Source organism: Malania oleifera, chromosome 10, assembly GCF_029873635.1.
Source record: "Malania oleifera isolate guangnan ecotype guangnan chromosome 10, ASM2987363v1, whole genome shotgun sequence".
NCBI lineage: Eukaryota > Viridiplantae > Streptophyta > Magnoliopsida > Santalales > Ximeniaceae > Malania > Malania oleifera.
The window spans coordinates 12,424,330-12,548,309 of NC_080426.1; the positions used below are offsets into that span (position 1 = coordinate 12,424,330).

The 123,980-nt window shown below is 36.3% G+C and overlaps 1 protein-coding gene across 4 annotated transcripts; it reads left to right on the forward strand.

Moving 5' to 3' along the window:
- The first annotated feature begins 46,045 nt into the window (after window positions 1-46,045).
- On the forward strand, window positions 46,046-108,253 carry LOC131167087 (regulator of nonsense transcripts UPF2). 4 transcript variants are annotated; one of them, XM_058125881.1, is made up of 18 exons: window positions 46,046-46,397; window positions 47,504-47,677; window positions 48,529-48,616; window positions 57,107-57,309; window positions 64,190-64,534; window positions 65,990-66,094; window positions 66,293-66,420; window positions 69,995-70,171; window positions 70,342-70,423; window positions 77,669-77,962; window positions 78,068-78,265; window positions 78,347-78,448; window positions 78,751-79,002; window positions 79,084-79,302; window positions 81,020-81,190; window positions 84,791-84,976; window positions 105,662-106,131; window positions 107,208-108,253. In XM_058125881.1, the coding sequence occupies exons 2-18, from the start codon at window positions 47,615-47,617 to the stop codon at window positions 107,704-107,706; spliced, it is 3,582 nt and encodes a 1,193-aa protein (XP_057981864.1). In that variant the 5' UTR covers window positions 46,046-46,397; window positions 47,504-47,614; the 3' UTR covers window positions 107,707-108,253. The 4 variants fall into 4 exon arrangements, with proteins under 4 accessions (XP_057981864.1, XP_057981862.1, XP_057981865.1 ...); XM_058125879.1 differs by having other exon boundaries at window positions 46,167-46,397; window positions 105,662-106,126; window positions 107,203-108,253; XM_058125882.1 differs by having other exon boundaries at window positions 46,192-46,397; window positions 47,587-47,677.
- Window positions 108,254-123,980: the final 15,727 nt, after the last annotated feature.

Consider the following 123,980-nt stretch of genomic DNA (forward strand, 5'->3'; position numbering starts at 1 on the left):
TATCATGCATTATAACCTATTAATTATTAATAAAATATAATTAAATTCTAGATTGAATAAAAAATCATCAATAAATTAAAATTAATATTAAATAAATTAAAATTTTTAACTTAGTTATTAATACTAATTTTAATATAAATCAATGTGATAATAATATGTTATAAATATACATTAATAACAAGATTGTTCTTAATTAATAAATAATATTATATTATTTTAGTTAATAGAAATATTTAAATTTTAATTAGACAAATAATATAATTATCATTTATATTTTTAATCATAAAAATAATAATATTTTAATTTAAGATATATTCAAAAATATATATATTTGTTATTATAATTCAATTTTGGATTGAACAAGAATAATTTATTAATTTAAATTAACATTAAATAAATTAAAATTTTAAATTTAATTATTAACATTATTTTAATTTAATATGACAATAATATTTTATAAATCTACATTAATAACAAGATTATTATTTTAATTAATAGATAAATATTTAAATTTTAATTATAAATAATTAAAATAATTATTAATTAAAAAGTAGTAATATTTGTAGTTTAAAATCTACTTGAAAATATTCTTATAGTACCCTATAGCAAAAGTAAGTGTTCAAGTATCACTTATTTTAAACATAATCAAACATCACTTATAACTTTCAGCATTTTTTTAGTTCAACACTGTAACTAGACCTGGCAAAGCCGATCCACTCAGTTTATCCGTGGCGAGTAAGTCGGATTATTTGATGAAAAAATCATAATCCATATTCGACTCGTTCAAGTGGCGGATTAGGCGGTTTCGGGTCGGATAATTCATGACGGATGGGCGGATAATTCGCCATTTTTAAATATAATTTTATTAATAATTTATTTTTTTGTCATAATAATTTAAGTTGTATACCTGTATACGATAACTTGCAATTAGTTTGTGTATTAAATTTTTTAGTAATTATATCAATCATTTATACTAATTAACAACTCCTGATTCATGCAAGTAAAACTGTAAGCAATAAAATATAATAAATTAGTCACAATCCAACTCAAAATAGAAACTCAAACCGTGCGACTCGTGTGAGTCTAAAATCTAAACATTATAACTATTCTTAAAGCATGTGAGTTTCTTTAAACACAACTATTTTCAAATTTTGTGAATCTCTCAAAATAAAACTATCAACAAACTAAAAAAATCTCAATCCATCCTTCAAATAACTTCAAAATCTCAATTAATTGAAATGCTTTCATTTGTGACATCAAAGCTTTCATCTTCTTCTCCTCGTGTGCATATCATGAAAGAATTCAAAATATAATTTAAGTTATGAATTGAATAACATAAATTGAACTTATTAATTAGCATCTCAAAAGTTACAAGTTATCAAACTGGAAAAAATATTTACAAATAATTTATTCAACACTACAAGTTAAAACAACAAATAAATAATAATTTATTGACTACATAATTTTTGAAAATAAATAGAAGCACTAGCTACGCAGCTTGTGCTAGTGTAGTAATGTAGCCTGTGCGCCGCTAGTGTAGTAATATTCAAATAAAGTCAAATAGAGTAAGATGATAGTCTAGATGAGGTACGACCTGCTCTTTCAGCTTGACTGAGACATTTTTTTCCCAAATTCTTGTAATGCACTGCAAAAAATTAAGAAATGGGATTAAATATTTTCTTTGCCCAGCAAAGGATTAAATTCATCTTGAAACAAAAACAATGCTACTATGCAAGCCTATAGCAATAGCAATGCAGAAATGTCAAAGTATTTAAAATGATAAATAAATATCTATTTTAAAGAAATACAATTAATACATTGATAAATTTTTTAATGTTTTAAAAAAATATAAGGACAACAATGAAATTAAATAATTTGTTAGAGAAAAAGCTAGCTTTTAACTTTTGAAAAGTATCAAATTTGGAAGAAGATAAACATTTATTTAAAATGTTAACTAAAATATAGATGTGAACAAGGATCAATCAACTGAATTCCAAAAGAATTAAGATATGGAAATTCATACTTCATAGAAATATAGAATTGTATTTAAAGAAAAAAAAATCCCTCAAAGAGAAAAATTTTAAAAATAAGAATCACCACATTTGCAAAGCTTATCAGTTTATAGCAGGAAACCTCCATTGCCAATCAAATCATCAACTAACACTAAGAAGGGAAAAAGTAACCATTAAGAGGAAGAACTCAATTATTCATCTGAAAACCTTGAAGAATCAACAGCTGATCTCTATATCCTGTGTATTTTCGAAAACAAAAAATTCAATAAAAGCAAAAGCAATTCTTGAGAGATCGAACAGAACTACATTTTTCGTGCCAGAGATTCAGAAGAAAAGACAATAATAAGCTTACAAAGATTGGACGAGGCGATTTGACAAGGGTTGTGGGGTACTGTGGTGAGCAAGTGAATGCCAGTAGGAAGCAAACGATTAGGGCTTTACTATTGTGAGAATCTGCCATTTTTTTGAATTAAACTCTACTGTCAAAAAAATTACATGCACAAAAAGATTTATCCTTTTATATTATATATTATATATCTATGTATTTATCCAGCTCTTTTGTATAGACTAAGATCTAAAGAGCAGGCCCCAAACTGCAACCCTCTCGTATGACTTCTCCTCCAGCCGAAAACCTTGAAGAATCAGAAGCACAACATAATATCTTATGCGGAATAAAATTAATTTAAAGATTAAAAGTTAACGCAGCAGAAAATTGCACTAAATAACAAGAAGCTGGTTCGAAGGGTGATGAACTCACGAAGCCAACTTGCTGCAAAATCATTAATTAGATTGCACTAAAATTAATCTAATGCCAACTTGCTGCAAAATCATAAACATGAACAAACAAAAAGTGCCAACTTGCTGTAAAATCATAAACTTGTAGCTGGTTCGAAGGGTGACGAACTCACGAAGCTCCTGACGAACTCGCCAAAGGGCATGTTGGTTCGAACTTGAAAGCGTTGAAGAAGAACTCACGAAGCTCCTATTAGTTCGAAGGATCGAAGAGACTCGCGAAGGGTCGGAGGGCAGAGGGCTTCGAAGGGTCGAAGAAGAAAGGTCTCCCCCGACTCTCTCGTCTCTCGTGCGGCCGCTAGCTAGCTCTCTTTCTCTAAGTCTCTGTTGGCTCAAAATATCAAATGATGAGGGAGGGTTAGGGCTCTTTTCGAATGGGAATGGGGCTGGCATTAGGGCTGGGAGTGGGAGGGGCCGAGAGGGCATGCGGGGCATGTGGCAGTGTGGGCACTTAGGGCTTTGGGTAGTGGGCTGGTTGGGGCAATGGGGCTGTCGAGTTGGGCTGGTTATAGCGGGCTTTTATGGGTTAATAATGTAAGCGGGTTGGCGGATATCCGCTGGATAAACCCGACCCGACCCGTTAAGGGGGCGGATATGAAAATGAAAACTCATATTCGACTCATTTAACAAACGGATGATTATGAGTCAGTTAAAATAGGTCGGATACGGTTCGGATTAATGGATTTTTATCCATTTTGCTAGGTCTAACTGTGACGCCCCGATTTTTGTACCAATTTTGTTATAAACAATAGTAAATAATTTACACGTCATCGACAACATCCATAAATCGGCCACATCAACAACCCTACTATCTTTCATACAACTCAACCCGCATTGGGTACTGAGTAAAAAGTCATTTTATTTATAAAACCTAACAACGGAAGATAATACATGCTTAACAATCAGAATACAATACCCAGAGTATCGACATACATATACAAATACATCACCATCCCATACTAAAAAACAACTCAACTGTGCGATCCGAAGAATAATGATATTTAAATAATAAAGAGGGAGGAAAATGGAAACAGTAACAGAATGAGGCAGCCGACTTCAACATTGCATTTTGGAGGTGATAATTCCAAGAAATTTCCTAGGCCTCATTGAGGAACATAGGGGTTTCTTCTATGAGGGTTCTTCAAGATCTCTTCGACGAAAAGATACAGTGAGAGGATTTTTTGGATGTCTGAAATTCATCGATGAGGGTGCAAGTTCGTCGACGAACTTTCTACAGGACTCCTCGAAGAGGCGACGTGGTTCGTCGACGAAACCCGCAATATAAATAGTGCTAAACTTAGTTTTTCACACAGCAAAAATCAGGAAAACTCTCTCTCTCTCTCTCTCCTCCCTTCGATTTCTCCCCCTTCTCTCTTCGATTTCGGCCCCGTCAGTTGTCGGATCGACAATCTGAGGCCACCACGACACTGCTGGTGGAGTTCTCTTCAAGTCTGCTGGGGCGAATCGTTGGTGGGACAAAGTTAGATTTCATCCCAAATTCAAGGTAAGGTCTTTTAAGCAAAATTTGGCTTTCAAACAATTATAGGAAATATAGTAAACATAGAAATAATGATGCTATGTTCTGGGATATATGGTTTTCAAGGTATTTAGTGGAGAACCCTGCGGGTATAGAACCCGTCATAGTAGGGAGATTTCAGCAAGAAATCAGGTAAGGGAAATATGTTATGCTAGGAAAATTTAGTATGATTTTCAGTATAGTTTATATATTTATACCAGATTATTATTCAGAGAAAAAAATATACAATTTATCAATTATATTTAATATGTTTTAAATTACTGTGTGGCTTGAGAATATAGATATAGTACAGAAGTATGTTTTACAGTATTTTCAGAGTATGTTATATAGAATATACAGATAGTGAATATGCTTTACAGCATTTTCAAAATACCATGATTATACAGATTTACAGTTTATTATAGAAATACAGTTGATATAGATACAGTTTATAGTACCATGACATATAGTTTTACAATTCATTTCAGAAATACAGTTGATACAGATACAGTTTATCACTACAATTATTACAAATTCATGGTAAAACAGATAGTTGTATATAGAGATGTATTATATAGTATCAAACCCTGTTGGACCATTACAGTTTACAGAGCACGGTATCATTGCTACATATAGTATATAGAGTGCAACAACTTATTCAGATAATATGTGGTATAAAGGTCGATCACATAGAGCCCATGAGTGGACAGGCTCCCCATCAAATATGGGTTGAGGAGGATTGATCAGACCGATGGAGTATAGTGGTTTATCTTAGTCAGCCAACCAGGATAGATCCCGCCTACGGGCCGCACAACCCTATTATGAGGGATCAAATCATGACACACAGTTATCTACAGGAAAGTTTTCAGTTATTATTATGTTTATACAGATTTATAGAGACAGAAAATATATATATATATTAGAAGTACTTTGAGTAGAAACCTAAAGTGCAGATATGTTAAGCAACATGGAAAAGAAGGTGGTTTATATTACTTGTATTGTATTTATAGATTCAGTTATACGTGATTATATAGTAAAAGATTTTCATAGTATTGTAACTCATTTTCCACACACTAGCAATAGCATATTTCGTCTTACTGAGCGTTGGTCCATCCCATTACTTTAACATTTTTCAAGTGATTCAAGTAGGTGAGCAGATCAGGCTTACAGATAGAAGGGCCTCAGTATTGCCCTGACAATAAAGTGAGTATTTTTGGGAGTATTTTTGTATAGCCCTAACCAGTTGAGGGTATTTTGGGAAACAGTCATATATGTATATTTTAGGAAACATTTTGGCACTCTAGTATTGTATATAATTATATATGGTTATGTTTATTTGATTTCCGCTTCTCGCTGCTTAGGTTGATGGTTGGGTTTAATCCAGTTTAGTATCAAAGCATTATAAATGTTATAGTATATAAAAAAAAACCCCCACTTAAATAGCAGGTCGTTACATCAATTCTAGGGGAATTACACCTCCCCTAATCCAAAACTCACCCTTTGTGTCAGGGTCTTAGCTCCCTAGGGTCTCGGAGCTTTATCGACTGGCCTATCTCCGTTCCCTGAAAAATTTAGATAATTTGGGTGAGACACATCTCAGTAAGAAGGAATAAATTATTTATAGTGTGTGGTCATATGAGTTCAGTTATAACATGTTATACTTTTCAAAACAACATTTCATCTGAGAAAAGTACACTGATAAATATATTCTCATAATCATATAGGTATACAACACAAGCTTTTAAAAGCTTTAAAATCATTTTTCAAGTTCAATTATTTTCAACACATATTTACCCGCGAAGCTCCTGAGAATAGGGAAGATTACCCGCCCATACAGGTAGCTTCTCTCTGCCCTAACACGTTATGTAGCCAAATATGGTCACATCTGATACCTATCAAGGCACTCACCTTACTCAATAAGCCCTCAGGCGGAGAGTTTCACTTCGCTTCAATTATTAATGTTATTAACTCACACGGTTCATTTCTCAATTTTATCATTCTTTATTTCTCAATTACCATTATTTCTTTCATTGCTCATTTTAGCCAATTTTATCATTCTTTCACTTTCCATTCCATTTTACTATCCAGCTCAAGAGTATCCTTGGTACCTAGTACCAACATCGCGTCTGTAACTCATGGCTACCCTAAGGATCTTTCTTTCCACGCCATGCTTCCCTCTATGGTAAAGGTTGTGCGGCCCCAAGGTTGGATCTAACCACGGTTGGCCGACCCGGTTAGATCAAATATCATATCACATATCGCGTTTGTAGTACGACTGACCGACCTATAACCCTGATCCAGACTCAGGGGGCCCAACAACCCTACAAAATGGTACAGTCGACTGTCACGCCACACGCTCCAAGAGTCCGTGTGGTTACATTACACCACTAGCAATGATACCGTGCTCAATATCATAACCATCTATCAAGGTTCACTACCACATACCCGCAATCATTATGCGGTATTGGCATTTCATCAATCATATTTCAATATATCACAATTCAGTTCAATATAAATATTCTTATCATTTTCTGTGCACATTTCATCATCTCATAATAATATATATTGTGTTTCACATATTTCAACATTTCTCAAAATACTCATATTAGTATTTCGTAAAATCCCATTTTTCATGCAAAATCATTTCTACTCACATATAAATACCATATTTCATTATTTTTCAGTAATCACATCAATAATTCTTATTTCAACATTTTCTCAGAAAATACTCATCGTTATATTTCACTTTTTTCAATATACGTCATATGTCACACAACTTTCATCTAATATTCATAATATATTAATTTCACACTCCAAACTGCCACAATTTAATATTACTCAAATGCTACACAATTTATCTAATATTTATATCATAAGAATTTCCAGACAAAATATCATACACTCATTTTCACATATTAATTCATACAGTAATTCTAAAAATACTGTTATAATTTATTCTCCTAACCTGACTTTTTGAAAGTCTCGTTAACACCCAGATCCTACGCCCTTAGCGCCCAAAACTCAACTCCTACAATTTACATTTTCCCCAGATTAATTAACTTATTTTATAACATCCTCAAAATTTTCACCATTTTTATTTTATTTTATAAATTACTCCAACACTTGCATATAATAGGCATTCCTATGTAGCGGAAAACATAAATCACATAACCACACATACATGTATATACAATACTAGAATTTAGTATTTTCAACCATAGCTTATAATACATCTCTCTTCCCAGTGCCCACTAAACAAAAATACAAACCCTACGCAAAACTTACCCTCTAAACCAGGGTAATCGATATACTCTCTATGCCCAACTGTCTCACCTAAAAAATGGTAATGTAATGGGGTGAGTCGACGCTCAGTAAATGGAAATATGCTATTACTAGTGTGTGGCGACCGAGTCATAAAATTATAATAATAATATTTAAAATTGCATGATTTGGCAAATCTATAAAACATATGTATAAAAGCTTAAAACATCTGTATCATCTGAGCTCTCTATCATTCATATTGCTATAATATACTATATACAATGAAAACTATAAATATGTATACGTATATATATATATATATATATATATATATATATATATATATATATATATATAACTTTGTTCAGTCCCTGGGACTCTGTATCTCATGATTTAACCCCTCATGACAGGGTTGTGCGGCCCGTAGGCTGGACTTAACCTAGTCAGCCCCTCCAGGTAAGTCATCATACTTTACTTTACACTACCTCAACCCAGCCAAACTGCATCCTCTCCTAAGCGCGGGACTGGCTGCTATCTCGTCTAATTGGCCCCCTCTACCCAGTGTACTGGGGAGCTGCATCCTCTCCGAGCACGGTTAGACGGTACCCACACACTATCTGAGATATGTGGTTGCACTCTATCTATATATAGCAATGGTACCGTGCTCTGTAAACTGTATATATCTGTAATAACTCCACAGGGATCTGATACTATATAAGTACATCTATATATATATATATACACCTTTACTGTTTTCATTATGTTTCCAAAATAACCATAACGCTATAATTCTTTACTGTAAATACTGAAGAATCTGAATAACTGTAGCATCTTGATGCTATAACTGTTTAATCTGTCGTTATAAACTGTGTTATGGTATTTAGGAAAACATAGCATTCTGTACAAACTATGATATATTGAACTAAATAAAACCTGTATAAATCTGTCTGTTAATCATCTGTGAATAACTATATATATACATGTTGTATAACATATCATGTTGAAGTACTGTATAAATTTTACATCACGTAAATATCTACTCAGGCCACACAACATTAAAACATTCGTTCTGTAAAATCTGCGTAATAACTGGTATATATATGTATCTATGAAAACTCTATTAATATTCTTAAAATCCTAGCATAGCATATTTCCCTTATCTTAATTTTGAAAAGCCCTTGTATAATTCTGGCTCTATACCCGCAGGGTTCCTAACTCAACATTCTGAAAACACAATCCTCCAGAACAAAATATCAGTATTTTCTTACCTACAACATTTATTATAACTGAGGGAAAGGCAAATACTGAATAAAATGTCTTACCCTGAGATTGGGACGAAATCTAACCCAACTTTTCCAACGATCAGCTCCGGCAGACTTGCAAAGAACTTCGTCAGGAGCGTCATGGTAGCCTCAGATCTTCGATCCGACAAAAAACAGGCCTGGAAATGAAGAGAGAAGGAGAGAGAGTCGTAGGAGAGAGAGGGGCGCTGAAATGAGATAAAAATCCGGTTTTTCCTTATTTATAGGGGCAGATTCGTCGACGAGACACGTCATCTCGTCAATGAGTCCTTCATTAAATTCATCGACAAAACCCTATATTCATCGACGAAATTCAGAGCAGCTTATATTCGCCTCTCGATATTTTCTCGTCGACGAAGTCCACTGCCTCATTCTGTTCCTGTTTCCATTTTCCTCTCTCTTAATATTTAAATATCAGTATTTTCCGGGTCGTTACATATTTCCCTAAAATAATACCCATCTAACCTTTCCTAGGCTCCAAATACCCCAAATTAACATTTAAACTAACATTTAACACCCCCACTTAATTTTCTGAATTATGCATTTAGGTCTCAAAATTACACCCACGGCACTCACCTGGACCCTAATTTTCAGAAATCCTACTTCAACCCTAGATGCTCAATATTTTAGCATTTCTAAATTAATACTAATTAATTAAAAATAAGTCCCTTAATAACCCTCATATCCCAAATTTGGGGTTTTACCCACGACGACCCCACGAGAAATTCGTCCCGCTAGACTTATAGAGAATTATCCCTAAATTCTCGTGGTAGTGTCCGATCGTCAATCGGGCTTATAATTTGTAAGAAATTGAGAAAAAAAATAGAAATTGGCTTACCCTAGGAGATATGTCTACGCCGCTCCTACCACCAATCCGCTCAGATAGAAATGACGGTAACGGAGAATGGAGTCCAGCGGTATCTTCTGATTTTCGATCGGATGAAAATCTGTCACGAAACTTATGAAAGAGAGAGAGAGAGAGAGAGAGAGAGAGAGAGAGAGAGAGAGAGAGAGAGAGAGAGAGAGAGAGAGAGAGAGACTATGCAGGAGACCAACGTAGAAAGAAATAGAAAAGGAAGAAGGGGGGGTCTGCTTTGCCTTCCTGAAGGATCCTTCAAGAAGGTTTATAATAATAATAATAATAATAATAATAATAATAATAATATATTTTATTATTAAAAATAAAAATAAAAATATATTTTAATTATTTTATTTTATTTTAAAAAAAATCAAATTAATTAATTAATTATTATTATTATTAGTTTAATTTAATTTTTTTTTTTGTAATCACTCCACCAATCTTGTATAGTCATTTCTGGGGTTATTACATTCTCCCCTCCTTATAAAAATTTCGTCATTGAAATTTGTTATTCCCTTGCTTCCCATCCTAAGCGAAAATACTTCCAATTTTATTAATTATCCTCACTTATGGTGGAGGAATACCATGGTTACAACGAGGGTTTTGGGAGATTACAACGATTCAAAATTCTCTCAAAGCCATTCATGTTTCAAAATTAAAAGCTCTATCTATCTTACGTTACACTATACAAATAAAAATACACAGTGTTATTCTCTTTATTCCGACTAGCTCAACTCTAAACTCCATTGAATAAGTGTGGATATCTCTGGCTTATCTGATCCTCTAATTCCCAAGAAGCCTCCTCAATGGCATGATTGCGCCACAAAACTTTCACCAATGGAATCTTCTTCGTGCGTAGCTCCGGTTCCTTCCAGTCAAGAATCTGCACTAGCACTTCATCATAAGCTAAAGTATCACCCAACTCCAATGCTTCATAGCTGATCACATGGGAGGGGTCTGGGACGTATTTCCTCAGCATAGAAACGTGGAATACGTCATGGATCCTAGACAGGACCGGTGGTAATGCCAACCGATAGGCAATTGGACCCACTCTTTCAAGAATCTTGAATGGTCCAATATACCTAGGGCTCAACTTACCCTATAGTGACTCGAAGAATAATAGCATTTTAAGTATTAAAGAGGGAGAGAAAATAGAAACAGAAACAGAAGGAGGCCGTAGACTTCGTTGACGAACGTTCCGCGTTCGTCGACGACATTGCATTTTGGAGATAATATTAAATAATCATAAATTCAGGAAATTACCCAGCTTCGTTGACGAACACAGGGTCTCATCGACAAAGGTCTTCAGAATTTCATCGACAAACACAGGGCTTCATCAACGAGAAAATATCGAGAGACGGTTCGGGCTGCTCTGAATTTCATCGATGAACACAGGGTCTCGTCGACGAATTTTGTGAAGGGCTCGTCAATGAGGTGACGTGTCTCGTTAACGAACCTGGCCCTATAAATAGTGGAAACCCAGGATTTTTACCATTTTTCTCGCCACTCTCTCTTTCCTCTCCTCTCTCTCTCTCTCCTACGACTCCCTCTCCCTTCTCTCTTCATTTCCGGCCTCACCGGTCGCCGGATCGACGATCCGAGGCTACCACGACGCTCCTGGCGGAGTTCTCTACGAATCAGCCAAAGTGGATCGTCGGGAAAACAGAGTTGGATTTCATCCCAAATTTAGGGTAAGGCCTTTTAGCTAGTTTTTAGCTTTCTAGCAGTTATAGGAAATGATATAGATGGAAAAATACTGATATTATGTTCTGGCATATGTTGGTTTCAGGGTATTTTGTAGGAGGCCCTGCGGGTGTTAGGCTTGTATTTCCTAGGGATTTTTCAAAGTTAAGGTAAGGGAAAAATGCTATGCTAGGAAATTTTCTGAATATTATACAGTGTATTTATTTACAAAAATTATGTATTAAACTATGGTGTGGGTTGTGAATATGTATGTAGTACAAGGATATGTTTTACGAATTGTAGTTTCATGATTTTTATGAATTTCAGTACCATGATTTTACGGATTTAAGTACTATGTTTATGTGAACTTCAGTACCATAATTTTTCGGATTTTGGTACCATGATTATACGAAACTCAGTACCATGATTATACGAATTTTAGTATTACGAATATGCAATTCCATGTTATGATTATTCAGATTTCAGTACGTTATGCAGCATCATGGTTATTATGATTACTTCAAAATCATAGTAAATCAGATAGATATGTATAGAAATATATTATATGATATCAGACCCTATTGGACTTGCAGTTACAGAGCACGGTACCGTTGCTAAAGATACTATGTTACTTTATGAGTGCAACCACCTATTCAGATAATACGTGGTACGATCGACCACCTAGGCCCTTGAAGAGGTTAGGCTCCCCATCTAAATATGGGTTGAGGTGGGCAGGTCGACTGATGGAGTTCAGTGATTTATTCCTGGTTGTCCAGCCAGGGTAAATCCAGCCTACGGGCCACACAACCTCGTCATGAGGGGCATGTCATGACACAGATAGTCATTGGGAACAGTATCAGTTACTATTACTTACGTATTGATTTATAGAAACAGGGATCCTACTATATACACTAGAAGTATTTTGAATTATAACCATAATACTGATATGTCAAGCAATAGGGAAAAAGGGTGGTGTACTTTATTATTTGTGCTGTACTTTTGTACTCAGTTATTCATGTTTATATGAAACAGATTTCACGATATCTAGTAGCTCATTTGCCACACACTAGTAATAGCATTTTTCTTCTTACTGAGCACTGGCTCATCCCAGTGTTGATATATTTTTCAGGCGATCCAGGTAGGCGAGCAGACCCGGCTCGCAAATAGAAGGGCTTCAGTTGTGCCCTAATAGAGAGTGAGTATCATTTTTGGGAGCATTTTTGCATTACCCTAGCTAGATGAGGGTATTTTGGGAAATCAGTGATATATGTATATTTTGAGATTATATACTAGCACTTTGGTGTTTTACATAAATGTATATAGATGTGTTTATTCAGTTTCTGCTTCTTGCTGCTTAGGTTTATGAATGGGTTTTTCCTCAGTATGGTATCAGAGCATGTAGAATATTATAATATGGAAAGAAAAAATCAGTTAATTAAGCAGGTCGTTACATACCCTTTCTCCCAAACCTCATAACTCCCTTCATAGGTACCACCTTCAGGAACACGTAATCTCCTACGTCAAACTCCAATTCTCGCTGACGAGTATCCGCATAACTTTTCTACCGGCTCTATGCTGTTCGGATCCTATCTCTAATGAGTCTAACTTTATCCTGAGTCTGTTGTATCAGTTCTGGCCCCAATATCTGTCTTTCCCCAATCTCATCCCAGTACAACGGGGATCGGCACCTCCTGCCATACAACGCCTTATACGGTGCCATCTCAATGCTAGCCTAGTAGCTGTTGTTATACGCAAACTCGACCAGTGGCAAATACTGCATCCAATGACCTCCAAAGTCCAGCACACATGCTCGCAGCATATCCTCCAGAATTCGTATCGTCCTCTCCGTCTGCCCATCTATCTGAGGATGAAAAGTTATGCTGAATGACAACTGAAAACCCATGGCCCCTTGCAGACTCTTCCAAAAACGAGATGTGAACCGTGGGTCTCTGTCTGAAACTATGGACTTTGGGACGCCGTGGAGCCCAACTATCTCTTGGATATATAACTCAGTCAATCTATCCATGGAGTAGTTAACTCTGATCAGCAAAAAGTGGGCAGCCTTTTTCAATCGATCCACCACTACCCAGATAGTGTCCTGTCCATGCAATGCCGGCGGTAATCCTGAGACGAAATCCATTGTTATATGCTCCCACTTCCACTCAGGAATGTGGAGTGGCTACAATGATCCTGCCAGTCTCTGGTGCTCAGCCTTCACTTGCTGGCATGTCAAACACTGATCCACATACTAGGCTATAGGCTATCTCCCTCTTCATGTTGCTCCACCAGAAGTACTCTCAAATATCCCTGTACATTTTAGTACTACCAAGATAGTATACAGGGCCCGATGTGCTTCCTCTAGAATAACCTTCTTGATCTCAGGGTCAGTAGGAACGCATAACTTGGTACGGAACCTCAAGGCTCCATCATCTGAGATGCTGAACTCTGTTTCCTAACCATCCTATACCTTCTCCATAAGCTCTACTAGTTTTGCATCATTTCTCTGGGCTGCTTTAATCCTATCCTGTAGATTCGACTACAAATCCAAGTTAGTAATGAATGCCCGATGATTGCCCTCTACTAGCTCCACAAAGAGCCTCTCTAGATCCATCTGGATCGGATGTTGAATCTCCACTGCAGACACAAATAAATCCACTGATTTCTGTCTTAAAGCATCAGCGATCACATTAGTCTTTCCTAGGTGGTAGCTGATAGTGCAGTTGTAATCCTTTATTAGCTCCAGTCATCTCCTCTGTCTCTAGGCTATCACTCTCCCTCGCTGCATCAACACGCATCCAAGCCCTTTATGGGACGCATCACTGTAAATTACGAATCCCTCTTCTCCTAAAGGAATCGTCAACACAGTCGCAGTGATGAGTCGCTGCTTCAAATCCTGGAAGCTCTGTTCACATTCATTAGACCACTCAAACTTCACTCCCTTCCTGGTCAATCTGATAAATGGGCCTGACAATCTAGAGAAGCCCTCAACAAACCTGCGGTAGTACCCAGCCAATCCCAGGAAACTCCTGATCTTATGCACATTCTTTGGTCGTACCCAGTCTACTACCGCCTCAATCTTACTCGGATCAATAGAAATACCACTCCTAGATATAACGTGTCCAAGGAAGGTAACCTGTTTCAGCCAGAACTCGCACTTCTTGAGCTTCGCATACAACTTCTTTTCTCTCAGCACCTGAAGCACTATCCTCAGATGTCCCTCATGCTCTGGGTTTTCGAATACACCAGTATATCATCAATAAATACTACCACAAACTGATCCAAATACTGGTGAAAGACCCTGTTCATCAAATCCATAAACACTGCAGGAGCGTTCGTCAACCCAAATGGCATAACCAAAAATTCATAATGGCCATACCGTGTTCTAAATGTCGTCTTTGGAACATCTTCCGCCTTGGATTTCACCTGATGATACCCAGAGCGTAAATCTATATTCGAAAAGATCTTTCTCCCCTGTAACTGGTAAAACAATTATTGATACGCAGGAGCGGGTATTTATTCTTGATAGTCACTTTGTTTATTTCCTGATAGTCGATGCACAACCTCATCAACCTATCTTTCTTCCTCACAAATAAAACTGGTGCTCCCCAGGGCGACACACTGGGCTGAATAAACCCCTTATCTAACGGTTCATGCAACTGTTCTTTCAATTCTTTGAGCTCTACCGGTGCCATTATATACAGCGCCTTCGAAATCGGTGTTATCCCTAGAACGAGATCAATAACAAACTCTACCTCACGATCAGGAGGTAGTCCCAACAAATCCTCGGGGAATACATTAGGAAAATCCCTCACCGCAGGGATCTCCTCCACCCTCAACTCCTCTTCTGATACTGCCTTCGCATAAGCTAAATGTCATGCCCCGAACCCGCAGATGGGTCCTTGGTGTAAATATAGTAACCTAACTTGTCTCTGTATCAATTCAAACATACATGATACAATACAATAAAAGGGTCCAACCCGGTGGGGTACACGGATGCCCTATACACATACACATATACATCCATACTCATAAGTTACGCAGCGAAAAATGCTTCATCTATCTATATAACATACCATACCAGAGTTTGTACAAAGCTAGGATACACAAACCCATACAATACTAAGGTATACAATCCCATAATACCGTACATACTCCGGGTGTCTACAAAAACCATCACAACAACCCGGTTACAAAATCTCATACCAAATCAAGTACTAACAGCAGCTAATGACACCCCCGCTTCCGATTGATAGGATGCTAATTACGGCTACCTGATGGACCTGAAAACATTGTACGTACATTCAGGGTGAGACACCTCTCAGTAAGGAAGAAAGCAGGTTATATCAGTGTGTGGCATACCAGTGTTATTTTACGCAAAACATAACACTATACAATACGATACAGTTTGAAAATATTTCAATACAATTCCAGTATTTTCACAAATTCATTCCAGTACATACGATACCCAAAACATACGGTCAGTGTTGTCACACTAACAAGCAACTACGCTATGAAACCCGAAACTTCACAGCAATTACATTGCCAATACGATGTAGCTCACACTAGCACGCAACTACTCCATGAACTCGAAGCTTCACAGCGATTACATTGCCAATACGTAACTACTCCATGAAACCCAAAACTTCACAGTGATTACATTGCCAATACAGTGTAGCTCACACCCCTCGATGACCAGCCGGGATACGTAGTGATATTTCACACCCTCGGATATAGAGCTGGACACTCTCACCCACAATTTTGACACCGGTACATGGCGCAGCGTACGATAATTAGCTGCCACTAGCCGATTTCACAAAACTTGGAATCATTTTGGAGCTCACACTCCTATACATATCAGCGTACGGTAATTAGCCGCCACATAACTGTTTTACAAAATACCTAGAACAATTACATACAACCATACATTCCACACTTGTTTGGTTTACGGAAAATCATATCGTTTTTCAATTCAAGTATACAATTTATACAAATATGGATAACAGTCATCTCAATAATACAGTTTAAACAAAACAAACGGTTTTCCAAACAAAGTAGAGATGATACCCAAAACCCCCAAATTTTCTAGAAAACTGTAACCCGAAAATCCCGTATTTTATCCGATAGATTTCCCTAAATAAGATACAAAAATATACATGCGATCGTAGCCTACAAGCTTACCGATCCTAATTTCGAAAAGTAACTGATATAAACTAAATCCCCTTTCCTTAACCCGAATTCCAACTACGAACTCTACGGTCCCCAAAACTACGAACCGAGACTCCAAAACCTACAAATCACAGTACGCTACATGCTTACAATCCTTACTACTATACATATTCTAAAATAGAAACGAAAACCGAGTCTTACCTCGATTTTGGCCCGAAACCCGAAACCGCTTGAAACGAGATTCCAATTCGCTAGAAACGTAAAGAATCCTTCCCTGATCCTCGAAGTAACATACGATTTACGAATTAGGTGATGAACGACAAAGAAATCAAGAGAGAGAGAAAGAGCTTCAAGTTTTAGAGAGAGAAAGTGAAGATATTAAGCTAACTTAGCTTGGAAGCAACCCTTTTGGATATTTATAGCCCTTTGACTCGGGTGGATTCATCGATGAATTGGCGTCCTCGTCAACGAGTCCGCTATTACCTTCATCGATGAGACGGTGGCCTCGTCAATGAGCCGGATATTTCTAATTTTTTCGAACTTCTCAGCATTCCCTCATCTACGAGCCTCTGAATTTCATCGATGAGGAGCCACTAGCCTTCGTTGACGAATGATGGCCTCGTCGACAAATTCTGCACAATTACCTTTTTACCCCTCTCTTAATCAATTAATCCATTTATCATGAATCGGGTTCTTACAACCGCCCCTCCTTACAAAAATTTTGTCCTCGAAAATTGCAATCTCTCATTACACATTCATACTATCAAATACATACACACTCTAAGATGAATCGGCGGCCATTTATATGCAGTCCCGTCACAATACATACATACACTAAGAAGAAAATGGCGGCCATTTATAAGTAGCCCCATTACGATACATACATACTCTAGAGAAAATGACGACCATTTATACATAGCCCCATTACGATACATACATACTATAGAGAAAACGGCAACCGTTTATACGCAGCCCCGTCGTAATACATACATACCTACATACATTCCCTCACTTATGGTGAAGGAATACCATGGTTACATACATACACGGTCTCGGGAGCTCACAATACTACAAGACTCTCCCGAAGACTAACCACATAATACTAATACGATAACAGAGTATTACATACATACATATATACCCATACCAACCCTGCTATCAACTACTACTCAGAACAACTGCGGATACTTTCGGCGTATGTCCGTTTCTAACTCCTAAGAAGCTTCCTCAACCGCGTGATTCCACCACAATACCTTTACTAATGGTATTTCCTTGGTACGCAACTTCTGAACCTTCCAGTTCAGAATCTGAACTGGTACTTCCTTATACGCCAAAGCATCCCCAAGTTCCAAAGATTTGTAACTAATAACATGTGACGGATCTGACACGTACCTCCTTAACATAGATACGTGAAATACGTCATAGATCCTCGAGAGTGTAGGGGGAAGTGCAATCTAATAGGCTACTGGACCTACTCGTTCGAGAATATCAAATGGTCTGATATACCTCGGGCTCAACTTGCCCTTTTTCCCAAATCTCATCACTCCCTTCATCGGAGCAATTCTCAGGAACCTCGAACTCCAAATCACAGCGGCGAACATCCACGTAACTCTTCTGCCAACTCTGAGCCGATTTAATCCTCTCCCGGATCAAACCTACCTTCTCAAACGCCTGCTGCACGAGTTCAGGTCCTAAAACCTGACGTTTACTAGCCTCATCCCAATACAAAGGAGATCGACACCTCTGACCATATAAAGCCTCGAACAGTGCCATCCCTATACTAGCCTGGAAGCTATTGCTATAGGCAAACTCCATTAGTGGCAGAAACTGGATCCAACTACCACTGAAGTCTAATACACACGCCTGTAACATATCCTCCAAAATCTGTATCGTCCTCTCCGACTTTCCATCCGTCTGGGGGTGGAACTCTGTACTAAAAGTAAGCTTCATCCTCAGTGCCTCCTACAAGCTCTTCCAGAATCGAGAAGTAAACCTCGGATCTCGATCTGAAGCAATGGACATTGGTACTCCATGCATTCTCACTATCTTATCCATATATAGGTCCGCTAGCCTACTCAAAGGGTAGTTAACCTTTATCGGTACAAAGTGAGCAGATTTTGTCAACCTGTCCATGATTACCCAAATAGCATTCTGTCCGTGAAGTGCTGGCAGTAATCCAGTAACAAAGTCCATGAAAATGTGCTCCCATTTCCACACCGGAATAGGCAAAGGCTGCAATTGCCCTACCGACCTCTCATGTTCAGCTTTCACCTACTGACACGTCAAACACTACTCCACGAACCGGGCAATATCCCTCTTCATACCATTCCACCAAAAGGAATCGTACAAATCCCGATACATCTTCATACTACCCGGATGTACCGTATACAAAGAACAATGCGCTTCCTCCAGAATCATCCTTCTGATCTCATTGTCGTTTGGAACACACAGCCTGGTCCCAAACCTCAACTCACCTCTGTCAGAGATGTTAAAATCCATAACCAATCCCTGCTGCACTTTCTCCACAATCTCAACTAACTCCGCATCACTAGCCTACGCGGCTTTAATACCCTCAAACAAGGTCGGCTGGATCACTATGCTAGCAATGAAAGCCTGATGATCACCAGACACCAAATCCAAGCCAAGGCTTTCCAGATCCAGCCAGATATGTTGTTGAGCTACAACCGCAGATACTGCCGCATGCTCTGACTTCCGACTCAACACATCAGCTACCACATTAGTCTTCCCTAGGTGATAACTGATCGTGCAATTGTAGTCCTTAATAAACTCTAGCCACCGCCTTTGCCTCATATTCAGCTCTTTTTGTGTGAAAAAGTACCTAAAGCTTTTGTGGTTAGTGAAAATCTCACACTGAATACCGTACAGGCAGTGTCGCCAGATCTTTAATGCGTAAACTACAGCGGCCAATTCCAAATCATGTGTAGGGTAATTCTTCTCATACTCCTTAAGCTGCCGAGAAGCATATGCTACCACCTTACCCTGTTGCATAAGCATGCATCCCAAACCCTTCAGGGACATGTCGCTATAGATCGAAAAACTTCCATCCCTCGAAGGAATGGTCAATACCGAAGCAGTAACCAACCAGTGCTTCAACTCAAGAAAGCACTGCTCGCAATCATTAGTCCACTCAAATTTTACCCCTTTCTTGGTCAAACGTGTTAGAGGCCCAGACAATTTAGAGAAACCCTTTACGAACCAACAATAGTAACTCGTCAGTCCTAGAAAACTCCGACTCACCTGCGCACTCTTCGGTCTCGTCCAGTCGACCACAGCTTCAATCTTACTAGGATCAACGGAGATACCACCCTTAGACACCACATGGCCTAAGAACGTGACCTAATTCAACCATAACTCACACTTCTTTAGCTTAGCATACAGCTTCCTCTCTCGCAGAATCTATAGTACCAACCTCAAATGGTTTCCATGCTCTTCCAGACTCCTCGAATATACCATAATGTCATCGATAAACACCACTATGAACTAATCCAAGTACTCATGGAAAACCCTATTCATCAGATCCATGAACACTGTCGGTGCATTGGTCAAACCAAACGGCATAACCAAGAACTCATAGTGGCCGTATCTGGTTCGGAAAGCAGTCTTCGCTACATCCTCAAACCTAACCTTTTCCTGATGATACCCTGACCGTAGGTCGATCTTCGAAAAGACCTGTGTTCCCTGCAGCTAGTCAAAGAGATCATCAATATGAGGCAATGGGTAACGGTTTTTCACAGTCACCTTGTTGATCTCACGGTAATCAATGCACATACGCATCGATCCGTCCTTCTTCTTCACAAACAAAATTGGAGCTCCCCAAGGCGAAACACTCAGTCGAATAAAACCCTAGTCTAGTAGTTCCTGCAACTGCTCCTTCAACTCTCAAAGTTCTTCTAGAGCCATCCAGTACAGAGCTTTAGAGATCAGTCCCTTGCCAAGCAGCAACTCTATTGCAAACTCCACCTCACGATCCGGAGGTAAACCAGGTAAATCATCAAGAAACACATTAAAAAACTCATTGACCACTCGAATATCCTCGAGCCTCAACTCCTCTCGCGGTAATTCCTTCACGCAAGCTAGGTATCCTTGACATCCGTCCAAGAGTAGCCTCCTCACCTATAATGCTGGTAGAATCTGTGGCGTCGAACGCACACACGATCCCACGAACTCATACTCCCGTTCCCCAGGAGGTCTGAACACCACTACCTTTCTACGACAATCAATCACTGCAAAACTGGAGAATAGCCAATCCATCCCCAGTATGACATCAAAACCATACATGTCGTATACTACAATATTTGCTGGTAGTAGTCTCTCTTGAATTACAACTGGGCAGTTCCCTAACATCTTACTACAGATCATTACACTCCCAGTCGGCGTAGCCACAGACAATCTCTCATATATAGCTAGGGTTTTAACCCCACATCACTTCACAAAACTAACAGATATAAATGAATGGGTTGCTCCCAAATCAAATAAAACAACAGCTCTATTCGAAATCAGTAACATGGTACCTGTCACCACGTTCCCAGCGTGTTCCGTATCTGTTGGAGTCAGTGAATATACCCTCGCTGGAGTCATGGTTGCCTGGTGGTTCCCCCGGGGCACCTGATTACTCCTATGGTTCTAGATTTGTGCAGGCGTATCTCTCCTCGGTGCTTGATAGCTCCGTGATATGTGGCCCGACTTGCCACAATTGTGGCAGTTACCCCAGAATGGCTAACATTCACCATCATGCCTTTTACGGCACTTGGAGCACGTTGTGGAGGATGGATCCCCCTGATAACTTTGCCGCTCGATATTTTGCCGATAACCCAAACTGTAGTTCTTCTTCTTCTTCCACTGTCCCTGCCGAGGACCAGAAGATACCTGCCTCTTCCCCTGATCCTGCACCACCTCATCTCCCCGAAGGTCGATCTCAAATATGGTGGCTTTATCCACCAGGACAGAGAACTCATGGATTTGTAGCATCCCCACAAGACAGCAAATTTCTTTCCTCAGACCCCTCTCAAACCTCCAAGCCTTCTCGTGCTCATTTGGAACCAAGTACGGTGCAAACCGAGATAACTCGATAAATCTAGCGGCATACCTCTGCACCGTCAAAGTTCCCTGCGTCAGGCCCGAAAACTCATCGGTCTTCGCATCCTAAGTGGAGACCGAGAAGTATCTCTCGAAAAATACCTCTTTGAAGCAGCCCCACGTCATACTAGATGGATCGACTTTATGCCTCTTAAGCAGACTCACCGCAGCCCACAAACGCCATGCCTCCCCAGTCAGCTGGAAGGTAGCATACAGAACCGGGAAGTATCTGTAACGACCTGCTCCTTTTTCACATATATTTTTTATATATATAAATAAATTATCATCACATCATACATTCCAACTCAGCAGGTCACAATCCACCTGGGCCCGTGGGCACCAGGGATATAACAAGACATACAGCAGAAACCTATGCAGCAGAAAGTATAAAATCATATACATCTCATCATAATGTGCATAACACATACTAGAGTCACTACAATTACTATCTCACAGTATATACATCTCAAAAATGAAATCTAGGGACAATCCCCACAAAACCTAACTGTCCCTACCAAAAACTTACCCTTCCAAAGAGGGCAAACAACTGATCTAGATCAGCGGGGCTTTTCCCGCTCTCCTATTAGGGGCTCCTGAAAAATGTATAAGATTTAGGGGTGAGACACCTCTCAGTAAGGGAAAAAAACTAATACCAGTGTGTGGCAACATGAGTATTCTGTGTTCTACATATACCATACATAACATATTCAATACTGTTTATCAAATCTGGGAAAACATATGCATATCAAAACATTGCAGAACATACTGCATTTTCATAAACATTTCTCATCTCATATCATAATAATAATAACATCAAAACAACCCTGGTAGGTTAGCTGGCTGTTGTCATGTATTACCCCCACATGACTGGGTTGTGTGGCCCGAAGGTGGGACCTGACAATGGTTGGTTGACCACTGCCAAGTCAAACAGTAGTTTGTAGGTCCGATGGGTCTACCCAGACTGGTCCGTACACCAGGGGCGATAACAGCACACTTCTTGAAAATAACCACATCGACCATCCAATCTCACACCACTCCGTACAGCGGCGTTAACACAAATATCATGATCACGAGGACTATGGACACATAGCAACGGTACCGTGCAAGTGCTAGCCTAGACCAAACCAACCAGGTTCTGATATCATATACATAAACTAAAATCGTGATACATGGATATCTCATATCAATAATTATCAAATCAATCATATCATTTTTCACATATACATATTTCATGAAAATCATCGGCCCATACGCCGGCAAATCACATAGCACAGCCCGTACGCTGGCAAATCACATAGCTCGGCCCGTATGCCGAAAAATTACGTAGCACAGCCCGTACGCTGGAAAATCTTATCCACATAGCATGGCCCGTACATCGGCAAACATATCCACATAGCACGGCCCATACGCCGAAAAATCACATATATATATATATAAATATCTCGGCCCGTACGCCGATTTTTCATCATAGAAATCCATATCATCCCCATTCGCAGAAAATAGTATTTCACAACATTTTTATACTTATGCCACACTAAACAAATTTTCTACGTCTTCAACATATCATCATTTAAACAGTATTTTTCAAATATAAATCATATATATAAATATATTTATTTTTCTTGAAACCAGATGCTACATATATATACATGCATTTTCTCAAAACAAACTAACTTAGTTTATCCCCTTACCTAATTCCTGAAAAGCCCCTAAGAAAATCTTCCCCGTACCCACAAGGTTCTCAACTCAACACCCTGAAAATGAAAATTCGAAGAATTAAAGTTTAGTATTTTCGTACGTACAACATTTTCTATAACTACCACTAAGTCAAATTCGACTTAAAAAGTTTTACCTCAACTTAGGGATGATTCCCAATGTTCCCAATCAACACCCTGGAACTGAAAATTTCCAGTATTAAAGTTCAGTATTTTTATGCGTATATCACTTTTTTCAACTGTCAAAAATCCAAATATTGAATATAAAGCCTTACCTTGGATTTGGGATGAAACCAACTTCGTTTCCCTGACGATCCGCTCCGGTAGACTTGTAAAGAACTTCGCCAGGAGCGTCGTGGTGGCTTCGGTTTGTCGATCCGGCGTAAAACTAGCCCGGAATCGAAGAGAGAGAGAGAGAAAGAGAGAGAGAGAGAGAGAGAGAGAGAGAGAGAGAGAGAGAGAGAGAGAGAGAGTGCACTCACGCCCACCAAAATCCAATTCAATTTGGATTTGACTTTCAAAACTTCTTAAAGAAGCTTGTGTTAGTTTATATATATATATATATATATAATAGTAAACCTTAATTAAAGTAAAGCTTCTTGAAGAAGCTTTCATACTTTATACACACACACACACACACACACACACACACACACACACACACACACACATATATATATATATATATATATATATATATATATACATGCTTTAATATATATATATATATATATTTGTTCCTTATCATACTATTCATTTTACTTGTTAATTTAATTAATTAATTTTATTTTATTATTTTATTATTATTATTATTTTAAAATTTTATTTTTTTCCCGGTTACTATAGTATCTCTCGAAAAATACCTCTTTGAAGCAGCCCCACGTCATACTAGATGGATCGACTCTATGCCTCTTAAGCAGACTCACCGCAGCCCACAAACGCCATGCCTCCCTAGTCGGCTGGAAGGTAGCATACAGAACCTTCTGCCTCTCAGTGCAGTGAAGGACTTCCAAAATCCTATCGATCTTCTCGACCTAGTCCTTCGACACTATCGAATCAAGTCCTCCCGAAAATGTCGAAGGGTGCATGTGTGTGAACCTCTCAATGGTACACCCCGCATCAATAGGAGAGCATTTCTCCTAACACTCCGCCTGATCTCTCGAATCACCTGTCTTGCCAAACCACGAGACACAGAAGGAGACTCATCACTTGCTGTCTCCTCGGAGCCACTCTCCAAGTTATTATCCTTGGGCTCCATTCTGAAAACAATAGGAATCGGTTAGAATTCCTACCTCATACACAGTTAACACAATCAAACACCTAATCATGTTAACTACCAATCCCACGGGTCTAGGCCTGTCCCGTCACACTTACACGAATCCATCAATGGTTTGCCATGATCTTTCTGAAATTGTCATTCCAAGAAGGAGACAGAACACCGCCAATGAGTCCCTGTCTAGAAACAACACAATCCTCGACCTACACTACCCATTTCCTACATCCTATACTCTGGTATGTACATATCAATATACCTAACCAAGTCTACAAGACCTAGCAACCTGGTTAGCTCTGATACTAAGTTGTCAAGCCATGAACCCGCAGATGGGTCCCAGGTGTGAATATAATAACCTAACCTGTCTCTGTATCAATTCAAACATATATGATACAATACAATAAGAGGGTCCGACCCCATGGGGTACACGGATGCCCTATACACATACACATATACATCCATACTCATAAGTTACACAACGGAAAATGCTTCATCTATCTATATAACATACCATACTAGAGTCCATACAAAGCTAGGATACATAAACCCATACAATACTAAGGTATGCAATCCCATAAATACCGTACATATTCCGGATGTCTACAAAAACCATCACGACAACCCAGTTACAAAATCTTGTACCTAGTCAGGTACTAATAGCAGCTAATGAGACCCCCGCTTCCGATTGCTAGGAAGCTAATTACGGCTACCTGATGGACCTGAAAACATTGTACATACATTTAGGGTGAGACACCTCTCGGTAAGGAAGAAAGTAGGTTATATCAGTGTGTGGCATACCAGTGTTATTTTACACAAAACATAACACTATACAATACGATATAGTTCGAAAACATTTCAATACAATTCCATACAGTTCCATACAGTTCCAGTATTTTCACAAATTCATTCCAATACATACGATACCCAAAACATACGGTTAGTGTCGTCACACTAATACGCAACTATGCTATGAAACCTGGAGCTTCACAGCGATTACATTGCTAATACGATGTAGCTCACACTAGTACGCAACTACTCAATGAACCCGAAGCTTCATAGCTATTACATTGCCAATACGCAACTACTCCATGAAACCCGAAATTTCATAGTGATTACATTGCCAATACAGTGTAGCTCACACCCCTCGGTGACCAGTCGGGATACGTAGTGATATTTCACACCCTCAGATATAGAACCGGACACTCTCGCCCACGATTTTCACATCGATACATGGCGCAGCGTACGGTAATTAGCTGCCACATAGCTGTTTTGACGTACGGTAATTAGCCGCCACTAACCGATTTCACAAAACCTGGAATCATTTTGGAGCTCACACTCCTATACATATCATCGTACGGTAATTAGCCGCCACATAGCTATTTTACAAAATACCTGGAACAATTACATACAACCATACATTCCACACTTATTTGGTTTATTGCAAATCATATCGTTTTCCAATTCAAGTATACAGTTTATACAAATATGGATAACAGTCATCTCAATAATACAATTTAAACAAAATAAACGGTTTTCCAAACAAAGCAAAGATGATACTCGAAATCCCCAAATTTTCCCAAAATTGTAACCCGAAAATCCCATATTTTACCCGATAGATTTCCCCAAATAAGATACCAAAACATACATACAATCGTAGCCTACAAGCTTACCGATCTTGATTTCGAAAAGTAACTGATATAAACTGAATCCCCTTACCTTAACCCGAATTCCAACTACAAACTCTACAGTCCCCAAAACTACGAACCGAGACTCCAAAACCTACAAATCACAGTTCGATACATGCTTACAATCCTTACTACTATACATATTCTAAAACAGAAACGAAAATCGAGCCTTACCTTGATTTTAGCCTGAAACCTGAAACCCCTCGAAATGAGATTTCGATCCGCTAGAAACGTAGAGAATCTTTCCTTGATCCTCGCAGTAAAGTCCGATTTATGAATCAAGCGACGACGGTGAAGAAATCAAGAGAGAGAGAGAGAGAGAGCTTCGAGTTCTAGAGAGAGAGAGAGTGAAGTATTAAGCTAACTTAGTTTGGAAGCAACCCTTTTGGATATTTATAGCCCTTTGACTCGGTTGGATTCGTCGACGAATTGGCGTCCTCGTCAACGAGTCTGCCATTACCTTCGTTGACAAGACGGTGGCCTCGTCGACGAGTTGGATATTTCCAATTTTTCTGAACTTCTCGGCATTCCCTCGTCGACCTCTGAATTTCGTCAACGAAGTCTGCACAATTACCTTTTTACCCCTCTCTTAATCAATTTAATCCATTTATCACGAATCGGGTTCTTACACTAAATATCTCTGACAGCCTTCTGATAGTAATCTACGTGCCTGAATAGTAGATAGTAACTGAGGTGGGGTGCGTACACGTGATCCCACGAACCTATACTCCTGTCCCTTTGAAGGTCTGAACACTACCTCCCTCTCATGGTAATCAATGCTAGCATAGTGGGCAGCTAGCCAGTCCATTCCCAAGATTATCTCAAACACATACATGTCTAAAACCACCGGATTAGCTAACAAAGACCTCCCCTGAATATCCACTGGACAATCCCTGAGTATCTTTCTACATATCCCAACAGCCCCAGTCAGCGTAGCAACAGACAAACTAATATCTAACTACTGAGGCTCAAACCAACACAACTTAACATATTCTTGGGTGATAAAAGAATGAGTCGCCCCAAAATCAAATAAGACAGTAGCTTTAAATGACAGTATTGAAATAGTACCTATCACCACATCTCTTGCCGCCTCAGCATCTCCTAACGTCAGTGCATAAAGTCATACCAAAGCAGTATTCCTCTGCTATCCACCTCGAGGTGCCTGATAGCATCCTCTATATGGTTGATGAGCAGTCTCTACCACTGGTGGTGCCTGACAGTTTCTTGCGATATGTCCAGACTGGTGGCATTGATAGCAGATAACCTCTCTCACTCGACACTCTCCTGGATGCCTCCTCAAACATCTGGGGCAAGGAGGGAGCATCTGTTTGCCTTGTACTGCTTGCCCTCCTCAAACTTTTTTGCCTTCCTCTCCTCATCTGGCACCATATACGGGGCAAATCAAGACAGTTCAACAAATCTCGTTGCGTATTACTGCACCGTCATAGACCCCAGTGTCAGATACAGAAACTTCGATGCCTTTACGTTCCTAACTGTAGCGGGAAAGTACCACTTGAAGAAAATCTCCCTGAAGCAACACCACGTCATTGCTACAGGGTCGGGCCTCTACTCCTCAAGTAATCTCAATAACCTCCACCAGCGTTTTGCTTCCCCGGTCAATTTAAATGTAGCAAATAATACCTTCTGCTTGTCTGTAAATGAGAGGACTGCCAGTATGTCCTCTATGTCCTGAACCCAGTTCTCTGCTACCAGTGGGTCCACTCCTCCAGCAAAAGACGAGGGTCGCATACACGTGAATTGTTCGATCGTGCAGCTTCGCTCCCCCGAACTCTTGGCCATCTCAGTCATCACCTGCTGAGTGACGCTACGCAACACCGCATCAGGGTCTGCACCACCCATACTGAAAGGTCCTACTCCATCACCTCTCGCATTCATGTTATGTTCCCCGGATCCATCCCACAAAGAAAGTAACTAATCTTAGCATACAGTTACTATCACCCAACCAATATACCGCTATAACTCATAAATTACTTTTCTATCCACATCTTTAATCCTCATTTAGGATTCAGCCCTACCACTCAGAAACAAGACCTAGCGATAGTATCTATGGTTTTCCTGAAATCGTCACCCAAGGAAAAACACAAAAACAACCCCAGTACTTCTGACTCTAGGCCGCAAGATAGAATCCTAAATTCTTACCTCATCCTCTAACAATCACTAACTCACATTTCAATATACCCATCTCTTATTTCTCTCAAAATCCACTCCTATACTCTGGTATTGTATTCCGTTGTCTACTAAAGTCTACAGAACCTAGCAACCTAGGCTCTGATACCAAACTGTGATACCCCGATTTTTGTACCAATTTTTTTATAAACAATAATAAATAATTTACATGTCATCGACAACATCCATAAATCGGCCACGTCAACAACCCTACTACTTTTCATACAACCCGACTCGCATTGGGTACCGGGTAAAAAGTCATTTTATTTATAAAACCTAATAGCGGAAGATAATACATGCTTAACAAACAGAATACAATACCCAGAGTATCAACATACATATACAAATATATCACCATCCCATACTAAAAAACAACTCAACTCTAGGGGAATTACACCTTCCCTAGTCCAAAACTCACCCTATGTGTCAGCTCCCTAAGGTCTCGGAGCTCTATCGCCTGACCTATCTTTGTTCCCTGAAAAATTTAGATAATTTGGGTCAGACACATCTCAATAAGAAGGAATAAATTATTTATAGTATATGGCCATATGAGTTCAGTTATAACATGCTATACTTTTCAAAACAACATTTCATCTGAGAAAAGTACATTGATAAATATGTTCTCATAATCATATAGGTATACAAGACAAACTTTTATAAGTTATAAAATCATTTCTCAAGTTCAATTATTTTCAACACATATTTACTCGCGAAGTTCCTGAGAATAGGGAAGATTACCCGCCCATACAAGTAGCTTCCCTCCGCCCTAACACGTTATGTAGCCAGATGTGGCCACATCTGATACCTATCAGGATACTCACCTTACTCAGTAAGCCCTTAGGCGAAGAGTTTCATTCTCAATTTTATGTTATTAACTCACACGATTCATTTCTCAATTTTATCATTCTTTATTTCTCAATTACCATTATTTCTTTCATTGCTCATTTTAACCAATTTTATCATTCTTTCACTTTCCATTCCATTTTACTATCCAGCTCAAGAGTATCCTTGGTACCTAGTACCAACATCGCGTCTGTAACTCATGGCTACCCTAAGGATCTTTCTTTCCACGCCATGCTTCCCTCTATGGTAAAGGTTGTGCGGCCCGAAGGTTGGATCTAACCACGGTTGGCCGACCCGGTTAGATCAAATATCATATCACATATCGCGTTTGTAGTACGACTGACCGACCTATAACCCTGATCCAGACTCAGGGGGCCCAACAACCCTACAAAATGGTACAGTCGACTGTCACGCCACACGCTCCAAGAGTCCGTGTGGTTACATTACACCACTAGCAATGATACCGTGCTCAATATCATAACCATCTATCAAGGTTCACTACCACATACCCGCAATCATTATGCGGTATTGGCATTTCATCAATCATATTTCAATATATCACAATTCAGTTCAATATAAATATTCTTATCATTTTCTGTGCACATTTCATCATCTCATAATAATATATATTGTGTTTCACATATTTCAACATTTCTCAAAATACTCATATTAGTATTTCGTAAAATCCCATTTTTCATGCAAAATCATTTCTACTCACATATAAATACCATATTTCATTATTTTTCAGTAATCACATCAATAATTCTTATTTCAACATTTTCTCAGAAAATACTCATCGTTATATTTCACTTTTTTCAATATACGTCATATGTCACACAACTTTCATCTAATATTCATAATATATTAATTTCACACTCCAAACTGCCACAATTTAATATTACTCAAATGCTACACAATTTATCTAATATTTATATCATAAGAATTTCCAGACAAAATATCATACACTCATTTTCACATATTAATTCATACAGTAATTCTAAAAATACTGTTATAATTTATTCTCCTAACCTGACTTTTTGAAAGTCTCGTTAACACCCAGATCCTACGCCCTTAGCGCCCAAAACTCAACTCCTGCAATTTGTATTTTTCTCAAATTAATTAACTTATTTTTCTAAAATAATACTCATCTAACCTTTCCTACGCTCCATATACCCCAAATTAACATTTAAACTAACATTTAATACCCCAACTTAATTTTCTGAATTATGTCTGCGGGTTCCAAAATTATACTCGCGGTACTCATCCGGGTCCTAAATTTCAGAAATCCTACTTCAACCGTAGATGCTCAATATTTTAACATTTCTAAATTAATACTAATTAATTAAAAATAAGTTGCTTAATAACCCCCATATGCCAAATTTGGGGTTTTGCCCACGACGACCCCATGATAAATTCGTCCCGCTAGACTTGTAGAGAGTCATCCCTAGATTCTCGTGGTGGTGCTTGTAAAAAATTGAGAAAAAAGTAAAAATTGGTTAAACTCAGGAGATACGCCTACGCCGCTCCTACCAACAATCCGTTTCGGTAGAAATGATGACAGCGAAAAATAGAGTCCAGTCGTATCTTTTGATTTTCGATCGGGCGAAAATCCGTCACCAAACTAAGGAGAGAGAATGAAAGGAGAGAGAGAACCTAGGGAGGAGACGTACACAGAAAGAAATAGAAAAGGAAGAAGGGGGGGTTTGCTTTGCCTTCCTAAACTCAAGAAGGTTTATAATAATAATAATAATATATTTAATTAATAATAATATATTTTATTATTAAAAATAAAAAAAATAAATATTAATTATTTTATTTTTTTTAATTTAATTAATTAATTAATAATTTTTAAAATTTAATTTAATTTAATTTTTTTGTAATCACTCCACCAATCTTATATAGTCATTTCTGGGGTTATTACAAACACTTATTATTAGCACTTATTAAATTCAGCATTTAAAAAAATATATTTTTACATAAGTGGTTCTAAACGATCTCTTAGTCATCATCTTTTGTAATCCACATGACTTACAAATTCTCATTTAATTACAATATTTATTAATCATGGATATTAATATCAATGTAAAAAATTATAGAAACAAAAATCATAAATGGAAATAAAAAATTCAAAAATAAAAACTAAAAATTAGAAACCAACAACTTGTTTCAATTAAAATTTTAATTAAAAGTACTCATTTTCATCTTTAAATCAAATAATATTATAAAAATATGATTAAAATAATAAAATTATATAATAATACAAATTAAAGCCACTAATAAAAATAAAAATTATTATAATTATTTTACTTAATTGTTATACTTCCAAATTTTACTTTATGATAAAATTTTATTAGACATGATAATTGAAAAAATAGTAATAATATTTTGTAATTGGTTCTATTATTTTTAAAAAATTATATATTTTATTTTAATTATATTTAAATGCATATGGTTATTTCATTTTTAATTTAATTTAAAAATATAGAATAAATTATTCAATAAAAAATTTATTTTTTCGGATATTAAAATTTCTAATAATAGGTTGTCAAAACAACCAAACACCATATTTTATAATTTTTCAGTTTTTCGCAAAGAGCTGAAAATCAACAACGGAAATAGAAAAATGACAACATAAACAAATGTGTTTTTATAATATATTTCTTCACTACACAAAAATAGAAATAGAAAAATGACAACATAAAATAAATGCGTTTTTATAATATATATATATATATATATTTTTGTGTAGAAATATAAATAGAAAACAAAAAATAGCAACAACACCAAACATACCCTAATTTATTCCTGTTATTTCTGAGTACTTAAAATTTTCTTTTGTTATATTTGACCACTACATGTTTTGCATAGAAACCCCTTAAAGACTCTAATTTTGTCCTCTCCTATATTTCTATTTTTCTCTTCTTCTTTTTTTTTTTTTTAACTACTCCATTATTTCTTTCCTCTTGCATTTTTCTTGTGATTTTTTTATATTATAATTTCTTTGGATCAATTCAAATCAAATAGGGATTGTTTGTGTTGTAATCAAAAATGAAAGATCTCAATCAAACATTACAAAATAAATAAGTTAAACAGTGCTTGGAAGATTGAGGGTGAATTTCGTGAGAGTACTACCGTAAAATAGTAAAGTGATGTTTGTTTATCTAACAAAGTCATGTCCTTTCATTTTATAGGTAAAGTTTTCTAGAGATGAAAAGACTTTTCAATTAATTAAGGTCACTTCTCAAATTAGGGATATGTTATTATTTTTAACCTTATCATCTTCCTCCAAATGGATAGTCTTATACTTTCATTATCTCTCTTGGCCTTTTAAATCCTAAATAAAATATACCTTTTGTCCTCATGAAACACCCCCCAGTCTCTAGCTTGAAAAATATTTTTAAATTTGGAAGTATGGCCGATAAAGACTTCATTGCCTTCGATAAGTACTTAAATATGATTTCAATACACATATCTTCTAATAAAATATAAGACTTGGTGACTTACTCAACTGCTCCAAAGTGATTTGAGCATATTAATTTAATCTTCTTTAGGCCAAGAAGGTACAATAAACAAATAAAGAAATGGACTTCGGTATTTTCAATCCACGAATAACTCAACTTGACCTCCCGAGATGGCTCTCTAATTGCATTCCAATATATGTGTTTTTTAACCATGATGAGTTCTTACTGTTCTTGGGCTTTTGGGTTGGGTGATCCCCACCACCACCCATCTTTTTTGTTTTCCTTTTGTGGGCCTCATCCTTGGCTTTTCTTGCCGAGGTCGGTCCTCAAGTTTTTGAGTCAAAGCCATCTCCAAACCCATTAATTAGAAATAATTAAGTTGTCTTAGGCACTTTAATCAAAAGTAGACTCAAATGTTATTTTAAAGATTACTTTCAAGATTACCTTTCTCATCTTAACAGCAGGGAAGACCTGCTCGTTAATGACATCTCTCAAGATTATCAGCTCAAACCTAATGCTCTAGATTGCCCTTTTTTCATAGGTATTTCCTAAGGTTAGCATCACTTGTCTTAAGTGCGACAATCACTTTATCTTTGGGGCAATTTTCCATGATTATCATATGAGCTCTGTAATTAAGACAATCTTCTCTTTTATGGGTACTCGTGGAGGGTACGCCTTAGGGGTGAATTTCTCTTGCAGGTGGACTCATGTAGGAGCTGAGCCGTTGATTGTTAGAGAAGGAAGGAATCTTTCAGCACATCCCTTTCATAATTTGTGGGGCCAAATTATATTAAAGGAGCTGTCCATCCTAACATGCCACAGTCTGGCATAGGAGTGATCGAGTAGAATTTGGGTTTTTGACCATTAATTGATGCCCACTGGACGACCATTTCATAGTTTATGGGCACGATTAGTATAGAATAATGATATCTGAAAGTTAAAAAAGAAGCCTAGAAGATGAGATTAGTAGCTTTGATAATTGTGTGGAGGTGGGAGAGGAGGAGGAGTCAAAAGCAACTACCTCCCAGGAATTGACTTCGTAGCCTCTCCTACATGCATGTGGCAGCAGAATGATTTTCTTGCGCCCCCTTTGGCTGAAAACAATTAACTTACTAATTTAACACATATGAATCATCTATGGAAGAAAGGCCATTGATGGATCCAACATCAACTTCAGTCATTACCAGTTGCCATGCCTGTTTCTGTAAACTAGTGGTTGGTGGGTTTTGATTTTACAAATGTGATAAAGAGTCGGTCAGACCAGCTAGCTGTTACCATCATTAATATCTTCTCATGGCCGAAACCTAGGGAAGGAACCTGATGAACATGAAAGCTGCAGCAGTAATTTGGCAGGAGGAAACTCAGCTGAAATTTAAGTTCAATCCTCTGTGTTTTTTTTTTTTTTTTCAATTGTGCAATCCATCAATCATCTTGGTAAGTGACATCCAATTTATGCACCCTCTTGACCCAAATGTGAAAAGAAGAAGGCCTTCTCCCTTTGCTTTCTTTACCTTGAAAGCTTCTGTTCCTCTGTTTTCAATCACCTAAAAATACAGAGGCATCTGTTCTTTTATTTATATATGAAGGGAATTGAACCCACCGCCAAGTCCCAACGCACAGCAATCGCCCATTGAAAAACTAGCACCAGCCTTCCCCATGAAGGCCTAGTTTGACATGTTTATGAGTTGTGCCTGCCTATAATTAATCTCTGCTTTTAACCTAAATAATACATGCTGGGGAAGGAGAAACCCAATATTATGTGCGCATGCACTCATGTTATTAATTGAGGAGTGAGAATCTAAACTCCTGGCCGACCTTACAAACTCTTTAGTCACTTCAGTTCACTCACTGATAAATTATGCAACGGACAGAAAAGCATCTAGAAAGGGCTAAAGCTGATCCTCAATAAAGACCGCCGTATGAGAGAGAGCGTAACAAAATCATGATGGAGATGTAAAAGGATAGAAAGGGATGAACATAAAGACAATAAGAAAAGAGAGAAACAAGAGGTGGGGAACTCAGGATTTACTCAAAATCAGTCTCCTTGGCTCAAATGCTTTGCCAACCAAGTAGAAAAGAAATTCAAGGTTCAAAAGTTAATCTAAACAAAATTGTGGGTTAAACAAGATAGATTTGTAATTTAGCAAAATAATTTTTAATTTTAAAATATCATACTTTTTTTAAGAAAAAAATATTATCATATCCATAACTTATATTCTTTCCAACAAAACAAGAAGTTTATATTTTAAAGAAGGCAAGTATAGTATGTGCTCATGACTAGGTGTATTCAATACACAATTTGGGAGTTATGGAAATATTTTAAGAATTTAAAATTCAAACTCCTAATTCCCTGTATTTTTTTTTGGAAATATTGGGAGACAAGAATAAATTTTAAGAATTTAAAATTTAAATTAATTTATCAAATTACTATCTACCCTGTGAAACCAAAAGTGATATTGAAAACTATTGATAAATTAGAGTTTGTTTGGTATCGTTATTGTTTCTATTTTCTGTTTCCTTTTCTGCACAATAGCGATTGGTAAGAAAAACTAAAAAATTGGTTAACCATTAATTAGATTTGGTTTCAATTCAAAATTTTTAATTTTTTGGATTATCATTTCGGTTCAATTTTGCTTTGACAAACTACAATTAACCGAACCAAACCGATATACTATTAGTATATCTAAAAAATATATATTACATATAATATAACATAAAATTAAAAAAAAAAAAATTTTGATCTAATAATTTTACTATTTCTCAATTGTCATGCTTGATAAAATTTTTATTGTAAGGTAAGTTTTGAAAGTATGATAAGTAAGTAAAATAATTATAATAATATTTATTTTTATTATTGTATTTTTAATGTGTAATATTTTGTAATTTTATTATTTTACTTAATTTTTTACATTATCATTTTATTTAAATAAAAAGAGCATTTTTTATTAAAATTTTAATTTATTTTAATTTTATAAATATTAACCAAATAGGTTGTTAATTTTTTATTTTTTATTTTTTATTTTTATTTCTGCTTTTTGGTTTCCATTTTTATAATTTTCAATTATGACATCAAACAACCCTTAATTAATTAGAAACTAACTTTTAGGTACACTGCATATCTTCTCCACAATTCTAATTTTTGTTTTGCATGATTTTGTTCTTTTATTTTTTTTGGTAAGGATGAAAATTGTGAATTTAAAATTGATTTTTTTTTAGGGGATGATAGAAGTTGTAGAGATAATGTAAAGCTGTGGAAGTAATCGAAAGTTAAAATTATTATTTATTTGTAAATTACTTCTAGTAATCAAACCTCGAAATGACCATATTAAAATTCTTGAGTTCTAATATAATCTCACTATGAACTTTTAATCAACAACCAAATAAAAACCTTTGGAAATATAAGGTCATTTGGGAAATTATGAGGAGGAAAATTGTTAATTGGAATCTAATTCGTATTTTTTCATTATTATAATGTGTGTGTGTGTGTGTGTGTGTGTGTTCATGGAGCCATGGAGTTTTGCAAAAATTGGGGATAATTAGGCTGTAACCTTGGCTAGTTAATTTCTTCTTCCTACCTCTTAAAAACAAGTCAATTTATTCTTCCCCTCCAAAATAATTTTAGCATGGCTGAGTTAATAAGAAAATGGAATTTGATAATTTGAATTAGTGAGTATTTTTAATTTTCATTTCATGATTATTAGCTAATTAGTTATTAATGTGCCTCCAGTCTCACATTATCTCTGTAAGCAGTTTCAAAGTTAAGATCCTCTTAACCCTCTCTCCTTAATACTTAGGTTTTGAAGATGAACTCTCTAACATGATATCAGAGTTGGGGGAGTATTAATGTGTGCCCAACCTCACATCATCTCTGTGAGCAGTTTCAAAGTCAGTATAAGATCATCTTAGCCCTCTCTTCTTAATATCTAGGTTTTGAGGATGAACTCTCTAACATTAGTTATTACAAAATCTCTTGATTTAATTATTAATAGTTCGCAACTACAAAAATAAATAAATAAATATCATTAATAGTAAAAAGATTAAATTACAAAAGTATAATTAAGAAGGTTTTAAGTACTAATCAATTTATTTAAGAGACTGTTTTGACACACTAATCATTATATTTATTATTTCACTAAGCAATTCAATTATTATTAGTAGTTGTAAAAAATTTAAGTTAATTATTAATGTTTACAAAAATTGCAATTCTAATTAGTAGTATGTTACAAAAATATTAATTCAATTATTTTTACCTGTTAAAAAAATTAAATTATAAAGTTGCCGGGAAGTTTTAAAATACTAAGCATTTTATCTTTGAATGGTGAAGTTTTAAAATACTAATCATTTTATCTTTGAATAGTTTTCAAAATATTGATTATTTTTTATTTATTCTCTCATAAATCAATTTATTTATTAGTTGCAGTTATTGAATTCATTAATTCTGTTATTATTAAATTATTAATTCATTGTTAGTATCCGTTAAAAATCAAACTGTAAATTTAAATATAAAAAATTATCTAATTATTAATTCAATTATTAGTAAAAACAATGAAAATATGAATTCAACTGTTATGATAGCGATTTAAAAAATAAGTTATAAAAATATAATAAGTTTTTAGTGATAATGTCACTACTGTACGAAAACATAGAAGATGATTTTGAAAAAAGTAAAAATAAAAACAAGCACAAATCATTTTCTTATTCTTTCTTATTCTATTATTTTGTAAAACCTTTGTTACTTATTTAGAAATGTTTTAATTGCATGTCGAGGTTGAAGAAATGCAATTAGTATTTTAAAAATGAGTAAACATGGCAACTATTACATCCAATAAAATGCGAACAATGGGAATGGGTCCAATGTGGACACCACATTATACGAATTTTTTGTACGTAGAAATTTACTCTGTGAGTCAGTGGAGACCGTGGATGGTGAGAGTTCTCTGTGAGCCAGCAAGGACCGTGGATGGTAATGGAGATGTGTCCCGGGGATCGGGTTGGCCGAACGTCCAACTGATGCACAGAAGCCGTATCCACATTCCGAACTTTACCTGATCAGCGAAACTTAGGAGGAGGACGCTGATCCGTAAGTTTGGTGCCACATCAGGGGGTCTGAAGGACATGTTGGTAGCTGGAGTTCCTATGTGATAAAAATAAAAAAAAAAAAAAAACAAAGGCAACATTTTAATAACAAGGGATTGCATATTTTGCATTGCTCTCGCTTGTTAATCGTAAAACTAAGTATTATATTTGGAAGTTTAAATAAATTATAATTATTGAAACAAATGAGGATGGTGCGTTAAGGAAAGTGAAGCCATGGATGATTAAGAAAAATTTTGAAATTATTAAAATGGTATTTTCAAATCAATTAATTCACTTATTTATAATTTAATAAGAAATCGCGTTTATTTAAAGGTTATTTAATGAAAATGTACAATGTCTTAATCATGCTATTATTAAATCACTCGTCATAAAACAATTATTTTTGTATAATAATTTTATATCTTTTTCATTCTTATTATCAAAAGCATCAACGGAATCATTAGACCATACATTTTCTATTAAAGGATTACTCACGTCACAAAAAAAACAAATAGACAAATAGGGCATTCGACGAATGCAATTTTCTTCTCCTCTACTAAGAGCATTAATAACTTTTATTTGAGTTTCAAAATATTGACTATGAATTCAATATTTTCCTTTGAGTTTCAAAATTATTAATTAGGCTATGTTTGACTCATAAAATATTTTTTTTTCCAAGAAAAATGATGAAATATAAAGAGAATGTACTATAAATGATATAAAAATGTGCTAGTTTAGAAAAGAAGTCATTCATGCAATTTTTTTTGAGATTTCATCCAACAAGAAGTAAGAAATAAATGCACATTTTCATGATAAAATTTGAAAATAACTATTTGTTCTCTATTTCTTTTTATATATTTATAAAAATATTTTAAATTGTTATTTGCTTTATGATAATAATACAATGTCTTATTTAAACTATCAAGTTGTCTCATGATAATTATTCATTTTCTAAGAATAGATATTCTGTAAATCAAACATAAAATGTCTAAATGACAATTTGCAACATATTAAGTAAAATGTTCCGTACAATTTCATGATTTGCTAAAATTGATTGTGTGGTAAAACATCAATTGAGTTCAAATGGTCAAGTGATAAAATTTTGTCATGATTTTCTTCCAACAAATAGTAAAATTCTTAACAAGTGCACCATTGTATCCGATTAGACCTAGTGCAAACAAACTCATACTTTCGTTTTTTAAAAAGGTAAGTGACACTTACCTCTCTTAAAATTTGATAAAAATAAATAAATTCAAAAATTCCATTAACCTCTTATGAGGTTTCAAAAAATGTCACTGACACAAACCTCTTTTACAAAAATATAAATCTTTTGAGAAACCTTTTTTTACAAAAATATAAATCTTTTGAGGAAAGACTTTGTGTCTATTTGACAAACATCATGAAAGTCTTTGAAATCCTTAAAAAATATTTTAAAAAAAGTTTCTAAAATTTTTGAAACCTTAGGAAAAAGTCAATATTTTTTTGCTAAACCTTAAAGGAGATCAATATCTTTTTGTCATTTTAAAAATAGATCTAACGAACTAACAAAATCACATAATAATGAGATACTTTATGTAACGACCCGAAGAATAATAGTATTTAAATAATAAAAAGAAAGGGAAATGGAAATCAAAAACAAAAGGAGATAGACGACTTTGTTGATGAATGCGAAGCGTTTGTCGACGACATTGCATTTTGGAAGGAATAACTGAGGGGAATTATCAAGGCCTCGTCGACGAACACAGGGAATTTCTCGATGAGGGTATAAGAGGACCTCGTCGACGAAGACAGGATTTCATCCACGAGGAAATACCGAAAGAGGTTATGGGCAGTTTAAATTTCGTCGACAAGGAGGGGGTTTCATCGACGAAATTAATAAAAGACTCATCGACGAGATGACGTGGCTCGTCGACGAATCCAGCCCTATAAATAGTGAAAAACTCATTTTTTTATGGAAATTTAGTGCATAGCCCTCTTTTTCTCTTCCATTCGGTTTCCTCTCCTTTTCTATTCGATTTCGGGCTGGATTTTTGTCAGTTCGGCGATCTGAAGCCACCACGACGCTTCTGGAAAAGTTCGCTGCAAATCTGCCGGAGTGGATCATTAGCGGGGCTGAGTTAGAAATCATCACAAATCCAGAGTAAGGCTTTCTTATAACGTCCTCAAATTTCTTACCATTTTTTTTTTTTTATATTTATATATCTATGTATCCATGTCCATATCTAAGCAGCGGAAACGCAAATCATACAACTGAACTGTAATGAAATAAATAATCTGTAAAGCATATCTTTCTTTCATAATTTAAAATATACTATATCATCTGTATTTTCTACTTTTCATACTGATAATACCATACTATACTTATCATATACTGTAAAACTATATACATATACATAACTGTGCTTTATCCCCGAGACTCTGTACGTCATGATTTGACCCCTCATGACAGGGTTGTGCGGCCCGTAGGTGGGACTTAACCTGGTCGGCCCTCTAGATAAGTCAATATACTCTACACTACCTCAGCCCGGCCAAACTGCATCCTCTCCTAGGCGCGGGACTGGCTGCTACCTCGTCTAACCGACCCCCTCTACCCAGCGTATTGGGGAGCTGCATCCTCTCCAAGCACGATTAGATGGTACCCACACACTATCTAAGATATGTGGTTGCACTCTATCTGTATATAGCAACGATGTCGTGCTCTGTAAACTGTATCTGTCTTTAATCTTTCCACAGGGATCTGGTACTATATACATATATACATATATACTCTTTTATTGTTTTCGTCATGTTTCCAAAGTTACCATAATGCTATCTTTCTATATTGTAAATGCTGTAATCTCTGTATACTATATCGGTAGCATCTTGATGCTACCCCTGTATATTTGTCTATGCACTCTATCTATATATTCTGTATGTTATGGTAATAGGAAACATGGCATACTACAACTCTGTATATACTGTTTTGTATAAAACTGTGATATAGATATTGATTTGAACAAAACTGTACACATGTATACATATATATCTGTTTCATGAAACTATTCATATAAAAGCTGTATATGCAGGTACATTTCTCTGTATAATCTTTGTAAATATATATATATATATATATGTATATCCAGTATAGTATGATTCATTATGAAAGTTGTATACATCTCTTCATTACATAAAAATCTACTCAGACCACACAAGTATTTAAACTCATATTCTATAAATACTGTATAATAAAATGGTATAAATATGTATCTATGAAGTCTCTGATAGCATTATGAAAATTTCTAGCATAGCATATTTCTCTGACCTTAACTTTGAAAGGCCCCTATAAAATTCTGACTCTATACCCGCAGGATTCCTAACTCAATATCCTGAAAACACATTCTCCTAGAACAAAACATCAGTATTTTCTTACCTACAACATTTTCTCATAACTGAGGGAAAGACGAATATTGAATAAAATGCTTTACCCTGAGATTGGGACGAAATCCAACCCAACTTTTCCAACAATTAGCTCCAGCAGACTTGCAGAGAATCTCGCCAGGAGCATCGTGGTAGCCTCAGATCTTCGATCCAGTGAGAAACAGACCCAGAAACGAAGAGAGAAGTGAGAGAGAGTCGTAGAGAGAGAGAGAGGAGGGAGGGAGAGAGAGAGAGAGAGGGGCGTTAAATAAGTGATAAAAATCTGAGTTTTCCCCTTATATACTGCGGTCTTCGTCGACGAGACACGTTATCTCATCGACGAATTTCAGGCTGCCCTATAACGCCTCTCGGTATTTTCTTATCGACGAAGCCCTGTATTCGTCAACGAGTCTCCTTATGTACTCGTCGTCGAGTTTCCTCATGTACTCGTTGACGAAGCCCTGTATTCGTCGATGAGTTCTGGCAATTCTTTAAAATTATTATTATTATCCCCAATTATTATTATCTCCAAAATGCGATGTTTGCGTTCGTTGACTAAGTTTACTACCTCCTTCTGTCCCTGTTTTCATTTTTCCTCTCTCTTTAATATTTAAATATCAGTATTTTCTAGGTCGTTACATTTCTACTTAGTATTTGGTTATTTGACAGCTGTAGGAAGTGTTATACGCGTAGAAATACTGAACTTTAGTTCTGGGGAATGCTGTTTCCAGGGTGTCGAACAAGGGACCCTGCGAGTGCAGAAGTGTTTGATTTAGGGACTTTTCAGGACATAGGTAAGGGGATAAACTAAGCTAGTTCTTTTAAGAAAATGTATGTATATATAGCATTTGATTTCAGGAAAGTAAATATGTCTATATATATAATTTATATTTGAGAAAATACTGTTGAAAATGATGGTATGTTGAATATATGAAAAACCTGTTCAGTGTGGCATAAGTAGAAATTGTTATGAAATACTATTTTCTATAAATGTGATTATGATACGGATTTTTATTATGGAAAATTTGCGTACGGGCCGAGATTTTTATATATGTTTGCCAATGTACGGGCCGAGCTATGTGTATGATTTGCCAGCGTATGGGCTATGCCATTGATATGATTTGCTAGCGTATGTGCTTTGCTATGTGTATGATTTGCTGGCGTACGGGCCGAGCTATGGAAATGATTTGTCAGCGTATGGGTTATGCTATGATATGATTTTCCAGCATATAGGCCGAGCTATGATAAAATGTGAAATACCGGCATACGGGCCAATGATTTTCATGATATACATATATATGCAAAATGATATGATTGATTTGATAATTACTGATATGAAATATCCATGTCTTACAGTTTCAGTATATGTTATATGATATCAGAACCTGGTTGGTTTGGTTTAACCTAACACTTGTACGATACTGTTGCTATGTGTCCATAGTCATTATGATCATGATATCTGTGTTAACGCCGCTGTACGGAGTGGTGTGAGATTGGATGGTTGATGTAGTTTTTAAGAAGTGTGTGAGCGCTTCTGGTGTAGAGACTAGGTCTGGCAAATCCATTAGACTTATAGACTGTACTTTTGATTTGGCAGTGGTTGACCAACCATTGTTAGGTCCCGCCTTTGGGCCACACAACCCAGTCATATGGGGGTAATACATGACAACAGTCAGCTAACCTACCAAGAAAGTTTTTGTATTATTATTATATGAGATGAAATATGTTTATGAAAATACAGTATGTTCTGCCATGTTTTGATGATGTATATATGTTTTCCCATATTTGACAAAATAGTTACTGAATATGTTATGTGTGGTATATGTATAACATGTAATACTCATGTTACCACACATTGATGTTAGTTTATTTCCCTTACTGAGAGGTATCTCACCCCAAAATTTTATAAATATTTTAGGGGCCCCTGATAGGAGAGCGGGTAAAACCCCACTGACCTAGTACGGTAGATCTGCCATTCTAAAAGGGTAAGTATTTTGATAGGGTCGATTGTATTTTGCGGAAATGGCCCTAAGATATCTTTTTGGGTTGAGTGTTGTGTATATATATATATAGATATTGTAGAAACTTTGGTATTGTGATGTATGGTATAATGAGATGTATATGATTGTATGTTTCCTGCTACTTAGACTTCTGCTATATGTTCTGATATATCACTGGTACCCACGGGTCCAGGTGGGCTATGATCTGCCAAGTTTTGTGATATTGTATTTATATATAATAAAAAAAAGTTTGAGAAATTAAGCAAGTCGTCACACTTTATGCTTATTATATTCTCGAGTTGTAAAAGCATACAGAGAAATAAATGTCATTATTGTGATAAAAACAAATTCAAAATAAGCACACCAAAGCATATCACTTCATTGCACTTTTTCTTATCCATTTGCATAAATTTAAAAAACTAAATACAACCATGTACTTGAATTGACATGTGCCAAAAGTAAATAAGCATTCAATCATATCGCCAATCATATTGCATTTGTGTAGTTTACTTCGTTGTTTGATTTAGGTAGGTTTAGTTTGGACCGTTTGGTTGGGCTTGTTTAGATTTGATTTTTTTGTTTTTTGGTTTAGGTTTGTGGTTAGTTTTTGGAGAGTTTTATTGATTATTTGTAATCTCTCAGAGGCTTTACTTGTAATTACGGTATTCTTTCGTCATAAGTAAGGGTTATTAATAAATCTGGAACAAAACCGTTATGTGGGTGGCTACTAGCTCTTTCTTAAAAAAGAAAAAAAACAACTATTGAAATAAGTCAAAAGAAGATATATTTAGTGGCTTTTTTAACCTAAAAAAGAAGTAATGAATAGCTTATTGCAGTAGCCATATACATCATTGAATTTTGCATATGTTGCTTTTTATTTTTCCCATAAATTATCTCTTAACTATTTTCCATTTTTTTCTCATATATGTTTTTGTTTTTTTTAGTTAAAAAATTGATCAAAAAGTTTGTTGTATGTTGTTGGGTAATATCAATTTTTCGTATTTTGTAAGAAATTAATAAAATCCTTTGAACTTTTGACACGATATTAAACTCAATAACAACTTTTGCAGAAGTAATACCACCATGGTGCAATTCATCATTAGGTAATACCAATTTACTATAGTTTTTCTCAATTAACATTTCTTACGTTTGCATGGGAGCCTTGGAATTTTCTTTGCATTTTTCATGTCTCATCTTCTCATGATTATTTGGACTTTCATTAGTGTAATTCTATGCCTGCTGCAATAAGCTATTCATTATCAAGGAATTTAGTTTAGGTTAAAAATTTTTTAGCTTGCTGTGCCGCGCTTCATGAGGGAGCTGAGTTAGAGCTTGGATTTGAACCATGCGAGTTTCACAAACTCGATCTCCCCTAAAGCCTACGATGATTATCTATTTTCAAAGAAAAAAATTATACATAATTCCAATGACAAAGGAGCTTAGAAAGGCAGTGAGTAGTTAAAATATAGTAATTAACATTTTAATTGAGCAACACACCTAGAATTCCCAAAACTGCAAGTAAATGTGTAAATGAGTATTCAAATGGAAATTTTGTTGCCCTAACACCAAACCACTACTCCTGTTGGTCTCTCTTTGTAAACCTTTTAATCCTTAGTTCTCTTAATCTAATATAAAAATACAAAGATCAATGCTCAACAACACGTGACTGGAATGAGAAAGTAAGAAGGAGATAGAAAGAGAATTTTAGATAGAAGCACTGTCATCATGAGCACACATATAAGACAGAGTTGTTGTCATTATGAGCACACATATAAGACAAAGTCATTGTCATTATGAGCACATATATAAGAGGAGAGAGAGAGAGAGAGATCAAAGAGATTTTCAAAATGACATAGCTTTTCTAGTAAGCCATTGAAAAACACAATGAGGCTAGCCTTACAAATGCATCAATCTACTATCAAACTTGAGGGGAAAAAAACTACTATCCAAAACTAATGCAAAGTAATAAAAATCACCATACTAAACTCAATAAAAGACATATTAATACATTGTACAGTGGATTCAAAAATCATGTGATTTGTGTTTAGAAAACATAACTTATTATAAGTTTGGAGAAATGCAGTTTTTAAGTTTGTGTCATATGTCTTTTTTGTTTTAAGAAGTAGCCATATACATATTTGATAGGAAAATTATAAACAATTATGTATTCGGTAAAAAAATGGTATATTTTATTTTTTAATAATGCAATAAAAAGGGATACATTTTTTCCTTTTGACAAACATTTAATTGTTGCGATGACGTGTATTTTCGCACATTGGGATGGTTACTCTTTCAATATAATTAACTCTAAGTGAAAAAAACAATCGCACATACAAAATACATATAAACACTCAAGTTTTAATCTCTCATTGTTTTCAAGCACATATTTTTTGTACATAATTTTAAAAAATTTCAAAATATTTAAAACTATTTCATTACATTTTAAATGACATAATCCTTAGTTTTTTCAATATTCTCCTCAAGCCCTTCTTACTTAGTCTCCTATTTATATTTTTTAGAAGTATTACTATAAATAATAATATTCAAAAAATGTCTAATTGTAAAAAAAATAATTTTACAATGTGTTTGCCACAAAAGGCACATTATTGGGTTTTGTACTCACAGTCATTGAGTAAACTATTTAAAAGATGCCATTTAAACTCATTATTTTTTATTTTTTTAGAAGTTTATTTATAGTAGATGTAAGTTAAATTCCATGTCCAAGTTCACTCAAATTTAAAAATCTCAACTCAAATTTTATGCAGGTCGGAAAAGAGTTTGAAGTGGCGGGCTTTGATTGGTGTAAATCTCCACGTTTGCAACTGACGTGGTGCTAAAAAGTCGGGCTTCATTTCGCCGCAACGAACCCTTGTGGGGTGAGGTTCGCTCGCTTGCTCAATTTCTGCCTCGCGATTTCTGCTGTGCTCTGCGAGTGCACAAGGTAAACCCTAACTGTACGATCACCACCTTCTTCTTCTTATTCTCATTGGCAATCAAGATCTCAGAGACGAGTCGACTCGCCATATGCGGATGGACTGGTCACACTCTTCTTTTGTTTCGATTGGCGAAAGAAGGTGATGTTGCAACACCGATATTACTGTTTCGTTTTTTGATGATACAATTCTGATAGGCATAGTTGAGTTTATTTGGAAAAAAAACGCGGTTAAATATTGCTTAATTTTGTTTTGCTCGATCGTTTAAATTTGATGCATATGCTTTTAAGCTATTGTGTGTTGTTGAACATGTGTAGTTAGATGACTAATGTTCCACAGGGGACATTTCAATTGTTAAATATCGGGACTTGCATTTTGGAGTCGGAAGGGAAAGGTGGGAGATATGTAGAATGGGAGCTTGAGCTTTGCTATCTCCCTGTAGGTAGCCGGGCCCAGTCTGGACCTATACCCAAAAAGAAGAGTTTCGATGAATGATCTGTGAATTTTAATATCAATTTTTTTGTGAAGAAGATTTGCCTTTGTTTATGTTAGCTTTGAAGTTGTTTAGTCTCCGATTGGAGTGTTTTCATCTCATCACGCTTTTACTCTGTCCGGAGGTTGCAGGGAGGGAGATGTTTTCTGCTATTATTCAGTTCAATTTATTTTAAGGTTTTTGTTACAAAACTATTTTCACTTCAATCTCTTCCCTAGAAAACATCCAGGTTACTATTTTGAGCAAATTTATTTTGTTGATAGGATTTAAAAAAAAAATAAGATTTAAATTCATTTTCCCCATTTTCAATAGTCACTTTGGTTCTTGAAACCTTCACCATTTGATTTATTTTCACTTGTGTTATTTCACAATGGGATATATGTATATAACAGTTATTCTTGTACTGGCATCTTGACCGCCTAATTAGGATCAAATGACACTTTTTGGAGCTATAAGATTGTTGGTTGTTAATGCCGAAGTGTTGTGTGTTTGGCCAAAATGGAGCAGCATGTTGGTTAGATAGCTCTGTTTGATATTATATTTCCTGATTAATTTTGTACTCTGTTCATTTTTCCTTCTTTTCACGTTACTTGCTGTTTATTATAACTTGCCTCAACACATTGTTAAACCAAATTGGGCATAGTGGTGTTGGGATACATATTTTTGCTACTGAGCTTGATGCTTTTTTTTTTTTTTATGGAGTATGCCTTTTTAGTTCATATTCCTTTTGACATTCATGTCTTTCTTGATGCAGTTTCTACTTGAACCAATTTATTTCTTCTTATTGGTGGAGGAGCTAGTCTTTTTGATTGCTAATATTTTCATTGGAGTTCCTAGCTATCTGTTTGTGAAGACGAATTAGAAAATGGATCACCATGAGGACGAAGGCCGTGTTGGGGGTGAACACCATGGCAAGCAAGATGATGAGGTGAGATTAGTGTATTGATTTCTAGAGCTTATGGGTTATTACCTAGTAGATAATATTATAGTTTTTTGGTTTGCCTCACTTTATCTCATTAGTAGTACACAAATATTTTTTAAGTAGCTTGACTAACAACCAGCTAGCATGTAAGTCAATGCAATTTGGACTTTCAATAGGTTATACTTACCGTGTGCAACCGTGGGTTATTCATAGGTCTAAACCATAACCTGAATCTAGCTTTAGTTAGATTTGATCAAGAAGTTGGTTTTGGATCCATTATTTTTATTTAAATCCCATTTTTAGACCTCATTATGAGTGGGTTGAACTTTAACCTTGATAAATACAATGTGACTAAAACTTGAGTTTTATCAGGCCTATTAGTTGTGACTATGGTAGATTTGTCTCATATATATATTTATACCGACAAGCTGGCCATGTATATTTGATAATATATTGATCTTTGAAAACACGAAAAGATTTTGATTTAGATTGGATTTCAAATTTCAAATTTCAAATTTCAAATTTATAATAGAATTAAAACTGAAAGGCAGTTATGTAGGATGTCTAGCAAACGTTCTGAAAGACAGTTTTGTAGGATGTCTAGTGAACTTTTGTTCATATATGTATGTGCCATATCCATATTCAATTTTGCTGCTTACGGACCCATGTGGACTCCCCTCTTTGTTATGGTTTGTTAATGTTTTATTTTATTTTATTTTTTGGTAATCTTGTTGATGCTGTTTGTCTGGAGCAATTTTACTGGTTACTTATTTTTGATCTCTCAAATTCAATTAGTGACTTTGTTAATATTATTATTACTACTTTTTCTTTTTATTTTTTTTATTTTTTGGTTGCAGGAAGCAGTTGCTCGCCTTGAGGAATTTAAGAAGTCAATGGAAGCAAAAATGGCTCTTCGCCATAGTAATTTGAATCCTGAAAGGCCTGGTTAGTATTGCAAGAATTTGAAGGTTTTTTAGTTTCTTTTGGAGATAGTTGTTCATTGGTAGTTGCATACGGTCTTGTAAATTATATCATAGCAAAGGTGGATTGTTGGATTGATATGGATCAATATAAAAAATTAAATTATGATATGATCCTTTTATTTTAATTTTTTTTTTGGTGAATTCAGTTAAGAGGGAGACCACTATAGATCAAAAGGGCAGTCACCCATAAAAGAATTTGATAGAGTTGTGGGATTACTCTTTACCCCAATTACTTAATGCTTTTTTATTTTTCTTTTATTTTTCATGAATTTAGTTGAAGTGGAAAAAGGAGGGATTAGAGGGACCATGAGAGACTAAGGAAACACTTAACCTTATTTGTATGGATGAAGTTTTAAGTAAGCACTAAGCAGCTTTGTTTTCATAATTGCATAGTGAAACTTTGGGAAAGAATAATTAAATGGAGACTAAGGTCCAAAACAAGGGCTTCAGGAAATCTATTTGGTTTAATGCTCGGGAGGTAAAATACAAGGGCTATATATCTATTAAGTTAAATGAAAATTTAGGAGAATTAAAGTTTTGCACATGGATTTTAAGAAAGCATATGATAAGTATCTAGGGAAGTTTTATGGTGGGTTCTAGAAAAGAAAGGATGACTTTCTTAGTGTATAGAGGTCATGAAGGGATATGCACAATTGAGTAACGACTGGTGTTAGGACATTAGGTGTGGAGAAAATAGTGAATGTGCGATCTCAATAGCTGACGTCTAAGGTATGCCATGAGTCCTTATGTTTTTGCTTGGGTTGAACTTAATAGACATATCCATGATGAGGTTCTATAGTGCATGTTGTTTTGCGGGATATTATTTTGATAAATGAAGCTAGAGGTAAATCTATGTTAGAATAATGTAGAGAAGATTTATAATCAGAGGTTTAAGGTAAGTAGAAGTAAGACAAAATGCATAAAATCTAATATTGTTAATTCTAGAAGGAGTAATGAAAAAGTGTTAAACTTATGGTCAAAAAATTCCTAAAATTTGTAGATTTTGTTACCTATGCTAGAAAGAGTTAATGATAAATTGATACCTCTAAAATTCAAAGGAAAATTTGATAAGACAATTATAAGACCAGCATATATCGATAATGTTGTTAACATCTTAGTTGTCAACATTCCTTTTTTTCCCCTTGTCTAGGTGGGGGGTGTTAGAAGAAGATTTTTTTTTATGAGGCAAACCTTAACCAATTGGCAAGGGTGTTACACCAAAACTTAAAAGGCCACAGGTTCCAGCCATAAAAGCAGGTACTCTAAGTGTGGAGATAGGTTTGCATACATCATATGCCCCTTTTTTTAAACCCCTGATATTGCATGGGAGTTTTGTGCATGTTGCTCTCTTGTTGAGATTGAGATTTCGAAAGAATTAAAAATATCTAGAAAGAGAACTCCCTTTTGAAGGATAAAGAGAAACAATCGGAGCATTATGAATATAAGAAAACCTATTGATGGGGGACAATCTAACGAAGGAACATCTCCAACCCAAGAGAGTTACCATTGCCAACTTTGTGGGAAAAATCTAATGAAGAAACATTGCCAGCCTAAGGATCCTTGATATGGATGGAATTACCATTGCCAACTTTATACTTGAGTTAAAAGGTAAGAAAAAGAAGCTGAAAAATAAATTTCAGGGTATTAGTTAAGATGGGCGAGTGGCATAAATCTAGAGCATAAATTAATGAACGAACATATTTGTTGTAAACAAGGTGTAGCACTTCTACAAAATAGAAGGAAGGCAGATTATGGTTATATGCAACCTAGACCAAATAACACCCCGGTGAGTAGGGTGATTTAAATCTTCTTTTTGATGTTTTGGTTTGGGCATGCAACCTAGACCAAATAGCACCCCAGTGAGTCAGGTAGTTGACTTTAGAGGCTTAGAGGGTGAGGGATAGACTCATAGACCTTGACTTGGATTGAGGTAGTAAGAATGCACATCTTCTGAGTATGTTGTCATATATAATTTTGAATGGTGAAAATGGTTTGTAGACCTGATCCCTTGTTTTGATCTCATAATTGTTTTCCATATATTATAGCATTTTGAATGGTGAAAAATGGATTATATTCATGCATGGGCACGAGAAGGAAGATGGGTGGCAGGGTGCCAATTTCGGCTTTTTAACTGGTCCGTGAATTTTGATGTAAACAAGGAGTCATCGATCACACCTCAGTGGATTTTCTTACCAGGTCTGCTTTTACATTTATATAAAATGGACTGTATGTAGAGTTTGACCACTAGATTTAGTAGATTCCTGGGGACGGATAATGCCACATTATATAGAACACGAGCCACTGGTGCGAGATTATGTGTTGAAGTGGACTTGCAGAAGGATCCTGTGGAGGGTTTTCCGTTGGTGGTAGGACAAAAGCAGAATTGGCAAAGGGTAATATATGAGAAGAGGAGTTTCTATTATAATAAATGTTGTAGGCAAGGTCACATTGAAGTAATATGCTGGTTTGGAGTTAAGCCTAAGGATAAAAGGAAGGTAGGTATGAGGAAGGAGGGAGATGAGATGGTCTGGAAAGAAGTGGGTAGAAAAGAGAATATGATAGTTGAAGAGGAAGGTCCTGTTTTGAAGATTTAGGATCAGAGGGTGGAGGAAAAGAAGGATGGAAACGTGAGTGGTTTGTTGAATGTGATGGAGAAAAATAAAGAAATTGTGAATGAGGTTAATAATGTGGGTACTCAAAAAGTGGATGAAGTTAATTTGGTAGAAAAGAATAGTGGAGAGAAAGCCGATCATTGTCAAGACCAGAAGTCAGGGGTGGTAGGGGTGCAGGTAGAACTGGGAGGTTATTCTAGGTCTGCGCAGGAAATCGGAGTTGTTTATGAAGAGGGGAGGGAAAAGTTGAAAAGGACAAGGATGGGTAGGTAATTTTGGTAGAGGAGGTAGATAAGAGAGAGGGGGATGTGGAGGGTGTAGTGTGTAGGGATAATTATGATGTGTTATCTGAGGGAGATATAGAGGTTTGCATTGATACTCAAAAAGAATGTTACTCTGATCCAGGTAATGTGATAGTGGGTGAATCGGAAGGAAGAACTAAAGATGATGGTCAAGTGAGAAAGTCTAAGAGGGCTAAGACAGTGCCTCAAAAGTTGAACTTATGATTGACAAAATTATGTTTTGGAATATAAAGAGGGTTGGGCATGTCAAAGAGAAGATTAAAACAAATTGTGAAAGATCAGAAAGTTTCGATTGTGGCAGTTTCGGAACCTTTTCAAGATATAGAAAAGATAAGAAGGTGGGCGGTATATTTGCAATTTACTAATTTTTACTCTACTGTAGAGGAAGGTGGGAAGATTTGGCTGTTTTGGAAAGATGATGTTCAAGTGGATTGGGTGGGTGTCTCAAATCAATGTGTGACAGTTTTGTTAACAGCGGATAGAGGCTCTTTGCTTCTTACTTTTGTATATGTTAAATGTTATCATATTGAGAGAAGAGATTTATGGGAACAGCTTCAGGGGCTGTCGAGTTTTGATGTGGCTTGGGTTGTTATGGAGGATTTTAATGTAATTCGGTCAGATGAGGAAAGGGTGGGAGGTAGACCTCGCTTGGGTACATCTATGGCTGAATTCAATGGTTGTATTAATAGTTGTGGATTATTGGACCTTAAATTCGAAAGAAGTCAATTTTCATGGTGTAACGGCCAACAAAGTTTGATGAGAAGTTGGGCGAAACTAGACAGGGTGCTGATCAATAATGTTTTTTCTATAAAATATGGTGAAGCTAAGACGTCTTTGTTGAAAAGAAATACTTAAGATCATTCTCCTATCATTTTACAGCTGTGTGCGAGTATGGAGAGGTATGGGCCAGTGCCTTTTAGGTTTCAGAACATGCGGACGTCGCATGGAGATTTTTTGGAAATGATTGAATCATCTTGGAGATAACACATTGTGGCGGATTCAGGATTGTGTAAATTAGTGGGTAAATTGAAAAGGTTAAAACAAGGACTTAGGGTGTGGAATAAACAAACTTTCAGTCGTGTTAGTTGTTTTATTTAAGAGTTGGAGGAAAGGGTGGAAAAATATGAGAATTTACTACAGACAGAGTACTCAGAATCAGTTGAAGAAGAGTTCCTTGTTTCTAAGGCTGAATTGGAGGTATGGTATAGAAGGGAAGAGACTAGGTTGGCGCAGCAAGCAAAGATGAAATGGTTGATTGATGGTGATCAGAATTCAAAGTTTTTTTATGCTATGATTACGCAAAAAATGCATAACTCTTGTGTAAATTCAATGGTGTTTCTTGATGGTTTGGTGTTGGAAAGTATGCAGATGGTCCATGATGAGGCTGTGAATTATTTTGAGCAATTCTTGAGGCAAAATAGTTTAGTGCAAATGTCAAATCTGGACGGTATTATCCATTCGGTGGTTTCTGAGGAGTTTATAGGTTAGTTGAGGGAAGAGCCGACTGAGGAGGAGGTTTATGAAGTTATTTCTTCTATTTTTGTGAATAGTAGCTCATGACCGGATGGGTTTGGGTCTTCTTTCTATATTACCTGTTGGAAGATTATAAAAAATGATGTGATGGATGCGGTAAGAGAATTCTTCAGAGGTGATATGTTGCCTCGGTATTTTTGTTCCTCTTTCATAGTGCTTATTCCTAAAGTAAAGAATCCTCAGTTTTTTGATAAATTTCGGCCGATAAGCCTTTGTAACGTAATCTATAAAATTTTTTCCAAAATCCTTGTTAGTAAGCTTTCGTTGGCGATGAGTGATTTAATATCTTTAGAACAAGGTGCTTTCGTGAAAGGGAGGAGTATTTTTGAAAATATAACGCTTGCTCAAGAGATAACAAAATTATTACATAGGCGGGTGAGAGGAGGTAATATAATACTAAAGCTTGATATGAGCAAAGCGTATGATCAAGTGGAGTGGCAGGTGGTAGATCAGATTTTCCATGCTCTTGGTTTTCCAGATTGGTTTTGTAAGTTGATTTAGAATTGTATTTCTACTCCATGATTTTCTGTCATGATGCACGGCAATTTTAGAGGTTTCTTCAAGTCAAAAAGGGGCTTGAGGCAAGGGGATCCGTTGTCGCCGTATATTTTCATCATTATGGAAGACGTTCTTTCTAAATTAATTCAAAAAAAGTTGTCTGAGAAGCGGATTTTACCTTTTGCACATCCATGTGGTGCACTTATTATATCGCATTTAATGTACGCGGATGATATTGTTATATTTGCTAATGTTGGAAAAAATTCTATTAGACAGATAATGGAGGTGATTAAGGAGTATGAAAACTAGACTGGCCAAAGGGTGAATAAAGATAAATTAGCTATTTTTTTCTCAAAGAAGCTGGGTGTTCAGAGGAAGGGAGAAATTCTTCAAGAGACTGGTTTTATTGAAGGTAAATTTCCTTTTATGTATTTGAGTGTGCCGATAGTGGATGGTAAATTGAAGAACTGTCATTTTGACCCTTTAATTCAAAAAATCAGTAAGAGAGTTGACGGTTGGAAAAGTAGACTATTGTCTTAAGGAGGTTGTCTAGTTTTGTTGAGACATGTGCTTTCGAGTATATCATTGCATCTGTTAGCTGTTCTAAATGTCCCGAAATTGGTGATAAAAAAGATACAAGGTATGTTTGCTTATTTTTTTTGGGGATTTAAGGATGGAAAAGAAAAAATGAAATGGAGGGCTTGGAAGAAATTGTGTGTTCTTGTGGAGGAGGGGGGCATAGGAGTAAGGGACATTTCGGAAGTGCAACGGTCTTTGTTCATGAAGTTTGGTTGACATTTAATAACACAAAGTTCTTTATGGGCTAGATTTTTTAAAACTAAATATGTGAAAGGAGGACATATTGCTCTTTGCAGACCTCATGATTTGGATTCTTCCTTTTGGAGGAAAGTTTTGCAGGGTATGCCTGAACTGTTAAGAAAATCTAAGTGGAAGGTTAGAGAAGGAGATGTAAAATTGTGGTATGATAAGTTTTTAGATTCGGGACCTTTGTTTGCAAATTGTCCAGATGGTGCACATTCACATATCATATTAAAGGATTTGGTTATTAATAATGCGTGGGATGTGAAAAATTTGCAGAGGATTCTGGGGTATAATAAAGCGGAAGAAGTGATGGAAAATGTGGAAAATCTTAGAAACTCTTTGGACATACTGTTATGTCTCCCAGAAAAGGATGGTTGCTTTAATACAAAATCCGCATGGGATGTTATCAGGGTTAGAGCTCCAAAGTTTGATTGGGCAAAGTGGTTTTGGAATAAATGGTTACTGAAGAAAATTGCTATCTGCATGTGGAAGGCCGCTTTTGAGTGCTTAAGCGTTGATGAAAAGGTGAGAAGGGTGGGGGTTTCACTTGTCTCGGCATGTAATTGTTGTGAGATGAGACAGTTAGAAGATATGAAGCATGTGTTAAATAAGGGAGACCTTACTACTGAGGTTTGGAGGAAGGTTTCGGTGGAGGTAGGTGTTCCTTTCCTTAGGCATCAAAGTTGGAAAGAAAGAGTCCAAATGTGATTTAATAGGGCTTTCAGATTTTCTCAATTGGGATCATTGATGGGTTTGATTCCTTATTTAGTAGTTTGGAGGCTGTGGAGAAGGAGATGTGCAGCTAGAATGGAGGGGAAATTGGAGAGTAGTACAGATGTGTGACTGTCCATTAAGTATTGGGTGGGGGTTTTGAGCAGGAACATGATAGGAATAACTCAGTTAAAGGATGCTGATTTTCGAATATTGTAGAATCTGGAAGTGCAAATTGTGATTAGAAGAATTAAAACTGTGCAATGTGTGAGATGGCTAAAACCGAGGCAAGGGAAGTTGAAACTAAATTTGGACGGGAGCAGCTTGGGGAACCCAGGGGCGGCGGGTGGTGGTGGCATCCTTAGAGACCATATAGGTTCTTTTGTTTTTGGTTTTTCAAAATATTTTGGTTCTTGTTCAAATAATGAAGCTGATATGAGAGTTGTGCTGGAGGGAATAAAAATTTGCAAACATTTGGGCCATACTAGTATTGATATTGAATGTGATTCGAATATTGTAGTAAATTGGATAAGATCCAGTAGGCTCTCCTTGTGGTATTTGTTGGATTTTTGGGAGCAGCTTATTGGTTTATTGGAGGGAGTAGATTTTTCGATAAAGCATTGGTTTAGAGAAGGGAACAAAGTGGCAGATGCCTTGGCTCGACAAGGTGTTATGGGGAGGAATAGTTTGTTTACAAATAGTAGTCAACTCCATAGACTTATCAATGGGCTGTATAAACTGGAGAAGATGGGTACGACTTATATGAGATGTGTTTAGCTGATCTCCTGTTGGTTTTGGTTTATACTTTATGTTATTTATCTTTTGTTTGTTTTGTTGCGTGAGATTTGTTTTTATAGGTCCTTGATTTGTTTTGTTTTGCTTGGACTTGTAACCCTGTTTTTTGGCTGGTTGTTGGTATTGTTTTTTGGGAGGCCTTTAATGTTTTGTCTTTTGTTTTTCCCATTGATTGTTTTGTAACCACGGTATTCCTCTGCCAAAAGTGAGGGTTTATCAATAAATAAATGGAGGTGCCGCCCTTTTTTTAAAAAAAAAAAAAAAAAAAAGAATGGTGAAAAATCGTTTGTGCAGTTGACCCTTTGGGATAGACTTCTTCTTGTTGTTGTTTTTATCTCATAATTATATTTTAAACCTTCTTTTATTATGCCTTGATTTACAAGATGAATGTCATTGTTCTGATGGAAGAAAAATTCTGATCTACTTAATGACTTAGCATGTGAATGAAGAGATGAGGCTGGTAATACTTATGATAACACAGCTTAAAGTTTGTACAAGCTCCTAGTTGATATTTTGTATGTAAATTAATGTATCAAAGAAAATCTGTCAGGGACTTTTTGTGCATCTGCTTTCCAAATATAACTTTTTAATGCACATTATAATTTATTAAAAGAAGGTGTTTTTCTGTGATTTTGTAGCTGGTTTTCTTGTTGTAGAAAGAGGATTTCTTCTTCACCTTGTTTTAGTTTCCCTATTTTCCTTTTTCGCTGTATATTCTTTTTCTTAATACAATTCTTTGTTTATAAAAAAATAAAATAAAATATTGGACTATGTGTGCGTGCGCTCTGTGAATGTTGATGTTATGCCTGCTAGAGTTGCACTACCTGACATTTTATCTCTATCTATTTCCTTAAGTTACCTCAGTTTAATCAGTCCCTCTCTCCCTTCTCCCTTTTCCCTTCTTTCGTTCTCTCTCTATTTGTATCTATATATTTAGTGGAAGCAGGCTTTATTTTGTTTCCTAGTAAAACTTCGGTGCATGATTAAATTCATTATTATTATTATTATTATTATTTTTTTTTTCTAATTATGGTCTAGTTCAGGGGCAGGGGTTATTTCTGAAAGAATAAGGGGTTTCGCAATTCAGCTTTCTAAATTATAATATATAAATTTACAGATGGGCAAACATTTGTGCTGCCTCTGCATAGTTATTGATATATGATGCTCTGTTGGTTTCAGACTCAGGTTTTCTTAGGACGCTGGATTCGAGCATTAAGCGTAACACAGCAGTTATAAAAAAACTCAAGCAGATAAATGAAGAGCAAAGAGAAGGCTTAATGGATGAATTGCGAAGCGTCAACTTAAGCAAATTTGTTAGTGAAGCAGTGACCGCTATTTGTGAGGCCAGGCTTAGAACTTCAGACATACAAGCAGCAGTTCAGGTAAAATTTATGGATTTCAGTGGAATTCCCTGTGCATGCCCCGAACATATGCTATTTTTTTAAATTTATTTTTAATTAATTTGCTGTAAAGTTATGGATGGAGGAGATAAAAAGAGGAGTGAAGAAGAGAAGAAAAAAAAGAAGAAAAGAAAGAGAAAAAGAGGCTGCAGTTTTCCTGGAGCATATGTACAGGCCACGGCTCCAGGTCTGCCCTCTTGTATAGCAATAATAAAGTAGACTTGAGGACAAAATACTCTTAGTTATACAATCTAATTACTAAATAGCGTATTCTCTTTTAAGACTCCTCATCAAGCTAGAGGTGCATAAATATCACTTAAACCCAACTTGTTACAACTAGTAGACAAGGTGGATTTAAATAAAGGCTCTGTGAAAACATTGCCTTACTGATCAATAGATTTCAGAAAGGGATTCTCATGACCTTCAACACAACATCCCTCAAAAGTGACAACAATTTGCTTTGTCCTCTTCACAAAATATTGGATTGTTAGCAATATAAATGTCAGCTTGATCATTACAAGAATGTCTAATTACCAAGAATTCCATCTCAGACAAAAGAGATTTCAACTATGTAACCTCACTCACAATACGAGCCTTAGCTTGGTATTCAACTTGAGTACTAGATCATGCTACTGTAGTTTGTTTCTTGCTAGGCTAGGTAACTAGATTCCCTCCCACAGATATACACTATCATAGTAGACCTTCAATCACCAACTAAGCTAGCCCAATCTGTATCAAAGTATCCATGATCTAACAGTCTCTGCTGGGAGACTGATACTGCAAAATCCTACGATCAACATCCCAATGTGGTGGTTTGAGATTTTCCATAAATTAACTCATCACCTCTAATGCTAAAGATATGTCAAGTTTATGGACAACTAAGTAGATTAACTTGCCAACCAACTGTGTCTTTATTGATATTTGTCTTCAAAATCCAGGACATCCCTGGACAATTTCATGTTGGGATTCACGGGAGTATCAACTGGTTTAGCTCCTAATGAACAAGTCTCACTTAGCAAGTCCAAGATATATTTTCACTGGGATAGATTCAGCCCTTTCAGCTTCTCCTACATCATACAATCTCAATACCCAGAAATTAATGCATAGTAGTATAGTACCCAAGTTTTGATTTTAAATTTTGGTTGAAGTCATTGCTTTGATTTTTTTTTTTTTGGGGATAAATAGAGGGAATTTATTGTAAAGACATCAAGGGGATGCCATTGCTTTGATCACTGCCAGTGATATGATAATATCATCAGCATAAACTAATAGAAGTACCACACCTGTCTTGGTTTTTTTTTTTTTTGGGTAGAAAATACCGAATGATTAGAGTAGGACTATATAAAGCCAAAAGCAGAGACCACCATGCGAAATTTGCCAAATGAGGCTCAGGGAAACTTATTTATGGTCATTTATACCATAAACTACCTTAAGGCCATTTATGGTCTTAAGAAACTTACACACTTTGCCATCCTCCCCCTGAGCAACATACTTAGGAGGTTGCTCCATGTATGCTGTTTCCCGCAAATCTCCATAGTGACTCCATACAACAAAGCAACAAAGCATTCTTCACGTCCAAGTATACGGGCAACCAAAATTAACTATGAACAAGATCAATACAGGAACAGAATTTAGTTGAGCACAAGAGAGAATGTCTCAAAATAATCAATACCATATGATTGGGTTTACCCCTTGGCCAACAATTTTTGCTCGAGAAATCTCCAGAAAAATCAAGATCTAAACATGTCTGTCACTCTCCTCTTGGACATGAAAAGAATCCAGCATAATTGTCAAAGAAGCAGCTTATTAGTTTCTCTCTCATTGAGATTCCTCCCAAAATGAGAATCACACGAAAGACCCTCCTCTTGCAAAATTATAAAGGTCACAATAGGAGACTCATGAATATTAGAAAGACGAAATAAACAAGGGAAATATTCCCAATCCAAACTAGAAATGGATTCTCTCCCTATTGTCCACAGTATAATGGATGTTAGGGAAAAAGATTGATAGATTTGAGACACAAATTTTTGAGGACTGGAATAAGTGATATTAATACTTGCAATAGCATCCCACCCGCTTGAAAGACCAAATGTACTCTGTGTAACTGATGTGGGACAACGTCAAGGATTTTCTGCCATGAGAGATAGAAGGGAGGAAAGGGGAAGAAGGAAGGAGGAAGAGAAGGAGATACATGGGGGTGTTGGAGAAGGGGGGGGGGGGGGGGGTGATCGAATCACATGCTCACTCCTCAATCCAAATTCATTGACAACCATCTCCTACATGGATTTCACACACTATTTATAAGAAAGCGTGTATACCATAAAAAAAATTATAAGAGAGCTTGTAATACATGAAATTATGCATATGCCCCTAAAACTTGATCAAATTACAAACGCACCCTTAAAATACACAAATATCACAAACAAGCCCCCAAATACGCATAATCCTATACTAATTAAACTAAGCACTCAATTAACTATTAACTAAATCCGAATTCAACAAGATCTTCCCATGGTTTTGCTTCTTGTCCTAGATAAATAAACTTGTGCTAAAGAGAGTTAGGTTCTGAGGGAAAACACGAAACCGCTTCCCTACCGAGGAGATCTTTTTAGACACTAAATTACCTAGACCCAGTCCTCCCTCCCTCTTCGACCTACTGACAAATTTTCAACCTACTAAATAGTCTCTCTTCTGCTCACTATTGCCCAACCATAGGAAGTCCTTCATCAACTTATCTAATCTAAAAAGGGTTAAATAATACAAGGGAATAGAAGAGAGACAAGCTTGAATGAGAGTAATGCGACCCTTTAAAGTGAAAAACGCTCCTTCCACCTGTCCAACCTCCTAGCAATTTTCTCAAGAACCAGGTCCCCTAAAAAATCAGCTGTAGGATTACTCCCTAAAGGAACCCTTAAATAGGTAATGGGCCAGCTCCAAACCCCGCAACTAGCTTTTTAGCAAAGGGAATTGAATCCAGGCTTAATCCCATGAAGCTGCTCTTTGAAAAATTAATTTTGAACCCCGACACCTTCGCAAAATCCTGTAGAATAGTGAGTACATCTGAGAAGCTGTCCCTGTATTCTGAAAGAAAAAAATTGGTATCATCCACAAACTGGAGGCGAGAAATGGGCAAGTCCTCAGTGGCCACCTTAAGACAGACCCCTAAAAGCTTGAAATGAAGACTTAGCCTCCCTGCCGGCTAAGACAGAAAATACCACACCCACACATCCACTTCCTCCGTCTTCCTCCAAAGCCCATCACTCTATCCAAAAAAACTCCATCTAACCTGTTCATAATCTTTTGCATTCTTTGAAATGGCACCAATGGCAGACCAAGAAGGGTACTCATCCCATATATGCTCAAAGCACACTACATGAGCACTCATAGTTGTAAAAGTGCTACAACTCGACTAAGTGCATTAGCTGGCTTATTCTTAGTACTTGTCCAATGCTTGAGAAAAAAGAGTATTCTTGGAGAATTATAACCCACTTAGCATGTCTAGCACTGAGATTCTTTTGTGAGTGGGGATATTTAAGCGCTAGGTGATCAAGATATATGACAAACTCTGGGGGGTAGCACTGTAGCAGATAATAAGTCCAATGCCTAGGTGCGAATGTAGTATGCCATATTTGGTATAAACTTTGCATCATTGAATTTCTTGCTAAAGTAGGCTATAAAGTGACACTCTTGACCTAACACACTGCCAATATTCCTACAAAGGTTTGCATAATTATTCCTTGATAAGTTGGTTTTCTATGCCTTCACCCACTTGCTTTTGTATTTATTTTAAAAAGCATGCAGATTATATTGTTCCAACACAAGTTTGTTTGGTTGGTCAATTCTTCATCCTTCAAATATTTCGAATTCAAGGTCGTGTTTTTACTACTAGGGGCTGGCAGAATGTTGCAATATGAGCTTCAAGGTCTGCAATGTAAATGTTTGGCATTTTTATGATTTTAAGGCAATCTTGTAGTTTATTATTTTTAGGATTTTTCCTATTTTTGCAGTACTTGTACAGTAGTATTGATGTAGGACTCAACACAAGAGAGGGATACAGGAAAATATAAAAAAAACAATAGATAAATAAACAGGAAACTAAAAGAGAAGCTAAAAAATAAAGAAAAAAAGTCAATTGGGCTGAATGTTCCATATTCCAAATGTTTTTTTTTGGGATGACGTGGGAACTCCAATCACCGACGAGCCCCTGGTGCGGCACCAAACCAACAAGGGTGGAAATGTTGCCACCCACCTATTGACACATCCATATTCCAATATGTTGATGTCAAGCCTTTATGTAGGCTTCTCCAAATAGTGCATAGTGAACAAACTCTTGAAATTAATATCAAATCCTTAAAAAGTAAAACAATATATAAAGGAGAACAGCCCAGTGCTCAAAGCTCCCGCATATGTGGGGTCCAGGGATGGGATGGACCACAATGGATCTATAGTACACAGCCTTATCTCGCATTTTTGCAAGAGGCTGTTTCCACGCATCAAACCCGTGACCTTCATATCACACAGTGGCAACTTTACCGCTGCGCCTAGGCTCCCATTCAAAAAGTAAAACAACATATAAATTTTAAATCATAAAGACGTTAGGTAATCTAGTACATTATAGAGTTCTACTATAAAAATTATGCAATAAAAGGAAGAATCCTAAAAATAATAAACTGCAGGATTGCCCAAAAATCCTAAAAAGGCCAAATGTTTCCATTGAAGCTCATATTGCATCATTAAGTTAACTTATTATTTTTAATATTTTCATTCATTTAAATTTATATGGAATGTTTTTTAGTTGTCAGCTCGAGTCCTAATGCTGCATTAGGAAACACATGCAAAAAATATAATCTTAAAAAACTGATGGCACTTCTGGAAAGAGGAAGTATGATTGAACTTGGTGACTGGTCATAAAATTTATTATTAATATCTCAAAAATATATTGGCTTTAAATGTCAGAATCACATTTATATGCCTTGAACCCTAATCCCTGAATCCTAAGTCCTACATCTTTTGTGCAGTTTCAACCAGTGGCTTATGTTAAGAGCATTATTTGGACCATCTGTGCGAGTGTTTAAAACTTCCCTGCTACAAATTGTTAAACAATCACAGCTTGGCTATGAGGATCCTGTTTTTCATTTCTTAGAGGCCCATTTATTCAACATGCACAATTTAATTTCTTATCAATAAAAAGGGGGTAATCTCAAAGTGAAATTGGAATATTTATGGTTGGCAGTGACTATTGACACATTCAATATTGTGAATTTGTTAGATATCAATGCAGGATGAGTTGATGCTTATTACCCTGTTTGCAAAAAAGTGTGACTGGTGGAGCTTCTTATGCATTGATTTTCATGCAGTTCACTAGTGGCATAAGTTTGACTAATGTGCAAGTCATTTTGCTGATTATCCAAAATTTGGGTTAGGTAATCAAATTGGCTGGCTACAAGGATTCTGTTTTTCTTTTGAATTATATACCTCTATTTAATGTGGACTACTTGATGGTCTAGTGATACTATCTGATTTTTTCCCATTTCCTTAGGGAGCTTAATTTCCAGGAGAAGTTTACAAAATCAGGTAGCACAGATGCTGTGTAAGCTTTAACAGATTGTAGGGCATATTTATATATGGTTTTATTTATTTCTGTTAAAAGAGAAGGAAAAACGTCTGGTAAATCTGGGAATTTAGCTGGTGTTTCTGCTTCCTTAGTGGGCGAGGGATGTGATCATGATGGGAGATTGCCAGAGAGTATCTTTCAGTATTTATTGATGGGGGTGGTAGGGATGTGAGGGCTTCCGGTAATTGTGGGGGATAACATTCAGGCCAAGCTTGGAGCTGTGAGGGAACAGAGTAGAGATGAGGGAATTAGTTGTGATAGTGATAGAAAAGGACCAACAAGGTTTATTCTTGCAGGCAGCTGTGCAGGTGTGTATAAATGATGAAGAAAGGGATTCGAATGAATACTAGGGTAAGGAGGAAAAATATTGGGGAGACATCTCGGAGAATGAGAACGATTTCTCCAGTGAGTTCAAATGTGATGATGGTTTGCTGTTGGATGAATTTTGGGAACAGTATAGGTATATGTCTGAGTCATCTAATTTACTTGGGGAACTGTCGTATGTACCATCATCTCCGATGGAGGCTTGGAGGGGATTCCTTTTTTTTGTGTGGAAGATGGACAGGGTAAAGAGCAGCATTGTAAAAATGGGGTTTGCTTATTCCTGTGGAGGAGATTAATGGGAGGGATGTAGAAGCCCAATAACTATTGGATAAGATGGGGTTATGGCTGTTCACTCCCGAGGAAATGGAGTTCGTTTGGATGGGGGCACAAGAAAGGTGAAGAAAGGACAGCAGAGATTAGCAAACTTGCAGTGTTCTATGAATTCCGATGGCAGGGGATTAAAGAGGGATTTTCCTAATGAGGTTCTGTTATTTCGTCCCCCCCCCATTCTCTCTCTCTCTCTCTCTCTGTTTCTTTTGGCTGTCTATTTTTTTGAGGATTTCTTTTTCCTTTCTAAGGTTGTAATCTCCTTTTGTATTCCTTAACGCATTCCTTTTTCTATCAAAAAACAGAGGAAGAAAAAAGTGCTTGTGCCATGTGGGTTGTTTTGTTTAAGCAGGTGTTTATAAAGCTTTTGTTCCCAATGTTCTAATTGACTGTATTCACTGATTGTGGGTATTTTTTAAAATATATACTAATGTCTATATGTTACAGAGTGAAATAAAGGAAGAAAGTTACTTGTTTTATTTGCTTTCTGCACCATTTATTTTATGTGTGTTTTAATTTCATATGGTTCCATTCCTTTTTATACTATATTATATTATCTTTTTTTTTTTTAAATTTTTAATTTTTTTTTTTTTACAGATCTGCTCTTTGCTTCATCAAAGGTACAAAGACTTCTCGCCAAGCCTAGTGCAAGGCCTTTTGAAAGTCTTCTTTCCTGGAAAGTCTGGGGATGACTTGGATGCCGACAGGAACATGAGGGCCATGAAAAAGCGCAGCAGTTTAAAACTCCTGGTTGAACTTTACTTTGTTGGGGTAATAGAAGACAGTGGCATTTTCATCAATATCATTAAGGATCTTACTGGTGTAGAAAACTTGAAGGACCGAGATGCCACTCAGACAAACTTGTCTCTACTTGCCAGTTTTGCGCGGCAGGGGAGAATTTTCCTTGGTCTTCCATTGTCTGGACAGGAAATTTATGAAGAGGTGCAATTTCTGTGTGGCCTTATTTTTTTGCTGGGCGTAGCAGCTTGTACTTCTTTAACATTGTGTAATTATTTGCGTGTGTATGTGGAAATGGGAAAATGATTCAGATATCTAGGGGGTTTAACTGCTTCATTTCAAAATTAATGAATTACCAGTTTAACTGTTGTACAGAAGAATCTAAAAGATCTTTTTGGCTTTTGAAAATTTTTGAAGGTGGATGTCGCTTGAGATTTTGAGGTTCAAATTGTGATCACCACCATTATCTAGTGTTGGTCCTACCAACTGGGGTCATGGAAGGGTTGTTCTAGATGTGATTCTAACCGTTATAATTTTTTCCATTTAAGTGGCTACTTTAAAGGTTTAAACTTGCACATTTGTGCTTGATATATTTAGACGTTAACCATTACAATATTTACATTTGATAGTGGCCTGTCAAAAGGTTGAATGTGAGAGAAAGGTACTGAAAACCAAAATTTTCTGGTAATGCATGTTTCATAACTAATGTGGGAAATGAGATGCCCAGAAGAATAAATTACCTTAATGATAGTAATTAATGGTCCCATTGCTCTGAATTTGTGGAGTGGAACAAGGACGGTTGACCTTATATATTCATATCCCATGGGGGTGGGGGTTGGTGTTGTGGTGTTGTGTCTGTTGATTCAGCTAGGTATGAGTTAAACTAGTTCACTTCGGCATTTTTGACCTATTAGTTTTTTTTTTCTGTTTAGAATACTGGTTATATATAGGCCAAATCCTGAGAATAGAAAATGCCAAGTACTAGTGATATTTTCAAAGAAAATGAAACCACCATCCCACAGGACAAGACTTCTCATGATGCATGAACTCCACTAGAAACTCCTAACAGCTCCATTCTTTTGGATTCCAGAACAAAATAAAAACAGTATGAACTTGAGCCCAATAATCGAAAGTGCTTGTGCGCACTAAAAAAGACAGGAGTGACTCTAGGCTAGGTCAGCCGTGCAACAAAATCTTCATATGCCTAAATAGAAGGAAGGTAAAGAGTACTATTGTGACATTATGGGAAAATATATCATGTTCCCGGAAAGGGAGAAGCAAAGCCCCAGAGGAATATGCCACTGGATGTTACAGCATAAAATAATCTGCCTTCCATTCTATGTTAGTTAGGCATCACCTATTTTTTATCAAATGATCAACCATGAACACTGGGAGAATCTTATCTTAATCATCAAGCGAAAGCAGCTTGTGAAACTGTGTAGCATGTGTCCATGTTTGTCATGTATCTTCAGTTTCTAATTTCTATTGGATCATTGCTTTTGTTTTTATCTTATTTTTTACTTAATAGTCTGTGATGCACTTGTTTTGTTGCATCTTCATCATATGCTTGATTTTTTTATATGATCCTTGATTTTTGTGTGAATAAATGCCCGGCCAATTTTTGATTAATTTCTAGTTTCCTGCTGACATTTATGGCAGTTTTTTAAGGGCCTTAGTATCACAGCAGATCAGAAGAAAATCTTCAGGAAATCATTTCATGCTTACTATGATGCTGCTGCAGAACTACTTCAGGCTGAGCATTCTGTAAGTGTTTTACCATGATTACTAAAGCTGTTTCTCATATGAGGTGCTGACATAAGATTTTGTTGCTTGATATTTTAGAAATTCTTCTCAACATAGTTTCAGACAAACTAATTATGTCCATTCCCATTCTTATAAATTTTTTTGTGGTTTTTGTAAGTGACATGTTTCTTGTTTTCTTTTTCCTCCCTTTGATGAAAGTCACTTCGCCAAATGGAGCATGAAAATGCAAAAATTTTAAATGCCAAAGGGGAGCTTAGTGATGAAAATGTCTCGTCATACGAAAAGCTGCGGAAATCTTATGACCATTTGTATCGTGGTGTCTCATCGTAAGTTAATTTATTATATTATTGTTCATGTTATCTGGTATTGTTTCATGATATTATGTTGCTATAATTCTGGTTTGAATTTGTGTGTGCCCTTAATTTTTACCTGACCTTGTGACATTTGGAAGCACAGAAAACAGCCTAAATTTTGTATCAGTTTTTAAATACTATAAAAAACAAACCAAATGCAATGAGTTTGGTCCAACCCTTTTTTTCTTTTGATGAACAAGAGGGGAGATTTCTTAAGGACACTGGGGAGTTCTCACCCAAATGCAGCAAGAAGAAACAAAACAAGAATTGCCAGCATGTAAAATGTCCAGAAAGTCTAAAACCATAAAAGTATCAAGGATAAAACAGCACCTGAACTAAGGACTGAGAGCGGTCAGCCATACGTCCTTCAGTGGTGTGGCTGACCCTTCAAATGCCCCTCTGTTCCTTTCCTTCCATACAACCCAGAATATGGTGATAGAATGAGATCCCTTCCAATCCCAAATCTCCATCTCAACTGTTTTAGGGTGAGTTTGGTCCCCCTTTTTTTGCCTCAACTTCTCCTTTTTTTAAAAGTAAAAGCTGGTTCTATCGTGTTTGGTAAGATGATTTTCCAGCTTGTAAAAGCTAGCTTTTAGCTTTTTTGGGAGCTTTTAAAAAAAACTGACCTTTTTGTTGGAAGATAATTCTATTCCATGGATGTCCTAATAAGTTTTTGATATTACAAAAATGCCCACTCATCTCTCCCGCCCTCTCCTGCCCATATTTTTTCCTTCTCTTTTTTTTTTTGTAACTCAACTAAAAAATTTAGGGCTTATGTTGGTAATAATATTGTTTTATACAAATAATTTTTTTGATAAATAATTTAATATCCATTTTAAAATATATTATTCATATATGTTAATTTCTAAAATTTATGTCATTAATATTAAATTTAGTTTTTGATATATAATTAAACAAAAACACTCATAAACTGGCATACCTATTTTAGTCTTTTCAAACATTTTAGTCAGCTTATAACTCTTTTACCGAACACTCAATACCAGCCTTTTCTTTTCAACAGTTCCTTTTTCACAGAGGTGCCAAACAACTTGTGCAGTTATTTGTAAAGCTCCTTTTCATTAGCTCTTTTTAAAAACTTTCTTTTAAAAGTCATAAGGTGACCACTGCTCTCTGTCATAACTAGAGTGAGATTTCAAAATTTCCTTGTCCATAAACAATAGAGGAGGGTGTGATCAACGGATTCAGCTTTGTTTTCACACAAGTAACACTTGTTAACCAGAGTTAGGCCTCTTTTCTGAAGAATATTGATAATAAGAACTTTCTCCAACAAAGCAGCTTTCCATGCGAAGAAGGGAACTGACTCCCGACCCTATTTTAACTGGACTTGGGTTGGGTTAAGCCCCTTTAGTGTTATAATCTGTAGCCTATTGAAATGCTTTAAATTTTTTGATATGAAAGAGGGATGAGACAGAGATAAATTGAACATGTAGCATGTAGCCAGTTGGAGTCAACCTGTTGTCATCACTTTTTTTAATGTAATTTTTTGGGTCCAGGAGATCTGGTCCCTAGGTAGAGAGGGATGGGAGGGTGGAGGATGACTTGAATCCATTATTAAACAGTCATTAGGGGCATGCCAATGACATGCTACATTCTACTAGGTGGTGGTATTGTGTCAGTTTTGAGGGATTTGATTTGTGAAAAGTGGGCTTTGTGCACTTGCACACAATATTTTTTGATAATTGTAAATATTAGTTGAAGGAGATTTGATTTGTGAAAAAAAGTTGACTTTGTGCACTTGAGCACGATCTTTTCTGCTAATTGGAAGTATTAGTTGAAGGTGTCAAAAGAAGGGGATGCACTCTATGTATGCAGAGTATATATATGGAAAAAAAATCAACAATAAGATTTACAGATCCATCTTCAAATCAAAATTGTTAGTATAATTATCAGAAATCCAGGAAAAAAATGTTTTACCACCCTCTTTGTGCTGAAAACCAACCCCAGCCGAGCTGCCCTGCTGTTTCTCTCTCTTGCCCCCTCTAGATACGCCACATCAAGCACAATGGGCCTCTTCTACGCCTGCCCCTGCCTCGTCTATGCCTCCTACCCCAGCCAACTGCATTACTTTTGACTTAGGCACCACCAAGTCAACAATAAGCTTCTTCCACTGCAGACCATGCAGCTATGCTACCCACTGCAATGGAGAACTAGTATGGTTTATACTTTCACCATCCTCTTTGTGCAGAAAACACCAATCAGCAACTGTCTGTTTACTTTCCAATCCTGTTTGTACAAAAGATGGAGCCTCACACTACCTCGAGATTTCTTAAAATTGAGATCATATGCAGGATCGCTAGGAGGGTTAGTACTTAGTACACAGCTTGTAAGATTCTACTAAGCATAAAAATAAAATATGAAAAAATTCTTTATTTTTTTTTCATTAATTACAATACTATATTTTTTTAGATAACAAAAATCCATTAACATCTAAAGACAAAATTACAGAGATGAAGGATAAGACATCCTCCATTAGCTAACACAACATGCTGCCTGCCAATCCCTTTGTACATCAGATGGTCATGTCCCCCTAAAGATTCCAAAAAGAATGTGTCTGAAAAGAATCAAAAAAATTAACCTTATTACATTGCTGAGATGAAGAAGCCGATTAAACTTTGAATATCCTTGCATTCCTCTCAAGCCACAGCATTCAGAAGATTGCATACACTGCACAAAACCATAGAGCCTTCCCTCTTCTACTCTTCTCAAAACCCTGATATCTCTCTAGTAAGAAATCGTACATTTTGTGGAGCCACCCAATCCCCAAAACAGGAAAAAAGAGCATCCTAAAACTTTCTCGCGAACTGATAATGAAGAAAGAGGTGTGCATTAGTCTCATTAGACTTGTGGCACAACAGACAGAGAGTCTTAGCCCCCGTTTGGGATCACTTAAAAGAAAAGTGCTTATAGGCAATCTAAGATAGCTTTTGGTCACTTATAAGTGATACTGTTCATAGAAGGGGTCAATTTTGTAAATATAAGAAATTTGGTGGCTATTTTATAATTTAAAAAATATATTAAAACATAATCATATATTATGTTATTATGTATTATATATATTAATTATTAATGAAACATAATTCAATTCTAAAAAGAAGAAGAAAAACCATCTATTAATTTAAACACTTAGTCTACATCGTATGATGACCTCTTAACAGAGCTATAGGGCTTTGTTGGTATTCTAACAGCCATAAGAGAAGTACTAAGCTGCTTCCTTAGTCTACATGGTATGATGACCTCTTAACAGAGCTATAGGACTTTGTTGGTATTCTAACAGCCATAAGAGAAGTACTGAGCTGCTTCGTCCGCAAGCTGCTATAAGTGTGGTTCCTGGTGAAAATTTTGGGGAAATCTGTGCACTGAACTTTTCTGATTGTAGTTTCCTGCTTGCACTTGTTGCTTTGTCTTCCTGTAGACTGTAGTATATCCTTTCCTATTCTCAATTTAGCAACTTTAGTATGTTCTTGTGGTTAATGTTATCGCAATGGTAACTTAGTAACTGTTTATGTATGAATTCTTGATGCAACAGTTTAGCAGAAGCACTTGATATGCAGCCTCCAGTTATGCCTGAGGATAATCACACGACTAGGGTAACTACCGGAGAGGATGCATCATCACCTGCAGCTGGAAAAGATTCTTCTACTCTTGAAGCCATCTGGGATGATGAAGATACAAGGGCCTTCTATGAATGTTTACCAGATCTCAGGTCCCCCCCCCACCCCCCAACCCCCCTTTGTTTTCTAATGTTTATCAATTGATTACACATTTGTTGGATTATTATATCGTTTGTCAGTTGGATAGTTTTGGAGGTGCTTGAAGTAAAATATGTCAACTTGTAGCTTATCAAGTCATTACAACTTTTCATGTTCTTTGTAGAGCATTTGTTCCTGCAGTATTATTGGGAGAGGCAGAGCCCAAGGGCAACGAACAATCTGCAAAGACACAAGAGCAATCAACTGTAAGAAATCACTATCCTAAGTTTTATGATCCTTACTTAGCTTGGCATTTTCCCATTTTGTTCTTCTTATTCTTTTGAACTACTCATATGGTTTCTAATTTTTCGTTTAATGTCTGTGACATTTTCAACAGAAAGTCTTTTAGTACTGCCATTAATTCCTTGTAATTTCTTTTGGGCTTCTTTCTTCCCAAAAATTCAAAATGTCAAAACTTCTTTGATTAGGCCTATTCTTGTTGTTGTTGTTGTTGTTGAGGGAGGGTAGGGGTGGGGGGGGAGTTAGGTTGATAAAATTATTTGTGAATATTGTTAACACTGCCAATTTTATGTAGCATTTCCAATCTTTTCCTCAGTAGTCCTCAAGTTCCTTATGGTTCACCATGATAGTCAAATTGTATTGTGCTGCCCCTAGGTTTTGTAGTTCATGCTGATGTTTTTTCAGCATAGAATGACATGGATAGCCATCTAAGGAACTTGAATTTAGTAATCTATCCTTGATTTTATCAGCGTGTATGCTATTTTCCAATGACACTTGCATACACACCACTGCATGGTTGAAGTTAAATATGGGTAAGACAGACAGATTTGATGCCTTACCATGGCCTATTCCCCACTTTTGATTCTCATTTCATCACTTGTTGTCACTCTGTTTCTTATTAAATTTATCGGTATATAGTATTTTGCTGCAATACTCAGTTTGAATTTCATAATCTGGTGTTTTATTCTTATATGAATTTATCATTTTTGAGGAACAGAAATTTTGTTAGCCAAATAGAGGAGAGCACTGAGTGAGGATCAAGATTCACCATCCAATAAGTACACGAGGAGCAAAGAGGGAAAAGGATGAAAACTTACAACAGAAATGTCCTGTGAAATCATGCAAAAATTAGTGGCTCTTATTCTGCTTCATTATGAAGTTCAGAACTACTGCAAGATCCACAAGAATATGTTGTTGACAAATAGACTAAAACCTTAACTGTATGGTTGGGAGAGGCCTTGAATTTGGATTTGTGTGGATTTGGATAATATGTAATACAAAATTGTATTTTGTCCAAATTCAGCCAAATTCAAATCCAAGGCTGAAATCGATGCTCTCGAATGCGTAACCCTTTCTGCAAGTTTCTCCCCTTTTTTTTTTAACTCTAGAATACAAGCTCTTGTAAGATTGCTGGCAGTAGTTGCACTGAAAACTGGAGTGTCCACCTCCCTCATCCAAATTTCCTAATTTAGTAACATAAGCCCAAAAGGAGCATTATCATCTGCAACAGTTGCAAATTTACAGGTCACAGAAGTAGAGGATGAAGAACTCTCAGAAGCCATTACAGTCACAGAATGTTCACTAATTCAGTTCACTGTAATCACAGTCAAATAAGGAATTAATGAAATAAAAACAAACTGCTGTGTAAGTGTATCTTAAGTCATAACTAATATCATATTATGATAATATTATCATCCGCCAGTTTTTTTAAAAATAAATACTCAAAAATAGGCAGTGGCAGAACCATGTTCCATTTAGACATTTTTATTTAACCAAATAGGCAGAGAGGCAGAACCATGTTCTACTCATCCACCAATTTGGCCATCAGATATTCAAAGTCCCAAACACAAGTGCACCACACAAGCAATTGACCGACATCCTACAAGTAGAAAGGGAGAAACTCACGGCTTCAATGAGATTTTTAATGCAACCTTACTGAAATTGGTAAAGGCAGTAAGCAGATGGGGAAGAGGGAGGGAAGGAGGGAGGGACTCGAGTTGCAACTTGCAAGCCTTTGAGAGAGAAGACTGAAGAGGCTTCGAGGCACTGTTCGACTTCGAACCTTGGGCAGAGTCTTGGTGAAGAGGATTCAAGCCTTCCGCTAAGCAATGAGGTCGTTTTTTTGATGAAGCTGAGATGTCCGGAAACTGGAGTGTCGGAGGTGAGGTTTGAAGGCTGCAATGTCCAGTGACAGAGGCTGAAAAGGAGGTTTGAAGGCTGGGAGGGAGATTGTTCGAAGGTCGAAGAGAGAGCTAGGGTTCAGCACTCCTTCATGTTCATCTTCTCTGCCTCGGATTCTTTCTTTTTTGTTTAGGAGGGTTAAGAGCCCTAAGCACTGCGTTTCGTCTCCCAAATGTGTCCCATGTTATGTGCAATGTATCTGCATGTGACTGGCCGTATCCAAACGTGTATGGAAAATTTAATTTCCAATACATATTGGACATGTATCTGTCTGTATCTGATGCATATCCGAGTCCAACACTGACATGTTCACCCTTTGGAAGTACCCATATTTCCTAGCTTCTTCCTCTTTCCTCCCTTCTATTTTTCATGGGTGCAGATCATTGATGCTGCCCTTGCATCAACGTGTTCTCTTGTGTAATTGTTCCCTTGCTTCTTTGGAATAATTTGTATAATTTGTTTGGTGAGAACTGGATGTGTTCCTCTTCTTTGGAGGTTTTCTGCACTACTATACATATTTAGGGGGCTTGTCTGGGGGAAGAGGGAAATCCTTGTGGCGTTATACCATTCTTGCTATCATTTGGTGTACTAGGTTAGAGAGAAATGCACAGAATTTTAAGAGTGTTTCGGTTTTTTTTCACTTGCCCTGGATGGAGTATTGTCTCTTGCATTGCATTCGTGTTTGGGAATGGTTTCTTTTGGAATGTGTGTCTGGAAAACATTCAAACGGGGTTGGTGTGCTTTGCTTCAACAAAGTTATCTTTTAGTTATTTCCTTTTGTCTCGTTGTTTTCCTTTTGTTACTGGAAGACGTCTTCTTTTCCTTCTCCAATACAATTCTTTGTTTTTCAAAGAAAAAAAAAACCACGCTGTTCATTATAAATGTTTTTTATTTTATCTCTAGCTCTGTTCAGAGAAAACCTAACTACTTATTCGACAGAGTCACAAAAGATAGATTGATATAGTGCTAATTTTTAATTAGTGCTGAAAGTTATAATTAGTGTTTTGTTGTATTTAAAATAGAGGGCTATATGATCATTCTTAAATATATTTTAAATTAAACATATTATATTTTGTAATTAACAATTTCATTAATAATTATTTTAATCACTTTAATTAACATTTAAATATTTTCTATTAAATAAAATAATATAAGATTATTATTAATTAACAATAATCTTGCCATTATTGTTTATTTTATAACATATGACTATCGTGTTACGTTTTGATCAATATAATAATATTAATTAATTTTAAAAATTAACTTATTTAATGTTAATTTGAATTAATAGATGGTTTTTCTTTGTTTCAGAATTTAATTATATTTCGTTAATAACTAATATGTCATAATACATAGTAATTTAATTGGTATTTTTTAAAATTTTAATTAAAATTTAAATATTTATATCAAATAAAATAAAATAATATTATTTTTTAATTAAGAATGATCTTGTTATTAATGTATATTTGTATCATATGATTATCACATTATTTATGTTAACAATAGTATTAATAGCTAAATTAAAAATTTTAATTTATTTAATGTTAATTTAAATTTATAGATATATTCATTCCCAAATCAAATTATGTTTTGTTAAAGTTAATATGTTATAATGCATGATAAAATAATATGTGATTTTTTTCTAATATATTAAAAAAAAATTTAAAAATTTATTTTAATTAAAAATTTAATTAATAATTATGTTAATTGTTTTTTTAATTAATATTTATTATTTTTAATTAAAAATAATCTTGTTTAATGTATATTTTAACATATGATTATCATATTAATTTATGTTAAAATAATATAATTAATTAAATTAGTATTTTAATTTTTTAATATTAATTTAAATTCATAGATGGTTCCTCTTCTTCATTCCAGAATTGGATTATGTTTCATCAATAATTAACATGTTACAATACATAATAAAATATATGATTATTGTCTAATATATATTTTTTAAAATTACAAAATAGCCACTCAAATTTGTTATATTTACAAAACTGACCTCGCTTATGATCAGTGCCACTTATAATTGGCCAAAATGCTATCTTTATTGCTTTTCAAAATTCACTTAAAAAGTCCTAAAGGAAGTGGTTTTGAAGCACTTTTTGCAATAAGTGTACATGTTACGGTACAAGACAAACACCACTTTTTCTGTACTAGTGTTTATTTTAAGTGATAAGTGCTATAAGCACTTTTGTTTTAAGTGCTTCCAAATGGAGGCTAGTCAATTGATAAGTATATTATCCGTACAGGGTTTTCCCAATGCAGAAGATCCATTGACTTGAGATGTAGAGGAAGGTCCATCTATTTCAGTTTGTTATATATAGTTATTCAGTTAAGCCAATAATTCATTCTTGGAGCAGATAGTGTCATTTCATTATATTTGCAGATTTTTTTTTTTTAATTTTCGAGATTTACATTTTTTCATTAGTGGAAATTTTTTGATGTAGTGAGCAGTAGGGTCTTGTTCAAATAGTCATTCCATGATGCTTCTTGAATCATAGTAAATCATGGAACAAAAATCTTGCACTAATCAGCAAAGTAACCCCATTTACCCAAATACTTACTTTTGCTTTTGAGGATTTCTTTTCCTTTCCTACAATGTAATTTATGTCCTTTCTTTATTAATACATTTTCTTTTATTATAAAAAAGAAAAAATATATGATATTCAAAATCGTCCATGAACAATGTGTGGAAGTTTTTTAAAACATTTATAGCTCGTATTGACCCCTTGGTATTGGAGCATGACATTTTCAGCCACCCTTGTTTTCCCCTCTTTCTGATTGATTTAAGGTAGTGTTAGTGGTTGAGTTTGTGATGTGTCATGTGTTTATGCTTAAGTGCCACATCATTATTTTGTTATGACTTGTGATCTTGTTAGGCAGCAGTGGCAGATGAGGGGAAGGCATATGCCAGTTTTGTAGTGATGACCAAACTGAAATTATTGAAAAATAGATTGAAGATATGGAACTGTGAGGTTTTTGGAGACATTGAGGTCAAGAAGGGAAAAAACTGATGCAGATTATCAATGAGCTAGATGGCAAAATTTTTGTGGGATTTCCTTTATTCCTTTCAATAGAGGGAGAGGAGGTTTATAGTGAAGTAGGAGGCTGATGTTATTGGAATGGATGAGAATTTTTGGGTGTCAAAAATCTTGTGTGCTTTGGATCAAAGAAAGGGAAAAAATTGCCAATTTTGTTGTAGATTGGCTGACTACCACTGAAAAAGCAATTGCATATTTGGAAATGGATGATTGGAGGCCTTTGATCAATGGTTTGGAGGATAGAATAGAGGAGAATGCTTGAAGGAGGGTTGCTGGAATGCAATGGAGATAAGGTGCTGCTGAATTCATAATGACTTTTATTCAAGAAAATTGAAAAAATATCGGGAGGGTTGATGCTTGATGGGGATGTTGTAAGGATTCAATGACAGGAAATTTTGTGAATTGGGTTAATAATACTTCTGTTTGTGTCAGTCCCGAAGAAACAGGGGCCTGTTGAAATCAGGAACTTTGGGCCAATAAGTCTTGTGGTACAAATTAATTGTTATGGTTTTGGCTAATTGACTGAAGGAGGTGGTGGGGCCTTTCCAGAGTGCTTTTGATGGAAGGGCATCAAATTTCCAACATGGTTCTTTTTGCTAATGAAGTGGTCGACAACATATTTAAAGGATGTAACAAAGGGGTTATTTTCAAATTGGACATTTGGAAAGCCCATGATTTTGTTTCATGTTGTTTCTTGTTGTGTAATCTGGAGCATGGGCTTTGGTCCTGGGGTGAGGGATATGGTTTAGAAGGTTTGTCTCCTTGCTGAAAAGTTCTCCATACTCATTAATGAAGTAACCTCCAATTTCTTCAACTCTTAGAGGTGTTTAAGGCAAGGGGATCATCTCTTACCTTTTCTTTTCATTTTGAGGATGGATTTGCTCAGTGAGATGTTGATTAGAGCAGAAGAGAGTGGTCTTATTTCTGGAGTATAGTTCTAAACTAGGGTACCTCCAGTTTACTGCCCTACTTTATGTCTCTGTTTCCATCCCTTGCTCGGTGGTTAAAAAGTTGGAGAATATTGAGAAAAGATTTTTTGGGGTGGTGTGGGGGAAAACCATAAATTCCATTGGGTGAATTGGGAATTAGTAAATCAAAGGGGTTTGTGAATCATGAGCATCATTGCTTTTAATGAAGCAATGCTTGGTTTATGGCTTTGGAGTTTGGAGGTTTATGGGGGAGGAGCAGGCTTAAAGGAAATAATTGGAGGATAAATATGATCTGGAACATTATGGTTTGGAGGTGCTCACAGGGCTGGACTGTTGAAGAACAGGATTTCTTCTTTGAACAGATCTGTTTTGAGATTGGGCAGAGTTACTTGGTGCTGTTTTTTGCAGGACTGCTGGTGCAGGGAAGGATCTCATATTAGACAATTTGCAGATTTTTTTATTATAGTTAGTAGTAATAAGGAAGCCATGGTAACATCCATCTTTTGGATGGGGGAATAGTTTGGCATGTGATATTCAGGAGTAGAGCTTTACATTGGGAGTTAAGAGTGCTTCTCAAATTTGTTTTGAATCTTTATGTAAAAGTCAGTTAGTCCTGCCCGTTGGGGGGGGGGGGGGGGGGTGGGTGGGAGGATGCAGTCAGATGAAAGAATACCATGACTTGGGTTTTTGTGTTTTGATGCTATTACAAGATGTCATAATGAGACCTATGAAATGGATGGGTGCGATTTTCTCCAGAAAGCAATTTTGAAGACCTTGGCCCTTGCCAAAGCTGCCTTCTTCTTCGCATGAGAGGCTAGGTGGAATGGGATACTGACTTGATAATCTTTAGGAAAGGGCATTTCTGCGGTTGATAGCTGTTTTTTATGTAAAGAAAAGCTGAGACTCTGCATCATCTACATGATAAACTAATGATGGACCAAAATTTTGTGAGATTTTGCTCTAGCAATTATGGGAATCATGTGGTTGGCAGCCAGTAAAGTTTTAGACTATTGGTTTTGAAAATGTTGTATTTTGGATAGCTAGTTAGCATTTTGTGAATGCCCAGGCTGTCATGCGGCACTCTCTTGGTGCCCTTATTAATAAATCTTCTTTTGCCTATATAAAAAAATATTTTGTTGCGGCTGCAATTTTTTGCCCATAGTTTTGGAGGCAAATCACATGTCCAGCCTCAAATGCACCCAGTCTGTGTGCTCTCTCATCAAGTTCTTGTTTGTTACTCTCTTTCTTTTTCCTTGTCTTCTTTTGGTTTCTTATGTACGGATATTCATTTCTATATCTTTCTACTTATACTAAGATTTGTTTTGTTAAGGAGCCTGCCCCTGAACTGGACCAAGTTCAGGTGACTGCCCAAGACAGCACAGATGTTTCTGCGGATCCTGGTACTTCTCAAGAGGGGAAAGGCAATGAGAAAGGAAAGGACAAAGAAGAAAAGGATAAAGAGAAGACAAAAGATTCAGATAAGGATAAAGGGAAAGAAAAAGATGCTGACAGAAGAAGTGAAAATGAAAAAGAGAAATTTAAAGGTCTTGATGGGGCAACTTTGGATGGCCTACTGCAGAGACTTCCTGGTTGTGTGAGCCGCGACCTTATTGACCAATTAACTGTATGGAACTCTGCTTGTTTGAGCACTTATACTCTGTAACAGATTTCCCTTGTATTGTACCATGCATCTATTCAGGAGGATTTTATTGTTTTTATTTTTTTCCAGGTAGAATTTTGTTACTTAAATTCGAAGTCAAACCGGAAGAGGCTTGCTAGGGCATTGTTTAATGTCCCAAGGACATCTCTAGAACTGTTGCCATACTACTCTCGTATGGTCGCCACGCTGTCAACTTGTATGAAGGATGTTTCTTCTTTGCTGTTGCAAATGTTGGATGAGGAGTTCAATTTCTTGATAAATAAGAAGGTCTGTAGTGCCTTAATGTGTATTAATATTCATGTATTCATGTGTCCCTGAATTTCATGTTGAATAGTAACTTTTTGGCAGGATCAAATGAACATTGAAACAAAGATCAGGAACATTAGGTTTATTGGAGAACTCTGCAAGTTTAGAATTGCACCCGCTGGCCTTGTTTTCAGTAGTTTGAAGGTAATATGTTGACTGGTCAGCTTATAAATAGATATCCAGTAGCTTTCTAAAATAGGAAGTTAATGATTCTAGGTTTTGGGGAATGGTGAGAATCTCAAATGCTTTGCACATATAAGTGCCTAAGTGTTTTTATGCATAGACAGGGTGTTGCAGTTATATTGCTGGTGGATATTCCAATATTTTGCCTATGGAGGCAAACTATTTTCTTGTCATGTGGAAATATATATGCCTGTTGTTGATAGCTTTTTGTGGAGATGTGGTCATCTGTTTACTTACCAGAGTGATTCTTTCTCTTTTACCAGGCTTGTTTGGATGATTTTACTCATCATAACATCGATGTTGCTTGCAATCTTCTTGAGACTTGTGGGCGTTTTCTATATCGATCACCTGAGACTACTGTGCGCATGGCTAATATGTTGGAGATATTGATGCGCTTAAAAAATGTAAAAAATTTGGATCCTCGTCACAGTACCCTTGTAGAAAATGCTTATTACCTATGCAAGCCACCTGAAAGATCTGCACGCATCGCTAAAGTTCGTCCTCCATTGCATCAGGTATGAATTGTTTTTTAATTCATTGATTTTGCTTTGTGTCTTGATATTTGGTCTTAATTTTCTCTTTGATCAATACTGTAGTATGTCAGAAAATTGCTTTTCTCGGATCTTGACAAGACTTCTATTGAGCATGTGCTGAGACAACTTCGTAAATTACCATGGGGCGAATGTGAGGCCTATCTTTTGAAATGCTTTATGAAGGTTCACAAGGGGAAGTACGGCCAGATTCACTTGCTTGCATCACTCACTGCTGGATTGAGCCGCTATCATGATGATTTTGCAGTTGCAGTTGTTGATGAGGTTGGTTATGTAGTATTTGTTGGGTAAAGAATCATAATTTTCCCTTGATAAGCATAAGCATAATGTTAATTGCTGGAAAAAAGAACTAGTATGCTCTCTGTAATGTTTCCTATTGCATAGTAATCTTGTACTTTAGATTGTTCATTTTATCCTGCAAGTATGTTGGTTTAAGCCATTGTGATTTACATTATGCAAATGCTTTAATGATGAAATTTGTGTTTGAGGATTTTAGTAAATGATTCAATTGTGTTATTTACTTATTTACTGGCTAGCTCGTGCTTCCCATTTTTTGGTTCTTTTAATTTGTTAGATTCTGAGAAGGGTTCGTGGTTCAAAAAAGCAATCTGCACTCCAGGTTTAGTGAGGTTTTGATGTTTATGCTTTCTACTATTTTTGCAAATTGATAGTGCAGGGGGAAGCAGGATTTCAGGCTGTTATATGACTGCTAATTCTCCTGAAGCTAATTGTTGGTTTGTTTGTTTGTTTTGTATATACATATATTTTGGGCAGAAGGGGGGGGGGGGGGGAGAAGCACTTAAGGCTTGGTTTTTCTCTTCATTTCTCTCTTCTCTCTCCTCTCCTTCTGAAGTGAATCAAAGGAGATGAACAAGTTTCTTTTCTTTTCTTTTCTCTTTGCATTAGTGGAGCAAACCAAACTATTAAGAGGAATACTTCTCCTTTCTCTTCTATCCTTGGTAAACCAAACAAAAGAAGTGGATATAAACTTAGGGCATGTTTAGTTGTGGAAAACAATTTCCATTTTTAATTTTCTAAAAAATTATAAAATACCAAAATTTCCCCCTAATTTTCGAATATTTGTATTAAAAAATAGAAAATAAAGGTTTTTTTTTGTGGAAAACAATTTGCATTTTTCATTTCTAGATTTCCATACAACTTCAAAGAAGACACCTTGTTTTTCAATTTTTGAAAAATTATATAAGAAATAAAAAATCTAGGAAACAATAAATAGATGTTTTCCAACTTTCCTATGCAAATTTATAAATTTGGGAAACAAGGTGGCATTTTTGTAATTATTTGTAAATTGAAAATGGAAATAAAACTATTTCTCACAAGTGAACAGTGCATACAGTTTTTATTATTTTCCAATTTCTTTATTATAAATGTTGAAAAACTGAAAAATAAGTTGAGATTTTAGTTATTTATTTTTGTAATGTATGGAAAGTGAAAATGGAAATGAAAACTATATTCCACAACCAAAAAAGCCCTTAAAATTTTCATTTCTCCCCTCCACTACTCTCCCAGCAAATAATGTTTATTTTTAAAGTGAAGACTGTTCAACTAAAATGGAGCACCAAAGGTGTGCCAGCCCATGTATGAAAGAATATTTGGGAGGGTCTAAAATTACTTCTCCACATTTTAGTTTCAACTTAAATTGGTGAGATCAGCGGGTTATTGATTTTATTTCTTTCTTTTTTGGGATTTTATTTGATTGAAATATTGAAAAAGTTAAGTTTTGAATTGGCTTAGTAGAAATTAAATCAGGGTTGTTGATAAACCTTTTGTTTTTGGTACTCATGATTTCTTGTGCATTTTCTCTCTCTCTCTCTCTCTCTATATATATATATATATTATTTGCCTTCTTTCATATTTTATAATATTTTTAAAATTAATAAATTTTATATTAATCCTTGCACTCATGACTCAACTTTGAAGCTTATATCACTCGGCACTGACAATTATCTTTTTCTACTTGCAGGTTTTGGAGGAGATTAGGCTGGGGCTAGAATTGAATGACTATGGGACGCAGCAGCGACGCCTTGCACACACGAGACTGTTGGGGGAGCTATACAACTATGAACAACTGGATTCTTCTATTATTTTTGAAACACTTTATTTGATTCTTGTTTTTGGTCATGGGACAGCAGAGGTATGGGCTCTTATCTTTTTCATACCCATAGACTCTGGTTTATTTAGCAAGTTTCCATGTATTGATAAAATAAAAAAAAACATTAATATAGCATCAAAATTTATGTGTGGGTGTTTTTGCTTAAATTGACATTCAAATTAAAGTATATAGTGAAAAGGGTAAAGATGGAAAACAAGGTTTTTAACACACATCAGATAAAAGTAATTGATTTGTTATTTCTTTTGCTTTAGTGCTTGTGAGTTGTGACTTTAAAAAATGTAAATGTCAATATGTCGTTTATTTGTGTTTTACAATTTTGTTTTAGGACAAAAGACACTGACCTCCTATGAGGTTTACTAAAAGGATGCTGACCTATCCTGAAGATTCAAAAATTCTGTAAACCTTCCTTGAGCTTTGGCAAAAGACATGGGCCTTGCCTTGAGGCTTCAAAAATCACACAGACCTCTCCTGAAGTTTAGCAGAAAGAAGCGGACTTCCCCTGAAATTTGCAGAAGGATAAGCCTGGGGAGGGGGTATAAATATCCCAAAAATCAAATGTCAAGAGAAATTTGTGGGATATTTGACATCTCAAGGGTGGTCCTCAAATCTCAAGGGAGGTTGGAGTTTTTGAAACCTCAAGGGAGGTTTGCTTCTTTTTTACTAGACCTCAAGAGTCGCCGGTTTCCATTGCCTTTTGTTTTTGTATGGTTGCATGTTATACGTGGAAGAAAAAAAAAAGAAAACTGAGACTGACTTCTTTTTATGGGTCTCAGTCAACAAGATTTTGTTAAAGTTTAGTGTGATGGATGGTTGTTGACCATTAAAAAGAAATTGAGATTAAGTTTTATATGTATCAGAATCATGTTGAATTGTTGATTTTTGACATTGACATTCTTCATGATGTGGATTGCAGCACTCTGTTAATTGGCTATTTGTACAACTAGTCTTACCGCTCATTCTCGGATGGGATAAACTGGGAATCTAATAAAAATTGTACAGGGATATAATAATTTACTAAAGAGTCACTGATTTTTTTTTTTTAAATTTTTTTAATTTTTTTTTTTAAAAAGAGATTGGTGCAACACGAGGACTTCCCAGGAGGTCACCCATCCTAGTACTACTCTCGCCCAAGCACGCTTAATTGTGGAGTCACTGATGCAATTCTAATCTAATTACTTTAATTAGGCTACTTAATTCTCAGTTCCAATTTCTCCCCAAAAAATTGGTATGTAGGGGCCTTCTACAGGCTTACAATGCTTAGAAGATGAGGAAACTAAATTAAGAAAAACCTAATTAAGCCAAAATACCAGTTTCCTAAATGTTAATAACCTAGAATCTTGAAGATATAATCCTAATAAAAAGACTATATATAAGAAACATGAAAATATGAGTAATATAGAAAATCTACTCCATGCTGGCTGCAATAACCAGTCATGCAAAAGTTTGTGTTATTCCACCTAATGTGGAATTTAATAGGGGTAGACATTCCCATAGTGAAATTTGAGAATAATCATTCATTTTCTATTCCATATTATGGATTAATAAAAAAATTTGTATCGTTGTTTGCCTTGTGCTGGCAATGTTTCTTCTTTTGTAAGCTACCAAGTGGACAATCCATGATCCAATGATAACTTTGGGGCTCATACTAATGTCGTACTAACAGTTGACACCAATACTAGTTTAAAAGTTGTGAACGGTGCAAGGTGCTAGATTCTGCAGATTTATTATTGTTGTTGTTGTTGCTGTTGCAGTTGTTAATATTATTATTATTTTCTGGATAGATAAAGGGACAATATTAAGGTATTAACAACCTTTATGTTGCATTTGGATATATATGTTTTATTGAAGTCTTAATAAGCCTTATTAATTTATTTATGGTACAGCATTGAAACTTTTATGCACAGGTGCATGTGAATTTGGAGAAGTGAGGGTTCCTTGTAGTAGTCCCTGCCAAACAGATTCTACTCTAGCTACAAGCATTCTGAGTTTTAGTCAACCTGTGAAGCTTCAAGGGTTATTCAGTTGTGGGTTCATTGTTTTTTTTTCCCAAAGGGATTATAAAAATTCTAGATTATTTTTTAGTTTTACAATTTTTGTTTAGTTGTGTGAAACATATTTTCATTTTTTTTTATTTCTAGATTTCAAAATGATTACAAAAAAGACTTTTTTTTTTTTCTTCCAATTTTCCCAAAAATTGTACATGATACTTTTAGGGAGCATGAATTTTGGGCCTTGGATGGGTAAAATGGTCTTCAAGTGAAAGGAGAAATTGAAGAGAATGTGGTACATGGAGTTAAAAGTAGGATAAGTAAAATGGTGGAGTGCATCAGACTGTTGTATGATTGTAGAATGCCCTTAAAATTAAAAGGAAAGTTCTATAAGGTGACTATAAAGCCAACCATGCTTCATGGATCAAAATGTTGGGCGACTAAGAAACATGTATAAAAAGTAAAAGTTGCCGAAATGCGAATGTTAAGATGGATGAGTGATATATTTCTAAAAGATAATTTAAGGAACGAGCACATACGCAATAAACTGGGCAGAGCACTAGTTGAAGGCAAGATAAGGGAGGGCTGCTTAGATGGTTTGGGCATTTGAAACACAAGCCAAGCAACGACTTGTGAGGATGAGTGAGTTAGGTATTGTTTTTGGTATTAAAAGGGGTAGAGGTAGGGCTAAAATAACTTCGAATGAGGCAGTGAGGGAAGACTTAATAGCCATTAAGCTAGTGGAGGAAGATGTGCTCAATCAAGTGAATTGGTGGAAAAGGATTCATGTGGCCCTTAAGGCTTGTCGTTGTTGTTGTTTGAATTTTGGGGTCTAGATTTGGATTTGTGCGAATTTTATTCTACATGTTGTCTAAATCCATATGAATCCAAATCCAAGACTTGAATTTTATGTTCTTAAGCGCAAGGTAAGAAATAAAAAAATAACTGGAAAATAATAAAAAAGATGTTTTCCAACTTTCCACAACTAAATGTGCCCTAGACTTCTTCAGAAACATCTTCCAGTGCTCAGTTGCCTGGTGTCCCTGGCAGATATTAGTGGTGTGGAGTCAGAAGTATCATTTTATTAACTGATAGAATGATTTTTTCACAGAGACGGACAGAGGCACACACACACACACACACACACACACACACACACACACACACGTACACACATACCCAAAAGAGGGTTCAAATTAATTTATAAACATCTGACAACAACAATCAAGATGCGAGTTTAACTAGGATCAGCTACATGAATGCAATGATGGGGACCTTTTTGTTGTTCCATATGGACCCTATAAAAATTATTGTAAAATTAATTCACGTGATGTAATTGGAACCTTCTTGCTGTTTTTGCTGCTGTTCTGAATGAGAATATGATGGGCAAAAATGACTTTATTAGGCTAATTATTAGTATATGAGGTGATTTTTAGACTAACATTGACCTTAATCAACCTGTTTTATAAAAAGCAGTTGAATGATCCTATCTGTCCCATGTATATCGTCCTGTATCGGTCTTCAAGACATTATTATTTGTTAGTTTGCCTATGGCTTGGAATTCCTTCAATTAATCATTCTGCTGTTTTTCATGATCCCTGATGGTATTTTGACTTTCATTTCATGTTATTAGCAAGATGTTCTAGATCCTCCAGAAGATTGTTTCCGCATCAGGATGGTTATTACACTTCTTGAGACCTGTGGGCACTACTTTGATAGAGGTTCTTCCAAGAGGAAACTCGATCGATTCTTAATACATTTCCAGCGGTATATTCTCAGCAAAGGTGCATTACCACTTGATATTGAATTTGATTTGCAGGTCAGTCAACAATTTTTTATTGTTATGTAATTATCTTTGAGTAATCAAACATTTGGCATTAAATAATGTCGCGTCTTGTTCAAATGATCAATGCATTGATTGCTTGAAAATTTGGGTTTTTTTCCTTGATAAATCATAACCTATAATGCTCTCATCTCTCCCCTGCTCCCTCCCCCCACCCATCCCCAAAAATGAATAAACAATAAGTACATTGTAAAGAGTTCCCAAATTAGCCCTCTCTTTATTGAAAAATGAAGCATAATTACTGAGTTCCAAACTTCCCGAACATGCGAGTCTGAGGTCCCATGGAAATTACGTAGACAAGCATAATAAGAATGCTATATCAATGATAGAATAGGAGCATCCAGGGTGGCTGCCCAATTTTTGGAGCTCTTGAACTTCAAATATTTCTTTCTCTTTTAGGATGTGCTGTTCAGAGGTGAGAATCTCATGATGGAATAAGAATTTAAATTCCTGTGATATGGAGTATGGATACCAAGTGAAACTAGACTATGAATATTTCTCGGCGGTAGCATTTGCATTCTAATTTGATTGAAGTGTATTTAAAGAGAATATGAGGAGAAGTGAATTGAAGGTGAATCACTGTCTCAACCTTGTACTTGTACATTAAACATTTAACTGAAGGGGACGAAACCAGGAAAAAAAAATAGAGATATACTTTGGAACCAGTGAACTCATATGAACTTATTTGGAAGGAAACACCCCTATTATATAGGTGATTGAAGAAATATTGAGTTACATGACTGCCTCTTCCTAGATCCCTCCTCCTGTAGGTTCTTAGACAAAGATTGAAAATAATAATGTGGTATGAAACAAAGAAAGGAAGGGTAGTCCGGTGCACAAAGCTCCCGCATATGTAGGGTCCGGGAAAGGGGTAGATCATGATGGGTCTATAGTATGCAGCCTTACCTTGCATTTTTGTAAGAGGCTGTTTCCACACTGTTGTGCCTAGGCTTCCCTTCAAACAGAAAGAAAGAGAGAATAAAAAAAATAAGAGGATAAGAAACAAGGAAGACTTAGTAGTGCAATGCTATACATCCCGCCAAATCTCCCACCATTGCTACCAGTTTTGCTAAATACACTGCCACTTGCATGATATGCTGCTGCTACTAGCATTGTTCCCCTGCTAGCACTTGCAGTTGCACCAATTACTGCTGCTACTTAGCTGAGGTTTCTATTTAGTTATGAAATGAGCTGTACCAGTCACTGCAGGTTGGAACATTTGGTGGGAGAGTAAGTGAGATTTTTTGATTTTATTCTTTTGTAATAAAAGGGAGCTGCTAAAAATCCATCTTTTTTTCTTTACAAAGGTCGCTTTACTGCCATGGATTAAGCCAAAACAATGCACAGCATTCCAGGTTTATCCTTACAAAACATGATATTAGGACTCAACCTCTACTTCTAAAGCCTAAATGACTTCCAGAACTTAGAAAATATTGCAATATTAATTAAAACCCAACTACCGTGTGTCTTCAATCCTGACAAGCTCCTTAATAATGGGGTTGATCCATGACAAGTAGGGTGCATCAATCTCCTTTTGTTGTAAAAAACACTACATCAAGTTCTGTGAACTCCATGTAATCATATCATTGTAATAATCTCTAAATCTTCTGGCTTTGAGAAATCCTTACAAGAAATGGTGCTATATGCTGACAAAAACTTCATCATATATTTGGTAGGCTCAAACCCCTAGAAATATGAAAAAAATAAATAAATGAGATTATAACTCCAGTTAGTCATGTTTATTCATTGCCATCTGCTGTGCCTAAAATCTAACTGGATAGTTCTGAATGTGCCAATAGTCTATTCTAGACTGACTTGTATAGCAATGTGTAGTAAATACTATGGTGCCATTTGTCCTGCAAAGGTCATGTGTGAATGGGCTGGATGGCTTAGTATTTCCATGCCATATTCTCTCCCTGATCTAAGTCTGATCCATTTTACAGTTCATGAGTGTTGGGCCTAAAGCCATCCATGACCCAAATTGGACAACCCACAACATAGTGGAAATTGCTAGAAATTAGAAGAAAGGAACAACGGAGAAGACACAAGAATTTATGTGGTTAAGCACTAGGCCTACATCCAAGGGCAATCCTGCAAGAAAATCCCACTATGAAGATGAGTATGTTACAAGTAGTGTAAATGATCACCTCCTGCAACTTGTGAAATACTCACAAAACCCTTTCATAGCAATGCAAATCAAGAAATGATAAGTGTAGGAGGATGAACCAAAAGTGATTTCCCATTGCAACTAACTCAACTTTGTTCCTCCCTTCTCCATTTTAAAATTCCACCAATAGGCTTGGCAACGACCTATCTAATCACATGTTGGCTCTTTGGATTCAACCCATGTTAGCCAAAGCAAAGTGTCATGAGCTAGTGACCGCTTATCTCGTGTGCTTGGGATGAATTTCCATCATGTAAATACTAGTGTAGGGTTATTTTCTACTAGTAGTGTCTTTGTATGCCAAATAAAGTAGTATGACTCCTCAGTCACTTTGATGTTTCCTAGTGTCGGGATGATAATTACATAAAAACCTCTTTAGGGGAGGGTGAGTGTTCATCAGTCATTGTAAAACTCACTAGAAATTGTCAACGTACTTAGCCTACTTGCCTCCCTTGCTAAGTACACCATGTCAACGGAGGATTTGTTAATAAATTACGTTTGCTTCAATGTTTACTACTTGCTTACCACGGCTTTCATGAATTGATTACTATTTCTGCTGCTATTTGAATGAATGCTAATGAAAGTGCTTCGTGGGTGAATGTTGGTAAATGATAGGCTGGCTAGTTAAACAAGAGTGCTTTAGCTAGCGCCGCACGGCCCTTCACAACGGTGTGAAAATAGTCGGACTGTGACATTTGGTATCAGAGCCAAGTCGGTGACACTTGGTGAGAGCCCAAGGTTGAGTTGCTACGTGAATTCGATTGCCTTCGTTGTTGGATTTGAGAAGTTTTGGTAAGTGACCATGGCACCAAACAACGCTGAAAGAATCAGTGCACTTTAAGCACAGGTTGAAGAGACAACCAACAATATGGCCAACGAGATGGCCCAACTGAGGGGACTTGTTGACGAAGTGATGGGATCACAGTAGCATCAAGCAAGTTTGACAAGTGAAATGTCAGAGGACTTTCACCACACTGTAGAAACTTTGTAGGCCCGGATGGTAGATTTGGATGCAAAGATGAATGTGATGGTTCTTGTTATGGGGAATTCCAACACTCTGGGAGTTAGCAAGACCAAGGTGCCATAACCCAGGATGTATGGGGATACCCGAGATGCCAAGGAATTAGAGAACTTCTTGTTTGATGTGGAACAGTACTTTCGCGTTGTGAGGATGGCCTCAGAACAGGCAAAGGTGGATACTGCGACCAGTACTTGATTGGTGATGCCAAACTGTGGTGGCGTACCAAGTATAGAGAAATTGAGAATGGAAGCTGTGTAATTGATAGTTGGGCAGACTTGAAGAGAGAGCTCAAGGCCCAATTCTTTCGTGAGAATGTTGAGTATAATGCAAGGAGAAAACTGAGAGATCTCAAGCATACGGGGTCGATCAGGGAATATGTGAAACAATTTTCTGTTTTGATGTTGGATATTCGGGATATGTCGAAGAAGGACAAGTTGTTCTATTTTCTAGAAGGGATGAAACCATGGGCAAAAACTGAACTTTATAGGCAAAGGGTTCAAGACTTGTCAACTGCACAAGCTCCTGCAGAATGCTTGACGGACTATGGTGGTGATGAGACCGTTTCATCCAAACGGTTTGGCGAAGAGGGAAACAGTGGAAAGTCTTTCAAGAAGGGCAAACCTAAGAGTGGGGGAGCCGACTCTAAATCATCAACCTCAAAGGAAGCTTCGTCGTCTCAAGGGTTTAACACACCCAATGGAAAGGGGAAGAGTAAAATTTCGTGCTACTTGTGTAGTGGGCCTCATAGAGTTTTTGAGTGCCTTCACAAAGCATCACTTAATGCTTTACAGGCTTCCATTGCAGAGCAGGCAGTGGAAGACGATGAGGAAGAGGATGATGCCCCGAGGATGGGTTCAATGCGGTTGGTGAGCGCATTGGAAAAGTAGGAAAAAACACCAAAAGTTACACGAGCAAAAGGGTTAATGTTTGTGGAGTTGAGGATAAATGGGAAGAGTACTCGCGCTATGGTGGATACGGGGGCTACTTATAATTTTGTTTTGCAGTTGGAAGCATGAAGACTCAACTTATCCTTAGAGAAGTATACAGGACGCATGAAAGTAGTTAACTCTGTACCCCAACCTACTCTAGGAGTAGCCAAGCAAGTGACTGTAAAGGTTGGATAGTGGGAAGGTCATGCGAATTTAACAACGATGCCATTGGATGACTTTCCAGTCATTCTAGGAATGGAGTTCCTAAGGGGGATGAGGGCAGTGCTGATGCCTTCGGCTGGTTCCCTGTGTCTGATGGGAGATCACTCGTGCATGGTGCAAGTCGTTGCAACGAAAGGAGACGACGGGAAGTCCCTTTCAGCCATACAACTCAATGAGGGATTGGGTCAGGGTGAGCAGACACGTCTAGCCACGATGGTGGTAGACAAAGAAGTAGGCCAAGAGTTGGAGCCCACAGCCATCCAAACGGTGTTGGATGAGTACAAGGAGGTGTTGTCGGATAAGTTGCCTCACAATTTGCCTTCACGATGGACTGTGGAGCATAAGATCGAGTTGTTATCAGGAGTGAAACCACCTGCTAAAGGGCCATGTCGGATTGTGCCTCTTGAGATAGTAGAGTTGGGGAAACAACTTGATGAATTGGAAGCGGGATGTGTTCGCCCTTCCAAAACACTGTTGGGAGCATTGGTGTTGTTTCAGAGGAAACATGAAGAGCATCTACAGAAGGTGTTTGACAAGCTGAGGGGAAACAGTTTGGATGTGAAGAAGGAGAATTTCTCTTTCGCTCGGCGGAGCAATAAAGTCCTTGGTCAAGTGGTTGAATAAGGTCGTATCTAGAGGGGTATGGAGAAGGTAAGGATGATTCAAGGACGGAAGATCCCCACGACAGTGAAGGAGTTGCGTTCCTTTCTTGGCCTTACTAAATACTACAGGAAGTTCGTTGAGGGGTATTCGCGGAGAATGACTCCAATGACAGGACTATTGGGGAGGTATTATTGGCCGCACACGTGGGATGATGTGGTTGATTATACCAAAACTTGTCTCACTTGCCAACAAGACAAGGGGGAGCGGAAGAAGTATGGTACTTTCATGGCCGCACCAAAATACTGTTTGGCAGAGGAGACGACACAATTGTTCCTTGCGACTATTGTGAAACATTGGGGTGTTCCCCAAGTTATTATTTGTGACCAAGATTTAATGTTCACTGACAACTTCTTGAGAGAGTTTTTTAGGATATTCAGGTCACATCTTGACATCTCTTCAAGTTATCACCGATAGATAGACGGACAAATGGAAAGATTCAGAGAGCTACTATATGAGTACTTGTGCCATTGTGTCAACGACAACCAGAAGAATGGCGTGCAACTACTTGATGTGGCTCCATTTTGTAGCAACGCCCAAAGATGCTCAACAACCAACAAGAGCCCTTTTGAGTTTGTTACAGGCTAGCTGTCGTTGTTACCTCACACAGTGGGCGAGTTGTACAGACGAAAGAGTCCCAGGGCGTACATCTTCACCAGTGAAGGGAAACAGAATGCAGAGTTTGCCCAAGCCTATCTGGAGAAAGCTTCTGAGCAGATGAAGAAGTGGGCAGATAAGGGGAGAAGACCGCAGTTTCATGTCAGCTGCCTCAAGCCATTCAGCGCCAAAACCAATGACTTGAGCAGAAGTCAGTTCAACAGAGTAGAGTTGAAGATAGTGCAACTTGACACACATGACGTTGAAGAGATCCTTGTAAGCAGAAAATTCATATCTTTAAGGAAGAAGCGGCAGAAGTTCCTAGTGAAGTGGAAATGCCTTGATGACAAAGAAATCAGCTGGATTTCTGCGGAAGATATTCAACCGTTCGTGGACAAATTCAAAATGTACCTATCGCCAAAAGTCTATGAGGACGTCGACTGCATAAGTGGGGGAGAATGTCACGAGTTAAGCTTGTTCAGGGCATTATGCTTGCCTGTGACCGCTTATCTCGTGTGCTTGAGATGGGTTTCCATCATATAAATACTAGTGTAGGGTTATTTTCTACTAGTAGTGTCTTTGTATGCCAAATAAGGCAGTATGACTCCTCGGTCACTTTGATGTTTCCTAGTGTCAGGATGATAATTACATAAAAACCTCTTTAGGGGAGGGTGAATCGGTCATTGTAAAACTCACTAGAAATTGTCAACGTGCTTAGCTTACTTGCCTCCCTCGCTAAGTACACCATGTCAACGAAGGATTTGTTAATGAATTACGTTTGCTTCAATGTTTACTGCTTGCTTATCACGACTTTCATGAATTGATTACTGTTTCCGCTACTATTTGAATGAATGCTAATGAAAGTGCTTTGTGGATGAATGTTGGTAAACGATAGGCTAGCTAGTTAAACAAGAGTGCTTTAGCTAGCGCCGCATAGCCCTTCACAACGGTGTGAAAATAGTCGGACCGTGACACAAAGCATGGCATTACCGGTGCAATAGCTGGTCAACTAATATGTTTTTGTCATGAGCTTTGGAGAAAAATCATGCCACCATGTACAAGGCAACGAAGCATTGGAAGCATGCTTAATTTAAACATGGTTTGCACAAAACAAATTCCTGGTGAATGTCTATGCATGGTGATGACTGCCCCCCCCCCCCCCTCCCTTCTCCGTCCAAATTTGGCAACAGCTGCAACACTAATCCAGCAATGAGTAAATCCATATATATATATATATATATATATATTGTAACACTAATCCAGCAGTGAGTAAATATATTGGATACAACAACAACAACAACAAAACCAAGCCTTAGTCCCACTAGGTGGGGTCGGTTATATGAATTCTTTTCCGTCAATTTATGCGATCTTAGACCATTTCTTTTGATAGATTCAAGGATATTAAATCCTTACTCACTATCTCCTCCCAAGTTATTTTTAGCCTTCTACTGCCCCCCACAATAACCAAGTCACTCTTCCTCACAGGTGCACTATGTGGCCTAAATAGAGGAAAAATTATTGAAAAGGCATCAAGGGGATGCCGACCCGTAGTACAAAAACTCAAGCACACTGAATGGCGTCACCAAAATCAAAGAATACATTATAGTCATTAAAAGCAGTCCCACTATGCCAGTTATTGACCATAGTAAACAAGTGCTCTTTTCTGACCTGGAGTGTTGAGGTCGAATTTTTAAACACTTTTCTTCCTTTCTTTCCAAACACACCAGAAAATTGCAAGGGGAATGAGGGACATAGCTTTTCTCTTCTCTTTTGTCACCTGAATCCCTTTCCAGGCCCAGAGTTAGCCATACCCCACCGTTGTCCAATCAGAGTCAACGCCATATTCAAAACATTCTTGGTCCAAGTGCAATGAAGGAGGATGTGCTCTACTGATTCTGAGCAGCCATGCAAAGGGGACATCTGTTGGCAACTAACAGACCCCTTCGTTGCAAATTATCCAAAGTCAAGATCTTACCATGTGTTGCCTCCTAGATAAGAGAGGCAGCTTTTGTGGGGCCAGCAGTCTTTCGAATCTGAGGCCAAGGGAAATTAAATCTGCATGACTCCAAAGGGAAAAGTGTCCTGTAGAAGGATCTAATGGTGAAGACCCCCTTCCCTATTAGCTACCTTGGGCTACCTCTTGGCCCCAGTTAGAAGGCCAAACTGGAAGATCAGTACAATTATGGTGTTGGAAGTTGTAAAGAAAATTGTAGAAGTCTGTGAGCTGGTTGAGTTCCCAATCTTCCACATTTCTAAGGAAGGGGATGTTGATGCAGGAATTTTGTTGCAGGTCGAGTTGTAAATGGCTGGAAATAAGACACTGAGGGCTTCCTGATTTCGCCACGCATCATGCCAAAAATAAATAGTGTTCCCATTCCCCACCTGAAATCTAATACAAGAAAGGAATCTATCCAGCTTTTCCTGATGAAATTCCACACTCCTACTTCGTTTGGTCCTTTGCTAGCTTGGGAGATCCAATCATTATGTTTGAGCCCATATTTATGGCAATGATTCCCCGCCAAAGGTGATCTTTCTCAATCATGAATCTCTACAGCCATTTCCCTAAAAAGGGGCTTTATTGGAAATGTGGAGGGGCTTCAAACCCAGCGTCCTAAAGGAATGGGTTGCTTCACCATGCCCCATTTGACAAGGTAAAATTTGAAATCTGCCTGAAGCTCCCCCAAATAAACCTCCTTTGAATTCCTTAAAGTTTCATGGCAATTGAAGCCGGAATGGGAAAGAGAGACGTGAAGTTAATGGGAGATTTCCCAAGGTGTTTTTAACGAGAGAGAGTCTGCCACCTTTTGAGAAAAAAATTCCTTTTTCATTCAGCCAGCCTTTTTTCGAATTTTTCAATCATGGGGCCGTACATTCCTTTATTTTGAATTTGGTGCCAAGAGGTAGCCCAAGGTAGTTAATAGGGAAAGTCCCATCTTGCAGGCTAGAACGTCAGCAAGGACAGGCCAATCTACAGTTTCTCCAACCGGAATAATTTCACTTTTTCCAAGGTTCACTTTCTAAAGCAAAACTGCCTTAAAACCTGCCAAGATACGTCTCAGATTCAGAATGTGGAGAGGGTCATCCTCACAAAAAAATGATAGCATCATCTGCGAATAGGAGATGTGTGACCTCCATGGACCTTTCGTGCTTGCCAACTCTAAGGCCTTTGATTAGCCCTTCTCCAGTAGCTGTTTTCAACAGGAGGCTCAACAACTCATTCACCACAATGAACAAAAAGGGGGATAAAGGGTATCTTTCTCAGTCCTCTAGAGGAGTGAAAGAAATTAGTAGGGTGCCCGTTGATTAACACTAAGAAACTTGGTATTTTGATGCAATGAGCATTGCTCCCCCAAACCCATTTTACTAAGTGTCTAGAGAAGAAAGTTCCAGTCAACATGATTGAAGGTTTTCTCCATGTCAAGCTTGCACCTCTACCTCTTTTTCTTTTCCCTCCTATAAGTATCCACCACCTCATTAGCTTTGAGCATGGTTTTAAATTTCCATGAAATTTTTGAAATTTTTATTGAAATGTCTGGTTTCCGCCAACCTCGAAATCAAAATGGCAATCATTTTGATTGAAATTTCACCAAATCATTCAAAATTTCAGCAAATTTGGCAAAATTTTAATTATAAATAAAATTTTCCCCTAACTTAAAATTAGAGATATGATCCCCTAGATTTTTTTTCTTTAATTAATCTTATTATTATTATTATTATTATTATTATTATTTATGGAAACTAAAGATTCTTGCAATAAGGACATAAATGATAGCTGTCATACTTACAAAATTGCATGGAAAATTAAAGTTATATACTAGCTACAACATTTTATTTTTTCAATTATATTTAAATTATTGGTGTTTGTATGATAAATAATATTTAATTAATTTATAGATTTCATTTACTTTAATTGAATATGTTTAATAAGATTACTATATGTCTATATCACACTTATTGCACCTTATACATCCCATACATGTCATTGATGTATTTCATTTATAATAATTTAGTTCTAAATCTTTATGTTTATTGACATTTTCTAGAGTTCGGTAAAAAAATTCCATGCTTCACTAGTAATTTCCTTCATTTTTAAAATCAAAATCGATATTGAAATTTCCATATTTTTGTGTTTTTGTGGCCTCAAAATTTTAGTCAAAATCGAAATTTAAGACCTTGATTTTCAGGGCTGCATCCATGATCTGTCTTCCCGCCACAAAGGTGCGTTGACATTGCCCAATGACTTCTGGAGTGGCTGTTTTGATCCTCATAGCATGGACTTTGGCAAGGATCTTATAAATACTTTCCACCAAGCTAATTGGACAAAAGTCCTTAATGTTGGTTGCACCGGGTTTTTTTGGGGTCAGGGTAAGGAAAGTGGCGTTGATGCTGCTCACAAATCTATCCAATCTAAAGAACTCAAAAGTGTTGATAAAATCTTGCTTGCTTGCCCCAATATGATTGGAAGAATGATGTGGAGAACCCATCTAGCCTTGGCGCTTTGTCTCCATTTCATTCTCATATGGCATGGAGGATTTCCAATTCCTCAAAAGGTCTCTCAAGCCATTCCATGGTGGAGGGGCTTATAGTTTGAAGTCGATGCGGTCCACTACAGGTCTCCATCTTTTGGAATTAGAGTAAGGAGCTTTATAAAAGTTACAGATTTCCCTTTTGATTTCTTCTTCCTTAGTTAAGGTGTTCTCCCCAATTTCAATGCTGGAAATGGTGTTCAGTCTGCAATGGGTATTCGCAGTTTGGTGGAAAAATCTGGTGTTCTGGTTTCCCTCCTTGAGCCGTAAGGCTCTAGATTTCTGCCTCCAGAGGATATCTTCAAGGCTAATAGCCTCTGTTCAAAACTCGGTTAGCTCTTTCTTCAACCATTCGTCAGTACTAAGCCCTTGTCTTAGCTCTTGTTCAGCAAGGATCTTGATGTCGTTAAGAATATTGGTCTTCTTGGCTTGAGTATTCCCGAATTTTCTTTTATTCCAAACTTTGAGCTTCTATTTCAACCCCTTCAGTTTTGAAGCTAGCCCAAAGCTAGCTTTTCCCTCAGCATGAAGTGTGGGCCACCGGAGCTTAATGAGGTCTGCGAAGCCATTGTGCTTTAACCACATCTTTTTAAAGCAGAATAGGGTTGATCCCCATCTGATTACCTCCGTGTCAATGAGGATAGGGAAGTGATCCACGTGGGTCTAGGAAGGAGCTCTTGAGTGGTTTTGGGGAATTGTGTTTCCCAATTCATTGAGATTAATAATCTATCTATTTTTGACAAGGAAGGTGTACTTCCAGAGTTGGGCCAATGAAAGCACCATCAATGAATGGGAGATCAATGAGGGCATTCACATTGGTGAAGTCCCTGAACTCTCTTGCAGTTGTTCTCTACTTTACCCCCACTTCTTTCATATGGGTGCAACACCATGTTGAAGTCTCCTCCAATAACGCAAGGCACATTCCATCAGCTTTTAATCTCCAAGAGCTCAGTCCAAGACAAATGTCTATGGGTCCTTTACCTGGGCCATAAAACCCAGTGAGCCCATAGAAAATTATCATCCAGATTTTTGCAACGAGACAGACGGAGTTGATTGAATGATTGATCGTCTCCACAACATTGAGATTCCACAAAACGAGGATGCCTCATGCGTTACCCACAGCACCAAGGGAGATCCAAACAATTCTCCATCCCCAAAGATCTCTTGCTAGGAATTGATCCATTTTTTCCACTTTAGTTTCTTGCAAGCAGACAATGTCACCTCTCCATTCTTTAAGAAAGGATTTGACTGGAATCTTTTTGTCTTTGACATTTATTCCCCTCACATTCCAGGAAATGTATTTTCCTTGACGTGACTTAGTAGTGCAAATCTGGCTGCTGCTTGCCTCCACCAAATCTGTGCTTCCACCCAATTTATCATATTTAACCGAACATTCCAGGCGTTTCAACTCCGTCTGTGTCCAGTTTCTTGTTGCTGCTGATAGATTTTTTGTGCCTCCTCTCTTCTTTTCAATCTCTTCAAACAATTTCAGAGCCCTGTCTTCAAAGCCATCTAAACATGCCGATGGCTTTACTGATCATTTTCATTTTCTGTGTAACACCCACTCAGAGACCTGCTCATTAAAATGTGTGCATTCAGGGTATATTCCATTTAGTGTTTCAAAGTTGGGGGTGTCCTGGGAATCAGCCGGACTGGGACTGGTTTGTTGGTGGTTTGAAGGAGCTGGAATTAAGGATAAATCAGTGGCACCAGCCTGTGTAATTGGAGGCCATGAATCTGGTTCCTCCTCGCTGTCACTAGAAGGTAGGAGCTGTGAGTGGGGCCCAATATCAGGCTTTTTCCAGAGGATTGAAGTCTTCTCAGCTTACAAGGAAGGGCCTTTTGTGGAAATTAAAGGGACTGAAAGCATTTGGTTTGATTGTTGGGGAAGTTTTGGAAGCAGGGAGGCCAAAGGGAAGAGGCCCCTTGAACAGGGTACCTTTCAGTTTTGTCCCTAGCTCGACAAAGGAGGAGAAAAGCTTAGGCTTGCCCAAGCCTATGCTATTCTTCTCAACTATACTGACAAAAGATTGCAGTAGTCCAGATGACTTCCCCAACCCATGAGTTTCTTGCAGCTGATCAGCTTTCAAGATCAATAGAATGGGGTTCGCCACAGTAAGGGCAGGTGCAGTGGTACATGGCTGAGTTGTTGCAGACTCCCAGGGGCTGCAACAGAGGCTGAGATCTTCAAAACCTCCCAGCTTGAGGAGTGGGACAAGGGTCTGCGTTGCTGCCTGGTTTTGGGCTTCCAAAAAGAGGGTAGAAGCAGGCGTCGACCCAATTCAATTACAGGCTTACAGCATTAGAGATTTTGTGCTACCACTTCGAATCAAAACCATCTGGGAAGATCAAATGCCTCCAGCCTTTGCTGTTAGTTTCCAAAAGGGAGATGAACCTGCTGTGTGTCACGGACCCCCAAAATGGGACTCAAGTAAGGGCCGTGTGGCACACGTTGTGAGCTCTCCCTCGACAAGTCAGCCAAATTTCACACGTTCAAGCCTGCAAGTACGAACACCAGGTGAGTCAATACTCAGGAAAAACAAGGAACAATATGATACCACACAACAACATATTCACATACACGGAATAAGGCTATAACAATCAAGGATATTACAATCCAAGGCAACAAAACACCATAATGAAAAGGACTACTTGTATTATTCAAATCCAAGAGAATAACCATACAAACGTTAACACAGATAATCATATATTCATTCTAAATCCCTGGAGAATACAATTATAGCAGTATCTCTCTCCTCCTTTTCCCCATTACATTGTCACACTCCCTAACATCCTCCCCAACTCATTTTATTGACGTCCTTGTCGATGTGTTGTAGAAGACATTCTCACTCTGCTGATGTGGTTGTTTTCGAATTTCTGAAATCGTTAATCTTTTGTATAGCATGCTGAAGGTTTTCTGCCTTTTCTCAACTATTCTCTTCTTTCCCCAGCCCCATCCACTGAACCGGATATTGTTGCTGTTGACGACCTTCTGCATTGATGACTCTGTCTGCAATGATCTCCTGGACATCTTTGTTTACAGGTTGCCTTTTGGAAATTGTTGATCTCCTTATCTTTTGTCGGTGCGGATTTGCTTCATCTGTGTGGCATGACTTTAAATTGCTTACATGAAACACAGGATGGACTGGTCGTCTGTGGCTTTTCATCCACTTTGGTTGTTCAAGCCGATAAGATGCATGTCCCACCTTCTCGATCACTCTGATTGGATCTTTGTAATGGCGTATTAGCCTTTTATCCTTGCCGTGAAGAAATCGAAATGTCTTTGGTGGCACTTTTACAAGAACCAGATCTCCAGTTTCAAATTGTTGTGGTCGTCTCCCTTTGTCAGCCCATTTCTTCATGCACTTCGATACTTTTTCTAACTAAGCTCGGGTGACTTCGATGTTTGCAACCAATTCTTTGTGAATTGGTATGCATTCGGGCAATTTCCTTTGTATGAACCATCCAGAGTGTGCGGGAGAATTGGTTGTTGACCTGTCACAATCTCAAAAGGGCTTTTATTAGTCGCAGAAGATTTCATAGAGTTAAAACAAAATTGTGCCGTGTCCTGTAAAGTAACCCAATTCTTCTGATTTGAGTTAACAAAATGTCGCAAGTATTCTTCCAACGTCCCCTTAAAGCGTTCGGTTTGACCATCTGTCTGCGAGTGGTAGTTGGTGGACAGATTAAGGTTTGAACCCATCAAGCGAAAGTGTTCACCCCAAAATCCCCCAGTGAATCTGACATCCCTATCACTAATTAGGCTTTCTGAAACACCCCAATATTTCACCACATGCTTGAAGAATAGCTGAGCTATCTTCTTTGCTGAACATGGCTTTGAGACTGGTACGAAAGTTGCATACTTTGATAACCGGTCAATCACCACCAAAATTGTGTCATACTCTTCCACTTTTGGCAATGAGGAAATGAAGTCCAAAGAGACACTCTCTCATGGCCTGGGAGGAACTAGCAATGGCTCCAACAAACCTGAGGTCTTCTTTCTTTCCACCTTATCTTGTTGACAGATCAAGCAAGTTTTGGTATAACTCGTCACATCATCTTGCATATTTGGCCAATAGTACCCCTGTGTAATCAAATCATGAGTTCTTCGCCATCCTGGATGACTAGCCCACAATGTATCATGACATTCTTTTAGTAAAGTTTTCCTTAAGTTTCCAGCTTTAGGCACATAGACTCTCCTGCCTTTAGTAATTATCAGTCCATCTTCTACCCATAATTGTTGTGTCTTCCCTTCTTCTATCAGTTTGCTTAGTGTTTGCGCCTGCTGGTCTGTACTTAAATGTTCCCTGATAAGATTCTTCAAATATAACGCCACCCTACTATTTGATAAATGACTTATGAGTTTCAATGTTGCCAATTCGGTTTTTTTGCTTAAAGTATCAGCCACTTCATTCGTCTTCCCTGCTTTGTATTCAAAGTTAAAATTAAATTCAGCTAACTTCTCTTGTCAACGGGCTTGTTTTGAAGATAGTCCTTGTTGAGACAAGAAGTGAGTAACGGCCATGTTATCAGTTTTTACCACAAATTTGGATCCTAAGAGATAGTGCCTTCACACCTGGAGACAGTGTACCACCGCAAGAAGCTCCTTTCCTGAGCTGTATAGTTCCGTTCGACACCCGTTAATTTTCTACTTTCAAAAGCAACTGGATGCCCTTCCTGCAAAAGAACTCTCCCTAATGCAAAGTCTGAGGCGTTTGCTTGTACTTCAAATGGCTTTGTCACATCACGAAGGATTAGCACATGATCTATTATAATTTTTTCCTTTAATTCAACAAATGCTGATTGACAGTCTTCTGACCAACCCCACGGTACCCCCTTCCTCAGTAAATTTGTTAACGATACAACTCGTCTAGAGTACCCCTTTATAAACTTTCGATAGTATTTGGCTAGGCCCAAGAAGGATCGTAGTTCTCTAATGGATGTAGGTGCTTGCCATTCATTGATGGTTTGTACTTCAGCTGAATCCATCCGTATCTGGCCCTCTTCAATGATATGCCCCAAGAATTTAATACGTTTTTGAGCGAAAGCACACTTCTCCCCTTTTACATATAACTGATTTTCTATGAGTTTTTGAAAAATCTTCCGAAGGTGATCTTTATGTTCTTCTAAGGATGTGTGGGTGACACAAGTGGTCTTAGGTTCATCTCCCTCTACAATACGCACTTGATGATATCCCGATCTCAAGTCCAGTTTAGTAAAATATTTAGCTGTACTTAATTGGTAAAAAATGTCGGCAATCAGTGGAATGGGATACTTGTTGGGAACTGTCACCTTATTAAGAGCTCGATAGTCTACACACAAGCGCAAACTGCCGTCTTGTTTCTTCTAGAATAACACTGGGGCCCCAAAAAGTACTTTTGATGGGTGGATGAATCCTGCTGCAATTAAATTATTTAGTTGCCTTCTAAGTTCAGCTAACTCAGGCGGCGCCATTCGATAAGGGGCACGTGCTGGCTGTTTTACCCCCAACAAAAGCTCAATTTTGTAGTCAATCTGTCGTCGAAGTGGTAAAACCCTAGGTAGCTGCTCAGGGATTACCTCCTTGAACTCTTCTAAAACTTCCTTAATTTCAACCGGATATTCCTCTATCGCTTCATTTTTTGAAACTACCAGTAGAACCACGAAAGAAGGTTCTCCCCTTTTTACTCCCTTCTTGAATTGGAGGGCTAGAAACAACTTCTTCTCATCAAAATTGTTGTAGGCTGCGAGGACCGTACAAGGTGTATCTCCCATTATCACAAGACAATCCGCAGCTGGGATCGGCATTGAACGTGTCACTTTAAGAAAATCCATCCCCAATACCACATCAAAGTCATCGAGGGGTGCCACGGTGAAATCAATTGTTCCAGACCACGACCCCATTTGGCAGGCTACTTTAGGTGCCACTCCCACCGTGGTTAATGCTTGAGAATTCACTTCTTTTAACTTCCCCACATTCTTATCTACTTGTAATTCTAACCGTTGGACTTCTGAATCAGCAATGAAATTATGGGTGGCCCTTATATCAATCATGACCTTGATTTTTTTTCCATTCAAAAGTAGATCAACGCACATTAAGCTCTTTTCCTGAGACTTGTTGGTAACTACTTGGCGCTTCTAATGCCCCAAAAAATCTCAATGCTCCCACTATATTCTATTGTTCTTCTGGGGTAGCTGTTGGGGTTTCGGTTTCCCCTCGAAGGGCCTTCAGAGCATTCAAAGCCTTTCGTTCAGGGCACTCCGCCACTCGATGCGGTCCCATGCAAAGAAAACGTGAGACCGGCAGCCGACGCTCTCCACCACCTGTTTGTTCAACCCTCCACTTCCCTATTCATGGGCACTCTTTTATCTTTCCAAGAACTATTTGTCTCTCTGTCACTTCTCCCATTTGTTGGCTTATATACTTTATTGGGTTTGGAATCATTATTGGCGGACGTGGGGAAATTTCGCTTCCCAGAATTGTCTGAAAAATCATCCAACCGTTCAGCAGCAACGAGGGCGGAAGAGAGATCACTAGCACCTTGCCGGTGCAGTTTATTCTTTGGCCATGTTTTCAAACTGTGGAGAAAATGAAATAGTCTATCTGATTCGGTCATGTCTATGATGTCCAACATCAAGGCCTGATATTCTCGTACATAACTCCTTATTGAGCCGGTTTGTTGCAATTCTATTACCTTGCTCCGTGCTATGTACTTCACATTTTCTGGGTAGAATTGGATCTTTAACGCTTGTTTCAACCCCTCCCAAGTGTTAATGAAACACTTATTGTGCTGAATATCATTCCATTTAGTTCTCCACCACAATTTGGCATCCCTAACCAGGTATACGATTGCCATATTTACCCGTTCCACTTCTAGATCAACTCGTGAGCACATGAAGTAGTGCTCCATATCAAAGAAGAAATTATCTAGTTCCTTTGCATCTCGCGTACCCCCAAAACTTTTAGGTTCCGGTACCTTCAATCAAAAACCCTCACTTGGATCTGCAATCGACCTTCGGGCTATCTGTGCCACTGCATTCACTTTCACCGTCATCTCTTGTAAATCCCTCTGAACCTGGTCCACAACACTTTGAACATTGCCCATCTCCTTCAAATCTTCCTTCAAAGCAGTAATGGACTCCTTAACATCTTCTGCAAGGAAATCAAAATTATCCGATAGCTCTCGTAAGGAGGCCTCAAGCTCTATTGGCTCTTCCCGTTGGGATGAAAGAGATGGCAATATGCCCTCAATATGTTCTAGCCTACTCTCAAAGGCTTCTAACTGTTTGATACTCCTCTGGAAGACCTCAAGCTCTCTTGGCCTTTTCTCCAGGAATTTCACACGTGGAATGAATTTTTCAAGTTCCTCAAGTCTCTCTACAAATTTTGATATCCCATAGAGATTTTTTCTAGGGTTTTCTTCAGCGGCCTCAAGCTCTATTGGCACACATTTCTCCTTTATCAATGTTGCCACCAACCCTTGGAGTTCACAACACATTGTCTCCAAGGTTACAAGTTTTGTCTCAAGCGCCTCAATGCGCTCCACTTTTCCCGACTTATTTCACATATTACCACACATGGTGCTCGCACACACTGTGCTCTAATACCAATTGTCACGGACCCCCAAAATGGGACTCAAGTAAGGGCTGTGTGGCACTCGTCGAGAGCTCTCCCTCGACAAGTCAGCCAAATCTCACACGTTCAAGCCTGCAAGCACTAGCACCAAGTGAGTCTCAATACTCAAGAAAAACAAGGAACAATATAATATCACACGAGCAATATATTCACATACACGGAATAAGGCTATAACAATCAGGGATATCACAATCCAAGGCAACAAAACACCATAATGAAAAAGGACTACTTGTATTATTCAAATCCAATAGAATAACCATACAAACGTTAACACAGATAATCATATATTCATTCTAAATCCTTGGAGAATACAATTATAGCAATATCTCTCTCCCCCTTTTCCCCATTACATTGTCACTCCCTAATACCGTGCTTGTTCGACCTCAGGAGTAGTGACAGGGTTTTCTCCTTGTTCCGCATTTTGTAAAACCACAAGATCAAGTGCAGGCCTCTTTTGGAGCTCTAGAAGTATTCCCAGTTTGGATTAAACCTTTACGATGATTTTTTTCAAGTTAAAGTATAAAATTTGGGCCACTTCCCATAAGTTTGGATTCCATCCACCCTTGTTAGTTTAGCATAAAAATATGTAAGTGAACCGTTAGAAGCACAATTATTTGTCCCCCACAATCTTAAACTTATGGGAAGGGGCCCAACTTCTATATTTCAGCTCTAATAAATCATAGTGATGGATTAATTGTTTATTTATTTTGCCAAAATTCAGCAAGAAGCAACATATTCAAAATTTAAGAGTTTCTTAAATAAAAATGTGAAGGTGGATGAATTATATTACTAAAAAAATAAGTAATGAATACATTCGTGGTTAGTTAGCTGTGGCACTTGTACAAGATAAGGGAAGGGCAGTTAAAGATGCTTTAGGCCCTTGCAAAAAAAAGGGTAGCCTGGTGCACAAAGCTCCCTCGTATGCTGGGTTTGGGGAAGGGGCGGACCACAATGGGTCTATTGTATGCAGCTTTGCAAGAGGCTGTTTCCACGCCTCGAACTGACCTCCAGGTCACACGGCGGCAACCTTATCGTTGCGCTTAAGTTCCCCTTCCTTTAGGCCCTTGCAACTTAGGCCAAATAATGCACAAGTGAGGATGAGTGAACTAGTTAATGCTTGTACCAGGAAAAGGGGAGGGCTAGGCATAGAATTACTGTAAGGATTTGGCAGTACTTCAACTTTTGAATTATATTGTTCTAGATTGTGCAGAATGGTGGAAGAAGACTCGTGTAGCCAACCCCACCTAGTTGGACTAAGGCTTGGTTGTTGTTGTTTTTGTAACAAATTTGAGTTGTGCATATTCTTGGAGATGGGACTGGCAGTCATAAAAATATGATGATGTGAGCCATATTTTTATCCACCGTACTTTCCTCCGCTGGTACAGACCCATACCGTTCCTTCAAGGGTGATTCTCATGCTTTACAATAAAGAGTAATTGATTAATATGAATTCACTATTATAGGATCAATTTTATCCACGAGAAAAAGTATGTGCTGATCCAATCATATATGGATTTTGCATCCATGGAATATGCATCATCATATTTTCTGAAGCATAACCTTGTTATTAAAAAATATCCAATTTAGGAGCATCAATGTTTTTTGGTTTATGGAATATTTATTCCTGGGAATGGGATGAAATACAATGAGAATGTAATAAAAATTGTATAGGGATGCAATAATTTAGAGAGAAGTTACTCGTGCAAAACTTTTTGTTATTCCATCCACCATGTTTATACAGGAAAGATACAACCAATGTGAAATAGGAGAGTTGTTATTCCTTGTCAATTCCTTGTTGTGGCTTCATAAAACTTTTTGCATTATTATTTGCTTGATGAAAAATAAACATTTCTGTAAAAAATAGACATTTAATCAACCAAATGTAACCTAATCATCAGTAGGCAGTATTATCTAGGTCCATCCTCTCACCTCAGTGGCTCAGTATCCAAACAAGGAATGATTTTAGTGGCTACAATTTTGTACTATGAAATTGATTCTAAATTGGCTCTGCCCATAGGTGCAGATACTTTCAGGTATTTACTAAGCCTCCATTTGACTGCATTTAGAAAAATGCTTATGGCACTTCTCACTCGAAGTCATGTTTGTGCACAAGAAGTGTTGTTTGCCATGCTATAAGAAATTGCTTATATATAATGTAGCTTAAAAAATAATTGGATTTTTATGACATTCTAGGATGGCTTGCGGCGATGTGAACTATTGTTATTACGTGACTGAAAATTCTTAATTTTGGTTAACAGAGTTTTATTTTCGCCTAATTTTAATTTAATAATAGTTTATTATTAACAATTTTTTAAATTTATAAAATGTATTATAATGAATCATAAAATTAAAATTTCTAGACCAATATACTTATTAAATCATAAGAATTATGTATCAGATTAATAAATTTTAATATAATTCATATATTTTTGTAATTGAACTATTTGATTCGTGTATTATCTCTAATACTATAAATTGGATTCTCCCTTTAGTTTTATCTTTCAAAAATGTCAAATTTATTTTTATAACTACCACTGATTATTCTAAAATACTCATTTAACTGCCTATAACTATTCCAAAGTAACCTTATAATTATATCAAATTTATCCCTGTAACTACTCATAATCATCCAAAAGTACCTTATAACTATTTACAATTATCCAAAATATCCCTGCAAATATTTATTATTTCTTTTACAATTTTTTTAAAATCTTAAAAAATAGAGTCGTGGAGTATGTGCGTGCCCATGGCTAGTAAATATTAAATATGAACATTTAAATACATTAAATATTAAAATTAATAAATATACAAAATAATTTAATTAATTAAATATATAATTTATATATTTTAAATTTTAAATTATTAATTTCATAAGTACAGAGATTAAGCTCTTTGTATGGGTAAGCTCATGAATTGAAACTTTGTAGGACTTATTTGCGGAATTGCGCCCCAACATGACCCGCTATTCCTCCATTGAAGAGGTTAATGCAGCTCTTATAGAACTTGAGGAGCATGAACGTACTGTCCCAACTGATAAGGCCACCAGTGAGAAGCATTCTGACACTGAAAAATCATCTAGGAATGCCTCTCGTTCCATATCAGGAAATGGGCAAAGCCTTGCAAATGGTACTGAGGAAAATGGAGTGCATGAAGAAGTCAGAGACAGTGATAGTGACTCAGGTAGTGGCAGCGTTGATCCGGAGGGACATGACGAAGAAGAGGAGTTGGATGAATTGAATCATGATGATGGATGTGACAGTGATGATGATGATGATGATGTGGTTGGAGCTGCTTCTGATGAGGAGGACGAAGTCCATGTCAGACAGAAGGTGCAGGAGGTGGACCCCCAAGAAGAAGCTGACTTTGACAAGGAGCTCAGGGCTCTAATGCAGGCAAGGTTTACGTTGATTATATTTTTAGTTCAAATATTTGGTAAAGGGGTACCTTTATGGCAAAATATTAAAATATAGGCTCTCACTTTGTGCTTCATTTTATCATCATGTCTTATTTGGAAGGAACCACTTAGGTTACATTTGGTTTACAAAATATCTATTCCTAGGAATGGGCTGGAATACAATGAGAATTTAATAAAAAATTCTAGGGATGTAATAATTTTATTTCTTACTAGCCATGGGCACATACTATGTGCATGCTCCACAGCTCTCTATTTTTTTAAATTTTTTAAAAATTATAAAAAATAAAGTAAAAAAAAATTAGATTGTATAAAGGCATGTTAGAATAATTGTAGATATTTATAGGTGTATTTTGGGATAATTATGAGTAGTTATAGAGATAAATTAGACATAGTCATAAGGGTATTTTGGGATAGTTGTGGATAGTTAAAGGAGTATTTTGGAATAATCATTAATAGTTATAGGGATAAATTTGATATTTTCAAAAGATGATAGTAAAGGGAGAATCCCTTTTATAGTATTAGAGATTAGAGAAGATAGTCACTTATGCAAAAGTTTGTGCTATTCCATTCAACATGATACAACATGGGAATAGACACTCCGTGGTGAAATTTGGAAATAGTTATTCCTTGTCTATTCCTTTTATGGACTTGAAAAAATTGCATTGATATTTGTTATATTGTGATGGCACATTCTTTTGTGTAAACTATCAAATCCTTCTATTTTAACCAATCAATTTCTAGTAGTAGACATTCCAGCGAACCAAACTTAACCTTAGGTACTTTTATTTCAGCTAGTTTTGGGTGCATTCCAAATTTATAGTAATTGGTTTTCGCAAAAAAAAAAAGAAGAAAAATATCTGAGATGGAGCTATCCATTACATAAGGCTGCTTGGAGGAATAGAATGATGGTTTTTTTTTTTTTAATAGAATGATGGTCACTGCAATGATTATACCATTTACAACTTCTAATATGTCTTCTTTAAGTCATTACAGAATGGATGGGGTTACTGTTGATAACTTGTAGGGCAACTTTTGTTTAAATCTTTAATGCAGGAGAGTTTGGACTCACGCAAGCTGGAGCTGCGGTCTCGCCCAACACTGAACATGATGATACCAATGAACATATTTGAGGGATCTGCCAAAGATCACCACGGAAGGGGTGTTGAGGGGGAAAGTGGAGATGAGACACTGGATGAAGAGGCTGGAGGAAACAAGGAGGTTCAGGTGAAGGTTCTTGTGAAACGTGGTAACAAGCAACAAACGAAACAGATGTACATTCCTCGGGATTGCTCGCTTGTGCAGAGCACGAAAGAGAAGGAAGCAGCTGAGCTTGAAGAGAAACAAGACATTAAGAGGCTGATATTGGAGTACAATGATAGAGAAGAGGAAGAGCTTAATGGGGTTGGGGCTCAAGCATCAAGCTGGATGCCTAGTGGGAGCAGTAGAGTTGGTGGCCGCGCTGGCACATGGGAAGGAAGTGGTGGGAGAGCTGGCGGACGTCATCGACATCATCACTATCATCCAGTTGGTGGGCTCTATTATGGCAGAAGAAGATGAAAATGTTGACTTTGTAGGCTTGGAGGACAAAATCTTTGTTGTGTTCCCCAGTAGTAACTAAATTGGGCAATTGCTTGCCGATGTGGCTGTTGAAGGGATAAAGCGTGCACAAATTTTATGTGATATGTACGTTTAGTCATGAAGGAGCAGTTTGAGCCTCTGAGCTCGAGGACTGCATCCTTTTCTCTTCTCTAGTTGGCAAGGTTGATATTTGTGTATCACAGCATGTACCAAGTGATGGCTTCAAGATGAGCAACAATGATGACGAGTCCGATCTAAAAAAAAAAAAAAGTGATGGCTTCAAGTGCGGTTTTTGGGAAGTAGAAATGCTGATGTTGTGTTACATAGTAGTGACTGCTCGTGGTACAACTTGTCAGTTCTTTCCCCACTTCTTGGAAGTAGTTGCTTGTTGGATATGGTTAGATGACTGCACTGTATTTTAGTGCATTAATCTTAAACTTTGTATATTTGTCTATATGTTATGTGAAAAAGAATTTACCTTGCTTCTGTACTCGAATGAAAGCGTGAAATGAGACAATTGCCTTCAGTGTTTGCGCCTGTGGAGACGCCATATTCCCTGGCCAAAGTCCATATTTTACCCCATTTTGGGGGAGGAAATTCTTTCATCTAATGATTGATTGAACTGTAGTTGGACTAGTACAGGATCCAAAGCCAACAATGGCTGAACATCCATGAACCACTAGACATTATCCTGAACCTGGAAGAGTCAGTCCTGCAGCCCATGCCTCTGTTAGCAGGCTCTGATTGTGAAGTCATTAGAGGATGAGGAGAACTTTCCCCTGGAGTCTTTGCAATGCAAGGCTCTGAAGTGTTTCTAACGTTTGTATGCAGTGTATGATGACAACCCTATGGGAACCTGAAGGAAGTCCATGCTTCATTTTATGACCAAGAATTTTTTAAACCTTGTACATTCTTTTAGTTTCTACAAGAACAAGAACTAGAAGGTTGTTTTGTGCCTAAGAAGTGCAATTTTATTTCCATGAAAGTACATAATAACGAAGGAGAAGCATCCTCATTCAAGCAATTTTATTCATTATTATTTTTATCTTTGAGACATGAAGGATCAAAACTGTACCCCGGCTTTCCGTAAGGTATATTAGCACATTTAATTTGTCAAAGAGAACATCAGTGCTTCTACTTTCGTTGTCCTCCATTTGATATCGCAGAATGTGGAATCCCCATTCTCAGTAGATGTTGGTGTGCCTCATATTCCGAAGAATGAAATTGCAGTCGCGCCAATAATTACTGTAGTTTATTCTCTCTCATTCCCAAAGCAATCTTCCAACTGAAACTGTCTGATGAACAGAATAATTTTTAAGCTATATTTTATAACTAGCGTCAAGAGTCAGATGGAAGGAATCCAATTACACTTTATTTCTCACCCACCACCATCATCATCATCATCATCATCATCATCAGTGCTGCTGTTCATTTTGTCGTTGAGCACTAATTAACTTTTCCTTGGATTAAAATAAAACAAATGTTTTGTTAACCCTAGTTTTAATATTAATTATTGCAGTAATACCTCGTTGAGAAAACAATAGTTTATTTCAATCAAAGGGAAAGTCATCAAATCTATCATATAACACACTAAAGTTTCTAAAAATAAATTGCATACCAAATTGGGAAAGAAGTGAAAAAGGAGAGAAGGTAGAGGCAGCAGCGGCAATGGGAAGACTCCCCCACCTGGCTATCTAGTAGTTATAATATTCCTTTCGTGCGTTGAGGGAAGGGGTGATGATGAGCCCTCCCCATCCATATAATTACTTGCCCTAAATGGATCACTTCCATGACCCATTGACTCCTCCTCAGTCACCTTTTAATTTCTTTGGTACAAACCATTGCTGACAATCATTTATCAATTATCAATTATCAATTATCATGCTCCCAAAGACTCTAAGAGAGAGTGAGTGGACCACGGAGTCAGTCCTCCCTTGCCTCCCAACTAAAAAATAGTGTCTTTTTATGACCACTTATTTTATACACACTGCTGCATGTACAGTACAAACGATACGTGTACTACTTCTGACCTCCAACGCTCCATGCTATTTAGAGTATGACGACGATGATGCAAAATTAGAGCCAAGATCGGAAAAGTTGATGAGCCTCAACTTGAGAACCATTAAAGCAAAAGTGATGGCAGCCTGGCAGAGGAGTTTTGTGAAATTAATGACACATTAAAATAATATCAGTTTTTAATTTCAAGTTCTTACTTGTTCGAATATTAGCTAATTCATTGCGATAATGATTTTATTTTTTTAACCTTTTTTTATTAAATATTAAAATATTATCAGAAATGGAAAGATATATTTCACAAGACTCAAACCTTGACATTTTTTAATCGAAAATTTTTTAAGTTTACCACATGAGCTATCCTTGAAGAATTATTGTTCAGCTATTTTTATTTATGCTAACAACTAGAATTTGCTATTCAACAATTTACATATATAAGTATATATATAGAGAGGATGTTTTGGTTATTTTACCGGAGGTAAATTCACATTCAATACTATTTAAATCGAATCATTCTAATTAGAACACAAAAAAATTTCTTATCGCATGAAATTGCATTTTTAAGTTCAAATTTGTATGAATTTTATATAAAATCTAAATTCTTACCATTAAATACTACTTTATTGGACACGTAATTTTATGAGGCATCCCTTATAATTTACAAGATAAGATGATTAAATTAGATGCCTAGTGGAACACAATGCAAAACAATACACATAAATCCGTAATTGGAAAAGAAAAATATTGACCCCGCTCCAAATGGAGTCGCTCTGTGTGTACCGGGTCGCCGGTTTTCACCGAGTCATAACTGATTAAATCGACTGATTCAGCTCTGGCTTCTTAGGGTTCAAACACGAGAGCACGTGCTTTGTGTGCGCGTGAGAGCGAGAGAGGGCAGAAAGGTAAATGGAGGGAAAAGATGCGGGCAAAAGAGGGAAGTTGAGAGAGACGGGCGTGGGGATGAAAGGAGAGGAAGCGACCACGTCACCAGAGGCACTTAAAAAAACCTCGTACCCCTTGCCGACATCTTCACCTAATCTTTAATAATTTTATTTCTTATCTATCTACCTTTCCATTATTTTCAACATTGCCCCCACTAAAAATCAAAATCTTTACAACTGCACCTTTATATTATTACATTATAATGGAGCTCCTGTACATGAACTCACATACCCAATTACTTTCTATACCAAATTTCTATTCAAATCTAAATTTAATTCCAACCAAATTAATTAAATTAAGCTCGCCAACCGATTTACGGGATGAATGCTCACCTTCTTGTTGTCATCGGCTCCCTTTTCGTAATTGCGATACAAATAGAGTAAGGGAAGACTGCTTTCTTAATAGTCCTGTCATAATTGATTTTTCTTTTTTTTTTTTTTTTATGGAAAAGACTTCACTTTCAGCCAATTCTTTAAAAAAAGAGTTTCGTCTATCAATGAACAACGGCTTAATAGAATTCTTAAAATTATTTTATTTTTCTCTCATTTCCTATCAGTACGTCTAATCTCTTTAATTACCACATTTACATTTTTTCTCCACTCTCAAAACATGTTTATTTAATTTAATTGTTGGTCATACTTTAGCGAGAAGAAAAATTTGTACCAAGTGATTAAAAATGTTAATTAGAAGTCATCCAATATCAGATACGTTCTCCATACGATATTTTTGTATTTTTCAATTGGCCATTATTAGATTTTTTTTCAGTGAAGAAATTGATTTAAACAAGTATATTATATTTAGTAAATTATTGTGTGATATAAAACCTGTATAAGAAAATATTTTATTGAGTTGCTTCTTCATAATGTCAAAAAATTTGCACCTCCCGAGTCAAAGATCATTTACAAATTAATTATAAATGTGACAAGGAGGTCCATGGAATGATGAATAAACTAAAGAAAAAAAACTAAAAAAATTAAGACCATAATCATTATATTATAGAAATAAGAATACATTTTATTGAATTGCTTTTACGCATGGGTTCAAAGGTCTATTCCAAATTTGCATATAATAATAGTATATAAAGGGGCTTTAATGAATGAATAAGACATATCTATTATTTTTTAAAAGCTAAAAAACTAGGAGGATCGTAATCTGCACTTTCTAATAATTATACAGTTGACGTTTTGCCATATCTGTGCCTGCCTATTTGCAGCTAAGATGCTTCTTAGGGAAATATAGCTTTAAAAAAATAATTAAAAGGGGGGGGCATCCAAGAAAGTAGAGACTTGCAATTGATGGGACAACTTTGCGTCTTATAATTAAATAATTGTATACGTACATTTGTATTATAAACAAAATTACAAGTAAGAGATATTCTATAAAAATATTCCGTCACTAAAGTTTGTGGAATTAGGGTTAAATTAAAATCAAAATTCAAAGTTTGATTCTTGTTTTGATTTTTTATTTAAATAAGTAAAGATAGGATTATCTTTTAATTAAAAATTTTAATTTTCTGATCTGGTAAAATGATAATTATACCCTTTAATGATAGATAGATAGGTTGGGTGTCCTCTCCTAATTAACATGTTTGGTGTCCTCTATTTATATTTCAACCAAATTAGCCAGCAATTTTAAGGCTACAAATCTAACACATCCTTATTGTAATATACCTGTATATTGAAAGTGTATTTGCTTTTCATTTTATGCTTCTCTAAAAAATAAATAATAAAATTTGTGTATTGTTATAGTATGTGACTCATATCGAGTGGTACGGTACGATACAGAGGTATTTGAGAAAATTTTCTAATACCTCTATACGGTTAGGGTTAGTATAATTACATCATATGATGTAACCTTATTTTGATATAGTAAAATTTAGTCGTCGCTCGCTCCTGTAGATGTAGGCATACTACTGAATCATGTTAAATTTGTGTGTTTTTATTGCTTTATTTCTATATTTTTTGTACAATTCATCATAATTGTCGCACGTTTCACAATATATATATATATATATATATATAAAAGTCGATTTACTGAATATTACTTTTATAAGAACGTAAATATACAGGCACATACATTATTAAATTATGTGAATTGATGTGCTCTTTTTGTTTTTTTTATTTGTTGCAAATTTTGGAAATAATTCTAAGTCAATTTCAAAAAAAAATATATGTACATATTAGATAAATTTAAAAATTTTATACATTTATTTTTTAAAAATACATTATGTTACCTATCAAAAATCATTTCATTAGGTTTTAATAATACTTTGTAATCCAATCATTCAAATAGCTGTACAATTTAATTATTTTTTATTATATCAAAACTTAGTACCCAATTCTTTCTTTTTTTATTAACTAATATATTTTTTCAACATTAAACTTAACTAACACTTTTCTAATTGTATAATAATTATTTGAACTAATATATACAAAGTCAATTGATATGCTTGATACGTTACAATCTCGAATAGTATAATTTTAATTAATATAATTTGCACAATCTAGTAAATTGACCAATGCAATGTGAAAAGTACAAATAAAAATTTATTATATTAGTATAAAATCCCTCTTATTATTATTAATAATATTTAATTTGTTTATTTCTAATTAATTAATTAATTAATTTATTATTCCAATTAATCTAATAAATTGACCGATACAATGTGAAAAGTACAAATAAAAATTTATAATATTGGTATAAAAACTCTCTTATTATTATCAATAATAATTAATTCTTTATTTCCAATTAATTAATTAATTAAAATGGGATTGCAGCAGCCAAAATTAACTTAATAAATGCTGGGTCAGACCCACCCAAGTGGAAGACTCTATAGCTATAATTTTTGAAAGTTCTATACGACTTATATCAACCCTGACCCAGTTGAGGTATTCGCGGGTGAGTGGCTCACCAGGATTGACCTAATGCGGATTCACCTCGATTATTATTATTATTATTATTATTTAAATCTAATTTAGATCCAACTTTCATTTTTTTTTTTTTTGAAAATTAGCAGTATTGAAAGTTTTTTTTTTTTAACTCAATTAATTCACTGTTAGATATGGAACCAGAAGACAGTCAAGAGATAACGTGTTGTTAAGTCAGAAAATACGTGGTGCTTTTATTCTCTATTTATCTCTTTGTTGTAACTTCCAAATTGATTGATTTGTATTGATTATGATGTAAATTCCAAGCCTATAAAAAGAGGACTGTGGAAGAAGTATATATATAGCACAGAATAGTGTAGAGAGAGGAGAGAAGCTCAGAGAGAGCTGAGAGGAAGAAGGGAGGAAGAGAGAAAGAGAGAAAGAAAATTGTAATATTTTCCGTTAAAATCTTGATATCACTTTGATCTGGATGTTCACAGGTTCCTAACATTCACAAAATAGAAAAATTGAAAAACCTTTTTCTCATATTATATCCAAATAAGTAAGTACGATATACAGGTTTTGAACTCCTATAATATGTCACTAATTGGATGAGTCATGAGATTTATAAAATCAAGATTTCTTGATAAAAATAATTATTTTACTTAATATTATAAAATTATGAAAAATGCAGTATCTTGTGAATATTGAAAGTTATGTTTTTATTTTTTATTTTTTACTTTTGTGCTAGTGGGTATAATATATCCTAAACTTGGCATTTGATTTGCGAGTATTTTTATAAAAGAAATGAGAGAAAAAGTGCAAATTGTAACTCTCAAAATTGAATTTATATTAATTTAAATAAAATTTAATATAATTTTATGTTATATTTCATTTAATTCTAAACTTATAAACATAGATTAATTATTTTAATTCTAATAAATTCTTAGATTACAAAATTAAATCAATAATTCATATTATTTGTGTATCAAACTAGTTGATAGATATGAATCATAAGAAGGGGAAGCGTTCAGACTTTAATATTGAAGATATTGCACTTAAATTTTAATGAATTTATGAATAATTATGTATGAAAGATGGGCTATCTCTTGTTCTGTAATCCTATTAAATATAAAATAAATAATAAGAATAGGTAAAAAATTAGAATATTATTATTTCTTTGCTATCAAATCCAAATGCGACGAACAAGCACACAGGCAAAAGCATATAAAATTGAAATAAATTTATTAAATAAAAAGGGGAGAAAAGAGAAGGGAATCGAGGAGGAGGAAAGTGGGGTGAAGGATAGGAATTGCTAAAAAAGGAATGGTTCAACGTTGGAGAGTATGAAAGATTCTCATGATGTTTTTGTCGTGTATATATCTATCTATTCATGTTGCCAAACACTCCTTTTGTTTTTGGGGACAAAGTGGATGGTCCAGATTTTCCCACGTGGTTACGTTTTACGGGTTCACTCAGATGGCGCCTCCGTAATTGATCCATTGTGCTGATATGACGCTTTCCTATCTCCATTAAGGTTTCTCTCTCCTCCTTTCCCCATCTTTCCCCGTCACTTGCTTCGTTGGTTGGCCTTCACGTTGCCTATATTACCCAAATGCCCTTGCCTGCACAGAAATAAACCCAGTGCTGTCCATGGCTGTTTTGGGAATTCGCCCATGAGGTGGAGTTGACGTGCGCCGTAATGACATTTTTACCCATGCTCGTGAGTCGTGATACACGACATGCGCCGGGTCCGCGAGGGTGGGAATATTTAATAATTTTAGATTTGAATATTACAATTTTAGAGTCCGTGCATTTTATTTTTTAAAAGATGCATTCATACGTGTCATCCTCATATAATTAATTTTTTTAATACATTTGTTTATTTGATGGTTAGTATTTTAAGAATATTATAAGTATTTTTTTTAGTATGTAAGTTTTGGAACACTCTGGTTTTCAACACATGAATTTATCAATTTAATTTTTTAATTAAAATGTAAAATAATATAAAAAATAATTTACATATCCACATGTTAAAACAATAGCACTTTCAAATAATCACAAATAACTAACAAATTAAGTAAGGATCATCTAAAATTTTCTTAAATTTTAATGTATTATTAAGTAATATATCATATTTAATCAATGTATATTCATCTTGAAAAAAGGAAAAGATCATATATGTGTGTCTATAACTTTTTTGATGGATTAAGTCACTTGTGGATTGCTATGTAAAGGGCTTTTAGTCCCTCTCACGACTTAATCACGTTTAGAGGATTGCTATACAAAGGGCTCTTGGTTCCTCTCACGACTTAATCATGTTTTGCAAGAATTTACATCACTAATCCAAACATAAGAGTGAGTAAGTGGAGAGAAGATCAAGTGATTTTCGCATTATTAGAACTTGATTAATAATAATAGAAGTGTCGAAGAGATACCAACACCCAAACTTGATCATCGCAATAGAAATGACATAAGATATATATTACTTGTTTATGGTTTGCAAAATAAGCTAAAAATCCTTTCTTATGTAAATTCTCTAACATGTGGCATAAGAGCCAATTAGGTTAAAGCTTAGTTTGTGAAACTATAAATTTATTTTCATGTATTAGAAAATCTTGATATATAATTAACTATTATATATTATCAAATTGGTAGTCACCAAAGTAGTTGTCCAAATAATATGATTTCAATAGGATAAAGGAAACTAAAGACTTCAATTTCATAGCCATTGGAACCTATCGTCTTGTTCTTGATTCTAAATATACATTAGACTTGCCTTTTACATTTTACGTACCTACTTTTTCTCATAATTTAATTTCTGTATCTTGTCTTGATGTTGAAGGTTATGTTTTCCATTTTGCGAGTCAAATTGTTGAAATATATAAATATAAAATGGTGTATTGTTGGTGCTGGTGTCTCGTGTGATGAGTTACATGGTTTAAAAGCATATGAATGATAATATTGGCACTAAACATCCCTATAGTAAAGAAGCATTTTCTATATTATTAGATCCTAGAACCAATAGTTGTTTCTTTATTGGTTATCCACAAAGGTCTAAAGGATACAAACTTTATTGTCCTAATCATTACACTAGAATAGTTGAGACAGGTACAACTAAGTTCTTAGAAGAAAATTGATAGTGGGAGTCACGATAAGAAATATGTGGTATTAATTTTAGATTCTCCTATGATTGATCTAACTAGTCAAATAGGAGGTCAAAATAATGAAAATATACCATTACATGACATAACTACTATTGATATAGGAAATGATCCTATTACGTTTACACAAGCCATGAGAGGAAGTGAATCAGAAAAGTGGATAGATGCAATGAAAGATGAAATTTCATCTATGTATAAAAATCAAGTCTGGGATTTGGTGGAATTTCCTAATGGAGTTGCTCCTGTTCAATGTGAATGGATTTTTACAACTAAACGTAACTCCAAAGGGGAAATAGATTGATATAAAGCTAGACTAGTTGTAAAAGGATTTACTCAAAAGGAAGAAATTGATTGTAATGAAACATTCTCTCCTCTTTCGAAAAAAGATTCATTTAGAATTCTTATGACATTATGATTTGGAGCTACATCAAATGGATGCGAAAACAACTTTTTAAAATGGAAATCTAGATGAAGAAATTTGTATGATATAACCAAAGGGTTTTGAAGGGCAAAGTAAGGAGTAATTGATGTGTGGATTAAAGAAATCAATCGATGGGCTTACACGAACTTCACGCCAATGGTATCTTAAGTTTCATGATATGATTACTTCCTTTGACTTCAAAGGGAAATGACGTTGATGATTGTATATGTAACGACCTACTACTTATTTAGCATTTTTTTTATTATCTGAAAATCATAATATCATCTGTCTAAAATACTACTAATAACATCCCAGGCACTAAGGAGCACTGGGGAAGACTCTGTACGTCATACAAAACTAGGCAGCAGTAAACAAAAACTGGGAACTGCTATATACAATACAATACAAGAAAACTATAGAACTGTGAAATAGATTTACAATACAAAATACCCAGTGAAGTCACTATAATATGAAAACTATCCCAAAATACTATTATCTCAAAAATACCTACCCTTCCCACAAGAGCAGCTCAAGTCAACCTCTACCCGCGAGCCTGATCTGCTCGCCTAGCTGGATCTCCTAAAAAATGATAAGTGTAACAACCTCAAAAATATTAATATAAAATGAAATATAATAAATAAAAAAGTCAACCTGAACCCGTGGGTAACGGGGACACTTGTCAAATTCAGTGGAAACCTAAGTAGTAGTAAGTATAAAGTCTTAATCATCCAACCATAAATCATAATACCAGAGTTTACTACATCATCAAAATACTGTATTTATATACAACCTCCAAAATATCAAAATAGATCTAGAATCTTACAACAAAAATCTTCTGATTCTAGATCAAAGCTTACCCTTCTAGTAGGGAAACTCAACTCACTCAACGGCGGTCATGACCCGCCGGTTTCTCAAGGTCTCCTGAAAAATTAATTAAGTTCGAGGGTGAGACACTTCTCAGTAAGGAAAAATAAACTAAATAAAGCTGTGTGACAATATGAACATTTAAGGCAATTATACATGTTGGGAGTCCCAGCCCGGAGTATTTAGTCTAGAGGAGGGGTGAATAGACTTTTTTGAGGAATACGTATTTTTCTATAAAATAAAAAATCTTGGCAAGATACAAGAAATTATATCGCAATATAAATATAAATCATGCACAAGATATAAAATAAAGAGTGTAAGGGAGAGAAAGAACAACACCGGTATTTTTACGTGGTTCGGCACCAAGCCTACGTCCACGCCTTAGCACCAAGCCAAGGATTCTACAATCCACTAAAGATACTCCTTCACCGGCAGAGAAGCCTTACAACTCGAGAACAAAACCCTACACTTGGGAACGAACCCCTACCGTGCTCACCAAGAGCCTTCGCTTCGGTTCACAAAGAACCTTACAACAATGGTTCACAAAGAACCTTACAAGAGATTGGAAATACAATTTAATGCTCCTTAAATGAGCCAATATGAAACATAACCAAATCCTCACTCTATTCTCTCAAGGAATGAATCTTACAAGATAAGTGAGCAAGAGAGGATTGAGCACTTGTGAAGAATAACTAAAATGCAAAGTGCAAAGTGCTTAGGTTTTGGATAAAATGATATTTTTCACAAATATGATCAACAATGCTCAAAACCATGTTAATACAAGTCTAAAAGCTTGTATTTATAGCACAAGAACCTTAGGAGCCGTTAACTAGCCTTTGGGAGGAAGAAAAAATACTTTATTTGGCAAACTAGCCGTTTTCCGCCTGTTGGGGCACTTCTGCCCAGAAGTCGTCAACAAAATCTGGATTTCATCGACGAGGTCCCTGAATCAGAAAAAGTCACCAAAATGAAAGTTATGTAATTTTGTCTTATATTTCCAAGGACACTAAGATCTTCCCATTTGAACTTTTCTAAGAAAAGTTATGTCCAAAATACCGTAAGGTGTTCAAGACTCAAGACTGCACTACAGCAGTAACGATTACTTTGTTTTTCCTTGTCAAAAAGTGTTTTAATGACTCAAATCATTCTTGGACAAAATTATATGAAATATATTAAGTCTAATTAAGATTAAAACTTATCCAAATGAGTTTCCTTTTGAATATAAGATAATTTAAATTATAGAACACATTTGAAAACCCATTTTGATATCTTATATGCTTAGTATGTCCTTTTGTAAATATACTCGACTTTCTTTGAACTTTTAGGACGTTAAACTTGTTTTAACACAATTGGGAATAAGTATAAAAATGTTCTTAAAACTAGGATGTTAAAAACTTGTCACTTTGAAAACATATTTGAGTTTTAGAATTCATTTGACAAACTCTTGTTTTAACTTAGAAAGCTATGGAAGGTGAGTTTGTGTTTATGTCTTTAATACAATCCTATAAACTCATGTGTCCTAGTATGCTTATGCAATGACTCAACTCTTACTCAGAAATCATGCAAGATACACATTGCAAGAGTTATAATATGCACTCACTCACACAACCATTATTACAATTAATTTATACACTTAAGCTTTCTTTAGTTGTGCTTGGGTCATTCCGAGTACGTGTCCATTTGATCTTTCCTTCTTGAGGTCTACTCGGTCTGATCTTTGCCTTTGATCCCATAATTCATGTACAAGTACCTGTACTAAACATGATCTGCAAAGATAGGAAAACACTAGGAACAACATGTAGGTTAATATCATCAAAACACATTAAACAATTATGGTGTAGCCACTAAGGCTAACATTCTCCCCCTTTTTGATGATGTCTAACCTATTATTAATTTACTTAATCTTTGCATTTTTATTTATACTAATCATGACTTGATATGCGAAGATAAGCATACCTAAAACCACTAATGGGTTGTTATCATCAAAACAATGCAATTAAACTCACATAGCCTCTAAAGCTAACAATACATACAGTACATTTCATACTTCTGTAAACATTTATCATATCGTACTGAATAATCATATACTTTCATATTTTCTAATAAATCATATCATACATAAAACATCTGTTGTAACTGGTAATATTGAAAACATACCCAGGATGAATAGCTACCTGATATCATGTATTACCCCCATGACGGGTTGTGCAGCCCGAATGCAGGACCCGACAATGGCTGACCGACCACTGTCGAGTAAAAAATGTCTGTAAGTACGATGGACCCGCCACACCCTGGTCTGGACTGCTAGGTGGACGTCCACACTATGCTGAAAGCCACATCGACTATCCATCTCTCACCCCCTCGTGGGGTGGTTAGCACCAATCTGATCATAGATATATGATCTATAAGCTACGATATCGTGCTCCTGAACTGAATTAAACTAACATCTGGGTTCTAATAACATATAATGCATAATAATATAGCATCTTTCATAATTTCATAAATACAGCCTTACGCCGAACATTTCATAAATACGGCCTCATGCCGAACGTTTCATAAATACGGCCTCGCGCCAAAATTATACATAAATACGACCTCGCGCCTAAATCAATTCATATATGTATATCGTTCTGAAAATAATCAATTTATCATGTATTTTCAACATCATAATGTACTGTATTCTTTCATAATTTCTCAAAACATATTTCATTTATATGATTGTCATATCATGATATTTTTCCACGTAAAATAATATTCATGCCACATTTGCTGTATAAAAACCATGCATTATATTCTAAAGTCATAGTTTTTGACATCTCATATATACATATTCATTTCAACATATTAGCAGTATTTTTCCCAGATTTACTATTTCCTTCGTAATATACATATATAATACATGCTTTTCTGAAAGTAAATTTACTCATACATAATAATAATTTGCATGGAAAATAACTGCTTTAGTTTATTCCCTTACCTGGCTACTAAGCAAGCCCCTAAAAATTCTGGACTTACACCTGAAGGATTTCGTGATCAATACCCTGAAAATGAAAACTCATAGTACTAAATTTTAGTATTTTCATGTGTATATCATTTCATATAACTATTGTAAGATCAAATTTGGCTTAAAAAGCTTTACCCCAACTCAGGGATGATTTCCAACTTGTTTTCACCAACGATCCGCTCTGACAGATTTGGAGAGAACTTCCCCAGAAGCGTCGTGGTGGCTTTAGATTGTCAAATCGGCGGAAATTCGGCCTGAAATAGAAGAGAGAAGAGAGAGAAACCGTTGGGAGAGAGATAAAGTGTGAGGTTTCTTAATTCTGAAGTTAAAAACCCAGGTTTTGATATTTATAGGACTGGATTCGTCGACGAGCCACGTCATCTCGTTGATGAATCCCCTGTGTTCGTTGACAAGGCCTTGATGATTTCCCTCGGTTATTCCTTCCAAAGTGCAAAGCGTTCTTCGACGAAGTCGACTTCCTCCTTCTGTTACTGTCTCCATTTTCCACCATCTTAATTATTATTTAAATACTATTATTCTTTGGGTCATTACAATAAGTCACTGAGATGAGACAACGCTCAGTAAGTAGAAATATGCTATTACTAGTGTGTGGCGGTTGAGATACATATTTACAATATTGAAATAATACTGAAATATGAGAAAATTGATAAACTATACAGAATATATCTATCATGTAATCTTTAAAATATGACTGTGTATCTGAGTTTGCTATCTGAAGGTACTGCTAGTATAATAATATAAATTGCTGTTGTGTGATATATTTGTACATAGGAACTTCTGCTATACCCTGGGATCTGTATATCATGATATAACCCCTCATGATAGGGTTGTGCGGCTTGTAGGCTGGACTTACTCTGGTTGGCCTACTAGGCAAGTCAATCTATATCTGTACATCTGCCAATCTAGCCCACTGCAATCTCTTCCGGCAATCTCCAAACTCTAACATCGTCTAACCGACCATCTCAACCTAGCTCGCTGGGGAGACTGCAATCTCTCCTGACTCGGCTAGACGGAATCAACATACTATTTAAGTTATGTGGTTGCACTCTATTCTGTACTAGCAACGGTACCGTGCTCTACTGTATATTTATCTGTTTGTAATTTCCACAGGGTTCTGTAATTGTGTAATACTGTATACATATATAAATATATAGTAATCTTGTTACTTTTAACATGATTTCAAAAACTACCACAACATTATAGTTCTGAATTGTATTCATAATATATGTCTGTATCATCTGTGATTTCTGTCTATACTATCTGTAACAACTGTATATAATATCTGTATATAATATCCCTATACAATATCTGTATATAATATCAGTATATAATATCTATGTATAATATTTGTGTATAATATTTGTAATCTTTGTATAATCTAGTTATAGCATCTTGATGCTATAACTGAATAATCTGTCTATAATATCTGTAAAATTTGTGTAAGTATTATGATGCAGAAATCATGTTATTCTAAGAAATACTGTAAGTCTCATTCATTGCTAATGATATGAAATATTCGAATATACGTAATACTGAAAAATCTACAAACTATACTGTAATAAACTTATGCCACACATTTGCGTAAACATATTCTCATGCTCAATTTCTATAATTCTACTATAAAGATAATATTCATAATTCTCTAGGAAAAATAATCTGATCTGCATGCTTGTATATACATATTCATAATATTCTGTATACGTAATAAAATTTGCTGGCATAGCATATTTCCCTTATCTTAAATCTGAAAAGCCTATAAAATTCTGACTCTATACCCGTAGGGTTCCTAACTCAACATCCTGAAAATAATATCCCCAAGAACAAAATATCAGTATTTCCTTACCTATAATATTTCTTACAACTACAAGGAAGGCATAATCTGAACAAAATGTTTTACCCTGGATTTGGGATGAATTTCAAATCAACTTTCCCTACGATCTGCTTTGACAGACTTACAAAGAACTTCGCCAGGAGCGTCGTGGCGGCTTCAGATCTTCAAACACTATCTTTCAGTATGTATACATCCAAAAAATAAATCTAGGGACAATTCCCACAAAATTCTAACTGTCCCTACCAAAAACTTACCCTTCCAAAGAGAGCAAACACTGCTCTAGATCAGCGAGGCTTTTCCCGCTCTCCTATCAGGGGCTCCTGAAAAAATGTATAAGATTTAGGGGTGAGACACCTCTCAGTAAGAGAAATAAACTAATACTAGCGTGTGGCAATATGAGTAATTCGTGTTCAACATATATCATACGTAACACATTTAGTACTGTTTCATCAAATTTGGGAAAACTTATATATATAAATCAACATGGCAGAATATACTGCATTTTCATAACATATCTCATCTCATATCATAATAATAATAAGATCATAAAACAATCCTGGTAGGTTAGCTGGTCGTTGTCATGTATTACCCCCACATGACTGGGTTGTGTGGCCTGAAGGCGGGACCTGACAATGGTTGGCCGACCACTGCCAAGTCGATAGTCTAGTCTGTAGGTCCGATGGGTCTACCCAGACTGGTTCGTACACTAGGGGCGATAACAGCACACTTCTCGAACATAACCACATTGACCATCCAATCTCACACCACTCCGTACAGTGACGTTAACACAGATATCATGATCACGAGGACCATGGACACATAGCAACGGTACAGTGCAAGTGCTATCCTAAACCAAGCAAACCAAGTTCTGATATCAAATACATATACTGAAATCGTGATACATAAATATCTCATTTCATTTATTTTCACATCAATCACATCATTTCACATATTTACATGTATCATGAAAATCATCGGCCCGTACGCCAGTATTTCACATTTTATCATAGCTCGGCCCGTACGCCAGCTACACATAGCACCGCCCATACGTTGGCAAATAGTAATCACATAGCACGGCCTGTACGCCAGCAAATCACATCTCATAGCACGACCCGTACACCGACAA

Coding starts and splice junctions, on each gene's coding strand:
- LOC131167087 (XM_058125881.1), top strand. CDS start 47,615: ATGGATCACCATGAGGACGAAGGCCGTGTTGGGGGTGAACACCATGGC. Junction 48,617..57,106: donor TTTGAATCCTGAAAGGCCTG/GTTAGTATTGCA, acceptor TGTTGGTTTCAG/ACTCAGGTTTTCTTAGGACG. Junction 78,449..78,750: donor TTGTTTTCAGTAGTTTGAAG/GTAATATGTTGA, acceptor CTCTTTTACCAG/GCTTGTTTGGATGATTTTAC.